This window comes from Podarcis bocagei (assembly GCF_964188305.1).
Source record: "Podarcis bocagei genome assembly, chromosome: 5".
NCBI lineage: Eukaryota > Metazoa > Chordata > Lepidosauria > Squamata > Lacertidae > Podarcis > Podarcis bocagei.
In genome coordinates, this window is record NC_138129.1 from 6,376,455 (window position 1) to 6,511,849 (window position 135,395).

At 46.2% G+C, this 135,395-nt stretch overlaps 4 protein-coding genes and 1 long non-coding RNA gene across 9 annotated transcripts; 4 read left to right on the top strand and 1 right to left on the bottom strand.

The window, feature by feature from the left end:
* Positions 1-136: 136 nt before the first annotated feature.
* Positions 137-15,677, top strand: TNFRSF6B (TNF receptor superfamily member 6b). Of its 3 annotated transcripts, none has more exons than XM_081196645.1 (5): positions 137-270; positions 6,207-6,369; positions 8,152-8,527; positions 12,444-12,656; positions 13,838-15,677. In XM_081196645.1, the coding sequence occupies exons 2-5, from the start codon at positions 6,325-6,327 to the stop codon at positions 14,122-14,124; spliced, it is 921 nt and encodes a 306-aa protein (XP_081052771.1). In that variant the 5' UTR covers positions 137-270; positions 6,207-6,324; the 3' UTR covers positions 14,125-15,677. The 3 variants fall into 3 exon arrangements, with proteins under 3 accessions (XP_081052771.1, XP_081052772.1, XP_081052773.1); XM_081196646.1 differs by lacking the exon at positions 137-270 and adding an exon at positions 315-488; XM_081196647.1 differs by lacking the exon at positions 137-270 and adding an exon at positions 1,167-1,261.
* Positions 15,678-44,876: 29,199 nt separating this feature from the next.
* LOC308588392 lies at positions 44,877-45,430 on the top strand. Its single transcript, XR_014008699.1, has 2 exons — positions 44,877-45,061; positions 45,242-45,430. It is a non-coding gene; the product is annotated as an uncharacterized lncRNA (long non-coding RNA).
* Positions 45,431-46,789: 1,359 nt separating this feature from the next.
* ARFRP1 (ARF related protein 1) lies at positions 46,790-69,952 on the bottom strand. Its single transcript, XM_081196757.1, has 8 exons — positions 69,812-69,952; positions 67,042-67,141; positions 65,779-65,866; positions 64,777-64,859; positions 63,415-63,496; positions 61,604-61,674; positions 50,600-50,700; positions 46,790-47,784 (listed from the first exon to the last, which is right to left on the bottom strand). The coding sequence occupies exons 2-8, from the start codon at positions 67,132-67,134 to the stop codon at positions 47,697-47,699; spliced, it is 606 nt and encodes a 201-aa protein (XP_081052883.1). The 5' UTR covers positions 67,135-67,141; positions 69,812-69,952; the 3' UTR covers positions 46,790-47,696.
* A 238-nt stretch (positions 69,953-70,190) lies between these two features.
* On the top strand, positions 70,191-81,658 carry ZGPAT (zinc finger CCCH-type and G-patch domain containing). The gene is made up of 7 exons (XM_081196345.1): positions 70,191-70,351; positions 71,997-72,759; positions 73,526-73,659; positions 74,961-75,119; positions 76,548-76,679; positions 78,455-78,872; positions 80,070-81,658. The coding sequence occupies exons 2-7, from the start codon at positions 72,170-72,172 to the stop codon at positions 80,206-80,208; spliced, it is 1,572 nt and encodes a 523-aa protein (XP_081052471.1). The 5' UTR covers positions 70,191-70,351; positions 71,997-72,169; the 3' UTR covers positions 80,209-81,658.
* Positions 81,659-83,895: 2,237 nt separating this feature from the next.
* Positions 83,896-109,353, top strand: LOC308588180 (uncharacterized protein). 3 transcript variants are annotated; one of them, XM_081196554.1, is made up of 6 exons: positions 83,896-84,222; positions 95,371-95,521; positions 99,410-99,461; positions 102,210-102,270; positions 104,293-104,705; positions 107,025-109,353. In XM_081196554.1, the coding sequence occupies exons 2-6, from the start codon at positions 95,409-95,411 to the stop codon at positions 107,439-107,441; spliced, it is 1,056 nt and encodes a 351-aa protein (XP_081052680.1). In that variant the 5' UTR covers positions 83,896-84,222; positions 95,371-95,408; the 3' UTR covers positions 107,442-109,353. The 3 variants fall into 3 exon arrangements, with proteins under 3 accessions (XP_081052680.1, XP_081052681.1, XP_081052679.1); XM_081196555.1 differs by lacking the exon at positions 83,896-84,222 and having other exon boundaries at positions 95,251-95,521; positions 107,029-107,276; XM_081196553.1 differs by lacking the exon at positions 83,896-84,222 and having other exon boundaries at positions 95,261-95,521.
* Positions 109,354-135,395: the final 26,042 nt, after the last annotated feature.

Here is a 135,395-nt window from a genome sequence, read left to right on the forward strand (position 1 = left end):
GCTGTCAACGTTTCCCTCTTTAAAAGGGAAATCCCCTTATTCGGAATAGGATTCCTCGCAAGGAAAGGGAAAAGTTGACAGCTATGAACCCAATCACCCCCCATTTGTCCTCATCGCTTTTCCAGGAAGCGCGCAAATTTGGAAACGCGTTTTGGGATTTCCCTTGGGGTGGAGCCACCTGGAAAGAAGCGGCGGAGAGTCACCATATAAGCGGCGGGGAGCAAAGGCCGCGCCAAGGCGAGCCCACCAACGAAACCGCAGCGAGCCGAGGTAAAGGGCAGGCAGGGGCGGAGCGCGGCGCCGGCCGAGTCAGCTCCGGCGGCGGAAGAGGCGCGCGAGGCTCGGCGGGGTCCGCCAGCCCGCGTGCGCCTCGGCGTGCGCCTTTACGCGCCGTGGCGAAGCGTTTCTGGCGTTGCCGCGAATAGAAAGCCGAGTGCGCGCGGAGATGCGCCTTCCGAGGGAACGCGTGGCGATGATTCGTGTCTCAGGTAGGGTCATCTGCGCTGCTTTCCTAGCGGAGATGACCCTTTCCTGAGGGTTCGCGTGGTCGCGCCGGCTGCATGTGGGTCTGTGTCTGGTATGTGTGCAGATACAGGTATGGACATGATGCTGGGGCGGACTTTGGTACTACTGCGCCCTGAGCGAGGACAAAGTTTGGCGCCGCCCCTGAATATTTATTATTTCCACATTTTGGTACAGTTGCTTTTTAATGGCTCTTCTCAGTAGGGACGCGGGTGGCGGGTGGGACGCGGGTGGCGCTGTGGGCTAAAGCCTCAGCGCCTAGGGCTTGCCGATCGAAAGGTCGGCGGTTCGAATCCCCGCGGCGGGGTGCGCTCCCGCTGCTCGGTCCCAGCGCCTGCCAACCTAGCAGTTCGAAAGCACCCCCGGGTGCAAGTAGATAAATAGGTACCGCTTACCAGCGGGAAGGTAAACGGCGTTCCGTGTGCTGCGCTGGCTCGCCAGATGCAGCTTTGTCACGCTGGCCACGTGACCCGGAAGTGTCTCCGGACAGCGCTGGCCCCCGGCCAATAGATGTGAGATGGGCGCACAAACCCCAGAGTCTGTCAAGACTGGCCCGTTCGGGCAGGGGTACCTTTACCTTTACCTTTACCTCAGTAGGTACCCTTATAAACATAGTTGGTCATCATCGCCATCATCATCACCAGGTCTTCTCTGCGGTGGCGCCCTCCCATCAGATGTCAAGGTGATAAAGACCGACACAACCTTTAGAAGACATCTGAAGGCAGCCCTGTATAGGGAGGTTTTTAATGTTTGACGTTTTGTTATGTTTTTAGATGTGCTGGAAGCCACCCAGAGTGGCTGGGGAAACCCAGCCAGATGAGCAGGGCATAAATAATAAAATTATTATTATTAGCCTCTTCGGCACGGTGCCCTGTGCAGATGTGCATTCCGAGGGAAGGTAGGGGTCGTCAGTGCTGTTTTCGTGGCAGAGATGATGATTTCCTGTGTGTTCATGTGCGACTGGTGCATGTGTGTTTATGTCTGGTGGGAGGTATGAGACATGCATGTGTCTGTGCTGGTGTACATGTGATGCTGTCATAAGGACATGAAGTTTTTGTCAGGTGCATGTGTGTGTGTTTGTGTGTACAGATGTGCATATGAGGCTGTCGTTAAATGTTCATCAGGTGTACAAAAGAGACTGTTCTTTGTTGAGCAGAATTCTTCTGCTATATTATAGGGTTTATTTAAAGTGCTATAATACTGCAAATCCACATGCATTCTAAAGCACATTCAACGCATTGTTCCCCCCAAAGAACTGTAGTTAAGGGTGCTGGCATTGTAGCTCTGTGATGGGAGGTTACAGTTTCCAGGATCCTTTGAGAGAAGTGCTTCAAATTTGTGTTCAATGCGTGCTGTGGATCCGCCCAAATTGGCTGATTTGACCACTTCATCAAGTCTCTTTTTCGAAAGAATCCTGTCTTACGGATATAAATGCCTTTCTGTCTAAGCTACCCACCCAAATTAATCATGTAACTTTATACATTTAAATTGGGAAGTATATAAGCTAGGGAGAAAAGCAGTGTTAGAAATTCCCCAGGAACATTTTGCAACCATGTGGAGATGTCTTGATGCCAGATTGGCGACTGACATCTCTGTCTGGGTGGGCCCTCCAGCTTTCTTAAGGAGATAAGGAGAAGAGCTTATTTATTGCATTCACATCTCAACTTTTTCTCCAAAGAGTACATGGTTCACCCGCTACCACTCCGCAGTTAATCCTTACAATGACCCACAGTGAGCTTCATAACTGAGTGCGGATTTGAACCCTGATCTCCCAGGTCCTGGCCTGACACTCTAACCACTACACCACACTGGCTTCCTAGAGCACTTCTGCTGTGGGGCAGCTCTGTAAATTAAGTATGGGGAAATAAATGTGGGGAAAGCAAAATGTCACTTAGAGAAAGGATCTGAAATATTTTCCTTGAAGCTTGAATTTATTTTCTTCTGGATTGTTTTATTTTATGTGTTAAAGTGTTGTAAACTGCTTTGAGATTTTTCCCCTTTAAAACATAAAGTGGTATATTAATAATTTTATTAATAATAATAATCCACTGCAAAAGGTGCCTTGGTATTCCATTGTGGCGACTATGTTCTTTTTGCTCAAAAGGAGTGAGGTTTTCTTCATTCTCTTAAGCCAGCCTTCCGCATTATGCAACCCTGCTCTGGTTTTATATCTCTTACTGACCCTGTGCTGCCTGGGGCTGTTGGGAGTCATAACCCAAAACATCTGGAGGGTGTCTGAGATGACTTCAGTTGGGCTACTGTGGTTAATACTTTTGGTCCTAGCAGAGATGTCTGGGATCCACACAGAGTTTATTTAAGTAATAAACTTTTATTGGGTAAAGATTTATTCTTAATTGAAAAGATTTGTGTGGCTGGATGCTTCCCAGATCCTTGCACTATTAGGATATGAGGTCTGTGTCTTGTTTCACATAAGCATAATACACACTTTTCATCTTATTTCTTGCTTGGCTTAGCATGTGTTTGGAGAAGGGCTGTGTCTCGGGGGCTAGAGCATGCCAGATCCTTGGGATCTCTAGGTAGGACATGGGAAGACTGCCTGGCAAAGAGCCTGGAGAGCCACTGCCAGTCTGTGTAGACATTATTGAGGGTGTTGAGCTGGTCTTACTGTCAGAATCAAAATAAAAAAATTCCTTCCAGTAGCACCTTAAAGACCAACTAAGTTAGTTCTTGGTATGAGCTTTCGTGTGCATGCACACTTCTTCAGATACACAGATGCATGCACACGAAAGCTCATACCAAGAACTAACTTAGTTGGTCTTTAAGGTGCTACTGGAAGGAATTTTTTTATTTTGACTATGGCAGACCAACACGGCTACCTATCTATTACTGTCAGAATGTTCTTCCTGAAGTTTAATTGGAACCTCATTTCTTTTCATTTAATGCCATTGGTTTGGGTCCCTTGATAGATAGATGGCTGGTTCCTATTTAACATTGTGTACGAGTCGTATGTCAGCTCCAGTCGCTTTGTGCGTCTTCTACTTAATGCACCTGTCTTCAAAGAAACCTCATTCTAAGATAAGACATTGGGCTATGATCCAAGGCTAGGTGGTGTAATCCATAGGTAGCAAGAAGTTACATGCTTCTTGCGGCAGGGGGATGTAGACTAGGGAGCTCAGAGGGAAATGAATTGAACTGGCCGTGGACAGATTCAGACCATAGATGGTTTGGATTGTGTGGAACTAGTTGATGGTTAAGGGACGCGGGTGGCGCTGTGGGTAAAACCTCAGCGCCTAGGACTTGCCGATCGCATGGTTGGTGGTTCGAATACCCGCGGCGGGGTGCGCACCCATCGTTCGGTCCCAGCGCCTGCCAACCTAGCAGTTCGAAACCACCCCCGGGTCAAGTAGATAAATAGGGACCGCTTACCAGCGGGAAGGTAAACGGCGTTCCGTGTGCTGCGCTGGCTCGCCAGATGCAGCTTGTCACGCTGGCCACGTGACCCGGAGGTGTCTGCGGACAGTGCTGGCTCCCGGCCTATAGAGTGAGATGAGCGCACAACCCTAGAGTCTGTCAAGACTGGCCCACACGGGCAGGGGTACCTTTACCTTTACCTTTACCTTAGTTGATGGTTGCTTGAAAGTCCCCCAAAAACTCAGCCATGCCATAATCCTGAAATGCTCAAATATGTTGTCAGAAATAGCAGATAAACAGTTGTCTCGACAGCTTCTGTGTGCATGAGTTCATCTATTTAGCAAATAGTGTAAGTGGGACTACAGCTGTTGTCAGGATAAGGGTGTCTGGTCCAATTAAAGACCCTCCTGGTAGTAGTGCCACCTCCCATTGCTCTTACCAGATACTGGGAACAAAATGCAAGCTCTCTGGGAAATCTCAGAGATTTGTGCATCTCTAAGCAAGGGTCTCTATGCCTGAGGCTTCTGTTAGAATTCCTGATCTATGATTGCAGTAATGGGATTTTTGTCTGTCACATGATGGTGTTTGTTTTGACTCCACAGAGTGGGAAGTGACGGAGACAGGATGTTTGTGTTACTGTGTTCCCTGAAGTGGGACTATTGTCCTTTGTTCTTTTCCTCTTTGCTGTCTGATGCTAGAGAGAGAGGGAGCCATGTTGCAGTGTTCCATGTGTGTTTATATGTAAATAGAGAGAGAGAGAGTGGCTGCCTGCCCTGTGCTTTTGTCATTACCTGCACAGGTGAGGCCACATCCATCTGATCACATGCAGAGGAAGTCTGTCCCCAGGAAGTTTACCTGCTTGCTGGACAGACATCCCTCCCCATGTTCTAACATGTACACTCTAGGAATGTTGTCATTGACTGCTCCTGTGTTTACATCCCACAAGTAGATTAGCCAAAATGCTGAGTTGCTGAGGTCTGTCACGCAAGTTGCACAAACTCTGCGGATCCCTAAGTGTGCTGGTGTCGGTTGGCATCGGTCGCTGTGATGTTCGGGCAGAAGAAAGCTTTTGAAGCTCCTGAACGATCGAGGGAGGGAATATGCTAGTTGGGCATGTGTCTCTACCAGGGTCCTACTCGAGTGTAGGCTGAACTCCTGACAGCTTCATCAGCTAGCACAAAATGATAAAAACTTCTTCCCCAGCCTACTCAGTGGCCAAAAGTCTGGGCACTGGACTTAGAAATTGGACCTCCTTCTCAAGAACTTATGCCAGTGCTTTTAAAGCAGCAAACTTTTATTTGGAATAAGAACATGGAGAGGATCCTAGGACCCAGTGGGATATAAACTGACTAACAGCATAAATCAACAGTTTAAGAGTATTGGGAGTACAGAATGTGAAAATAAAAAAGGACTATCTTATCCTTGCCAGATGCTCATGAGCCTGGTTCATGTGCCTTCAATGTAAAAAATAAAAAATAAATAAGGCTGGAACAAGAGTGGAACAAGAGGGATAGGACACAGGAGAAAAGAAGAGGGAGATGCTGAGAGCATGAGGTAGATGCTATCTTAGACCCTTATTCTCATACCAGAAAAGAAGAAGAAGAAAAAAGATTAAAATAAAATTAGATTCTGATTATTCTCGTTGTCCTATTTCTCATTTCGTTATTCTACATGCAGCACCTTATTATTATTTTTGCTTTCCCAGTTCTTTTCAAGAGTACTTTATTATTTATCACCTTAGTTTTGCAAGAATCATTCAAGGTCTGCCAGGAGATTTTTTTGGTTACAGTAATTTTTCAGATAGTCTTTAAATATTCTCCATTCTTTATGTACCTTCTGCATTCTTCTACTTTTTTCTAATTGCAAAGCCTTTGATCAGATCCTCAAAACTAACCTTACGTAACGCATCTGCTTCTATGCTTAGTCGAGGTGAGGAACCCAGCCTGCCTTGTTGCATCATTGTTCTGTTGGGATTTTTAACATGCTTCAACTGAGAAAATGAATGCTCAACTGAGCAATTTATGTGGTGCCCCCTGCTTCCCCGGATGCCCTAAGCATGCGCTTATTTTGCTTAATGGTTAATCCAGCCCTGACACTAATTACATTGTGGATGGATGGATGGATGGATGGATGGATGGATGGATGGATGGGATGCTGCTAGGCCTGAGATAAGGAAACAGCCAATATTGGACAAATTAAGAAGGTTCATTCTACTCTCCAAAGAACAGAACATTCCGTCCCTCCGCATTCCTGCGCATTGTGTTCTTTACGGTCTCTTAACACTCTGTTTCCTTTCACTTTTTCTTTCCCAGAACTACATCGTCTGCAAACACAAGAGAAGGGCGCTTTCCGTAAGCTGAGTCCGTGCTGCAGCAGACCCCACTTGATTCCAAGAGAGCAAACAGGACTGTCAAGACCCTCGGAAGTAGTATGCAACTCTACAGCAAGCGGAACCCTTTCAGGACGCTCTCGGAGGTAGAGTTCCCAGCTCCCTTTTGCTTTCAGAGGTCTAGGTTTGCAAGCATAAATACGCTTGAACAGGGTAGAGTTGGAGGGTCCAACATGGGAGTTGTAGTCACCTGGAAGGCACCACATTGACTACCCTTGGTGTAGAGCAGGGTTTGCCAAACGTGGGTCTCCAGCTGTTGTTGGACTACAACTCCCATCATCCCTGACCACTGTTCCTGATAGCTAGGGATGATGGGAGTTGTAGTCCAACAACAGCCAGAGACCCAAGTTTGGGAAACCCTGGTGCAGAGAGAATGGAAGAAGTCTCTCTCTCTCTCATGACTCTATGGCTTGGCCAAGGGTTGGGGCATCAAGGCCTATTAGCCATGACAGCTAATGTTCAGAAGCAGCCTGCCTTTGACTGCCGGGGAGGGTGCAGGGGGTTGTGAAGCGCAAGGAAGGAGGGCTATCTTCCTACTCGTCGTATGGACTTCTTGGAAACAGTTGAACTGGGATGTTGCCAAGTCAAGCAGAGTTCGCATATGTTAAAGAGAAACAAGGAACACAGGAGGTGGCAGAGGGCAGGTGAGCCAATATCCTAAGTGAGGGTTGCATGCATTGCTTTAGGGAAAGGCAGCCTGTTTCTAGTCTCAGGGCTGTTGTCTCTGCAGGGGAAGGAGGACTTGGAGCCTGCACTGGCTTTTTGGTCACAGAGGTGGGGATGAACAGTAGAAGACGACTTTTGTGCTCATGCCACGCTTGTGGGCTTCCCAGAGGCATGTGGAAAAGAGGGTGGTGGACTGGCCTTCTTATGCTAATAATAATAATAATAATAATAATAATAATAATAATAATACCCCACCCATCTGGCTGGGTTTTCCTAGTCACTCTGGGCAGCTTCCAACAAAATATTAAAATACAATAGTCTGTTAAACATTAAAAGCTTCCCTTTATAGGAACCTAAGAAGTGTGGGTGGCACTGTGGTCTAAACCACTGAGCCTCTTGGGCTTGCCAATCGGAAGGTCGGCAGTTTGAATCCCCGCGACGGGGTGAGCTCCTGTTGCTCGGTCCCTGCTCCTGCCAACCTAGCAGTTCAAAAGCACGTCAAAGTGCAAGTAGATAAATAGGTACCGCTCTGGCGGGAAGGTAAACGGCATTTCCGTGCACTTAGAAGCGGCTTAGTCATGCTGGCCACATGACCCGGAAAAACTGTCTGTGGACAAACATCGGTTCCCTTGGCCTACAAAGCGAGATGAGCGCCGCAACCCCAGAGTTGTCCGCGACTGGACTTACCATATTTTTTGCTCTATAAGACTCACTTTTTCCCTCCTAAAAAGTAAGGGGAAATGTGTGTGCGTCTTATGGAGCGAATGCAGGCTGCGCAGCTATCCCAGAAGCCAGAACAGCAAGAGGGATTGCTGCTTTCACTGCACAGCGATCCTTCTTGCTGTTCTGGCTTCTGAGATTCAGAATTTTTCCCCCTTTGTTTTCCTCCTCCAAAAACTAGGTGCGTCTTGTGGTCTGGTGCGTCTAGAGCGAAAAATACAGTAACTGTCAGGGGTCCTTTACCTTTTTTCAGAAGAGACTGGTTGGTCAGGCCAGTGGCCCATCTAATCCTGCGTCCCATTCTCACAGTGGCCAACCCGATACTTGGGAGAAAACTCCTCAAGCAGGGCCTGACCACGAGGATACTAGCAAAATGTTAGAAATCTCACCCAGTGGCAGAAACCTTTGCCAAGGACAGTTACTGGGAAAGGAACAGGGTTGCTGCCTCCAGCTCACTTGCGCTCTCCCCCTTTGCCTTCTAGTGGGTGGTGTTCTACATCCTGCTCTTGGGGCCCCCGTGTTCCGGCAGCTACCCCACCTACAGCAGGCGAGATCGCCGGACCAATGAGGTGTTTGTGTGCAAGCAGTGCCCGCCGGGGACGTACGTGGCTGAAGAGTGCACCAATGATAAGGACACCGTTTGCCAGCCGTGCCCCGCTCTCCACTACACTCAATACTGGAACTACCTCAAGAAGTGCCTGTACTGCAACGTCTTCTGCAACAGCCTGGAAGAAGAGGTGCGGCCGTGCAACGGCACACACAACCGGGCGTGCCAGTGCAAGGCGGGCTACCACTCGGATTTGGATTTCTGCATAAAGCACTCCAGCTGCCCCTTGGGAACCGGAGTTGCTCAGCTTGGTACGTATTGCAAGCGGCACCCTCACTCTTGAACCCAACAGGGGACATTCCTCAGTTTAGGCTGGCTGTCCCTGGTAAATCACAGAGGTTAGAATCATAGAATTGTAGAGTTGGAAGGGGCTCACCAGGGCGATCTAGTCCAGGCATAGGCAAACTTGGCCCACCAGACGTTTTGGGACTACAATTCCCATCATCCCTGACTGCTGGTCCTGTTAGCTATGGATGATGGGAGCTGTAGTCCATAAACATCTGGAGGGCTGAGTTTGCCTATGCCTGATTTAGTCCAACCCCTTGCAATGCAGGAAACTCACCTAAAGCATCCCTGACAGATGGCCATCCAACCTCTGCTTAAAAGCGTCCACTCAGGGAGAGTCCACCTTCTGAGTGAGTCCATTCCGCTGTTGGAAGAACCCTTCTCATCAGAAAGTTCTTCCTGACGCTTAGTCGGAATCTCCTTTCTTGTCATTTGAGTCCATTGGTTAGAGTCCTACCCTCCGGATCAGTGGAAAACAAGCTTGCTCCCTCTTCCATGTGACAGACATCTCACATCCCTCTTCAGACATCTGAAGATGACTACCGTATCTCCTCTCAGTCTGCTCTTTTCCAGGCTAAACATACCCAGCTCCTTCAACTGTTCCTCATAAGGCCTGGTTTCCAGAGCCTTGATCATCCTGGTCACCTGCCTCTGCACACATGCCAGCTTGTCAATACCTTTCCTATACAGTGGTACCTCGGGTTACAGACGCTTCAGGTTACAGGCGCTTCAGGTTACAGGCTCTTCAGGTTACAGGCGCTTGAGGTTACAGACGCTTCCGGTTACAGGCGCTTCAGGTTACAGACTCCGCTAACCCAGAAATAGTACCTCGGGTTAAGAACTTTGCTTCAGGATGAGAACAGAAATTGCGTGGCGGCGGCAGCGGGAGGCCCCATTAGCTAAAGTGGTGCTTCAGGTTAAGAACAGTTTCAGGTTAAGAACGGACCTCCAGAATGAATTAAGATCTTAACCCGAGGTACCACTGTATTGTGGCACCCAGATGTCTGGGAATCCAACTAGGCTGCTGTGAAGAACGGGCTTCTTCTGAGATGTGACTGCTGTGAAATCTCTCTCCATTCAAAGCTTCCAATTTTAATATGTGTAAATAAATCATATTTACATATATATAAAGCTTGGTTTCCAGCTTAGTTTTGCAGTTTGATGTTATAACATTCTTAAACTTGCATCTCTTCCGGAGGAACAACAACTTGTTGGCGTTGCCTTTTCCTTCAGGGCGCAGCTGTAGAACCACCTTTGCCAACCTGCTTGGCGCAGCCCGTCCTGTCACCCTCTAACGAGGCTCGTTTTGAGCCGTGGCGCCTACTGAATCGTAGGGCGATGCTGGGATTCCCCTCCTAGCATAAAGAGCACACTCTATTCTTGGCTTTTGAAACAGGATGGGAGAGAGTTGGGCAGTGGCTGCAAGCTGCAGGAGGCAAGAGGGCTCTTGTGGTCAGATCCTGCTTTTGGACTTCCCATAAGGGGCATCTGGTTGAGAACAAGATGCTGGACTAGATGGCCCATTGGCCTGATCCAGCAAGCTATTCTTACGTTCTTACATGTGCTGCGATTACTCTGTAGGGAGGGAGAAATGTGAGTGTGCCCAAAGTCCCCTCTTCCAGCTGCTTTTGCTTTTGCAGGGCTGAGGCTGCGTGCAAACAGGTTCCCATCCCAGGCGGAGCTCTCTGCATTCCCAACAGCACGTGCCCCGGCCATGATCTAAGTGGTGTCTGAGGTCATGTCTGTCCCTGGATCACCAAGTGACTTGGCAGGAGACCAGCGCTGTTCCACTTTCTCTTTTCTTTCTTAGACAGGGGGATCCCCTGGCATCATATTTCAGTGAAGGCGAAAGTTGCATATCTTGGAAAGGCAGCCTGGCTTCATAAACGCAGGGCTGGTCTCAGCTTTCATGGACAGCTCATCTCTCCTTGCCCTTGGTTCTCACTGAAATGGCTTTGCAGGGGGAATTACCACTGATAAAATGTGACGCTCTGTACTCCATGAACAGTGGGGAATTCTGGCAAGGCTCTGCAAAATAGACAGTTGCTGTCAGGGCTTTGCATGGGTTTGAAACCAGGTGTGTGCCACCTGTTTAGGGAAGCTTTTAATGTTTGATGCATTACTGTATTTTAATATTTTGTTGGAAGCTGCCCAGAGTGTCTGGGAAAACCCATCCAGATGGGTGGGGTATAAATAATAATTATTTATTATTTATTATTTATTATTTATTATTTATTATTTATTATTTATTATTTATTATTCATTATTCATTATTTATTATTTATTATTTATTATTTATTATTTATTATTTATTATTTATTATTTATTATTTATTATTTATTATTTATTATTTATTATTTATTATTTGTTATTTATTATTTATGGAGGTGCAGAAGCAAGCATACCGGCCAGAAATTCTCCCTGCATTGCAACATCACTCTGACAGCCCTTATTCATTTGCCTTCCTCTCGCCAGTGCCTCTAGCAAACATCTATGTTTTCTGGAGTACAGTTCTGGTCATAGACCACATGGCTCAAGTCCTCTGTTCTGCCCAATGGGAGATGGCATCAAGTCACAAGTCTGGATGAGGCCTTTGTCTCTGCCTCGGACTGGGTGTGCTCAACGGGTGGACTCAGTTCAGAGAAGTTTTGTGGTTCAGTGGTGTTTTGCTGAGATTCTTTTCTATATGATCTGTCATAAACTGCATTTTGGACTTTGAACAAGTTATATTATTCACATACTTTGTGGCAACCTATACCTGACTTAGAATTCTGCCTTTTACTGAATCAGGCTAGCATAGGGGATTTTCTTCAATTAACTCCTCCAGTTTAAGACCGCTTTTGTTTTGGTCAGAACAACTGCGGCCACTGGGGAACACACAAAAGTGAAGTCCATAAGTTACATGGGTTCACCTTAGCTTTACGTGTAGAAATGGTGGGAGGAAATGAAACCTTGTGGACCCACGTGTGTGGTTTGATCTTCTTGCAGTCCACGGGACTCTCAAGAGTCTCCTCCAGCACCATAATTCAAAAGCATCAATTCTTTGGCAATCAGCCTTCTTTATGGTCCAGCTCTCACTTCCATACATCTGGGAAAACCATAGCTTTAACTATATGGACCTTTGTTGGCAAGGTGATGTCTCTGCTTTTTAAGATGCTGTCTAGGTTTGTCATTGCTTTTCTCCCAAGAAGCAGGCGTCTTTTAATTTCGTGACTGCTGTCACCATCTGCAGTGATCATATTCTGCAAATACAGTGGCGCCTCGCAAGACGAAATTAATACGTTCCGCGAGTCTCTTTGTCTAGCGGTTTTTTCGTCTTGCGAAGCAACCCTATTAGCGGCTTAACGGATTAGCGCTATTAGCGGTTTAGCGGTTTAGCGGCTATTAAAGGCTTAGCGGCTTAGCGGCTAAAAGGCTATTAGCGGCTTAGCGGCTTAGAAAAAGGGGGGAAAGGGGGGGAAATCGCAAGACTCGCAAGACTTTTTCGTTTTGCGAAGCAAGCCCATAGGGAAATTCGTCTTGCGAAGCGCATCGAAAAACGGAAAACCCTTTCGTCTAGCGGGTTTTTCATCTTGCGAGGCATTCGTCTTGCGGGGCACCACTGTAATAGATATACTGATAATATGCTATACTACACTGAAATGTTTAAATGTTTGATTGTCCTTGAATTTTCCCAATACACTTGCCATCCTCTCCTGCCACACCCTTAGAGAACCCCAGTACCAAGTGGTCCTATAAGACCCTCAGCAATTTTTTAAGTGCTACATGGGGGGTAAGACATTTGGGAGCCGCTGTTCTTAGACAATGCCCAGCTCCATTCGGAATTTGCATGCAGTGCTTGCTCACAGCTTCTTCTTCTTTTGCCATGGCTGCATCTTACAGGCAACCCGCAGGAGGACACTACATGTATCCTGTGTCCTCAGGGGACCTTTTCCGACTCTGTTTCCAGCACTGAGGTGTGCCAACCTCACCAGGACTGTTCTAAGCAAGGCCTGGCAGTCAACGTCCCTGGGAACCAGTTCCATGACACCTTCTGCACCGCTTGCAAGATGAGCAAAGCCAACAGCACCAAGGACAAAGCAGATGAAGCGCCAGGTGAGAAGCTGCATGGAAGCACAGGTACCCCCCCCTGCGCATTTCAAATGGACATCAAACACTTGTGACTTACCTTCAGCAAAATCCTGGGCCCTGTAATTTAGGAGTTCTTTTGTGCCCTTTCCAGAACTCCCACTCTTGCCGGCTTATGGTCCGTCCACCCCAAGCTTTTAGAGCACTCTTATTCCACTTAAATAATCATTGAGAATCCTGGGAACCGTAGTTTGCTAAGGGTGCTGAGAACTGTAGCTCTGTGAAGTCAGCACCCTTAACGAACTGCAGTTCCCAGAATACTCCATGACTGCTGTAACGTATGGTGTGTGGCAGCCCCGTTCTGGGTCGGCTGTAGTTTCTGAGTCATGCACATAGAGCACATTGCAGCATAGCTGTCAACCTTCCCTTTTTTGCGGGAAATTCCCTTATTCCAGCACCGTTTCCCGCTGCTTCCCTGGATTGTTAGATATCCCAAAGACTGTCCCCAGGACAGGTGAAGCTACTGATCCCTTATTTTCAAATCTGAAAGTTGGCAGCTATGCATTGCAGTAGTCATGGCAAGTTTCATACGCAACACTTTAAAGCTGGGTCAGAGAGCCTGGGAATTTCAAAAACATCACTCTAATGCTGGTCTGTTGAGTTGCCAGTGGATTCTATTTTCTGCCCTTGTAACCTACTCCACAAATCCCTTTTTGGATTGAAGCATGGCTTATCAGGTGCCTAAAAACAACATGTAGAAGTCTACTGAATAGTAAAAGGTGAAGGGACCCCTGACCATTAGGTCCAGTCGTGGCCAACTCTGGGGTTGCGGCGCTCATCTCGCTTTCTTGGCTGAGGGAGCCGGTGTACAGCTTCCGGGTCATGTGGCCAGCATGACTAAGCCGCTTCTGGCAAACCAGAGCAACGCACAGAAACGCCATTTACCTTCCTGCCGGAGCGGTACCTATTTATCTACTTGCACTTTGACGTGCTTTTGAACTGCTAGGTTGGCAGGAGCTGGGACCAAGCAACAGGAGCTCACCCCATCGTGGGGATTTGAACCGCCGACCTTCTGATTGGCAACTCCTAGGCTCTGTGGTTTAGACCACAGCGCCACCCACCCACTGTAATATGAGCCTGGCACTAGAGGCCTTATTCACACCACCTAATACCGAGACCTGTTTTGTTCCCCGCCCTGCCTTCTCCAGGAATCGGGAGTGATTGTCAAGACGCCATAATAGACTTTGTGCCTTACCAAGTCGGGTCGCAGAGACGGCTGGAGAGACTGCTTCACAGAATCAACGGAAGTGCACCTGCCGCAGGTTGTGATGAGAAGAGCCCACTAGTGCTCCAGGTGGAACTCCATGCCTTCCTCATCCAGCTCAAGGACACTCTGGGGCAACAGGTCGTGGTGCAGAAGCTCTGGAAAGCCCTGGATCACATGAAACTGCAGAATATACAAAAGAAGATCCAAAAGCATTTCTTGAGCTCATGAGATTGGACGTGGGTTCAAGTTATAAAAAGGATATGCACAAGCGCCTCTGAGAAAAATAACCAGTACCATTTTGGTCTGCGACTGGGACTTTATCTAAGAGGACATTGTCTTCCCTTGGGCTTTGCTTATTAAAAAAATTCCCCTCTTTGAAAAGAAGCAAAAATTAATGGACACAATTTTTAACGAATCTGATTTCCCCTCAAGCAGGGAAAATGTATTCCCTGATGTATTCCTGCAATGTATTCCCTGATGAAATTGTGCACCCTGGGGGTTCTGAACTTCCAAGGAATTGGTTTTTTTTAAAAGCATTTAACTCAGTATTAGGGTGGTTTTTTAAAATGTGCTACTTATTCTCCCCTGCCACCCAAACAGAACACGCAAAACGAGCATAAATATATCAATAATAACTGATTTATCCTTTCCACAATCCTATCACTGCAGCCCATTTGTTCTAGGGGAAGAGATGGTTTATGTTGGATTGGTTACACTTGCATATTGTTTTTTTTATATTTTAATTTATCTTGCCATTCATAACTCTGGTTTTCTTAGTTGTTAGCGTTTTTATACTGCCCCAACAAAAAAAGAGGTTGGTGACCAGGCAGGATTATCAAGAGGCTAAATCTGTTTGGAAGGCCAGTGCGTGCATTTAAGTTTCTAAAATATATAAGCCTAATGTTGCCAGATATATCAACAGCATGTTCCACATGAATGAAACATGGGGAAGGGAAAAACAAGGAACAGTCTATGCAGACAAACTTTCACAAGTCAAAATTAGTTGAAAGCGTTACCCTGGCATGGGGCCCAGGAATTGTTCCCACCCAGGGAAGAGCCCAAAGCGCTGGGCGCTGGTTCTTCAAACAACAGCTGAAATTCTCAGGAAGTTCAACATGACCTCGGGATGAGAGTAGATCCAACATATTTTAAAATCCAGCATCATTTTCCAAAGCTTTATTCCATTTGCTGGAAACCACAGGCGGGGAGAGGGCTCTTGTTTCAAATCCTGATTGTGGATCTGGGGTGGGGGCACTGTGAGAGTAGAATGTTGGACTAGATGGGTCACTGATCCAGCAGATCCTCTTTTTAATATTCTTAACACCATAATTTTAATCTTTTTTTTTTTTAAAAAAAAACCCATTGTAATTTCATTTCAAGTGGTCGAAAAGGCTCTGGAGGCCTGGGTCCAGATTGACAGCCAGTGTGGCCTAGCGGTTAGAGTGCCAGACTAAGACCTGGGTTCGAATCCCCACTCTGCCATTAAGCTCACTGAGTGACCTTCGACCAGTCCCTGTCTCTCCGCCTAACCTACTTCACAGGGTTGTTGTGAAGATAAGAAGGGAAGGCGAGAACCATGTACGCCACCTTGAGTTCCTTGGTATATAAAGGTGATGAATGCATGAATGGATTGTGGAGGTAAGGACTCCCTTAAATGGTCCTGGGTTGGTGCTTCCAGGTCCAGCCTGCCCCAGGTAGTGGCTCTTGGATCTGAATGCTTGCCTTGTGTCACACCAATCTGTTAGCTGTAAGCAATAAAAGTTGTGGGCGTTTTTATCCCATCTCTCATGTGGTTCGATTCTTGCTTTTCTGCTCTGCTCCATTGCGGAGCCTCAGTGACCGGCAAAAGTAGCATATTGAACCAAGCGCTTTGCAAAAGTAGAATGGTGATTTCCACGTGGCATTGTTTGGAATTTACTGCAAGAATGCCTGTCTGGTTGTGGAAATTCTAAGGTTTTCTTAGCACATGGGTTGGTAAGGCAAGTTAAGAGAAGGAAACAGGAACTTCCCTTGAGAGTAAAGTTTGCTGCCTTGGATAATAATTACAGTATTATTGATTTATTAATTCCTCCTAGATAAAGGTCTCAACACAATGTATGACAGAGACAATTAAAAACATAAAAGGGCTAATACGTTTAAAACAAAACTAAAACCCTAAGAAGTGGACACTCGTCACAATGACCCACTTCACCAGCTGGGAAAGCCCCTTGGAGCAAAAATGCCTCCTGTTGTTTCTGGAAAATGCAGATAGTGGACTCCTGTCGTATCCCAGCATAACAAGGGCAGCCACACAAATGCAATCTCCATTGTTTATAAACCACAGGACACAGAATGAATTGTGTGCATTTCCTCCTTTTGACAAGTGCAGGAGATTCCAGATAGACTGGAATCTCAGATTGTTAAAAGTCTTGGTGAGTTAAAAGAATGGTGTTCTTGCTGGTTCCAGCGTGGAAAGTGCCAATGATTTTATGCCAAGGCACATTTCGCTACCTCTTCATAGAGCTTGTAGTGCCCCAGATTCCTCCCTCAGATGGGCCAGAGTTTCGAAGTCTCTGTGTTTTCTTTGCTGGACAGAAATAGCAGCAGGAAAGGAGATGTGCATCTTCTCCTCTTTTGCAGCAGCATAGCAAGCAAGCATAAGAATTGTTAGAAAAGACCAAGAAAAATAAAAATGCATCCTGTGGATTAAAAAAACCAAAATAAAATTTTACTGTGTCCATGTTTATACTAAGACTGCAAAAAGGAGTGCAAGACAAGAAGGGTTGCAATTCACAAACCTGTGGGCAAAGACAGAATAGCAAATCTGGAGCAAGCATTGGCAGTTGTCCCTTTGCAAAACTTTGCAAAAAATATCCTTGAGATTGACAGCCGCCTACCACAGTGTTTTTGACTTCCTGCTGGTGCCTCGGGTGGTGAAGTGGCAGGATGGGCAGTGGCTTTCCAAGCTTTACCTGGGGGTATTGTCGACTTTCTGCGTGCTCAGTAGAGGTACACACACACACACACACACACACACACACACACACACACACACTTTCCTGACTCCACCTCTTTGAAAATTCACCATGGATTTCTGCGATTCAGCCAGGGCTTATGCACCATTGGCATCAGAAGCCTTGCTGCACCAGCACCCTTGGCTGAGAGATGATGTCTCCAAAGGTCAAGCTACACCTGAAGGCTATTAAATGCCTTTGCATCTAACTGGCAAGTTTGTTTACGTGCAGGTTGGATCAGCTACGGAGAAGGTGGGGACGGATTGTGAAGAAGATCAGACCAGGCATATCTTGCAAGATACTGTGTATCTTGGGGAAAATCCTTCCTTTATTCCAAAGCAAGTAGACTATGTTGGTATTGCAGCTGGAATGTGCTTTCGGGTGAATTCGCCCCAGAGCACAGTCCAAACACAAAGTCTGCGTGTGCAAGATTTGTTTTCTTTGCAAAGTCTCCTCTTTATGCATTCTCCTGCTAAATATACACATACTGCTGTTCCGTTAATTGGAGCCTGTTATTAAAGGTGTTCTGCATTTTTAGACTTAATCATTCAAGCATTGCAAACTTATGGGTTTTTGAAAAATTATTGATAATATTAAATCCAGTTGTAGCATTTCTGGATCAGTTCAAAGTTAAAATGTACTGCTCAGAAATATACTGCTCAATCAGCAAAAGCTTCTAATATATAACAATATAACATATCCATTCAAAGTACCAACAATATCAAACATTAAATGCGTGCAATTTGTCAAGCCATAAATAAAACCAGCACTTTATGAACAAATATGCATAATAAAACTGCATGTCAGTAATTATTTGTCAGGTTCGATTTACCAGAACAATTTTTTTTTAACCAAAAACAATTCAGCGAAGAACCTGAATGAGCAGGAAGTTGCAGAGAGTAGGCTCTGCTCACTGAAGGGACTGATTACTTGCAAGGAGGGTGTGGTTTTATGGGATTATTTCCATATGCATTGTTCTGCCAGCATTTTGGTATCAAAATTGCTACGTCGTTTGCTGGCTGGGTTTCCAGGCAATGCGCCCACAGAAACACATGCTTTGGGATCTTGCTTTCAAGGCTTCACACTTCTCCATCCCAGCTGCCTTTGTATACATTTCAGCCTCAGACTGAAGCACTCTGGGCAGTTATGCTGAATCACTTGGAAGCTAGATTTGGCAGGCGCAAGCAGGCACATGACGAGATGATCCCCAGTTGCACTGAGTGCATGACTAGACCACCCAGACATTAATGCCTCTCACTGCCATCAGCAGGTGCGTCAAGTACCCGCCACAGCGAGCAAACAAACGGGCTTAAATTAGAAAGCAAAATATCGGTTACAGGGATGCGTTGCCACAGAACGTCTCTCTCACTTGGAAAGAATTCTACCGTATCCCTGCCCGGAGATGACGGCAGTGAACTTTTCACATCAGACAGCGGGGATTCCACAAGCTCTGTACGAGGGCTTGCTTCAGGACTTCGGCGTACAGAAGTTAGCCAGCTGTGACATATAAGTGTGCATTCGCTTTCCAAAAGAAAAAATAGAAGCGAATATGTCCAATCTGATTATTTCCCTCCCCCCCAATTGTTAACAAACAAATTGTTGTCCTGTACTAGCCAGGCTCATGTGTGGAATGGCCAATAGCTGCCAGTTTTCCGTTTCAATAACAACAATAATAATTTATTATTTGTATCCCCACCCATCTGGCTGGGTTTCCCCAGCCACTCTGGGTGGCTTCCAACAAAGACCAAAAATACACTAAAATGTCACACATTAAAAACTTCCCTGAACAGGGCTGCCTTCAGATGTCTTCTGAATGTCAGGTAGTTGTTTATCTCTTTGACATCTGATGGAAGGGCGTTCCACAGGGCGGGCGCCACTACCGAGAAGGACCTCTGCCTGGTTCCCTGTAACCTCACCTCGCAGGGAGGGAACCACCAGAAGGCCCTTGGCACTGGATCTCAGTGTCCGGGCAGAACGATGGGGGTGGAGACGCTCCTTCAGGTATACTGGACCGAGGCCGTTTAGGGCTTTAAAGGTCAGCACCAACACTTTGAATTGTGCTCGGAAACATACTGGGAGCCAATGTAGGTCTTTCAAGACCGGTGTTATATGGTCTCGGTGGCTGCTTCCAGTCCCCAGTCTAGCTGCCACATTCTGGATTAGTTGTAGTTTCTGGGTCACCTTCAAAGGTAGCCCCACATAGAGCGCATTGCAGTAGTCCAAGCGGGAGATAACCAGAGCATGCACCACTCTGGCGAGACAGTCTGCAGGCAGGTAGGGTCTCAGCCTGCGTGCCAGGTGGAGCTGGTAGACAGCTCCCCTGGACACAGAATTGACCTGCGCTTTCACGGACAGCTGTGAGTCCAAAATGACTCCTAGGCTGCACACCTGGTCCTTCAGGGGCACAGTTACCCCATTCAGGATCAGGGAGTCCCCCACACCAGCCCGCCCTCTGTCCCCCAGTACTTCTGTCTTGTCAGGATTCAACCTCAATCCATTAGCCACCATCCATCCTCCAACTTCCTCCAGACACTCACACAGGACATTCACCGCCTTCACTGGTTCTGATTTGAAAGAGAAGTGGAGCTGGGTATCATCTGCATATTGATGGACACCCATTCCAAACCCCCTGATCTCTCCCAGCGGCTTCATGTAGATGTTAAAAAGCACGGGGGAGAGTACAGAACCCTGAGGCACCCCACAAGTGAGAGCCCAGGGGTCTGAACACTCATCCCCCACCACCACTTTCTGAACACGGCCCAGGAGGAAGGAGCGGAACCACCGTATAACAGTGCCCCCAGCTCCCAGCCCCTCTAGACGGTCCAGAAGGATGTTATAGTCAATTATATCAAAGGGAGAGATCCAGCAGAACTAGGAAACAGTTCGAATTTCAAGGGAGATTCCTTTCCCCATTCACAGCACATGGGATGAAATCCCCTATCTCATGGTCCTATCTGGTTGGGGATGGTTGATAAAAGTGCCTTCAGTGCTGGCACACAAAGGCTGCCACAGGCCGCAAGAAAGAGGCAGGGGTAAAAGGTGTGGGATGTAACCCATCGGAGCAGTCAAATACAACATTCCTTGTTTGCCTAGAGTGGACACAGACGGGGGTGTTGATCCAGCCAGTTGAACTTCCTGTTACACCTGGTCTGGAGCATCCTTCCCTTCCATGTGACCATTTAGTGTCCGTGATCCTTGCAGACCCCACAAAAGATCCGGTCACGCAGCTACCTTCCTCTTTTGATGCCTTTTCTTCTCTTGGACTGCACTGCTGGCTCTCTGCCAGCAGCACATGGGAGCATCCTTATAAGGATGTAAGCCACACTGTAGCTGTAACTAAAGCCTGCCTTCAGAGATCCAACCGTGAACTGAATGTGAATAAACTTCTTATTACTTTTGAAAGAAGCTTCTTGTGTCTTTATTCTTTTTAGGAGGGATAAAAGGGGTCTTACCAGGAATATACTCCAACCTGAACAAAACAGATTGGATTGCTTAAGTAAAGAGATTCAAACGAATCTACCAACTAGCTTCCTGCTGTATACTGGGGAATGTCACTCTGCTGCCGACTCACAAGCGTGGGTTAGGAAGGATACTATTAAATCAATATATCCCCTCATAGTATCTGCAATGTTCCCACAAAAGGCAGCGGTGAGTAACATCACACACACGAAAAGTATTAGTCCTCATGAAAACACCAAGTCCACTCCTCTGTGCCATATTTTGGTCAGCCAATTAACCCATGTCATTAAACCTGCCCAGTTGACAAGTGACAGCGCTTGACTTCTTTGATGGCTGTCCAAGGTGGAAATTCATTCTCTACACAATCTATGCAGGCAACAGACAATACTGGGATTATCTAATACCCAGGGCTTGTGCTATTTAACAGGAGGGTGGGAATGGAAGTGAGACATGATTACATGCCAGTGAAATCCCCCTCTTTGGTTTCTTTCTAGATTAGTCAAGTTGTGGTTTGTTTATTGTTTCAGTCTCCCCCCCTCCCTCGAGAAACCTGAGTGATTTTACAGGCAATATTGTAATTCCAGTGTCATAAGATTGCATCCTTACTCATAATGAAAGACATGGACCTTTCGAAGCTGGGTTTCTAAAGCAGCACAGTGTGTTCTTCCTGTCGCTAGCAAAACCTAAGTGGGCTACATCATTTCATGTAACCACATACGACTTTCCTGAAATATCCCAAATCTCTCTCTCTCCCCTTCCCTTCCTTTTCTCGCATCAAGTTCTTGATTGGAAGCTGCCCAGAGTGGCTGGGGAAACTCAGCCAGATGGGCGGGGTATAAATAAATAAATAAATAAATAAATTATTATTATTATTATTATTATTATTATTATTATTATTATTATTATTATTATTATTATTCCCCTTCTCCCCCAACCCATAACGTGGTAGGAGGGTTATTTTTTGAGGTGAAGGGCGAGTTACAATTTTTATTTTTTATTTTTATTATATTTCAAGAACCATCTTGGCAAGCTGGCGGAAGGCAGCCTGGGAGAGAGACGCAGAGATCATAGAATCATTGAACTGTAAGGTTGGAAGGGACCCCGAGGGTCATCTAGTCCAACCCCCTGCAATGTGGGAATCTCAAGTCAGTGGCGTAGCGTGGGGGGTGGAGGGGGGCCCGGCCGCACTGGGCGCAACATCTGGGGGTTAGGGTTAGGGGGCGCAAATTACTTGCCTTGCCCCGGGTGCTGACAACCCACGCTACGCCACTGTCTCAAGTATCCAAGACAGATGACCATCCAACCTCTCAATCTCCTCTGTCCCATGCAAAACATACTCAGCTCCCTTAGCCATTCCTCAATAGGCTTGGTTTCCAGACCCTTGACCATCTTGGTCACCCTCCTCTGCACATGTTCCAGCTTGTCAACATCCTTCTTAAATTCTGGCAGCCTGATGTCTGGGAATCCAGTGTTGAACTGCCGCGAAGAACAGGCTCCTCCTGAGATGTGAATGCTGTGAAATCAATCTACATTGAAAGCTTCTGGTGTAAATATAGAGGTACCTCAGGTTAAGAACTTAATTCGTTCTGGAGGTCCGTTCTGAACCTGAAACTTAACCTGAAGACCACTTTAGCTAATGGGGCCTCCAAAGCATGATTTCTGTTCTCATCCTGAAGCAAAGTTCTTAACCCGAGGTACTATTTCTGGGTTAGTGGAGTCTGTAACCTGAAGCGCCTGTAACCTGAAGTGCCTGTAACCTGAGGTACCACTGTATAGGAAAGGTATTGACAAGCTGGAATGTGTGCAGAGGAGGGCAACAAGGATGATCAAGGGTCTGGAAACCAGGCCTTATGAGGAACAGTTGAAGGAGCTGGGTATGTTTAGCCTGAAAAAGAGGAGACTGAGAGGAGATATGGTAGTCATCTTCAGATGTCTGAAGAGGGATGTCAGATGCCCGTCACATGGAAGAGGGAGCAAGCTTGTTTTCCGCTGATCCGGAGGGTAGGACTCTAACCAATGGATTCAAGGGACAAGAAAAGAGATTCTGACTAAGCATCAGGAAGAACTTTCTGGTGAGAAGGAGTCTTCAGCAGCAGAACGGACTCATCAGAAGGGGGTGGAATCTCCCTGAGCAGACGTTGGATGGCCATCTGTCAGGGATGCTTTAGCTGAGTTTCCTGCATTGCACGGGACTGTACCACTGTATGTGAAATATATCACATTTCAAAGACACTGCAGACTCTGCCACACCATTTTTTCACTTGGTTCAGTTCCAAGGCCCCTTGGAATCTCGTCAGAGATTGGGGTGGCCAGTAGCAATATTTATCTGGCATTTTGATGTTTAGGACAGGCATAGGCAAACTCGGCCCGCCAGATGTTTTGGGCCTACAACTCCCATGATCCCTAGCCAGCAGGACCAGTGGTCAGGGGTGATGGGAACTGTAGTCCCATAGGGCTGAGTTTGCCTATGCCTGGTTTAGGAGAACCTACTATCTGGGCTGAGTCACAGACCTTCCCTCCAACAATCTTGGTGCAAATTCCTACATACACATTGCATGGGGCCAATCATCCTTGGAATGGCAGGGGAAGGAAGATTTTATCTGCTTGTCATCCGATACTCTGCAGGGGGAAAAGCAGGCTGGGAGATAAAGAGTATGAACTACATTGGATCAACGGTGTCTCCGAAAAATTTCACACATCACTTGGGAAGACAGGCGAACTACAGTAATATCAGTGTACTGGAAGAAGCAAAGATCACCAGTGTTGAAGCAATGATTCTTCAACATCAACTTTGTTGGACTGGTCATGTTGTGCGGATGCCTGATTGTCATCTTCCAAAGCAACTACTCTATTCCAAACTTAAAAATGGAAAGCATAATGCTGGTGGTCAACAAAAGAGGTTTAAAGACTGTCTCAAGACAAAGCTAAAAAAATGTAGTATAAACACTGACAACTGGGAAACACTGGCCTGTGAGCACTCCAGTTGGAGAACAGCCTTTCCCAAAGGTGTCATGGGCTTTGAAGACACTCGAACTCAGGACACATGGGAGCAACATGCTAAAAGGAAGGCACGCTTGGCAAATCCACACCGTGATCGACTCCAGCCCAGAAACCTATGTCCCCACTGTGGAAGGACATGTGGGTCCAGAACTGGCCTCCATAGTCACTTACGGACTCATTGTTAAAACCGTGTTTATGGAAGACAATCTTGCTCTGCTACGAGGGATCGCCAAAGATGGGAGTTGCAGTTCAGCAACAACCCCACCTCTGGTATATCAGAAGGGGCTGTGCACCTCTGGCAATGTTAACAGATATATATATATATACACCAACCACAAAACCCCAGAATAGTTTAAAAGCACCTATGTAATAACATTTAAAAAAATCAACAATCAGTTCAAAACACACAGCAGCATTCTACATATCTGGCTAGGCTTGTCTAAACAAAACTGCAGCAGAAGCCAAAAAGAGTACAGTGAAGACGCCTGCCTGATGTCAATAGGCAAGAAGTTGCAGCTGGTATTCTAAGTTGTCTCTCTTTTAATGATTTGTACTGCTGCTGCTGCTGCTCTGCTGCTGCTTCTGCGCAGGTGTTTATGCTAAGGTCTCACTCCTGCACTAACTGCAGCTTCTGGAAGAACATTAGACCTAAGAAGTTGACCTAGATTTGGAGGGCTGAGTCGCTTGCCAGCATCTAATGGGGCTTTGGTTGCCACCTTTAACTGACATTCGTTTGCATTCTGGTTTCCTTCATTTCTTTATCGAAACCATCTACTTCCTCCCTTGGAGGAATATGACTTTCATGCTGGAAACGGTTAGATGTGGCTCAGCAAAAACGTTCATCGTGAATTGACTAGTATTTTCTATTGAGTTTAGTACTGCAAAGGTAGCTTAAGATTAGCGCTTAAGAACTGATGGGTTCGATGGGGCTTAGCAGTGATTTGGAGACAGGTCACACTCATGAGTGACATGGGACACATTGTGTGAATAATCCACCCATTCCTTTTCCCTGAGAGAACAGGGCATGTGATAGAGGCCTGTCACTCACATGACATATAAAAGCCCACACAGGCACACAGTATTTACGGTAATTCCACTACATACCCTCCAACATTTCTCTGATGAAAATAGGGATGTCCTATTCCATTGCTATTGCTATTTATACCCTGTCCATTTGACTGGGTTGCCACAGCCATACTGGGTGGCTTCCAACATATATAAAAACATATATATCTGTAAAATAAAACATTTAACATTCAAAAACTTCCCTATACAGGGCTGCCTTCAGGTGTCTTCTAAAGGTTGCATAGTTACTTATCTCCTAGGCTCGAGGGTTGCACAACTCCATACCCTCCAACATTTCTCCAATGAAAAGAGGGACGTCCTAAGGAAAAGCAGGACATTCCAAGGTCAAAAATCTGAAGCTGGGATGGATTCTGTAAATCCGGGAAAGCAGGGACACTTGGAGGGTCTGTCAGTATGGTATTCAGCGAAACAGGGACAGTCAAAGCCAGTGTGGTGTAGTGGTTATGAGCGGTAGACTCGTAATCTGGTGAACTGGGTTCGCTCCTCCGCTCCTCCACATGCAGCTGCTGGGTGACCTTGGGCCAGTCACACTTCTCTTAAGTCTCTCAGCCCCACTCGCCTCACAGAGTGTTTGTTGTGGGGGAGGAAGGGAAAGGAGAATGTTAGCTGTTTTGAGACTCCTTCGGGTAGTGATAAAGCAGGATATCAAATCCAAACTCTTCTTCTTCTTCTTCTCTTGAGCCAGTGAGGGGATGCATGAAACCGAAACTAAACCCTGACAAGGTGGAGACATTGTGGGTAGGTGGCGGGACTGTGCACTAGATTTGGCCAAAGCTTGAATGCCAAAGTGAATCAGGCAAATTTGGATGGGACCTGGTTTGGGTCGAGTCAGATCAAGACAGCCTCAGATTGGCTTGGGTTCAGTAGTCTCACCTGGAGTGATTGGGACTGCATGGCATCTCTTGCGAACAGTGCAGGGAACCAGCTATTATTATTATTATTATTATTATTATTATTATTATTATTATTAGTGTACCGCCTATCTGACTGGGTTGCCCCAGGCACTCTGCTTCAGCAATATGCTCACCACAACAAAACAAACCACAGCTGGGCACCCCGGTTTAAGAAGGATAAAGGTAAAGGTACAGGACCCCTGACAGTTAAGTCCAGTCACAGATGACTCTGGGATTGCGGCGCCCGCGCAATGGAGCACTGAAACCACAGCAGCGCACGGAAACGCTGTTTACCTTCCCGCCGGAGTGGTACCTATTTATCTACTTGCACTTTTGGGCGTGCTTTCAAACTGCTAGGTTGGCAGGAGCTGGGACTGAGCAACAGGAGCTCACCCCGTCACGGGGATTTGAACCGCTGACCTTCCGATCGGCAAGCCCAAGAGGCTCAGTGGTTTAGACCACAGCGATACCCGCGTCCCTTGTGTTAAGAAGGATAGTGATGGATATTTAAGGTTCTGAAGTACACATGAAAAGGATCTAGGGGTCTTAGTAGACCACAAGCTTAACATGATGTGGCAGCAGCAGGAAATAAAAAAGAAGCGAATGCAATTCTCGGCTGCAGCAACAGAAATCTAGTGTCCAGATCAAGGGAAGTAAAGGTACTGCTTTATTCTGCCTTGGTCAGCCCCCACCTGGAGTGTCTAGTTCTGGGCACCACCTTTTCCAAATATACTCTGGAGGTTTAGAAGAAACCCCAGAGCAGATTTAGGGGTATGCAGCAGGAGGTGTGGGATGTGGGAAGCAGAAATCCTTGAGCTGATGGAATGAGTTAGTTGGATACCATCTTGATCCCTAACTTGCTACTCTGCATTAGCTGAGTTTATTATAACAGGAAGTTTTTCTGGGACACCACAACAATTTGCCTCCGTTTACATTTCCCGCTAGACGTTCACCTCTTCCTGACTTTTATTGCTGCAACTCTGAGAAAATTCGTTTTTGCTAAGACAAAGAGCTGCACATTCTACAGAAAGTGGAACAATGAGCGCTCAGTTAATATAACTGGGATGCATGCTTTGTGGTTTTGAAACTACTTAAAAATGAGGCAGGAAACTGTTATGCAGTTAAGGAAGTTGTTTTTTATTTAAAATACTTGATGCGATTTGAAGTACTTCATTGTGGTGACACAAGTAGTATTTGTGATGCAGGAAATTCTGAAGGTTTCCACAAACAGACAGTGCCAGTGAGAGACAGGCTATCGAAAGGAGAATCTCAGCAGGTCTCCTGGACTGGCTGGACTCAGAGGAATGGTGGAAGGAACCAGCTGGGGAACCCCCAAGGGGCGAAGGCTCAGAGCCAGGGGTTTGGTGGTGGGGCGACGATGAGTGGTCAGCGGGAGAAGAGGGAGCAGACTGGGAGGAGGAGGTGTCAGAAGCAGAAGAGGTAGCAGGGTTTAGTGAGCAGGGAGAGTCTGTGGCAGAGAAAAGTCCAGAACTAGAATCTAAAGCAGGAGAGGAGGGAGAACAAGAAGCTGAGATGAGTCAAAGTGGTGAAGAAGCCAGGGTCTCTCCCCATCCTGCTGTGACAAGCTCCCCTACCCCTGGTCTCCCAGAGGTATGAAGAGGGAGGAGCAAAGGCAGGTGTGGCCGCAGAGTCTCAGATTGCTTGGAAAGTGTGGGATGTGAAACACATAGCAGTCAAGTACAATATTCCTAGAAGGGACATGCTAGGAGATGCTTTGTACCAGCCAGGAGAAAACTTCCTGTTTCCTCCGGAGCTGGGACAAACTTCCTCTGCATATGACTGGAGGGTGTGTGTGGCCTAATCTGGGGAAGAGGAGCACACCATCTTCTTTTGCTCCTCTCTTCTCCGTTATGTGTGAGCAGAAGTGACTGCCTGTCTGCAGTCACTTGGGACTAACTCCCTTATGGGATAGTTCCACATGTATATATACTTTTGTAAACCTAAGGCTGCCTTCAGGGATCTAACTGTGAACTGAATGAATGTGAGTAAACCACTTTTGTCTTCACTTTAATAAGATTGTCGTGTATATTCTTTTTAAGAGAAGAAGGGATCTTACCAGGAATCTTATATAGAGAGGTTCAGAAGAACCTGCAACAAGCAAACATCTGAGCGTTTAAAGGGGAATGTTTAAACTCTGCTAAGACATAGAACTTGCTAATGCAAGTTAGGAAGGATATCATTAAACAATATATCCCCTCCTGCCTCCCATAACATTCCCACAGAAAGGACCTGGGAGAGGAGGCAACTGTCAGGTGTGCATGCAGGAGCCAGGCCCTGTGACCAATAGGACTTTGCAGGACTAAGTTTGTTCTGAAGAGGCAAGGCGCGGCCTCACAGGTGAGGTCAATTGGTAACTCCCAGCACCTGGTGGCAAGAGCTTGGAAGGGATATAAGGTCAGCATATCCCTTCAGCTCTTTGCCACAACAACACGCTTCCTGCCTTGGGCTTCTTGCTTCCTGATCCTCGGACCCCTGACTTCGTGACTTCTGGCTTCCTGACCCTCGGACTCTTGGCTTCCTGACTCCTGGCTTCTGGACCCCCGTTCCTGCTCTTACCGGTCCTGACGTCCCCTGCCGGGACTTCAATCACCTGTGAACCGGACTGTGACAGCAACTTAGGCAGCTGTGGGAAGTAGGGACCTCCTTCAGCCTCCACAATTGCCTCATAGGGGCAAGATCTACCAAGAAGAGTTGCTGCGCTCGTTAGATCTCGCACTCCAGAGCAGACCTTGTTTCTTCTAATAAAAAGTCAACTTCACTTACTCCATGTGATTTATTGCTGACCTGCCCTGGACACCCATTCCTGACAGCACTTGACCAAGGAGAATGACTACGGTAATTTACTAAAGCTATTTAAAGGATTCCTGGCAGTCATTTGGACTTCAAATGTTTCTGAAGCCGTGAACACATTTTTCTTCTTTAAAATATATAAATTTATAAATGCAAACATAAATTGAGATTTGTTATGATGAATCCAAAAACAGCATAAAATAGCAGTGGGACAGGAGATGAGTCAGCAAATGTCAAGGCAGATGAGTAAAATAGTAGGAGAAAAAAATATTAAGTTTGCAGCCAAGAAGGAAAACCAGATGTGCTCTTTTTAAAAATAATCAAAATCAGGACATTAAATAAGGTTTTTGCTTTTGTGCATAAAATGTAGCCGTGAGAGAGGTGGGCTTCTCTTGGGGGAGAGCATTTCACATAAGGGGTTCCACAAGTGGAAAAGGACCTCTCCCCAGTTGCCTTTCCTCAGAAGATGAGGATGTCTAGAATGACATCTTGGATGAAGATTTAATACTTAAGTGAGGACTGAAACCCTCAGGAGCTTTTGCTAGTCAGTGTAGACAATACTGTACTAAACTGATCAATGTTCTGGCTCAATATAATCCATAAACAGAACCCTGTGTTGCAATATAGACAAGCTGAACAAAATAACACAACACGATGGCCAATAACGATGGCACTAAACACTATTTATAGACTAATACAAATCATCAGAAATTACAACCAAAGTCTCTAAATCTTCTTCACCGGTCACGGTAGAAGAAAAGTTCGATATATACATAATCTGTCACGAAATATCACCGGAACAGAGTTTCCCGATAACCAATGTCTTTCGTTCAGTGCTTCATCAGGCAATCTTGACCAATTCTTCATCAGCCAGACTTGTAAGAATTAATATGAGAAGGATGCAGTTCAATTTCTTAACAAGCCAATCTTACATGTAAGTAAATATAAACGCTGTAGAAAATACGCTCTGGGTCAGTGCTCATATGATACTGTAGTTTAGTGCCATTGTTATTGGCCACCGTGTTGTGTTATTTTGTTCAGCTGGCTCAATATAAGGCAGCTTCTTATGTTCCTAGGCAGCCCATAATAAGAACATAAGGAGAAACCTGCAGGATCAGCCCAAAGGTTCCCATTTAGTCATCCTGTTTAGTCATTCCCATTTAGTCATCCATTTAGAAAATCCTGTTCTCACACTGGTCCCCAATAGACCTAAAAGAAGCCAACAAGCAGAATCGAAGCACAACAGCATCCTTCTCTCTCGAGGTCTCCAGCAACTGGGGTTCAGAAGCCTACTGCTTCCTTCAGACCTAGGCAGTGTTCTCAATGGTCAGGGATAATGAGGATTCATAAAATTGTAGAGTTGGAATGGGGCCCCAAGGGTCGTCAACATCTGGAGGGCATCACATTGGCTACCCATGACTTTGCATGTCTTGATTCCAGTGTGGTGTAGTGGTTAAAAGCGGTGGACTCGTAATCTGGTGTACTGGGTTTGCGTCTCTGCTCCTCCACATGCAGCTGCTGGGTGACCTTGGACTAGTCACAGTTCTTTGAAGTCTCTCAGCCCCACTCACCTCACAGAGTGTTTGTTGTGGGGGAGGAAGGGAAAGGAGAATGTTAGCCTCTTCGAGACTCCTTCGGGTAGTGATAAAGCGGGATATCAAATCCAAACTCTCCTCCTCCTTCTCCTCCTTCCTCTTCCTCTCCTGGGCAGCAGTTTGAGCTCTGACCTGGACCAGGAGTGAAGATTATGGAAGGCCAACACTGGCTCTAGCCAGATCTTGTCCACCAAGACAGTTCTGAAAAGACATCCCTAGAGCCTACAACTCATCTCGGGGTGAACGCTCCTCGACACTGGATCTTTTGTGCAGGCAATGAATCAGATTGAATCGGAGAGATGAGGAGCTGGGTTTTGAGCCAGATGACCAATCCTTTAACCATCTCTGGAGAGAGGGTGCGACCTAGGAAGGAAAGTCTGGACTGAGAATAAGAGACCTCATTTGGTCTCCAGGCCTTGCTTCACTCGGAGCTCTCCGGGGTCCTGAAACATTTGTAAATGCTTTAAGCTGCATCACTCTCGTACAAGTCACCCATCGAAGTGACCAAGGCTTATTTTGCTTCTAGATCAGAAACCGCAATGAAATAAGAATGTCTGGAACTGAGCTTCCCCACCATTACCACCCCATGGTGGGCCCTAGAGGGAGACCTGCTTGCATTCAGTCAGATGTAGTCCACATCTGCCTTTGTTTCCCTATTGCGGTGCCATAAACCCCAGTTCCCTGGTGTATGAATGGTCTGGCAGAGCTGGAATCAGTGGGAGGATGTTGGAAGTGATAGAGTCCAATGTCTGGGTCAAACTCAGTGCTCCACAGGGTTTCAGCAGGAGCACCAGTCATGTGGAATGTAAACCCCCTCAGAGCCATTCAGAATCCGTCTACTCACAAAGGGCATAAACTGATCCACCCATGACGAATGAATTCTCAAGAATTTCCCCATCATCTCTCTGCCTGGTCGAGAACGTCTGGTTTAGGGCATGACCCCGAGTCTACATTTGAGCTGCTGACGTTGGATTTAGAAAGCATCATGGCTCTCACAGCAATCATGGACTCCTGAGGGAACTTGAGGTTGTGGTTGATGACTCCCTGAAGATGTTGACCCAGTGTGTGGCTCCTGGGGGCAGGGAGGCTGCCAAGGGTGAAAATTAAAGGGTCAGTGTGTCACAATGCCTTTGTGCACATCTCTCACACAACCACACTTCTGGTCACACCACCTTGAACAGGATACCACAGAGCTGGGAAAGGTTCAGAAAACGGCAACCAAACGGATCAAGGCAGTCAGAACAACTCCCTTATGAGGCAAGTTACAAGGTTTGGAGTTTTGGGGAGCTGAAAGTAAGGAGGGCCAAAGTGCTTTGAATGAATAGAAATCAAATGAATGAATGAATGAATGATATCCCACCGTTTTCCCTAAATGAATGAATGAATGATATCCCACCTTTTTCCCTGAATGAATGAATGATATCCCATCGTATTCCCTGAATGAATGATATCCCACCGTTTTCTCTGAATGAATGAATGAATGAATATCCCACCTTTTTCCCTGAATGAATGAATGATATCCCATCATTTTCCCTGAATGAATGATATCCCACCGTTTTCCCTGAATGAATGATATCCCATCGTTTTCCCTGAATGAATGATATCCCACCGTTTTCCCTGAATGAATGATATCCCATCGTTTTCCCTGAATGAATGATATCCCATCGTTTTCCCTGAATGAATGATATCCCACCGTTTTCTCTGAATGAATGAATGAATGAATATCCCACCTTTTTCCCTGAATGAATGAATGATATCCCATCATTTTCCCTGAATGAATGATATCCCACCGTTTTCCCTGAATGAATGATATCCCATCGTTTTCCCTGAATGAATGATATCCCACCGTTTTCCCTGAATGAATGATATCCCATCGTTTTCCCTGAATGAATGATATCCCATCGTTTTCCCTGAATGAATGATATCCCACCGTTTTCTCTGAATGAATGAATGAATGACATCCCACCGTTTTCCCTGAATGAATGAATGAATGAATGAGTGAATGAATGATATCCCACCATTTTCCCTGACAGGAACTCAAGGCAGCCTACAGCTAAAATTTTATTTCCATTTACTGTAGCTGTTGAAGGTGTTGTACACGATCCCTTCCCTCGCACGTTTTTCTCCTCACAACAATCTTGTAATTGTCTCAAGATGGTCATGCGAGGTGTATGGGGAAACTGGCATTTGAACCTGATAGATTTCAATGCGTTGCTGTGTTCATTGGGCAGGCGGAATGGGGGCAACGCAGAGCTCAAACAGTGATCCTTAGCACTGAAACAGGAATGTTGGAAGTGTGTGACCTCTTGAGAGTTCCAGAGGGCACAAAGCACCACAACTTGAATTTTCTGAGCTTCACTGTGTGTGTATTGGAGAGCGGTGTGTATTGGAATTGCATTTAGAAGTCTGGTTCTGTACTCCCCCCACACCATCACCTCAATCTCACTAAACAGGGGGGGATGCCGTGGTACACCTCAGGTACCAAAATGTCTTAGGCCAGCACAGAAATATAATCCATCCATCCTTTCCCTGCCCCCTCCAATGGTTAGCACAACACAGAGCTCCCCAGGGTACCTTCCAGGGAACAATGAGCTGCCTATGCTATGACTGAGCTTTTACTCACGCCAGCCGGACCCCACAGAAGCTCCTCAGAAACCACTCATGATGTATCATCGACTCAGGCAACAGGGGCAGGAAAATAATAATAATAGTAATAGCAATAATAATAATAATAATTAATAATAATAATTTTATTTTTACCCCACCCATCTGGCTAGGTTTCCCCAGCCACTGTGGGTGGCTTCCAACAAAATATTAAAAATACAGTAAAGCAGTGAACAGGGCTGCCTTCAGATGTCTTCTGAAAGTCAGATAGCTGTTTATTTCCTTGACATCTGGAGGGAGGGCGTTCCACAGGGCAGGTGCCACTACCAAAAAGGCCCTCTGCCTGGTTCCCTGTAACTTGGCTTCTCACAGGGAGGGAACCGCCAGAAGGCCCTCAGAGCTGGACCTCTGTGTCCGGGCAGAACGATGGCGATGGAGATGCTCCTTCAGATATATTGGGTTGAGGCTGTTTAGGAAAGATCAGAGAGAGGACATTTCCCCATCTTCAGGGCCCATCTCTTCATCTTAGTCTAATTATTTGCTCTAGGAAGCAGGCAATCATCATTTGGACCCTGTTCTCTTCGAGTTTGCTCTGAATCACACAATGACTTATTTGCAAGATCTGAAGAGCTTGCCTTATCCTACTTTGACTTTGCAGTATAGATCCCATGGAAGTAAACAGGCTGGTTTCTATGGTGGTATACGAGGAAGAAGACTCATCTCTGTGTTTGTTTATTACTGGTCAAATTCTTTTATTCCCACAAGGTCTCTCTTTCTCGCTAGCAACAAAGAAAATCCAGGCAACAGTTATTAAGCAGATAGCAGTCAACGACTTATTTAACCATAGTATCTTTGAATACTTAAAAAGTAGAGACATCACCTTGCCAACAAAGGTCTGTATAGTAAAAGCTATGGTTTTCCCAGTAGTGATGTATGGAAGTGAGAGCTGGACCATAAAGAAGGCTGATCGACGAAGAATTGATGCTTTTGAATTCTGGTGCTGGAGGAGACTCTTGAGAGTCCTATGGACTGCAAGAAGATCAAACCTCTCCATTCTGAAGGAAATCAGCCCTGAGTGCTCACTGGAAGGACAGATCCTGAAGCTGAGGCTCCAAGACTTTGGCCACCTCATGAGAAGAGAAGACTCCCTGGAAACGACTCTGATGTTGGGAAAGATGGAGGGCACAAGGAGAAGGGGACGACAGAGGACGAGATGGTTGGATAGTGTTCGTGAAGCTACCAGCATGAGTTTGACCAAACTGCGGGAGGCAGTGGGAGACAGGAGTGCCTGGCGTGCTCTGGTCCAGGGGATCACGAAGAGTCAGACATGACTAAACGACTAAACAACAACAACATCTATGAATAATTGATGTTTTTTTATCTGTATTAAATCTTAACTTTTCAATATGTAAGTTCTATATATGTGGCTGGGGAAATCCAGCCAGATGGGCAGGGTATAATTAATAAAATTACCACCATCATGTGATTTACGTAGTATTTTAAAGGCTAGGCAGCAGTGTGATTTTATGGAGTATTTTGAACTGTTGGGTTCTGTACCATACTTATCTTATATGTGAAGGACCTATGGCCCAAACATTTATAAACTACATGAAACATGAAATTTGCTACTTCTTCTTATTTAAACAGATTGTTGATGAGACATCGAAACCTCTCTGGGGTCACTTTGTAATGGGACACAGTGTACAAAACTTTCAGAGAAATAAATCATGTATTCCAGAATAGTTTGTTGCTTACTCTTCCTAACATCCTTTCTGTAGCAACAAAAAAGGAAGCTGTCCCAAAAACTTGCTTCTATATGGGGTCCGCCTTAGACCAACGTTCCCCTACCTGGCACCCTCCACCTCTTTGAACTACAACTCCCACCAGTCTCATCCATCAATGGCTCAGCTGACTGAAGCTGACGTAGTAAAAAACAGCTATATAAAAGCAAGCTTTATGTACAGTTTCATTTTCTGTAACTGTAAGCGGAGCGGAGCTTGCTAGACAGATACTTATCATAATGGGCGCATCAGACATCACCTGGTGAGCAAGGGCAGCAGATGATATTACGCATATTTTACACAGAAGCGAGCCCTGCCAAGCCCCAGGTGAATTTACTCCTACGTGTTTTGAGATAAGATACGAGGTTAGATAAAGACATCTGGTGCTGAAACAATTCATTTCCAGGAATGTGCAAGCCACAAGCTTGCAACATGCACGTTCGCAAATAGAACTGGCAGCAAAATGTTCCCGCATACCAGTGCTTTTTTCCTGGGGGGACGCAGGGGTACGCATACCCCTAAATATTTTGTGAATCTAAGTTTGGCCTCCTTGAAGGGCAATATTTCAATAGGAGTAGGAAAATGTGAGTACCCCTAAACATTTTTTAAAGAAAAATAAAGCACTGCCCCATGCCCTCAGGCCCTAGAAGACTCAGACAGCAAGGTACGGCAGGCTCAGGGAGTTGTTTTCAACTGATACACTAATGTTCATTGTTCTGTGCTTCAGACTGAAATACTTTATTGTTACTTGTACAACTTGTATACAGTGAGATTACATGAGGACCCCCCACTTAGCTCTCTTAGTCTTAATTCCCCTCGTTTACTGAACCACACCCACCAAACCCGAAAGTCAGTTGCCCTGTTGTTATCTTTTCCTTCAGCAGCCTAACAGCTCACGGATAGAAGCTGTTCTTTACCCTGTTGGTGTGACTAATCATGCTTCTCTATCTTCTGCCTGAGGGCCGGCCAGGGTGTGAATCATCCCTGAGAATTTTCCTCACTCTCCTGAGGCAACGTTCTTCCGCTATTTCATCCAGCGGATTCACAGGACAGCCCATAATATCTTGTGCTGTATTCACCACCCTCTGTAGGCACTTCCTATCAGTTGATGTCAAACCAGTGTACCACACCGTGATGCAGTATGAAAGGACACTTTCTATTGTGGACCGGTAGAAGGAGGTCATCAGATGTTGATTGACATCATTCTTCCACAATACTCTGAGGAGATGGAGTCTCTGTTGGGCTTTCTTAACCACCTGGGTTGTATTGATTTTCCAAGTAAGGTCTTCACTCAGATAAACTCCTAGGAATTTAAAGGAAGAGACTATCTCCACACAGCCCTCCCTGATGTACAGCGGGGCTAGTTCTCCTCGCTTCCTCCGAAAGTCCAACACCATCTCCTTTGCCTTGCTGATATAAAGGTGCAAGTTGTTCCCTAGGCACCATGTAGATATTTTTTGGACCTCCCCTCTATACGCTGATTCATCTCCACCTGTTATTAAACCCATTATGGTGGTGTCATCTGCAAACTCTAATGTTCAATGTTCTGTGCTTCAGGTGCTGTTAGTCATAGATTTTAGCTGATAAAACTTGCACAATCTGGATGAAGCCTAGTTTCCCCACCACCACCTCTTTCGGTTTCACTGCCACCAGCATTCTGTAGGGACACAGGGGGTTATCAGTCCATTGTTATGGTTGATTTTATATTTGTTTAAAGACTTCATTGAGTAACTAAAACATTTTATAGCATGGTAGAACAAAGAAACAAGGGGCAGCTTACTTGCCATTATTGCTCCGTAATGCGTGGTTAGATGTGACTTTGGAACGTAAGAAGGTTCAATCCAAGAATAGCCATAAGAATGGGAAGTTGTGGTGAATTTATTTTTTATTTTTATTTTTTTTAGTGAAATTTTTTTTATTAAGTTTTAACAATGCACAATATAAAAGAAAAAATACAAAGACAAGAACAAGAGAAATATAAAAGCACAAAATACATACTACAAAATACAATAATACAAACATTAAACACAAAAATACAAAAATGCATACATTAAAAGACTAATAGTAAAAAAGAAAAAGCACATATAGAAAAAACACAAAAATTCCCTCTTTCTTAATTTTATATCTTAAATTCACATATTTTCCTGACTTCCTCACATCCCCCGTTCTTGTATCCCTTTTAAAAGTTGGTTCAGGAAATTCATAGCCCTTAGTTTATCTATTGTTGGTTTAATCTTAAATTTTATCTTGTTGCTAGAACCCCCACAGTTCATTTCAATGTCATCAACATTCAAAAATTTTACAATGTTTCTGCAAATAGATTTTAAATTTCCCCCAATCTTCTTCCACTTGCTCTTCTCCCTGGTCTCGAATTCCGCCAGTCATCTCCGCCATCTCCATGTAGTCAATTAGTTGCATCTGCCAGTCTTCCATGGTGGGTAGATCTTCTGTCTTCCAATGTTTTGCTATAAGAATTCTTGCTGCTGCTGTAGCGTACATAAAGAAAGTTCTATCCTTCTTTAACACCGATTGGTCAACTATGCCCAGGAGGAAGGCCTCTGGTTTCTTCAGGAAGGTATATTTAAATACCCTTTTCAGTTCATTATATATCATTTCCCAGAAAGCCTTAATCCTTGGGCACGTCCACCAAAGGTGAAAGAAAGTACCTTCAATTTCTTTACACTTCCAACATTTATTATTGGGCAAATGATATATCTTTGCAAGCTTGACTGGGGTCATGTACCACCTATACATCATTTTCATAATATTCTCTCTTAAGGCATTACATGCCGTGAATTTAATCCCGGTGGTCCACAACTTCTCCCAGTCAGCGAACATAATGTTATGACCTATGTCTTGTGCCCATTTTATCATTGCCGATTTTACTGTTTCTTCCTCAGTATTCCATTTCAACAGCAGATTATACATTCTCGAAAGTGTCTTTACATTGGGTTCTAACAGTGGTGAATTTATTTTTTAAAGGAACAGCTACACACTTCTGCAAACCCTGAGAGTCTCCCGCCCAAACAGAAACTTCCTTGCTTTTGTATAGCTGTTTCACTGTTAGAAAGCTTTCCCCTCCTAGTTAAATAAGTCCGCCTGGATAATATATTAAACAGGAGAGTGGAAGTTCCTGAGATGAGTCAGTTAATTAGAAGGAAGGAATGTAATGGTTCATTTTGTGCCTTCAGGAAATATAAACCTAGTAAAATCCTATGCCGTTTTAAAGTGTGTGTGGGTTTTGGGGGGATGTTATTGGGTAGTTGTTTTCATTTTGATTATGTATTTTGTGGTTTTATATTTTGATTTTATTCTGTGAACAGCCCTGAGACCTCTGGGTATAGGGTGGTATATCAATCAATCAATTAATTAATTAATTAATAGTAAAATAAAAGGTGCCCTTTCTTGCAACCTGCTTTGCATTTCAAGGAATTACTGGTTTGATTCATCAGATCACTATTAATTATCAACTGAGCCATGAGGACATCCATCCATGGCTTCGGATGGTTGGTCTATTGGGCTTCCAGGGGAGGAAATGGATTGAGAATACCAAATCTCCTGTATGCAAACCATGTGTTCCATGTAGCAATGAGCTAAATCTACCCAAGTAAGAATTCACTAATAGACCAAACACTTTCTCTTTCTTTCTCTTTCTTTCTTTCTTTCTTTCTTTCTTTCTTTCTTTCTATTATTAAGGATGTCCAGATTTTCATTGGAGAAATGTTGTAGAGTATGAAATTTTTAGCGGCTTTAAAAGGAGATTTTGTACACTCATAACAGGAGCTATTAGGTAAATAGCTATCTTGAGGGGCGGTGCCACTTCGAGGAATTCATGGTGAGCAATTCATTGGCACATGACTGGTCTAGGTGAAATCAGATCCATGGTGTGAGCCAGGAGGGGATTTTCTTAAGTTCTTAAGATACATATTGCTCTGATCCACACCTACAAAGACCTATTTGCGGACTAGAAAATGAAACGAAAAGCGTCATAACAGTGTAAACAAGCTCTGCCCGGTTTCCTTGAATTCAGGACCGACAGTGTGGGATGGGAAGTACGCACACGTTCCACCTGTTTATCAGGACTTGGACAGGCCACCTGAAGAAAGTGAAAGTCTCCCATCTCCTGGTGGGTGTTTGTAGATCTGATTCGAGGCTCAGGACTGCTTATGATCAGCCAGGCAGGCAGGCAAAGGAGATGATCTGCTGTCTCCCCAAATTAATGATGCAAGCAGGGGATTAGAAGCACACTGGGGTGCTTTCCAGGCATGTTGGGGGCTCATTCATCTCCCTCCCACACCTCCCACCCACTTATTCCGCTTGCTCACAGATCAGCAGGTGGTTCATTTGGCCCCCCCCCTCCAGCAACGCACCCTTCCTTCACCCAAGGCTCCTGTGGTGTGTGCTTCGTGCCAACGTCTGCTTACCTTCTCCAGCAACTCCACCCTTTTCCTGTAGGCTCAAAAGATCTCTGGCTGGAGGCGATCCAGCTCTCTCCTTCTCCGTTTCTTGCTTCTCACAGCCAGAGTTGATTCCAGGTCACTCACATTTTACAGGAGGGCCTTGGGTTCCAGGGGTCCATGCAGATGTGGATAAGGACAGGAACAGCTCCCCACCTCCATCCCAAACCTGCAATGTGGAGGGCTGCTTGCCTGGCTTTGGAAAAGAGGCAGAAGGGTCTGTAATGCCGGCAGAGCCCTCGTGCCACCTTCCAAAAGTCGGGGAAGCCCACCATCGCAGCTTCGTGCAGGTGAAGGGATGGAAATAAATAAATGCAGAGTGGCTTTCCACTGCTCTCCATTTACCGTATTTTTCGATCTATAAGATGCACCAGACCACAAGACGTACCTAGTTTTTGGAGGAGGAAAACAAGAAAAAAAATATTCTGAATCTCAGAAGCCAGAACAGCAAGAGGGATCGCTGCGCAGTGAAAGCAGCAATCCCTCTTGCTGTTCTGGCTTCTGGGATAGCTGCGCAGCCTGCATTCGCTCCATGAGACGCACACTTATTTCCCCTTACTTTTTAGGAGGGAAAAAGTGAGTCTTATAGAGCAAAAAATACGGTATATATTTATTCTACCAACCCATGCCATGCAAAGCTGCGACCATGAAAGTTAAATACAGTTGTACCTCTAGTTACATACTCGATCCGTTCCAGGGTGCCGTTCGCACCCCGAAAAGTCCACAACTAGAGCACCGCTTCTGTGCATGCACGAGACGCGCAGAGTGCTTCTGCGCATGTGCAGAAACCCATAAGTATATCCTGAAAAAACGCAACTGGAGACCGACGTAACGAGGTATGACTGTAATTGCAAGATGCCTTTGGTTTCAAGACAGACAAAAAGAAAGGTTTTAGTTATGAGATCTCAAGATTTCAAAAAGATTTGTTAGAAAACTATGAAATTACTGTCAAAAATGTATAAATTGCTCTTGGAATAGTATACTAAAGATGAACAGGTTAAATCGGTAATGATACACTGGGCAAGGGATTTGGGGCATAACATTCAACTTTCACATTGGGAAAGGTTATGGAAAACAGACTTGAAATTCTTGGCATGTTGTCCGGTGAAATAAAACTACCTACTATTTTTCGTTCTATAGGACGCACCTGGCTTCAACGCTCCTGGCTTCAATGCTCCTGGCTTCAACGAAACCAACGCGAAGCCTCCGGAACGCAGCAGGAGTTCCCGCTGCGCTCCAGAGGCTTTGGGTGGCTATCCCTGAAGCCTGGAGAGCGAGATGGGTCGGTACGCTTCGGAGGCTTTGCATTGCTATCGCTGAAGCCATGGAGCCTGCATTCACTCCATAAGACGCACACACATTTCCCCTTAATTTTTGGAGGGGGAAAAGTGTGTCTTATAGAGCGAAAAATACAGTATATGAAAATGATGTTCCGGCGGTATCTGACTCCTAGTAAGTTAGCAAAGATGTATAAAGCAAGTACAAATGTCTGCTGGAAATGTAAAGAAAGAGAAGATACCTTCTATCATATGTGGTGGTGGTGTAAGGTAATAAAAGCCTTCTGGGAAATGATATATAATGAATTGAAAAAAATGTTTAAAATAAGTTTTGTAAAAAAACCCCAGAAGCTTTTTTATTAGGAATTTTATTAGGAGTACAAAATACTTTTCATGTACGCGACAACACGGATGCTACTAGCCCAAAGATGGAAAGAAGAAAGAGTCCCTATCAGAGAATAGCAAATCAAGCTGTTGGACTACGCCAAAATGGCAAAACTGACCGGAAAGCTCAGGAACCAAGAAGACAAAAACTTTAAGAAAGAATGGGAAAAAATGGTAATTTATTTAGAAGACCACTGTAAGCAGATGAAAACATTAGCAGGATTTTAATGTCGCTTGTAATGTAACAAACACTTTGGGCAATATGTACAGATACAAAACATAGATTAGGAAATAAGATCCAATTGAAAATATTGTCAGTAAGACCCATGGAAGGGATGGTGGGAAGTCTTGAGAGTCAGAGAAATCTCTATATAGGGATGTGCATTTGGTATTGTTATAATTTTACATTTGTAAAACCAAATAAAAACGATTTCAAAAAAGAAAGAAAAGCACAAGATGCGAGTGAGCTGGATCAAAAGCAGGCTTGAGATCCAATTCATTTCCGTTCCTTAAAGTTTGACGGCCTCAGGGCAGTTGCTGTCTCCCAGCCCATCCCGCTCCACGGCTATGAATGTGATGAGCGTGGATGTATGACTAACACAAATGATTAAACCATTATCTTTTTAAACCCCAGAATGGGGTTTAACAAGTTTCTACTTCCTCCTGCATTTTGATCATTTCTGTGTACAAGGTCGATTGTGCTCAGCTGTGAATCAGCTTATACACATTTCCTTTGTGAGACTGTTTCATGCATTCCAGAACTGAATCCTGGAAGAACTTAAAACCTCTGCCCCACTTTGAGTGACAAATACTCACATAGTTATGGAGGATGCAGACCCTTTGGATCCCTTCCAATCAGGATTCAGGCCTCATCATGGGACTGAAACTGCCTTGGTCACACTGGTCGATGATCTCCAGTGGGCTAGGGACAAAGGTGAGAGCTGTTTCCTAGTTCTGCTGGATCTCTCAGCGGCCTTTGAGACAGTCGACCATAACATCCTTCTGGACCGTCTAGAGGGGCTGGGAGCTGGGGGCACTGTTACACAGCGGTTCCGCTCCTTTCTCCTTGGCCGTGTTCAGAAAGTGGGGGGGGGGATGAGTGTTCAGACCCCTGGGCCCTCACTTGTGGGGTGACTCAGGGTTCCGTCCTTTCCCCTATGCTTTTTAACATCTACATGCAGCCACTGGGAGAGATCATCAGGGGGTTTGGGCTGGGTGTTCATCAGTATGCAGATGATACCCAGCTCTCCCTCTCTTTCAAATCAGAACCAGTGAAGGCGGTGAAGGTCCTGTGTGAGTGTCTGGAGGCGGTTGGAGGATGGATGGCGGCTAATGGATTGAGGTTGAATCCTGACAAGACAGAAGTACTGTTCTTGGGGGACGGGGGGCGGGCAGGTGTGGGGGATTCCCTGGTCCTGAATGGGGTAACTGTGTCCCTGAAGGACCAGGTGCGCAGCCTGGGAGTCATTTTGGACTCACAGCTGTCCATGGAGGCGCAGGTCAATTCTGTATCCAGGGCAGCTGTCTACCAACTCCACCTGGTACGCAGGCTGAGACCCTATCTGCCCACGGACTGTCTCGCCAGAGTGGTGCATGCTCTAGTTATCTCCCGCTTGGACTACTGCAATGCGCTCTACGTGGGGCTACCTTTGAAGGTGACCTGAAAACTACAACTAAACCAGAATGTGGCAGATAGACTGGTGACTGGGGGCAGCTGCCGAGACCACATAACACCAGTCTTGAAAGACCTATATTGGCTCCCAGTACGTTTCCAATCACAATTCAAAGTGTTGGTGTTGACCTTTAAAGCCCTAAACAGCCTTGGCCCAGTATACCTGAAGGAGCATCTCTACCACCACCATGCTGCCTGGATGCTGAGGTCCAGCGCCAAGGGCCTTCTGACAGTTCCCTCGCTGCGAGAAGCAAAGTTACAGGGAACCAGGCAGAGGGCCTTCTCGGCAGTGGCGCCCGCCCTGTGGAAAGCCCTCCTATCAGATGTCAAAGAGATAAACAAGTACCTGACATTTAGAAGACATCTGAAGGCAGCCCTGTTCAGGGAAGTTTTTAATGTGTGACCAGTCCAAACAAAGTTGATGTTGAAGAATCGTTGCTTCAACACTGGTGATCTTTGCTTCTTCCTGTACACTGATATTAGTTCTCCGGTCTTCCCAAGCGATGTGTAAGATTTTTCAGAGACACCGTTGATGGAATCTTTTGAGAAGTTGGAGATGGCGTTTGTAAGTGGTCCATGTTTCACAAGCATGCAGTAAGGTTGGTAGTACAATAGCTTTGTAAACAAGCATTTTGGTTTCCCTGCAAATGTCCCGGTCCTCAAACACTCTGCACTTAAGCTTGCTGGGAATAATGGGAGTTGTGGTTCAGCAATATCTAGAGGGCCAAAGGTATCCCCTGTGAGATATCGTAAGGATCTAGGAAAGGGCCTTGCATGTTTGCAAGGAAGTGCCTAGATTGCCTGGGAAGGTATTTCCCTTCTGCTGCACAGAGAGCCTTGCAGGCTTCCAGTAATTTAGAGGGACCAATAGACCCACATGCTCACTTGATTGGCAGCAGGCAGCAAGGCTGCAATCAGCTGCTTACTGGCCAACTGGGCTCATGTCCTCCCTTCAACATCTTCTCTCTCTTTAAATTTTTTATTTCTACTTTTCAAGTTTATACATTTCACTAAGTTTACTATCGTTTTGACATTTCAAAACTTGACTTCTCTCCCCCCCCCGCTTTCTGCAGTTCCTTAAATTTATTTTTAATATCTTCTGCATATCCAAATTCATTTAATTTGCTCATTTAATTATCTACTTTAAATATATACTCTTATGAAACTGCAGGTTATTACAATAACCCTGTTCTTATTTGTTTACAATTTATCTGTAAATATTCAACAAACCATTTCCATTCTTTTATTTTAAAAATTGTTCTCCTGATTTCTTATTCTTCCAGTAAGTTTCACCATTTCTGCATATTCCATAAGTTTCTGCATCCATTCTTCCTTTGCTGGGACTTTTTTGGCGAGTAGCATTCTTGCTGCTGTAGTCGCATACATGAATAAATTTCTATACAGTTTAGGTAGTTCTGTCCCTATAATTCCCAAAAGAAAAGCTTCTTGTTTATTTACAAAGGTTATTTTAAACATCCTTTTCATTTCATTATATATCATTTCTCAGTAAGCTTTAACCTTACTACAAGACCACCACATATGATAAAAAGAACCTTCTTTCTCTTTACATTTCCAGCACTTATTTGATTTAGATTTATACATTTTTGCCAATTTACTCGGTGCTAGATACCAAAGATATATCATTTTCATATCATTTTCTCTTAGACCATAGCATGCTGTAAATTTTATATCCATATTACACAATCGTTCCCATGCCTCCATGTCTATATTATGACCAATATCTTTTGCCCAATGTATCACTGAGGATTTTACTTGCTCACCCTTTGTCTCCCATTCCAGTAATATTTTATACATTTTAGACAGCACTTTTACATTACATTCCTGCATCGTCTTCTCTTGGAAGCATATAGAATGTTTTCCATCGCCAAGAGCTATTCCTTTCCTAGGCCCTGATCTCACCAATGACTTTCTTTCTCGTCTTGTTCTCTTCATCAACCTTTTCCCTTACTAAAAATAAATTCCAAAGGTCTTTTAAAAGTCAAAACTTGGCAGGGGAGGGGGGAATCTGCTTTTCAACTATGCATAATTTTCATTAGAGAAAGAAGGGTGTGTAGCGTTGCTGGGAAACCTTACTCAGCCAGTTTCGAGAGAAATATTGATGAAGAAAAAAACAAATTCCTTGCGGCCCACCCTCTTCTCGCAATCCAGCTGGAAGTCACTCAATTTGGGCTTCTTGCGATACTACAAAAACGAGGGTCTCTGCAGAACCAAGCCTGGTAAGAAACACTCTTTGTGTTCTAAGCATGAATGCGTGTACAAATTACTGGAAAAAATATTTGGAACAGCATATCCGCTTCAGAGTAGGGTTCAAAAATAGAAAGGCTGAGAGTCTGAACAGGTTTCAACATTTCATGAGAGGAATATTTATAAAAATATGAATCATACCGTATACAAATCAGTAATTTGGATCTGAGCAAATAGAATTATGGCAGGTGCTTGTTGAGTCACCTGGAAAACGTAACCCACAGCTGACAAAGCAGGAGTAGCAGAGGCTTTAGGGTCAGAAGGTCACCGACAGCAGCTTTCCAGCTATAATAATAATAATAATAATTTATTATTTATACCCTGCTGAGTTTCCCCAGCCACTCTGGGCGGCTCCCAATCAGTGTTAAAAACAGTACAGCGTTACATATTAAAAACTTCCCTGAACAGGGCTGCCTTCAGATGTCTTCTGAATGTCGGGTAATTATTTATCTCTTTTGACATCTGATGGGAGGGCTTTCCACAGGGCGGGTGCCACTACCAAGAAGGCCCTCTGTCTGGTTCCCTGTAGCCTCACTTCTCGCAATGAGGGAACCGCCAGAAGGCCCTCGGCACTGGATCTCAGTGTCCGGGCAGAACGATGGGGGTGGAGATGCTCCTTCAGGTATACAGGACCGAGGCAGTTTAGGGCTTTAAAGGTCAGCACCAACACTTTGAATCGTGCTCGGAAACGTACCGGCAGCTCAGTAACATCACCAGCTCTGCTGAAAACAAAGCTCTTTCTGCTGTCAGCTCTCACATCAGGCTACAGCAGGGGAAAAACCAAAAGAAGCAAGCACTCTGTTGCAGCAGAGACCACCAGCTCCTTGGCTGCACCTCTCCTTGAACTCATCCACCCCAGCTGGTCATTAAAGAGCTGGCAACCAGGAGGTTCATAGAATCATAGAGTTGGAAGAGACCACAAGGGCCATCGAGTCCAACCCCCTGCCAAGCAGGAAACACCATCAGAGCACTCCTGACATATGGTTGTCAAGCCTCTGCTTAAAGACCTCCAAAGAAGGAGACTCCACCACACTCCTTGGCAGCAAATTCCACTGTCGAACAGCTCAGGTTAAACCGGAGTTTGCTTCTATCCTCCTCCTCCCCAACCCATTTTCCTTGCGTGCTGTGTTTTTTGAAAAATTATTATTATTATTGTAAGCCTGAAGGCAAGGACTTGTCTTGTTTGTACTGATCTGTATTAAGCTGCCCTGGGAGCTTTTTCTTTTTGGCAGAAGAGCAGGATAAAGACAATTTAAACGCACTTTATTTATAAGGTAATTTCTAGGCCCCCTCTCCCTGCATCGTCTGATGCTCTCAGGATGGGTTGCAGCGGAGTAAAACCACAATTAATGAAAGCAGATACAGTGGTACCTCAGGTTAATTCGTTCCAGAGGTCCGTTCTTAACTTGAAACTGTTCTTAACCTGAAGCACAAGTTTAGCTAATGGGGCCGCCGGGCCGCCACCGCACTATTTCTGTTCTCATCCTGAAGCAAAGTTCTTAACCCGAGGTACTATTTCTGGGTTAGTGGAGTCTGTAACCTGAAGCGTATGTAACCCGAGGTACCACTGTACAGAATTTGAGTGGACGGGCGGCGGGAACAGTCAGAGCTACAATCACAGCTCCCCGTTTGCAGACATAATGGAATTTCTAATCTTCCCTGCCCACTCCAAAAGCCCGGATAAATGGACAGGTTCCACCTGACACCAAAATGATGACAACGCTGGCATCAGTCATGCCTCTGGGTCAGCCTATGCCAGAGGTCTGCAACCCGCATGTGGCTCTTTTACACCTTTGCCGCAGCTCCGGGGCGGATACTAGCGAGGGGAGGAGGCGCATTGTGCACCCCGACACTCCCCACTGTGGCAGGCGCTGTACTGGCTGTGACGTCGCATGGGGGCAGTGCATGCGTTAGTCACGCACCATCCTGACATCACCTTCCCGCCCGCTGTCAGATCGCGGCTCCGGAGATATATTTGTTTTAAATGTTGCAATGGTTTTGCGGCTCCCAGTTTTTTTTTTCTTTGGAAACGGGTCCAAGTGGCTCTTTTTGTCATAAAGGTTGCAGACCCCTGGCCTATGCCAAGCTAGCACCATCCAGATGCTTCACACTAAGCAGGGTTTGGCAAGGTTTACCTTGCCTGGGTTGGGCCGGTTCACTCCAGCGGAGATCCCTCCATGGACCTGTGATTTCCGGTGTCTGCGTCTGCACAGATGCGATTTCCGACATCTGCGTCTGCACAGACGCAATTTCCAACGCCACAAAAGTGAGTCCCCGCGCTGTGCTGGTTTAGCACAGCGTGCGGGGACTCGCCAAGCGAGCAACTCGGTTCAGGGACAGCTCGTGGGCTGGTTAAATGACCCCCATGGCCCACCTGTGGCCCATGGGCCTTAGGTTGCCGACCCCTGCACTAAAGCTTCCATCAGGCCGAGCCAGCTTGACAAAAGCTGCCCTAGAGAGAGGGCGTTTCAGAGGCCATTTGCATCACAAATGAATGAATAATCTAGGCAAAGCAGGAGTCAGAAGCTGCAAAGACTGGGGCGAGCAACTTTCATTCATAAGAAGGGATATTTTGAGCAGCTCTGCCAGAGAAACTTAGCCATGAATTCTGCAAAGTTGTACAGAGGAATATGAAACTTTTATTGAAACAACAATCCCTGTATGGTCTCCCTGGACTCCCGGGGAAATGCACAGAGCATCTTAGTGCCAGCCGGATACAGAAGAACCACAAATTTCTTCATTTGACTGAGACAAGAGAGAAAATGTCTTCCGAAGGCAGCTTCCCTCTAGCAAAGACCACTGTGGGAGCACAACATCACAGGGCAGGCTTTGGCTTTTGGTCTCTGCAATGCTGCAGATCAATCAGCAAAACAAACTGGAAATATAAGACCCCCCCAAAAATCAATTTTGACCCTATACAGCAGTTTCAGCCAAGCTGGTGCCCTTCAGATATTGTGGACCACAACTCCCCGTTAGCCCCAGCGATGCCTCAGTCCCACTGTGGGATTTGTGACATGTTCTCTTTGTTACAAAGGAACCGTCATCTCCCACACCAAACCCCTCTTTGCCTTACAAACACCCTTGGGTCTCCCGCCAATGCAATTCTGGATTTGGGAAGGCAACTTCCAACAGCAAATAGGGATGTTAGTGCCTGCCCTCCCCCTCCCAATCGAATCCAAACACCGATTTCCATCCGATTAGCCATCGCAAGGACCTTCAGTCAATTCCACAGGTTAAAAGCGGCACAGAAGGAGCTCAAGGCCTTTCACTCTTGCAGTGCGCAGGTGCACAAGCACAGCTGATGACGGTCAGGAGAGAGCACAGGGTAAAGACTTCGGTGTGACTTCTCCTCTCAAGGAGTTCTCTTGTGAGACACCAAAAGAGGACATTCATGCCTTGAGCCCAGGCCAGATCTCTTTGGGGGGGGGTTGGGAGAGAGAGGGTGGGGAGGGAGAAAGATAGAGAAAGAGCCGTGAGTCTGTGCAGGACAAAGGTGTCCAGTGCTCAGTTCCTCAGTGGTCCTTTACGTGATGTCCTTCTGCCTGGGGGGGCGATGGATATTCCTCACCACGCACTTCACCATCCATTCGATCCCTTCGTTCACCCCTTTCCTGAGGACACACAAAAAAAGACCCTTAATCCTCCCCATCTTTGCAGTGTTCCTTCTGCCTTCAGAAATCCTTCCCATCACCCTCTAGGGCAGTGAGGCTAAACCTTTTGACGCTACCACCTCCTTGGTTCCATAACCCCCCCCCCAATTAAAAAGTATTATTCAGAAAAGCAGTTTGCATGACCCACTAAGGAAGATGACAACACTTTAAAATTCAATACAGTAACAACTCATTGCACATTTATTCAAAATCCAATTAAAATTATTTACAGTGTTGCCCCGCAAGACAAATGCCTCGCAAGACGAAAAACCCACTAGACGAAAGGGTTTTCCGTTTTTCGATGCGCTTCGCAAGACGAATTTCCCTATGGGCTTGCTTCCCAAGACGAAAACGTCTTGCAAGTCTTGCGATTTTTTTCACTTCCCCCCCCTTTTTCTAAGCCGCTAATAGCCTTTTAGCCGCTAAGCCTTTAATAGCCGCTAATCTGCTAAACCGCTAATAGCGCTAATCCGCTAAGCCGCTAATAGGGTTGGTTCGCAAGACGAAAAACCGCTAGATGAAGAGACTCGCGAAACGGATTATTTTCGTCTTGCGAGGCACCACTGTAGTTTTATTCATTTAATAAAACTGGTAAACTTGATACCAGCTTTTCAAAGTCTGGTTGTCATTTACACTTCCAGCACTCCCCTAGAGAAACACGCCCCCCCAGGTACCTTCCAATTTGGGAATCATGGGTCTAAGGTCTCCCCATAGCCCCTTCCCTTTCCCATCTCCTGCTGTCTACATCTATGCTGCAGAAGGGTGCATTTTGAGAGCAAACACGCTATATAAATTCTAATATAGTCCTGTATACCTGAAGGAGCGACTCCACCCCCATCGTTCAGCCCGGACACTGAGATCCAGCGCCGAGGGCCTTCTGGTGGTTCCCTCATTGCGAGAAGTGAGGCTACATGGAACCAGACAGAGGGCCTTCTTGGTAGTGGCGCCCGCCCTGTGGAACGCCCTCCCACCAGATGTCAAAGAGATAAATAATTACCTGATATTCAGAAGACATCTTAAGCAGCCCTGTTCAGGGAAGTTTTTAATTTGTGATATTTTACTGTATTTTTGGTTTCTATGGAAGCCGCCCAGAGTGGCTGGGGAAACTCAGCCAGATGGGCGGGGTATAAATAATAAATTATTATTATTATTATTATTAATACTAGGATAAGATCACACAGGGGCTCTTGATGCTCCAGGTCTTGCAACTTAAAAGGTTGCATAACACAGGCTGGGTCATTCTTATTCGAGGTCACCTTGCTGGGTAGCCACAGGTGGCCAGGAAGTCAGTGCAGGTGAGGGCAGGAATAGGTGAGGGAAGCCCAGGTTTTCCTCTTCCTTCCCTGCCAGCCCTCCAGGTTTCCATTGTGAGCTATTGAGGGAGGTTTCATATTCCGCAACTAGGACAGAAACACAGCAGGCTGGTGGCGAAGGAGATGGAACCTGTCAGGGGACTGCCATCGGAACAGGGAAGGGAGGCAGCGGGATACAGAGAGCCTCTGACGCTTCTGAGGAGCAGCTCATCGTCCAGCGGTGAGGAAAGCCACACCTCCAGTGGAGGGAAGGGGCCAGCCAAGCGAGGAGAGGGCTCAAAGATGCTGCTGAGAGCCCAAGCGCCTCTCCTAGCCCGGCTGGCCAGAAGGCACACAAGCCGTTTCCACCGCCCAGCCTGCGCAGAGGGGTGAAACGGAAGGGGGGAGGAAGATTTGGGGTGTCTAATTTCTTATGCTGGGGGTGGGGGACCGGAAGGGGCCACTCCCGTATTCTGCAGGTGACTAAGGCAGACATGAACTTTGTGGTTCTGTACTGTAAATAAAGGTAAAGGGACCCCTGACCATTAGGTCCAGTCGTGACCGACTCTGGGGTTGCGGCGCTCATCTCGCTCTATAGGCTGATGGAGCCGGCGTTTGTCCGCAGACAGCTTCCGGGTCATGTGGCCAGCATGACCAAGCTGGTTCTGGTGAACCAGAGCAGTGCACGGAAACGCTGTTTACCTTCCCACTAGAGTGTTACCTATTTATCTACTTGCACTTTGATGTGCTTTCGAACTGCTAGGTTGGCAGGAACAGGGACCGAGCAAAGGGAGCTCACCCCATCACGGGGATTCAAACCGCCGACCTTCTGATCAGCAAGTCCTAGGCTCTGTGGTTTAACCCACAGTGCCACCCGCATCCCTGTACTGTACTGTAAATAGTTTGCACCAATAAAACCTGTCGGAGACAGGTCGGAGCCCTGCCTGCTTACTCACGAGCAACCACCACCAGGCATCTGACAGAACCCTTTGTCCCTTTGCCAAAGGCACCCCGATGGTGCGTCAGTGCTGGCTTCCCCTTTTGCCAGCTTGTTCATAAGCCTGGTTTAATCACTCCTTTGTTCTTTGCCAGGGTTTGCCTCCCGACTGTTGTTGTAGCTCAGCACTGCCACTCCTTGCCAGCTCATATAGGTCGCTCAGTGATCTTAAGGGCCAGCTAGCGAATTTAGTGGCTGAGATCAGATGCAGCGTCAGCCGCTATGCCTCATCAGCCTCAAGGAGGCAGCCTCCCATGTAAGGCACCTCTTTTGGTGTGGTCAGAAGGCAATCTGGCAGCAGGCCTCCCCCTCGACCTCAAGGGTAGACGGTGCAACCACAGGCCAGGGCTGGTATTTCCTCTCTATACCATGATAGAGTGGAAGGATTCTGTCTTCATACTTCTCCAGCCTATGACGGCATCCACATGCACCCTCTTTTGTTGCTGCTTTGCTCCAGAGCACTGATGGGCTGCCCTTCTCCACTTACCCTGTCAGAGCAGAGCAGGCTTGGGTCAGGCAGTCTCTCTTCCCGATTTTGTTGATGCAGTCGCTGAAAGCCGTTTTGATGTCAGGGATGGACAGGCAGCTCTGCAGGAGTAAACGAGGGAGTAACTGTCAGAGGTTTGCCCTTTTACAAAGCACCTCCTTCGCTCACCTACAGCGAGTCTCCCGGGACTTGGAAGCCAGGGCAAGATATATTGGATCAGCTTATGCGCTGAGTCAAACTCTAAGGACCTGAAAATCATCTAGGCCAGACTCACTGCCAGACACAAGCCGCAGAGAGAATTGTGCAACTCTACTTTACTCAGAAGCCTAGCCAAAGCGTGAGTCTGCTCATATTTAGGAAGCAATGTAATGCTAAGCTCCTTTTAGTCATTAAGGCTTTTCTCTGCAGAAACAAGGACATCTGTAAACAAATGCACATGTGGCGTCAGAGCGCCATGCAACCGGGAACTCTGCTTTTTTATGTTTCCTAATAGCCCAGAACCCTGTCAGTGCACATTGCAAATGTGTGCGCCAACTTTTTATTTTTAATGCACCTTTTATTTAGGCAAATAAGACGGGGGAAACGAAACAATGTCAGCTGACTTTAACAATAAAAATGTTCCACTGACCCCGAGTTCAAAGTATAGTTTAACAGACACAGTCCATATGTTCAAACAAGTATCCAAATGAAACTGATGAATTTCAGCTATACGTGCAAATGCCAAGTTAAATTTTCAAAATGCTGCGCAGACGTTACTTCTGCCATCCTTACAGCAATTCTCACAGTGTTTTATTTGGGCAGGCTCTTGATGGCTGTAGTTAAGTTGCCAGAGATACTACAGGTACAGTGGTGCCTCGCAAGACGAAATTAATTCGTTCCGCAAGTTTTTTCTTCTTGCGAGTTTTTCGTCTTGCGAAGCACGGTTTCCCATAGGAATGCATTGAAAATCAATTAATGCGTTGCTATGGAAACCGCTTGCCAGGCTGGCGGTGCGGAGAAGGGCTTTTCTCCCCACCGCAAGCCTTCAGGACAGGTACGGGAACAGAGGGGAAGGGGCGCAGCGCTTCTCCTCTGTTCCCGGGGCTTGCGGTGGGAGGAGGGTTTTTCCTCCCCACCGCCAACATTCAGAACAGCATTCTGAATGTTGGCGGTGGGAAGGAAAACCCTCCTCCCACCGCAAGTCTTCAGGACAGCCATCCGAAGGCTGGCGTGGGGAGAAGGGCTTTCCGCCCCACCGCCAGCCTTCGGAGCAGCCTTCCAAAGGCTGGCGCGGGGAGAAGGGCTTTTCTCCCCACCGCCAGCCTTCGGAGGAGCCTTCCGAAGGCTGGCGCGGGGAGAAGGGCTTTCCGCCCCACCGCCAGCCTTCGGAGCAGCCTTCCAAAGGCTGGCGCGGGGAGAAGGGCTTTTCTCCCCACCGCCAGCCTTCGGAGGAGCCTCCCGAAGGCTGGCGCGGGGAGAAGGGCTTTTGTCCCCACCGCCAGCCTTCGGAGGAGCCTCCCGAAGGCTGGCGCGGGGAGAAGGGCTTTTCTCCCCACCGCCAGCCTTCGGAGGAGCCTCCCGAAGGCTGGCGCGGGGAGAAGGGGTTTTCTCCCCACCGCCAGCCTTCGGAGGAGGTCCGAGGACAGTGGGGAAGAAGCGCTGCGCTTCCCCGCTGTCCCGGAGATTTCCCTATGGGCTTTCGTCTTGCGAAGCAAGCCCATAGGGAAATTCGTTTTGCGAAACGCCTCCAAAACGGAAAAGCCTTTCGTCTAGCGGGTTTTCCGTCTTGCGAGGCGTTCGTCTTGCGGGGTACCACTGTATCAGTATCAAACTTTATTTCGGTCATAAACCACTACAAGATAAAACATGCAGATAAACGGAACACATAAAACTCAAAGCAGGTAAGGGATAAAAACTAGTAATTAAAAGCATCATGTTTTCTTTTGTTTACTTTTAAAAAATGTGTCTGAATTGTTCCATCCCACACTTAAACCACAGCTGCTGGGAGACAAACAGGGATTTACGAATAAGTGGTAAATCAAACATATAGCACCAGGGTTGAGAAATAGATAAGGAAATACGAGTAAGATGTTTTAAAAGAAACTTCCTCGCTGTTTTCAGATTGCTGGGATTATAAAGAGGAGGAATCGTCCACATCTGCGCAAAGTTGCGTTACTGCTTGGCCATGTAGGTTAAGTCATTTGTGTTTAAGTTCAATGTCACCATTGGGGAAAATTCCAGAGTTCCAAAACAGCAGGAAGAGGTCCATGAAGCAATAATTACTGAGAGGGATTTGTACCGAAGGACCTCCAGCAAACTGCCTTAGGACAGAGATGGCTAAGTCCCCTGGGTATTCAATTAGGACGACGTAATAAACACAACGAAGATAGCAGGCGTCATGCATTCGTGGAAGAAAGTGTTTGGAAGAGGCTCAGGAACCAAGACAAAAACCTAGCAGACGGGTTTTGGTGAGATACTTCCCTGAGATTTTGATTGCTCGTGGAAAATGCAAAGCACTTTTGCCATTCCCTTATATACACACTCTCGGTCTAGCCTAAGCCATCTTGCTGAAACTCGGTGAGGCAGCTTGGGTGGGGAGGGCCCAGAGTGGGGTTTGGGTCTGGCTCCAGAGGTAAACGAGACCCCTTCTTCAGTGCAGCACAAACAGCCCTCGCTGCAAAGGGGAAAGGCAAATGTCATGTGCCCAGAGCTAGTAGTAAATGTTGAACTAAATGCTATAATTAACAAAACAATGTAATGCACCAAAATCAGCTAGGAGCCAATCCATTTATTGTGGCATAAACTGCTATGGGCTACAGTACAGCTTTACTCAGGCTGCCTCTGGATCCACAGAATTAGTTAATTAACAGCATTTTTGCCCTACCTGCATACTTCTCTCCCTCTCCCATTTTATCCTCACCGCAACCCTGTGAGGTAGCTCAGGATGAAATACATTGGCTGATCCCTCAGTGAGCTTCATGGTTGAGTGGGGATTTGAATCCTAGTCTCCCAGGTCCTAGTCCCGCACTCTAACCACTACATAACACTGCCAGCACGAGTAGCAGCCACTGATGTACTTCTCTTTCACTACAAATCTATCCAATTCCTTTTTAAAGCCTTCCAAGGCCACGGCCATGGCCAGATTTTATGGAACAATGTTGTTTTCCAATAAAAGGGGCGGAGATGGTGGAGTCAGACAGATCTCCTGAGGCACCTCCCTGGCAGGGTACTCAACCAGCAGCGCACTCAATAACTGCAGAATACAGGGCAGGACCTCCACGTGAACAGGTTCATGCCGGCAAAGTATAGGTATATGGATACTAAACAGCTTGGCTTTTTTAAAAAGTCGGAACCAGAACTCTGAATGCCAAAGGAGACCGGATAGGCTCCTGCGTCCGTCTCTTAAGTCTGTGTGTGGTCTTGCAGATATCATCTTTGTAGTGTTTGTGTGCTGGGGGGGTTGACAAAGAATTCTTGGAACTCAAGTCTAAAACAACCCTTCCCGCAAAAGCCTCCAGGTCATGTAAGGACAAAGGGATGGGAACCGGCCCCACTTAGCTAATGGAGCAGCATGACGTTATAACAATAAGTACACAAGAGCACAAAGGTGTCCCTGTAAAAGAACCAGCATGCTGCATATTAGATATTGCACAATCCTTAGGAAACCTTTCCCAGGCAGATCCATTAACACAGCTGTGGGCCTGCGAGTTTCTGGACTCAACAGCACTAAATCTCTTAAGCTCGGAAAGTTGTTTGTCCGTCTGTTCTGTATACATTCAGACAACTCTTCATATATTGTCAGCAAACTTTGCACGATATGGACCCTGAGATCGAGGAACAGATCTGGGTCTATATTTTGCTCCGATGAGACACCATTTTGAACCAAGATAGCAGGCGGAACCTTCCAAAGGAGATTAGCACATCATTTACAGCATCCTTAACTGCCTGGAGGAATTGTCTTCAGAGGAGGTCCTGGCACTCCCCAAAGCAACTGTTACAGAGGAGTAGGCTGGTCAATTGTTATGGACCGGCTGGACGAAGGGGACTGGTGGGAGGCAGCAGCTGGGGAACCCCCAAGGGAAGGCGGCTCAGAGCCAGGGGGTTGGTGGTGGTGGGACATCGAGCAGTCAAGGGGAGAAGAGGGAGCAGACTGGGAGGAGGAAGTGTCAGAAGCTGAAAAGGTACTAGGGTTTAGGGAACAGGAGGCAGCTGTGCCAGAGGGTAGTCTCTAGACCAGCGATTCTCAACCTGTGGGTCCCCAGATGTTGTTGGACTACAACTCCCATCATCCCTGAGCTCTGGCCTTGCTAGCTAGGGGTGATGGGAGTTGTAGTTCAACAACATCTGGGGACCCACAGGTTGAGAAAGGCTGCTCTAGACCATGGGTAGGCAAACTAAGGGCTGGGGGCCGGATCCAGCCCAATCGCCTTTTAAATCCGGCCCACGGACAGTCCAGGAATCAGCGTGTTTTTACATGAGTAGAATGTGTCCTTTTATTTAAAATGCATCTCTGGGTTATTTGTGGGGCCTGCCTGGTGTTTTTACATGAGTAGAATGTGTGCTTTTATTTAAAATGCATCTCTGGGTTATTTGTGGGGCATGGGAATTCATTCATCCCCCCCCCCAAAAAAATATAGCCCGTCCCCCCACAAGGTCTGAGGGATAGTGGACCAGCCCCCTGCGGAAAATGTTTGCTGACCCCTGGTCTAGACCCAGAGGCAGGAGAGGAGGAAGGCCAGGAGATAGAGATGAGACAGGATGCTGAAGAATCCAGGGAATCTCCCCCTCCTGCTGCGACCAGCTCCTCTCCCCCGCTCTCCCAGAACAAGTAGAGGAATGAAGAGAGCAGAGCAATGAGGGACTAGATGAAAGAGCTGAGATTGCTAGGGAAGGACCTGGGATTGGGGGGGGGGGAGTCTTAGGGAGCAGTGGGAAGACACAGACCTTCAGTCCTCACAACTGCCTCATTCGGGGAAGACCTACTGGGAAGGGTTGCTGTGCTCACCAGGCCTGCGCTCTTTTGTTTCCTGGAATAAAGATTTAACTGCACTGACATCGGAGCAGGGGGTCTGGCGCCCTAGGAACAGAGGGAGCTGCCTTTTGCAGAGGCAGACTATGGGCTCATCTAGCCCCAGCATGTCTACACTGAAAAGGGATTTAGAGAGCCTCTCTCAGCCCTGCCAGGTTATGCCACGGATTTGAACCGGGGACATTTTGTATGTGATTTTTTCTATGTAATAATAACAAAAAATGTCTATATTTTAATGGGACTTATGTTTGTGATCATGGTATCTCCCCTGCCAGGTAAGTAATTGGACTTATGTTTAATTGTTTTTTAATTATTGCCTTTTCATAAGTTTTTAGCTATGTCTATCTTAGCTGTAAGTTGCCTTGAATCTTGTTGGGGAAAAGGCAAGATGGTGATGATGATGATGCAACACAGATGTTGCACCACTAAGCTATGGCTTTCAGTGGCCCTGGCACCCCCCCAACCTCCTTTGCAAGACAAGAGAGGTGGAGCCTCAGCAAACTCCCAAATAATGGCAAGTGGAAGGTTATCAGCTATAAATGGATAGGGATGGACTGGCCTGGGAGTCACGAGGGAATGAGAAATTGGGCATCTGACCAGTAAAAAACAATCTGTTCAACTGAAAAGTCAAATACCGGTCAAGTATTTTTAATTTGACGCATTCAGCAGGTTTGATGCCTGAGCTAATTAATCATTATTGTGAAATGGGGAAATTGTGATGAATAACATTAGGCGACTGTGTTATATGCTGGATGTTGAAGTCATTAATACTTGCATTAATTAATTAACGTTAATAGCTTGCATTAATACTAGGTCTCAAGATAGAGAGAACATGCGCTCTAATCAAAATAGTCTCTAAATGCTGTTGATACGAGGCTACACCAAGGATCCTGAGATGAATGAATGAATGGCTGACACCAATTTTTGAAGACCACCCTTGAAAGATCTGCACTGTTTGCCAACTCATTACTGAGCCCAGTTCAATGTTTTCTCTATATGGCCCTAAAGACTTGGGACCGAATTACCTGAAGGGAGGATGCTGTCCTGCTCACAAGTTGAGATCTGCCAGGGAGGTCCTTATGGCCTAGTGATATATGGATAATGCTGAATACAGAACCCCATGTTGGTGCTAGAATAAGCTGTTGCTGAAGCTTCCTGCTTTCTTTTAGTGAAGGGTAGGATAACAGGCCCCCCCCATTAAAATAATAATATAAACCTCAGTTGTTAGCCAGATCTGTCTCCAGCCTTAGGTGAAGCACACGGGTTCTCCTTCTGAGGCCAGAAACAGAAGTAAAAAATAACATTGCAGCTTTTGTATAAGCAAAGCCAGAGATAAATTTTGGATGATGCTGTGTTTGTAAAAGAAGTCAATCAAAGCACTACTTAGCGGTTGGAAATTAAGTGCCACATCATCCAAGAACAGGGACGATCTTTTTATTTTTTCTTCTCCCTCCCCCAGCAAAACACCAATAGGAAGAAGAATTCAGAGGAAGTTGCTCACTATTACTCAGCACTATTTTGTTTGATCCTAATAAAACCAACTTATTGCTCACTGAGAATTTCTTCTAAATGAACACAGTTTATGATTTCGTTTGTTTATTCCTCGTTCTTTTGTTGTTTTTGGCTCCCATCCTGGAAAAGCACTGTCAGGGCTACAGTAGATTTTTCTTAATTTCTTTCCAAAACACGGGGGGGGGGGGGACACAGAAATAAAGGAAGATGTCCCTTTAAAAAATACAACTGGCTCTTTTTTGTTTAAGAAACGTTGCTTTGTTAAGGACGCAGCATTCTTCAGTTAACATCAACCTCAATATGTAAAAAAACCAAAACACTATGTCACCCAGTCTTCCTCAGCTTCGCATACTCTTGGTTTTTTGGACAATTCACTGGGGCTGGTGAGAGTTGTAGTCCAAAACATCAGGACGTCGCCTGGTTGGGGAAGAAATCCCACCTTAGTTCCTATAGCGAACAAGGTGGGAGTCATGGGCTGCGAACCTTGGTCCCTGGCGAATGTGTTCCTGTGTGGAGATCCCTGCAGCAGAAGCAGCAAGAAAAGGCCTCCTGGGCAAGGAGAGCAAGCAGCTAGAATTCTTGCCTTTGCTAGCAATGGGCACCATTGTTGTTTTTTAAAGGGACTGCATCCAACCAAAATGTCACATTAGTTCAAGGACTTCTCCTCTATAAGCTGCCCTCAGTCTGTTCTAGAGTGTCAGGGAACTGCCATCAGCTCAGAGGCAAGAGGCGGAAGAGCAGTTGTGTTACAGGGAGCCTCCGAAGATCTTGCGAAGCAGCTCTTCCTCTGGCGAGGAGGGAAGCCAGTGGGGAAGGGATGCAGGGATCAGAAGATGCTAGGGAGAGCCTCAACACCGAGCCTGAGCAAAGTGGAGGGGGAGGCAAGTTCCCCTTTGCCAACGCCCACTTTGTGCAGTAGGTTTGCGCGCAGAGAGGGGAGGAGAAGGATGGGGGTCAAAAGACTGTTATGCTGGGGAAGGTATAAGGACCGCCCACTCCCAGATTCTGCTAGCTACTGAGCAGACATGGACTTGCGACGCTCTGCAGTGTAAAATAGTTTGTACAGATAATAAAGCCTGGAAAAGACAGGTTAGAGTCTGACATAGAGATTCCCCAACTCTATGGAGCAGATCCTTTTGAGCGGGGGGTGGCACAGGTAGAAAAGAATCCCATTGCACAGGCAAAGTCCTCATGCCAATGGGACGGCTTTGCTGGATGCAACCCAAGGAAAGCTACACAGCGCTGCTCTCAACTTCATGAAGCATCTGACCAGCCAAGTGGAATCCTGGAATCACGTATAAAACTTTGGCACAAGATCTGCTGCAGCCAGGCACTGCTGCTGCATTTGGACATTAGATGATCAGATGAGAGGGCAGCTGCCGTAGCCCAAAAGGACAGTTGGCGACTGAAACAGTTCCAGCAAACAGAATGGCTAGAGACAAAAGGAGAGTTTCCAAACTGAACCTCCCCGAAGTAAGAGAAACTTTGCCCAAGTGTTTTCAGGTGTAATCATGCCTGGGTCTACCTGCGCAGCCCAGAATCGAGTTCAATAGATTGTGATGGGTAGTTTTTGGTTTCAAATGTTCCTCTAGTGAAAACCAAAATAAGCCTTCTTTCTCCCTGCTTTGTTAAGGTTTTTTTTCCAGATGAAGCACTCATTGCAAGGGGACGAGGCACTCTTCACATGGGAGAAATAGCACCCTGTCCACTTCACCACCTCATTTTTGCTCCGGGTATAGAGCAGGCCCCAGCAACGGCAGACTTTTAAGCTTGGAGGTATGCGGTTGAATTTCCTTTAGTCGTGCACCTAAACGGCCTCGGTCCAGTATACCTGAAGGAGCGTCTCCACCTCCATCGTTCTACCCGAACACTGAGGTCCAGCACCGAGGGCCTTCTGGCGGTTCCCTCACTGCGAGAAGCCAAGTTACAGGGAACCAGGCAGAGGGCCTTCTCGGTAGTGGCGCCCTCCCTGTGGAACGCCCTCCCACCAGATGTCAAAGAGAACAACAGCTACCAGACTTTTAGAAGACATCTGAAGGCAGCCCTGTTTAGGGAAGCTTTTAATGTTTGATGTATCATAGTATTTTAATATTCTTTTGGAAGCCGCCCAGAGTGGCTGGGGAAACCCAGCCAGATGGGCGTGGCATAAATAATAAATTATTAATTATTATTATTATTATTATTATTATTATTATTATTATTATTATTATTATTTGCTAAAGCCCACCCTTGGTCCCCTACCAGGCTTAATAATTTGCTGGCACCCCACGGGAAACAGAGATCGCTCTAAAGTCCTCTGTGCAAGTCTGTTTGTGGTGTGAGGGCACACACTAGTCTGGCACATTCCACAGATGCCGGAATTCATCCCTCGCAGGCACTCATTGCAACACTTTTGCCAATTCTTTACAGAAACGTGCGTAATGTAAACCGGAGTGGAAAATCTGACGCAAGCACAAAAGAATTCATAAGCATGACCCAGTTCTTAGTTTAATTTTCGCTTCCACATTCCAGACTGCACAAAGCACCTTCTTTGGGCAGCACCCACCTAGCACTGCCACTAAGTCAAGCTTCAACCTTTAGACAAAAGGCATTTGGAAAGCGGAATGCCAGGAAAAAATGGTGCCAGAAACGTATCGTTTCCTTTGTATGTATGTCAGTAATCACCACCACCCCTCTGAGAGGAAATTCCAAAAAAGGTTTGCTCTGTTTGCCCAAGCTGCTGAGAATCTTTGAGCTATGGTGAATAAGGAGACTGCTGTTCCTTGTTTCGATGATAGATGCATTTCATCCCGGAGATTTCGATGTGCACATTTTACTTCTGTATGCATAAAGGTTTCTGCAGCGGAACTCTGAAGACCTTTAGTTGCCACATTAAATTGGGTGACGTGTTTATTTGGCATAAGCTCTTGTGGACTGCAAACCATCAAATGCATGAAGTGAGAGTCTTGGCTGGATTAGTGTGCGCATCCGCCGGCACAAATTATGTGTGCGCATTCAAGGTGCAGAACTTAACAGTACTGTAGGGTCTATCCCGTTTTCAATGAGTGACTGGCTCCCCCTAGAGTACAGAGTGCGGGCACTGCAGCTGTTGGGATTAATGAAAGCTACAGTGCCAGTCTTCCCCCAACCCGTGCCTTCCAGATATTGTGAACTACAACTCCCATCAGCCCCAACCAGCACAGCCATGGGGAGGGAAGACAGGCTACATCAGAATTCCTAGTACACTGGATACCACAGCCAGGGCATCAAAGAGTATGACATATCTTGCCCCTAGCATGCAACACTTCTTTTCTTGCATATTCGTTCACTTCAGCCAAAACTGAAGAAAGATCAGCTTTGGGATAGATTTGAGCTTCAGGGTCAGGGATTAGAGTGCAGATCCAGAAACACTGGAGGGCAGCAGTTTCTCCCTCCCAGAGACTTTGCTCTGAATGCATCTGCTTTTATGCTCACCAATAGAAGGCTTCCTGTGTTATGGGGCAGTAAACTGATACCTAGGGGACGCGGGTGGCACTGTGGGTTAAACCACAGAGCCTAGGACTTGCCGATCAGAAGGTCGACGGTTCAAATTCCTGTGACAGGGTGAGCTCCCGTTGCTCGGTCCCTGCTCCTGCCAACCTAGCAGTTCAAAAGCACGTCAAGGTGCAAGTAGATAAATAGGTACCACTCCGGGGGGAAGGTAAACGGTGTTTCCGTGCGCTGCTCTGGTTTGCCAGAAGCGGCTTAGTCATGCTGGCCACATGACCCGGAAGCTGTACACCGGCTCCCTCGGTCAATAAAGCGAGATGAGCATCACAACCCCAGAGTCGGCCACGACTGGACCTAATAGTCAGGGGTCCCTTTACCTTTTAAACTGATACCTATGTCACCAAAAACACACTTGTCAGGCAAACAGATACAATCCCAGCACACCAACTCCTTCCCATGGAAGGAGATAGAAAAAGCTGTATTTGGCTCTACTTTCTGGAGCCAATGGGAAGAGCAAGACGGACCAGGATAGCTCCCCTCCAAGAAAATACATTGTTGTTGCTTTTTGCACCTGAGACCACCTCTCCTGGTTTGAGGTCACCTAACATAAGACCACTACAAACATCCAACAGCCAGTTTATACAAAATGCACAGGGAAGGACAGAAAATATTCAGGTCACATTTCCTGGAGGCTACTGAAATGTGTAGCTCACAGCAACTATGTCTGGTAACTAGAAAGTCACAGAAGCAGCCAGAGAGATTACCGATTATGTATCAGTGAAAAGACATATGTATCCTTATGGAAAGCAGGACCTAGTTTCTGTTCCATTTTATAGATTTGTTGCTGCTAAGTTCTTATGCCATTCTCTTCCCCCTTATTGTTGTTTTTATATTTTAGCTGTGCTCAACTTTGCTAGCTACTTAAGAGGGCAATAGAAAAGTAGTCCTGAAATACTAATTAGAAATTTTAAAACACCACTAACTGGGAATGATTTTGAAACAAATGATGATCTCACCTCCACGTCTTGCTTGTTCGCCAGAACCAACAATGGAACACCTTCCAGGACTTCACTAGTTATCATCTTCTCTGTGAGGAAGATGAAAGGGAGAAGAGAACTGGGTTATATCCATGGCCACAGCTTGTAGTCAAGGAGGTGAGCTTAACCACAAACATACATTTGGATGGCAAGTTACGCCGAACCTTGACTTAGCTCAGCGAAGTATGGGAGTAAAAGAAGACCAGGGAGGAATAAAATGACTACAAGTTCCTCTCTGGAACAGGCCATTAACAGAGATCCTGTGTATGTCAGAATGAAAACACTTTTGCACTGAGGACGTCTTGCAAATGGCAAGACGACATTTGTAGGGACTGAAATAGTTAAATTGTTTAGTTAAACTGAAGAGAAACTGCTAGGTGGAAAGAAAACAAGGCCATATTTGACAGGGTTGAAAGGGAGCGGTCAAGCTATGTTACAGATAAGAAAACATTTGCAGACATCAGAAGATAGGAGAATGCAACAAATCATGCTTTAGAAGCTTCAATGAAAATTGCTGGTTGTGTAATATAGGGTAGCAACAAAGGGATGTAAATGTGCATATAAAAAGGTACAAGCTGCTAATTGGTTAGTGTCCCTGAAACGATGCTTTAAGACTGTGTTCTTAAAGAGTGGGTTTGATTATTTTACACTGCTATATCTACACTAGTATTACATTTGAACCCTTCGCAGTGACTTCTGCTTTGGGGTTGCCCACCTTGCACGTGGAAACAAATGCTTATTGATTCATTGCCTTGCTATTATTGGCCTCCAGTGAGGGAACCTAGATGTTCCCCTACACATTCATATCACACTTTTGATCCAATTGTCCGCAACTAAACTGTAGCCTATGCACAGCCGAGGGGAACATCTGGAGTAAAAAAGTTAAACGAGCGGTTCCAGGAAAACTAGCAACTCTGGGAATTTGCACGCTGTTTCGGCTCTTTAGCTATCCTGCTGCAGATTCTCCCCCCCCCCCCCGCTATTTTTCATAAAACAGCTGTTAAACAAGTATTCCGTTTTATCAGAAATGAGTAGATAATAACTAGATAACAACTAGATAGATAATAACTCATCAGGAATAAGTAGATAATAACTGAAGTTATTAGACTGTCTTTTTTTCACAGGGGGTAAGTTGTGGAATTTATTGTCAGGTTGACTGCTGCTGGGAAGAAGTCAACGTAGTGCCAAGCAGACTGGTCCATCAGCACAAGTATTTCTGCTTGCCTCACGGAACAATCTGCCTTCTCCTTCCCCCATGTGCTGCTCTAGGTGTTTTCCCACCCCAAGAGCCAATTTTGGGAAGCATGTGCGAGGGAGAAAACCCTGTTGCAACACAGAAGTCCTTGTGTGGGGTAGCGGAGCTTGCTAGCTGAATTCCACCCTCTGAATTTTATTTATATTACTGCTTTAGGTTTTCGTATTGTACAAATATTACAGTCTGTGTTTATTTGTAATTTATTATGTGTATTGTAAAGAGCCAGTGACCTTTTGATGAATGGCAATATATACAGATTTCTTAAATAAATAAATGATAGCGTATTATTTGGAAAGCTATGTTGAAAAGGCCAACCACGTAACCAGCTAGCTGCACTGACCTTTAAAATGACGTTCTGCTGCAAGGAGAGGGAGAACGCATATCTTTGCTAGGACATCTCTGGACTTAATTGGGGGCTTTGACTTTTGCTTTGCGGTTGGCAAAGTCACAGGAATACACTCTGCTTGTTTCAAGCAGTTTTAAGCCCCTCCCACCCTACACAGACGAATTCCAGGAAAACTCCCCGCATGCTCACCGAAAGCTCGTTTTGATTCCGAAAGCCTTTCTTCATCGGTGGAGTCGATAATGTAGATGACGCCGTGGGACTCTGCATAATACTGAAAACATAACATAGGAGCTAAACCAAGTTGTTCTCCTCACCTATTTCATGGGACTGCAGGGACAGAAGAAACTAAACCCTAATCCTGCCCAACTGCTTGACAGTTGCCTGCACAATTAACTCCCTGCAAATTAGCAAGCACACAGTCCTTTCCGAACGCTCTGCGCTACAAGCAGAAGCCAAAAGTGCGCACTAATGCCCCAGAGACATATGCCAAAAGCATAGCTGTCAACTTTTCCCTTTTCTTGCGAGGAATCCTATTTGGAATAAGGGAATTTCCCTTTTAAAAAAAGGGAAACGTTGACAGCTATGCAAAAGAGGGCAACAAAGTATGTAGCTATAAATGGCTCACAGAAGAAAACTAACTGCACATAACAAGCAGATGTTAAATTCCCAGGATTAAAGTCTATCTATACAGTTTGTTAAACAAAAATATAAATAAGTACATACATACATACATATATACATACATACCAATGGACACCAACAAGGCTATTGACTGTTTTCAGAACAAAAACATAAAGCTCTCCTGGGTCATTAAAACAAAACCATGGGGACAGTAAAACTTTACTTTTATTAGAAAAAAAGCAACACTACATTTTCAATACTTGATAGCCTGGATAAAAGCTATCTATTGTTCTTGCAAAGCTCTTAACTGAACTAGGCTCTGATTCCGTGCTACAATTACACAGTGACTTCATTTATATCCAGCCTTTTCCCTTCCTGAACTCAGTGTGGGATATCCTCACAAGTAACTCTGTCAGGTAGGTTAGGCTGACAGGTCGTGACTAGCCCATGGCTAAGTGAAGATATGAACCCAGGCTTCCCCAGTGCTCGTCCAACACCCTAACCACTAGGCAACACTGGCAAAGCTGTACTGTTGAAGCTCACATAAATACTAGGATGAAAGAGTCCTCAACTCCCAGAAACCCACACTATAATAAAGAAATGAGTGGGATTGCACAGAGAAGACATTTCATTTGCATAGTCTATATCCTTGCATAAGTCTTGTCTGATGGTCCCAATACACTTTGGGTTGAATCCGGACTTTGTGGATCTTCATTCCCCATTAAATCAAAAAGTCAAGTCATGATTAACTTCTCCTATTGGGTTTCGGTGAGGATCAAGTTCAATGAACTCCGTCTGGATCCAACTCCTTGTGTGCTGCCCGCACTGATTGGAAAGCGCAATTAACTGGGGAGCTCTCTTGCTACCAATTTCAAAGGGACCATTATTAAGGTGGCAAGGCATTTCTGAACACACAGCTGTCATCCCTACCTTATCCCAGAGAGACTGAAGCTCCTCTTGTCCTCCAAGATCCCAGAACATTAGCCTGGCTTTGCCCACATCTATAGTGCCAACTAGAAGACAGACAATAACCCAAGATGGGCCTTTTTTCTGTACAAAGAGAAATCCAAAAGTCCCCCAGAGGTGATGTTTGTCAAGAGCCTGTTGAATGGTTTCTTTACATGTAAAGGTTCATCATTGTTCCACCCGATGTGTGTGTCTTTAAGGGGCCGGAGCAAGGGCCAGAGCAAACTAACGAGACCCAGCTTTACAGCTGTGAAACATAGCAGGTGCTGCTGAGTTGTACTGATTAAACTATGTCAGCAATTGGGTAGAGTATATAAGGAGCAGCACCTAGTTCTCCCATTACCCTGGGGGATGGGTTGGTGGTGGGGTCTGGTTTGTTGATGTATTTAGTGTATTAGGAGTTTTTGTTTTTGTTATTAAAACCTTGTTTGAGTTATTTTTGAGTCCCTTTTTAATGCATGGTCTCCCCAGCAAGCTCTCTGCAGCGCTACCATACTGCAAAAAGCCAACAGAGCCACCACTGGAAAACTACCCAGAATCCTTCACAAGATGCAGAGGCCCCTCAATGGGAGATAGAAGTTTGATTTATTTCCTTAGGAAGAGAGGTTTTGAAAACCACTGCTCCAAAGCCAATGAAAAACATTTGAAACCTGAAGCAGGAATAGGGGGCAAGCAATGAGGGAGAGTTGACACTGCCCACAATGGAAAAAAAAATTGTTAAAGTGCAGTCATTAATTAAATCGGATAGGCTAGAGAGAAAACTCTGTGAATGGACAGTTGTATTCTTTTCCCCCTGGCAGTCTTAAGAGAAGCACTGTTATCTTCAGAATGCATATATCATGGCCTTGGATACTTCAAGCAGCTGCTCAAACTCCCTTTTTAAACTTTTCTAAATAGTTCCCCACCCCGTCAAGGTAAACTCTTATTTAAACCTTATTTTCACTTGACCAAACTAGATTCACTTACTGTTCAAGCCCACAGTAGTTGTGATTTTGGATAAACTCATTCCTTTGTAGTTCCTGTTAAATCTTGTTTTAGTCTGTTCAAGGAAGGTCTGGAAAAAAATGGAAGCAGGGGAGGGAGAAGGAAAACAGGTCGTTAAACTAAGTGCTTTCTGGGACACAGGAAAACTTTATTGTAAAACTGGAATTCCAAGATTTATAGCTCTGCAATCAATCAAATCTAGCTGCTGCTAGCCAACAAGGAAAAATTCTGTGACTAAATTAGGAATCTTACATAATCTCCACTGAAACAAGAATTTCCTTTTTATGGAATATTATGGAGTTTAACATTTAAACCGGGGAAAGAGTGGCAGGGGTCCATAACCGAGAACACGGGGACAGAATAAAGCATTAGTAAGACAGAGATGTGCAGTCTCACAACCCACCCTAACTATCATTCTGCTGCTTCACTGAGCCAAGCCATGGTTTGTCTTACAGTTTGTCTGTAAACCACGAGCCCAGATTCAAATGCCATGCTAAGCCAACCCATGACTGAGCTCAGCGCACCGCAGAACGACCAAGGAGCAAGGCAGCCACAACTTCCTCTCCCAGAGCTTGCACGAAGCCATTTCCACTTCAAACCAGGCCAGAGTTTGGCAGTCCTTAGACACCTTTTTTTACTCCAACACTGTATGAGAAGAGCAAGTTCATGCAATGGATCTTTCATTTCCTCCTGCACCCCCCCCCCAAAAAAAAACCCTCTTCAGTGGGTTAGTGAAACCTACAAAACATCATGGGCCATGCTGGATGGGAATGCAGTGGGTGGATGGGGGACAATCATCCAAAATCAGGCATAACAGACTCAACCCAAGTTCAAGCAATTTCCCCCCGCCTTCCACTGCACAGTGTTCAGTAGATCTTTCTTGCCTTCTTGGAACACTGGATTCCTTTGCTACAGGAATTCTGAGCAAACTTTTACCCAGCAAAATCCAAGATGATTGAGACCCTTAATTTTATATCTGCTTGCAACAAAAATATTATTATGGAAGAAAATTACTAGAAACTCAAACAAATGAAGAGCTGGGGGGAGGGGTTGGACAGCTGACCTAATGATGCTAATTGTGTGCTGTTTGCCTCAAGGATTTATCCTCCTAAAATTAGAATTCGGGATTAACTCATTTTACCTAGCACCTTGGAAATTACTACATGATACGTGAAACCAGACAAGGTAGTGAGGAAGAGTAGAGGGTTGTCTTTCCTCCTCCACCAAACAAGCATTGGAACACACCGTTTTACCAGCATTGTCCAGTCCGAGGATCAAGATGCAGTATTCATCCCTTCGGAACATATACTTGTAAAGCCCGGATAGCAGTGTATACATCCTGACCCTACAAGCAAAAATATCAAATATTAGATTGCTAGAAATGTGTCCTCCCCCTACAAGCACATTATGTTCCTGACCCATCTCAAGAGGACATGACTTGAGGCCCCATGCATGCTGCCCAAAGAACATAAGGACGACTTTTCTGCACCTTGGGGAAACATGTTCACTGATGTGAGCAGGGGCCAGTCATGCAGACTGCAGTCAAGTCAGCTGCTACCTGCCTGCTGGAAGGAAGGCAACCAGTCCTGCAGGGAGCGCACCAATGTCATGCTTACAACTACCTGGCCATTTTAACCCCCAGCTACAGTAAGCCTCATCTGAGCACAACACCAACGTTCTTGTGGTGTAGGTAGGAGGATGTTTCAAAACCACAGTGTCGGCTAGAAAATAAAAACACAGTGAAAAAAGAACCAGCTACAGGTGGTGCAGTTTCCCCATGAACATATATAGCCTATTTGAAAAAGATAACATCAGCCTTCTGAACCAAGGCAGATAAGCCTGCGGTCTCTTTCTTACATGTAACTATGTTTAGCATCTAGTGAAAAGAGTACATGCATTCCTAGATTTGCTTTGCAAGAATTTGTATTTAATTACACAAAAGATGAAGAAGAGTTTGGACTTGATATCCCGCTTTATCACTACCCTTAGTCTCAAAGTGGCTAACATTCTCCTTTCCCTTCCTCCCCCACAACAAACACTCTGTGAGGTGAATGGGGCTGAGAGACTTCAGAGAAGTGTGACATGCCCAAGGTCACCCAGCAGCTGCATGTGGAGGAGCGGGGAATCAAACCCGGTTCACCAGATTACGAGTCCACTGCTCTTAACCACTACACCACAGAGAAAGCCATTAAATCATTCATTATTTTAGGTGTGAGTTCATTTCATGAATACAAGTACATGACTGAGCAGTCACTGAAGTATCATGTTTTAATTACAGGTGCTGACTGCAAACTTGGAACGCACAAGTTGTATTTAAAACATTTCTATAAAGTGCAAGTTGTCCACTTTCTATCACAGCCTTGAATCACTAGCTTCAAGGTAAAGGTAAAAGGTAAAGGACCCCTGGACTGTTAAGACTAGTCAAATTTGACTATGGGGTGCAGCGCTCATCTCCGCTTTCAGGCCGAAGGAGCCAGTGTTTGTCTGCAGACAGCTTTCCAGTTATGTGGCCAGCATGCCTAAACCACTTCTGGCAAAACGGGACGCTGTGACGGAACCCAGAGTGCACAGAAATGCTGTGGTGGCCACAGAAAAAAGAAAAAAAAAGAAATATCATGCAATAAGTGAGTGTGCTTGTGAAGTGTCAGAGCAAGCAAGGAGGTATCTTTTTGCAGGCTGGTAACTTCTGCTGAATTATTTGCAAGGCTGTTCTCTCATTTACATCACAATTGATCGTCCCCTGAGGAAGAGTGCCCCCAGGGCATTAAAGCACTGATAACTTATAGTCATCATGATAATACAATCCCTGAACAGAATTTTGTTTTTGCAGGTACGGCAGCTGAGCCACACTGCAGGAAACATGAAGTGAAACAGGTGATCCTAAGGAGACTGGAGCTCTATGTTGCCTAAACGGGAGGTTACCAGAGCACTTGCAACTGATGCTAAGCTATCTCCATCCGGGTTAAGGTCCCAGGTGGAACTAATATTTAGTAAGGTGGGACAAAGGGCTCTGCACAGCAGAGGCTCCAATACTTTGGCCACCTCATGAGAAGAGAAGACTCCCTGGAAAATTCCCTAATGTTGGGAAAGATGGAGGGCACAAGGAGAAGGGGAAGACAGAGGACGAGATGGTTGGACAGTGTTCTCGAAGCTACCAGCATGAGTTTCACCAAGTTGTGGGAGGCAGTGGAAGACAGGAGGGCCTGGCATGCTCTGGTCCATGGGCCCACGAAGAGTCGGACACGACTAAACAACAAAAAAGTTAAACTGTGGTACCCACTGCCACAGGGGGCAGGGCTGGCCACCAAACTGGAAGCCTTTTCAAGAGAATTAGATAAATCCATGGAGGAGGGGGTTGTTGAAGGCTGCTAGCCCTGATGCTCTCTGCCTCCATGCTTCTGAGTACCAGTTGGTGGAAACCACAGGAGGGCGGCTCTTAGGCTTGGATCCTGCTTGCTGGTTCCCCATAATGGGCATCTGGCCGACCCACAGCTGTCAACCCCCCCCCTTTTTTTGCGGGAAATTCCCTTATTCCAGCGCCGTTTCCCGCTGCTATCCTGGACAATTAGATACCCCGTAGGCTGTCCCCAGGACAGGTGAGGCTGCTGATCCCTTATTTTCGAGGCTCCCCAGGACAGGCGAGGCTGCTGATTCCTTATCTTCGAGGCTGCTGATCCCTTATTTTCAAATCTGAAAGTTGACAGCTATGGGTCGACCACCGTGAGGCTGAAACCAACAGGAGGCTGGAACGAGAGACGGGCCACTGGCCTCATCCTGCAGAGCTCTTCTTACGTCGACAAGGAGGGGCCTCTGAGCATGTGCGAAGTGTTTCCCTCTTGAATGGACCCGAGCATGCGCAGAAGGCGCTTCCCCGCGCCCCCTTTGAGGAACTCCAGGCAGCTCGGCTGGGGCGTGAGCCCCGGCACCTCTTTCCACCTGCGGCCGCCGAAGAGTAACGGTCGACGGGGCGGGGCAGGCTCACCCAGGTGAGTCGCTGGAAGGCCGCACGACTTACCTGAGTTACCTCAGCCAAGCCGCCTTCAACGGCTGATGCTCGCCTTCCTCGTACCAGCCCTCCTCCTCCTCCTCCTCCCGCTGTGGTAAAGGCCGCTCCGCGCAGGGCACCCTGGGAAACGCAGTCCTCCTCTCCCCCGCGCGGCGCGGCGGCTTCCGAGGTCGTCTGCCTGCGCAGCACTACAATACCCAGCGTGCATCGCGCGCGAAGACGCGCATAAACGCACAATCTCCGCCTCTTAGGCCGACGTGCGCGCCGGGCACCGGAGAGAGACCGGAAATGGAAAGGCTGGAGGACCCAAGATGGCGGCGCTCGCCTCTCGCGCGACTTCCGGCTTCCGGGCATAGAGTTGGGTCTTCCCTCGTCTGTGTGGTTGCCGGAGCCTGGAGTCGCCGGGGTCGCGGGGCCTGAGAGGGAGCCTGGCGGGGCCAGGGAGGCGGAATCTGCGCGAGGCCTACCGTCGTCGAGCTTCCGTAGCGGGGCGGGACGTCCAAAGCGTTGCGGCTTTCGTCCAGCCCCCCTTGCGAGCAACCCTGCGAGGTAGGCCACCGGGGGGGGGGGTTGCCGGGTATCTCTCGGGAAGGTTTTGGCACAGTCTGACCCCCTCCTTTGGTAGTCCTCACAGAACTCTAGCCCAATGTTTGCCATTAATTTGAACTGATTTTTGTTTAACCAGTGCAAAATTATAACAAAAATTACAAACATTGAATCCAAAATAATACCATACAAACAAGAAAAAAAAGAAAAGAAAACAGAAGACGAAAAAAGAAAACAAAAAAGAACAAAACACACACCTACAAATAAAACCATATCATCATTCTAATCTAGCCATTACATACATATACACATATTGACTTCCTTCCTATGTTCTAAGACCTCAAAGTTTTTGCTCTTACTAAATTGTTGTGTCTAATGTAGATTACTTCCATCATTGTACTTTTTTACACCATTTTTCTATTTCTTTAACCCTGTAAAGCATTTTTCTTTAACCCTGTAAAGCAATAATAATAATAATAATTTGATTTGATTTTGAATTGATTTTAAAATTAATTGATTTTAGAATGCTGTGTTACCTTTGTTGTTAGCCGCTCTGAGCATGGCTTCGGCTGGGGAGGGCGGGATATAAAGAAAAGTTTATTTTTATTATTATTGGCAGGGGCGGGGCCTGGTGAGGGAAGAGCGCGGCTGTCGCAGGGCCAGCTCAGGGATGGAGCCTCTGTCTCCAAAAGTTTTCAGTCTAGGAAGACAACCATGCACAACATAATCACTTCAGGGGAGGGTTTAGATTCTGCTCTCCAGGACGACGCCCCAAAGAAAAGAAAAATGAATAAAGCAAAGCAACCGATTTTAAAGAATTTGCCACACTTTAAAGATTAAAGTCTGTGTGTGTGTAGATAGATAATTTATTACAGTCGAAGACCAGCTTATAAAACACACTTGGGGGTACAATCCCAGAAGGAAAACAAACATTTAAAACAATGTACAACAATAAATTTATAATTGCAATAAGCATTTAAAACTCTTAAGATAATTTACTGCAGAGAGATGACCCAGAGTCACCCATGGAACCAAGTTTGGGGATTTTCTTAACTAACTAGTTTGGGTTGGGAAATGGTCTGTGCCCACAGATCTGTACACAGAATCTGGCGACCATCCGGGTTGTCTTATGATCTTTGCCTAATAGGAAAAGGATGTGTGTATATGTATGTATTTTTTCCCTGTTTGAAAAGTCCCCCCCCAAAAAAAATAATAATAATGAAGGTGTTTTTTCCCCTTTTAGCCTGCTTTGCTCGTGTGACACAAGGGAATGGTGTCTTGCTCTGCTTACATACCTACTGAATGTTGCAGCAGCAGCAGGAGGCCCTGGAGAGTGTCAAGAGGTGGCTGGGAGTGCTGTGGTTACTATGGGCTCCACGTTAGGGGCCACAAAACAGGGATGAGGAAAGCTTTGCTTGCTTCATTTCTACAGTCAGGTTGCCGTTAACAGCACAGGAGCAAAACCAGTAAAAGAAAGGTGGCAACGCTGGCTACTCCAGTGAATTGTTTCCTCGGAGCAGAGGCTGTAATTGTGGGGTTTGCACCCATTGAAAGAGTGGAATAATGGCTGCCTTGCCTTAAGTGATCTATTGAATAACTTCTAGGGGCTGGTTTTTAATACTGTGGTCTTATTTCTAACCCTTTGTAGCCTTAACTAACCCACCTTTGCTGCAGCGAGGTGTGCCTGGTTGATAACAAAGAGGGAATTGCTGGACAGCTGAGAAGATCTTGCTTTGTGCCAAGCATCTGCCATCAAGTTTTCCTACTACCTGTCAAGCTGAAGATGTGCTGAAGCCCAAGGGACCTCTTCATTCTGCAGCAATGGATGAGGAGAGTTTGGAAGCAGCAATCCAGACCTATAATGCCCAGCTGCAGCAAGTGGAGCTGGCTTTGGGAGCTGTGCCAGACCCAACACAGGAACCCGACCTGATCCAGCTGCAGGCGGATTTAAAGCAGCTGATAGAACTGACAGAATCCAGCCTGGTTTCTGTGAAAAAGAGCAAGCTCTGTGCAACTTTGGACCCAGAGACGCTCTCCACATCTTCATCCAATCCTCTCCAGCCAGACAGGCCACTGAGCACAGATGATGAATATGCCGCTTTTAAGGAAGCCATTTCTGAAATGGGTGGAGAGGATGAGTCCCCAGACGCTCAAGATGTGGAGCAAGAAGGAGAGGAGGAGGAGGAGGAAGAGGAAGAAGAGGAGGAGGAAGCCAGTGGGATGAAAGTGAAAGCCCCATACTACAGTTCTTGGGGGACCCTTGAGTACCATAATGCCATGATTGTGGGGAGTGAATCTATGGAAGATGGAAGCCGAGGGGTCAGAGTGCTCTATCTCTACCCCACCCACAAATCCTTGAAGCCGTGCCCCTTCTTCCTGGATGACAAGTGTCGGTTTAAAGAGAATTGCCGGTAATTAGGATTCCTCTTGAGTTGGGTAAGGGGTAGGGACGGGGTTCCCAATGGGTCAGGGAAGTCTTCATAATATTCCGCCTCCCCTCCACCAAGGACCTGGATGCTATGCCAAGCTTGCATTCCCCGTACCCACTCTCATTTTGGGCAGCTTTCTCCAACCTGCTGCCCTCTGCACCAGGATTTCCCAAACTTGGACCTCTGGTTTTGGACTACAACTCCCATCATTCCTAGCTGGCAGGGCCCAGTGGTCAGGGATGATGGGAATTTGAGTCCAGAAACAGAGGGAAACCCTGCTCTAGATATCTGGTAGTACAGCTCCCGTGAGCCCCAGCCAGCATGGCCAGCTGTTAGAGAGATGGGCTGTGGAGGCCACAATACTTGGAAGGCGCTGGGGTCCAATTTAGAGCATCTCTGCAGTTTAATTTTGCAGTATCCTTTGTGCAGCTTGGAAGCATGCGAGTTGCAGGGAACCTTTCTCCCTCCGATCAGCCCCAGCACAAATGTTCAATGGCCAGGGATGAAGGCAGTTGTAGTTCAGCAACATCTGGTGGGCCAAATGTTTCTCATAGACAGTCCTGAATAAGAATGTAAGGAGAGCCCTGCTTGCTCTGACCATCTAGTCTAGCATCCTGTTCCCACAGTGGCCAGTCAGTGGGATGCCTGAAAACAGCACCTGAGTGCAGCAGTCCTCTCCCCGTTTGTGATTCCCAGGAGCTGGCGTTTGTGATTCATTGTCCTTGTGTTGCCCCCCACCCTCCGGCAGATTCTCCCATGGGCAAGTTGTATCTGTGGAGGAGCTGCGCCCCTTTGAGGAGCCCGACCTCAGCAGCCTTGCTGTGGGCTCAGCTTGCCTGGCAAGGCATCAGGATGGGATCTGGTATGCTGCTAAAATCACAGGTGAGTTTGTTTCGCTTTGCACGTTTGCTGTGAGGTTGGAGGGTGGTTTATGCCTATTTCTAACTTGACTTATGGGTGCGGCAGGGGTAGGCAAGATACCTGTCTGGCATGAGGGGACCCTAAGACATACCTGAACAATCAGTGGCCCCTCTGATGCAGGAGTTTGCATGATGCACTCTTGCAAAGAAATCCAAACATTAGCTGCCTGCAAACGTTTCAGTTACTACACCACGTGTAGTAACTAAGCTGCAATATTCCAAGCTTGTTCATTGGTCATCTAGCTAGTTTATTTTCTCTGATTGGCAACAGCTTCCCAGGATTTTGGGCACAAGCATGTGTTTCTTTGGGCTTTATACCCACAGTCCTTTTTAACTGGAGAACTGGGACCTGAACTATTTCGTATGCAGTGCACTCGCTCTACCAAAGTGCTTTGTGCTTTGCCCAAAGTGCTTTGCCCAATGTCAACTTTTCCATTTTCTTGTGAGGAATCCTATTTGGAATAAGGGAATTTCCCTTTAAAAAAGGGAAACGTTGACAGCTATGGGGCGGGGGGGAGTGGTTAAGGATACTTTAAGGATGCATTTAATATCATACCTTTTAAAAAGTAAAGGATATTAAAATAGCCCATCAGGATCTGGGGAAACAAAGTCACAATGCCATACCAGTTCATATATACAGTGGATGTATAAATCAATGGACTGTTCAGTCTTGTGCATGTCTATCCAGAAGCAAGGTCCACTGAGTTCAGTGGAGTTTACTCCCAGACCAACGTTGCAGCAAAAGGTATTGATCTGAAACGGTTTCTTGCACACACACCTCTTGCTGAGGAGTTGTGAGGGATGCATGTCTTGATATTTGAGCTTTATGGGGGGGGGGAAGCTTCTCCCAATTGTACATGGGACGCGGGTGGCGCTGTGGTCTAAACCAAAGAGCCTAGGGCTTACCGATCAGAAGGTCGGCAGTTCGAATCCCTGCAATGGGGTGAGCTCCCATTGCTCGGTCCCTGCTCCTGCCAACCTAGCAGTTCGAAAGCATGTCAGGTGCAAGTAGATAAATAGGTACCACTCCGGTGGAAAGGTAAACGGCGTTTCCGTGCGCTGCTCTGGTTTGCCAGAAGCGGCTTAGTCCTGCTGGCCACATGACCTGGAAGCTGTACGCCGGCTCCCTCAGCCAATAAAGCGAGATGAGCACCACAACCCCAGAGTCGTCCGCGACTGGACCTAATGGTCAGGGGTCCCTTTACCTTTACCCCAGTTGGTGCCTTGAATTGCAGCATAACCGTTTCGCTTTCCCTTCCTCAGACATTGACAGCGGTTACTACACGGTGAAATTTGATTCGCTGCTCCTGAAAGAAGCGGTTGTGGAGGGAGACGGCATTATGCCTCCCCTCCGTGGCGAGGAGAGCTCATCCTCATCGGAGTCGGAAGGCGATGAAGTGGATGATGCCGGATATGCCAAAGGTATAAGGCATGGGTAGGCAAACTAAGGCCCGGGGGCCAGATCCAGCCCAATTGCCTTCTAAATCTGACCCATGGGAATCAGCATTTTTTTACATGAGTAGAACGTGTCCTTCTATTTAAAATGCACCTCTGGGTTATTTGTGGGGCCTGCCTTTTGTTTTTACATGAGTAGAATGTGTGCTTTTGTTTAAAATGCAATTCTGGGTTATTTGTGGGGCATAGGAATTCATTAATTTCCCCCAAAAAAATATAGTCCGGCCCCCCACAAGGTCTGAGGGACAGTAGACTGGCCCCCTGCTGAAAAGGTTTGCTGAACCCTGGTATGAGGTGTGGGCATTCAAGCCTCACAGGGCTTCGGGGGGGGGGCTTCCCTTTTTGCTCTGAACATCTGCTTTCACTTAGTGCAACTGCACTCTTTAATCTCTCGGGGAAAGGATTATCTCCATCATCTTGAGCCCGCTACTTGTGGCCGTGTTGAAATGCTGGAGATTCGCGCGCTGTTTTTATCTGCAAAGTGGCTCGCTTTAGTCAAGGTCACCTTGCCCTCAAAAACAGTAAAGGTTTGTTCCGCGCACAGCAAGTCTTTAAAAAAAAAGAACCAAAGCAATCGCGGGAGCAAACGGACCCCAGGATATTTGATTCCTCCGGAGTTGTGGCTGTGAAGAAATGGCAATTGGAGTTCAATGACCATTGGAATGTAGTGCCGTATCTGCGCTGTAAACTTAGAGGAACTTTAACAATGCATATGCCCCAAAGATACCAGGAAACTGTGGTTTTATGAAGAGGCCAAAAATGCTCTGCCAGCACTCTCATAGAAATAAGTTTGCAAGGGGAAGGAAATATTGTTAAAAGGGGGAATAAAGGAAGCTGCCTTTGTTCCTCTAGCTCAGCGACTCTCTAGGATTTCAGAGTTAAGTGTTTTCCCAGTCTTACTAGGCATTGAACCTGGGATCCGCTGCATGTAAATTGAAGCGTAAGTGACAGGCAGTAATATAAAAGCTGTCTGCAAGCTGGCAGCTGCTTTAAGTGGCCAGAAAGCCAAACCATATACATGTAATCATAAATGCAATTTATGTAAGGAGCTTAAGGTGGAATACATGGTTCTCTTCCCCATTTTATTCCCCAAACAGCCCTGTTGGGTGGGCTGAGAGGATGTGACTGGCCCAAGGTCACCCAGTGAGGTTCGTGGCTGAGTGGAGATTTGAACCCTGGTCTCCCAGGTCCTAATCTGCCATCCTCCTTACTACACCACCCTGGCTGGAATGATTAGGGCAGTTAACAAACTCTAGTCCTCAAGGCAGCCAGAAGTTGAGAGAGAAGCCGGTTGTTCTTTCTGCTTCCAAGATTCTGCATTAGGCATCCCAGCCTGCTTGGTTTTGCCAGTGCTGCTGCCCTCCCCCACTTAAACCTCCTCTTGTGCCCCCACAGTTATCGACTCCAGCACCCCTGAGAATGGGGAAGGGCCCTCCTCTTGCAGTTCCTCCTTCGGCAGCTGGGAGGCGCATACGCGTGGCATCGGCTCCAAACTCCTTGCTCAGATGGGGTATGAGTTTGGCAAAGGTAAGCATTTGCATGTGCGCAAAAGGTGGTTGTCTCTGCAACTTATCCAAGTAATTTCTCTGCTTGTGCCAATAATAATAATAATAATAATAATAATAATAATAATAATAATAATACGGTGGTACCTTGGTTTATGAACTTAATCCGTTACGGAAGTCCGTTCTTAAACCAAAGCGTTCTTAAACCAAGGCATTCTTTCCCATAGCAGCGGGGGACTCAATTTACAAATGGAACACACTCAACAGGAAGCGGAACATGTTTTTCTTCCAAGCAAAGTTCACCAACCAAAACACCTACTTCCGGGTTTGCAGTGTTTTTAATCCAAGTTGTTTATAAACTAAGCTGTTCTTAAACCAATGTACCACTGTAGTAGTAGTAGTAGTAGTAGTAATAATAATAATAATAATAATAATAATAATAGTAATAATGGTAATAATAATAATAATAATTGTATTACTTATACCCTGCCCATGTGGCCAGGCCTCCCCAGCCACTCTGGGCAGCTCCCAACAGAACACTAAAAACACGATAAAACATCAAACATTAAAAACTTCCCTAAACAGGGCTGCCTTCAGATGTCTTCTAAATGTCAGAGAGTTGTTTATTTCCTTGACATCTGATGGGAGGGCATTCTACAGGGCGAGTGCCACTACTGAGAAGGCCCTCTGCCTTGTTCCCTATAACCTCACTTCTCACAAGGAGGGAACCGCCAGAAGGTCCTCAGAGCCAGACCTCAGTGTCTGGGCTGAATGATGGGGGTGGAGACACTCCTTTAAGTATACTGGGCCGAGGCCATTTAGGGCTTTGAAGATCAGCACCAACACTTTGAATTGTGCTTGGAAACGTACCGTATTTTTCGCCCTATAGGACGCACCGGCCCATAGGACGCACCTAATTTTTTTGGGGGGGGGGAAATAAAGGGGGAAAAATTTATTTCCCCCCCAGGCGCTTGCGGGGCTGGCGGCAGAGAGAAGTGGGCTTCTCCCCGCTGCCAGCCTCCAAAGGACGTCAGGAGACAGCGGGATGGCGCACTGCGCCTCCCCGCTATCCCCCCAGCTTGTGGGGCTGGCGGTGGGGCTCTGCTGAAGCCTGGAGAGCGAGAGGGGTCAGTGCGCACCGACCCCTCTCGCTCTCCAGGCTTCAGCGAAAGCCTGCATTTGCCCCATAGGACGCACACACATTTCCACTTCATTTTTGGAGGGGGAAAAGTGCGTCCTATAGGGCGAAAAATACGGTACTGGGAGCCAATGTAGGTCTTTCAGGACCGGTGTTACATGGTCTCAGCAACTGCTCCCAGTCACCAGTCTAGCTGCCGCATTCTGGATTAGTTGCAGTTTCCGGGTCACCTTCAAAGGTAGCCCCACATAGAGCGCATTGCAGTAGTCCAAGCGGGAGATAACTAGAGCGTGCACCACTCTGGTGAGACATTCTGTGGGCAGGGAGGGTCTCATCCTGCGTACCAGATGGAGCTGGTAGACAGCCGCCCTGGACACAGAATTAACCTGCACCTCCATGGACAGCTGTGAGTCCAAAATGACTCCCGGTAGGGACCCCTGATGCAAGCTAATGACCAGGAGTAGCTAATGAGTAGGATGCCTGATGCAAGCTAATGACTTGCTAAAAACCACTGCAACCCATATCACCTGGGTTGCTGTGCGTAATAGAAACCTGGTGGACAAGCAGCAGCAAGGACAGGCCCGTCTGCTTCATCCATCCAAGTGTCTCTTACACATGCCAGGTCAAGTCCTCCATCCATGACTCTCCTCCTGCTTCAGGTTTGGGGAAGAATTCGGAGGGCAGAGTGGAGCCGGTCTTAGCAGTCGTGCTGCCCAAAGGCAAGTCCTTGGACGAGTGTGTTGAGATCCTCCAGAAGAAAAGGGAGGGGAAGATTGATCCAGCCAAGCCCAGAAAACGGAGGGCGAAAGGCAACCGAGCCGCCCGGCCTCCCCGGCAGGGCCCAAAACCCTCCCGAAATGTCTTTGACTTCCTGAATGAGAAGCTTCAGGGGCAGGACCTGGGTGAGCAGGAGGCAGGGCTTGCACCCCTAGAGAGGAGCAGCAAGGAGATCTACCACGCCAGCAAGAGCACGAAGAAGGCTCTGAGCGTCCGCCTCTTCCAGACGGTGGAGAAAATCGACCAAACCCAGAAGGACATCCGCGGGATCCAGGAAGCCCTGGCACGCAACATCGGGAGGTAACGAGACCTTTCGATTCTGCTTGTGGTATCTGATCTAGAATGGAGGCCATGGGTTTTGGCTTCCCAGTATTTCTGGCTTAGATGGAAATATTTCAGTAGCGCTGGCTGGGGCTGGTGGGAGTTGTCGTCCAAAACATCCGGAAGAGCTCCAGGCTCTTGCATCACAGAATCATAGAACTATAGAGTTAGAAGGGATCCACAAGGGCCATCTAGTCCAGCCCCCTGCAATGCAGGAATCTCAGCTAAAGCATCCAGGACAGATGACCACCCAACCTCTGCTTAGAAACCCCTAAGGCAGGAGAGTCCACATTTTCCCGAGGGAGACCGTTCCACTGTCAAACAGCTCTTCCTGTCACAAAGTTCTTCCTGAAGCTTAGTCGGAATCTCCTTTTGTGTAACTTGAAGCCATTGGTTCGAGTCCTACGCCCTATCTGAAATCCAGGCAGGTTTCCAAAGAGGGAAATCCACATTGGACCAGTGCTTTGTGATGAACTTTCTGCTATGTAAATACTGTACACCCATAATTTGAAGCAAAAATTATATGTCGCTTTTATCGACCTAAAGTCGATACGGTCCCAAGGCAAAAATTGGAAAAGACAAATATAGACCTCCGTCTATTATTTCTCATCAAAACATTATACGCTGACACATCGATACAAGTAAAGGTGGGTCTGGCCATCTCACCACTAGAATTAAGACCATTACTGGAGTCAAACAGGGATGCATTTTGGCACCTTTCCTGTTTAATTTATATATTGATGACATGGTTAAAGAAATGGAGGGCCTACAGTTTGCCCCTGTCACAATTCTCGACCAAAAACTCTCAGTCTTAATGTATGCTGATGACCTAGTACTTGTATCTAGAACCCAGGTGGCCCTGAAATTAAGTTCATATTGCACGAGGAATGCTTTATCTGCAAACTTGAGATATTTGAAGATGGCTATTATAGCTCCCCTCTTTTCCAGCCTGAACATACCCAGCTCCTTCAACTGTTCCTCATTAGGCTTGGCTTCCAGACTCTTGATTATCTTGGTTGCCCTCCTCTGCCGACCTTCCGGCTTGTCAATATCCTTAAATTGTGGTGCCCAGAAATTGGTTTGATGGAGGGATGGAGGGGGATAGAGTAGGCACCTCCCTGTGTATGTTCCTTTTCTCAGGACATCCTTCTAATTCTCTGGGTTTGGGGCTTTCAGGCACACGGTTGCCGCAGCTCAGCTGGAGGAGAAGCTTGCCGGAGCCCGCAAGAGACTGAGCGAGCTGCGGGCACAGGAGGCCAGTCTCCAGCGAGAGCAGAAGAAAGCCAACACACACAAGAAAATGACTGAGTTCTAGCCTTTCCTCTTCTCTCCCGCCCTTTGTCAGGCCGGGCCATTTTCACTGGTCTGGAAGCAGCCATGCTGTTCTACAAGTGTGCAAGGAGTTAGACCTTGCTATCTCTTGAGCTGGCAGACAGGCCAGGCCTGCTCTTCCTTCGTCCTGGCTGCACAGCAGGGCTGAAAGGCCGGTGCTGAGAATGAGGTGGGTCGCCCAGAGCCATGGACACCTGAATGCAAAGGTAGCCAGCGTGGGGTATTCTAGGTGTCTCTGGGCTCAAGCTCCTATCATCCCTGACAGGGCCTGATGAGTGTTGGCCATGTCACTGCCTCTCTTTTGTATAATTGGCTTTCTAAAGAGAAAAACTACAAGGTGATTCACCTACATGGAGCTGCAGAGAACGTTAATCAGGCGTGGGAGTCGCTAGCAGATTCCTGCCCTTCTCCTGGCCGTTTCCTTGTCTGTCTCCAGCTCTCTCCCTCCCAGGATTCCTTGGCAACTTCTTGGTGGTGGGTGATCTCCCCACCCAACTCGCAACAGAGAAAAGCACCACGAGAAGAAGGAAGAGATAAGGTGGTTCTCCAGCAGCCGTGCGGTCCTCCTGACTTGGTGGAAGGAGCTGCTGCAGTCTCGTGCGCGGCATCCGCACCAATAGTCGGGTGCTAGAAGTGTGGTAGCGTTGCCTCCCTGTGCAACTCCTGGGCAGGGAGGGTTTAACAGCCATGTGAAAAGAAGCTTGGAGGGAGGCTGGCCGTTCTCGCTGGCCCACACGAGCAGCAGTTCAGTTCTTTGAGGATTCTTGGCCTATAGTCCCTGTGCTCTCTCCCATCAAATTACCAGGAAGGTTGGAGGCAGAACCACCTCCCGTAGGTTCTCCTTAAATCAGAGATGGGGAACTCTGCGGCCGTCCCCATGTTGTTGGGACTCTCGTTCCCATCATCCTTGACCACTGGCTGCGGCTGATGGGAGTTGGAGTCCCAACCACATGGGGACAGCCACGTCTTTGCAGTCTGAAACGGTGTGCAAAGCTGGTCACGTGTGGCCTCCAGGCGCATGCTGAGCCTGCATTGACGCGCTCTCAAATCTAGCCTGAAATCCTACGGACGGGGTGGAGGAAGGAGTGCAAGTGGCTTTCAGGTGACGTCTACCCCCCCCCCAAACAACAACCATCAGGTGGTGAGTTCTTCTGTGTTCATGCAACCGCCTTCTGAAGCATTTGCCTTCCGTCAGAACTGACAGCGGAGCAGAGAAAAGCCGCTATCATTCTTGCTCACTCCTGCAGCCCCACAGGAGAGATAGCATCAGAGAAGTGGGTAAAACTGTTTGGTCTCAGGAAGAATGCTCTGCTGAGGAGAAGAGCACTGGTGGGTTCTGCGTTTCGGGGGAGGCTTAGACATCTGTGTAGCTTCCTGTGCACGTTTCCTTTCAGGTTTGTAAAGATTATTTTGCGTTAAAAGAACAATTGTCATGCTGACTCCTTTGCTTTCTGGGTCTTGGGAGTTTCCTTTCTGGGTCCTGGGACTTTTTACGTAGCTCAGGTTCTAGTGTGTGCGCTTTTGCATGTATGATAGACGGTGCATCTTCGTTTGCAGTCGGGTTTGCAAAATATAATTCGCCAGCAAGGAAGTGGCCTGGTTTTCTTCAGCTGTGCCTGAGCCATCTAACAGAGATAAATCTACCCTGTAAAAAGCACTGGGGGCCAGAAGAAGAGCAGCCACTCGGTTTAAATTCCTGTTACATCCCTCCCCCCACACCCTTGAATTCTGTTAGAAAGGCATCTTGTTCTCCTTCCATTTCCCATTTCTAAAGGAGCAATCTTTGGCGATCACTCATAGCCGAGTAAGATTGTCTTCCATAAACACGGTTTAAACAATGAGCCCGTAAGTGACTGTGGTGGCCAATTCTGGATCCACACGTCCTTCCATAGTGGGGACATTGGTTTCAGGGCGGGAGTTGATCATTTCTCCCTTGCATCCTGAATTCGAGCATCTTCAAAGCCCGTGACACCTTTGGTAAAGTAAAGGAGGAATATAGTTGTGCCTCGCCAGACGAAATTAATTCATTCTGCGAGTTTTTTCGTCTTGCGAAGCACGGTTTCCCATAGGAATGCATTGAAACGGTTTCCCATAGGAAAAAGGAAACAAACTTGCAATACGTTTTCGTCTTGCGAAGCAAGCCCATAGGGAAATTTGTCTTGCGAAGCAACTCAAAAAACGAAAAACTATTTCGTCTTGCAAGTTTTTCGTCTTGTGAGGCATTTGTCTTGCGAGGTACCACTGTAGTGACATAGAGACAAACGTAAGGAAGTCTCTCCTAATCTCTGCCCATTAAATATGCTGTATTTGTGCGAAGTGCCAAATCCCACCCTGTTGGGTGCAATATGTTCAGCCCTCTGTTTAAAACAGGATGGGATGTTATCCTCACTTAGTCTGAAAAAGCTACTACTTTGCTCGGTTGACTGGGTCTTGTCAGGTTCTTCAACACGCCGGCGTTCTTGTTTAAGGCTGCAATGCTTGTTTTGCTTTTTTGAAAAAAATAATAATCTAGGACTAAGAACCACTGAATCCAGTGGTGCTTATTCTAAGTAAATGTGCTCAGGATTGGGCAGTACAGATATGCACATGACAGCAGGTTCTACTTCCGGGTCCACGTAAATCACAGGGCACATGCTGTGCCTGAAGTGTCATGGAAGGTTGGAAGCACCGGCTTCTCCTTCTCTTAAATGCTGAGCAGGTTTCTAGTTCTCATGAGGAAGCTCCCAGTTGGGGAATGGAAGCAAGAGTCCTGATTCCCCAGGTTTCGTGCAAGTCGTAATTCACTCCTGAGACCACCCTCGCTTGCTACCCTTAGTAAGTGGGAACTAAAGGTTACTTTGTCCGTCTGTTAGTTATCTATTCCTTACAAAAAGAAGAACTGAGATCTGGAAAGGAACCTCATATTTTGCATCCACAATAAAGTAAAGGCTACATTTATGTGTGGTAGATAACATGTTTTAAAGGGTGGTTGGTGATTCTCTGATAATACTTGGGAAAGGTTTTCATATGGGAGACTTCTCCTTCCCACCGAATAATATTGGGCTTCTCTTTGGCCCCAGAAAGCATGGGAAATAATCTGCTCTTCCTCTGGCCTGAAATAGGATGAGGTTACTTGCATAGAGCTCTTAATTTAACTCATGGTTGTTGGCTCAAACCATGTGTCCACATAACACAGCATCTTGTTTTTTTATATTATATAATATGTGGCTGCCGAGACCAGTACGTTTCCGAGCACAATTCACAGTGTTGGTTTTGACCTTTAAAGCCCTAAATGGCCTCGGCCCAGAATACCTGAAGGAGCGTCTCCACCCCCAGCGTTCTGCCCAGATGCTGAAATCCAGCGCTGAGGGCCTTCTGGCGGTTCCCTCATTGCGAGAAGCAAAGCTACAGGGAACCAGGCAGAGGGCCTTCTCGGTAGTGGCACCCGCCCTGTGGAACACCCTCTCATCAGATGTCAAAGAGATAAACAACTACCTGACATTTAGAAGACATCTGAAGGCAGCCCTGTTCAGGGAAGTTTTTAATGGGTGACATGTTAATGTATTTTTTATCTTTGTTGGAAGCCGCCCAGAGGCTGCACATGGAAGTTCCATTCAGCTACCTCAGCCCTTGATAAACCTAGCCTCCAAGGGGCTGAGGCCCTGCTGAGATGTTCCACAAGGGGGGGGAGGAGCGGAGCACACTTCTGGTCGCATTTACCTGCCGCTGGTACTTTTGCTTTTCATTTTTTTTTGGTTTTGAAAAGCAGCGCGCAGTTGGGCGATGCGGGCAGGAAGCCGGCTCTGCCACAGGGCGCATGTGGCCTCCGCTCAGAGGCAGCCACCCACCCTGGGAAAGTCAGCCGTGCGACCGAGCTGCCTGCAGCCACCCAGAGAGCTGGGACCTGACCTTTTATTCTAGAAGACGGTGAGGCCAAGCCGAAAGATCAAGGGATTCTGATCGCTGGGGCCGATTGCAGAGATGCTGTTTGCCCGCCTCTGTTCCCCCCACTGCTGAAGTAAGTAACCTGCTAAACGAGTAACCTGGACCGTGGCGGTTCTCCGCGCCTCTAAAAGTTGCCTTAAGGCTGCAATCCTGGGCACGCTTGGCTTGGGATGAGCATCCCAGGGGATTTATTTGCAAGGAAATGTGCTGAAATTCTCCTGCCCCAAACACCCATCCAGGCAATGCATTGAGTACGTTCCGTTTTCAGAGGTGGCTCTGCTTCGTAAGCTGGACTTGGCAGCAGAGGGAGTGAAAGGCTCAGCCGTTTGAGGAGAGCCAGTGTGGTGTATCAGAGTGCCGGTCTAGCACCTGGGAGACCAGGGTTCAAATCTCCACTCAGCCGTGAAGCTCAGTGGGTGACCTTTCGGGGGGGCTGGTGCCTGCCTCTCAGCCTAGCCTACCTCTCAGGGTTGTTGTGGGGAGCAAATGAGGAGGGCAGGAGCTATGTCGCCATCTTACGTTCCTTGTTGGGGGGATATAAATGCCATAAATACATCTATGTCCAAATTGGCGGCCATGTTTTAGAGCATCCTCCAACATCCCCCAGATGTTTGGGGCTTTCAGTGCTTTCCAGTCCCAGCCATGACAACCCCGTGATTGAGGGTGACAGGAGTTGTAGTCCGAAAACATCTGGAGGGAACAAGGTTGACGAGAGCTGCTTTAGAGTGAGAGAGGCACCCTAAATTTATGCTCTTTGAAGCTTTAAATCCTGCGGTGAGACTAAAAGGAGGGGAAGAATCGTATATGCCCCATTAGCTTTTTTATAAGAAGGGGGGGAATATCGTAGAACTATAGAATTATAGTTAGAAGGGGCCACAAAGCTCAACTAGTCCAACCTAATGCAATGGAGGAATCTTTCACCCAATGCTGAGCTCGAACCCACAGCCTTGCGATTAAGCCCTAAACAGTCTCGGTCCAGTATACCTGAAAGAGCATCTCCACCCCCATCGTTCTGCCCAGACACTGAGGTCCAGCTCTGAGGGCCTTCTGTCAGTTCCCTCACTACGAGAAGCCAAGTTACAGGGAACCTGGCAGAGGGCCTTCTCGGTAGTGGCACCCGCCCTGTGGAACACCCTCCCACCAGATGTCAAAGAGAAAAACAACTACCAGGCTTTCAGAAGACATCTGAAGGCAGCCCTCTTTAGGGAAGCTTTTAATGTTCAATAGACTATTGTATTTTAATATTTTGTTGGAAGCTGCCGAGAGTGGCTGGGGAAACCCAGCCAAATAGGTGGGGTATAAATAATAAATTATTATTATTATAAGAGCCTTGTGCTCTACCGACTGAGCTATCACACAATTCCGATCAATAAATGTTTCTTGATCTTGACGAGATCTATGGACGAGAGTTTGGATTATCCAGTCTGGATTAATGTCAGAATTGTAGAGTTAGAAGGGATTCAATGAGTTATCTAGTCCAACCCCAGCATCTTCATGAGGGGCAGCGACTGTGACTTCGTTTCGTTAGGAGGAGATGAGTCGATGGGAGGCTTGTGTTGGGACTATGAGCTGCTTCAGGCACCAGTTTGGGGGCATCAACATCCTGCGATGCTAGCCTTCTAACTGCATTTTTAAAATTTCATTTGACTTCATCTCCCTTTCCTTTTACAAAAGTATTTTCTGAGCTGCAGACAGCAACAAAAAAGCAAGGTCGAGAAAATAAAAAATACGTGGTGTTCAGTTTTAGAAAGGCTTCCCGGTGGTTTTCAAAGTGTAAAAACCAGTTACACAAACGTTAAATAATAAGAAGCGTCTGCAATTAGAATATACAGTAAGACAATCCCTGTAAAACACAGCAATTAAAACACGAGACTCTGGTTGAGAGAGCAAGGGAATTTCCGTAAGCAGGTAAGTCTTCAAAACCCAACCCATCAAAACGCCCAAACCGATGGAGCAGGGGTTGCATTTTGTAACGCTGGGGCAAACAATGAAAAATTCCGCCTCTGTGTCACCGCAAGCTGATAAGCATCAGGCTGTGGCAAGACTGGGTTTATTTTAGGTAACAGGGCCCAGCTTAGTTATGGCAGTGGTTTTCAACCTGTGTGCCATGGCACCTTGGGGTTCCTTGAATGATGGCCAGGGGTGCCACAGACAACACTGGCCTCTGTCCCTCTTTCCTTCCCTCCTTCCTCTGATGCCCTCTCGCATCTCTGCCTCCCAAAGGCTTGCACAGCTGTTTGTTGCAGCAGCCCTGGCTGCAAACTCCCCAGGCGAATGGTGCCTTTGGGGCTGGCCAAGGGGTGCTGGTTGCCAGGAGCTGAGGCAGCCTCGGAATAAGCAAGCAAGCGGGTGAGGGAGCCCAGCCGGCCAGCCCTTGCTGCTGGGAATGAACAAAACAGCAACTAACCTCTGGTTACGTGAAACTTATTCAATAAACACACAAGACGTAACTGGCTGTACGTTTGAAAAAAATAACATATACTATTCATTGTATTGAATTGTAGATTTCAACAAATGTAGGTCATAAAGTTCAACGGAAAAAGCAGAAGACCCAGTGGATCAGTTCATTCTCTAATTAGTTTATGTATAAGGGGAAAAGTCTATTCCACCTGTCTGCTCATAGAGTCCAACAATCCGTACGAAGGGTTGTTGCAGTTCCACAGAATCCTTTCAGAGTCCAAGACAAGGATTTCCGGAATATTAGCCTTGTTTCGCCGTCCTAGGCTTCATCAGTAGTACAAACTCATATATGATATCACAGGACAGTGGATCTTATAGCATAGTACAGTGGTACCTTGGGTTAAGTACTTAATTTGTTCCGGAGGTCCGTTTTTAACCTGAAACTGTTCTTAACCTGAAGCACCACTTTAGCTAATGGGGCCTCCTGCTGCCGCTGCGCCGCCGGAGCACGATTTCTGTTCTCATCCTGAAGCAAAGTTCTTAACCTGAGGTACTATTTCTGGGTTAGTGGAGTCTGTAACCTGAAGCATCTGTAACCTGAGGTACCACTGCAGTGCTTTTGGGGGAGGAGCTTAGGGTGGAGATCATAAGCTTTGTTTGGCCCCATCCACGGTTGTTTGCTTTATTACCCTGCTGTGATGGGGTGGTCAAGGACCTTGTTTGCTTCCAAAGGGAGGCCAAAAGCTGGAGAAAAACTCAGCGTTCTCTCTGCCACAACTGAGGGAAGCAAGCTAGGTCAGGGAGCAGAAAGTAACCCAGACAGGGCACATACAGCTCCGTCTTCACACAACTCCCTGTCCCCCAATTTTTGCCACCCGAGGTAGCCCCTTCACTCCACCCAATGATAGAGCCGGCCCTGGTGTGTGGAGGAGTTGCAGTAAAGAACAAGCAGCAGGGAGCTATTTGCCCTATTTTTGGACTTGTCCTAAAATTAGAATATAGAGTGGTACCTCGGGTTAAGTACTTAATTTGTTCCAGAGGTCCGTGCTTAACCTGAAACTCTTCTTAACCTGAAGCACCACTTTAGCTAATGGGGCCTCCCGCTGCCGCCACGCAATTTCTGTTCTCATCCTGAAGCAAAGTTCTTAACCCGAGGTACTATTTCTGGGTTAGCCGAGTCTGTAACCTGAAGCCTATGTAACCTGAAGCGTATGTAACCCAAGGCACCACTGTAGTAGCTATAACTTTATGAGCTACTTCTGTTGAAATTCTGTTGTTGTTGTGAATTTTATATTTATACCCTGCCTATCCTACTGGGCTGACCCAGACACTCTGGGAAGCTTCCAACATATATAAAAACATAATAAAACATTAAACATTTTAAAACTTCCCTATAGAGGGCTGCCTTCAGATGGCTTGTGGGGGTCAGATAACTCCATCCCCTCCAACATTTCTCCAATGAAAACAGGGACGCCCTAAAGAAAAGGGGGACATTCAAGGATCAACTAAAAAACCGAGACGGCTTCTGTGAATCCTGAACCGTCCCTGGAAAACAGGGACACTGGGAGGGTCTGTAGGACTAGGAGAAGAAAAGAGAAGGAAGAGGCGACATGCTAGAAATTTATGAGGTTTTTAACTGGCATAATCAAACTGGGGGGCAACTCCCGTCTCTTGCGGGGGCGCAATTAGTGCCAGCACCGTCCATTAAGAGTTTGGGTGTAATCTTTGATACCTCCCTTTCCAAGGAGGCGCAGATTGCAGCTATAACAAAGGCGGCATTTTTTCATCTGCGCCAAGCTAAGCAGTTGGCTCCTTACCTCTCTCGCCCAGACCTTGCCACTGTGATCGACGCGACGGTCACCTCCAGGCTTGATTATTGTAACTCGCTCTACGTGGGGCTGCCCTTGAGACTGACCCAGAAACTCCAGCGGGTGCAGAATGCCGTGGCGAGACTCCTTACGTGGTCCTCCCTGCGGGATCACATTCACCCGGTGCTATACCAGCTGCACTGGCTCCCGGTGGAGTACAGGATCAGGTTTAAGGTGCTGGTTTTAACCTTTAAAGCCCTTGGCGGCCTAGGACCCTCGTACCTAGAATCATAGAATCATAGAATTGGAAGAGACCACAAGGGCCATTGAGTCCAACCCCCTGCCAAGCAGGAAACACCATCAGAGCACTCCAGACATATGGTTGTCAAGCCTCTGCTTAAAGACCTCCAAAGTAGGAGACTCCACCACACTCCTTGGCAGCAATTTCCACTGTCGAACAGCTCTTACTGTCAGGAAGTTCTTCCTAATGTTTAGGTGGAATCTTCTTTCTTGTAGTTTGGATCCATTGCTCCGTGTCCGCTTCTCTGGAGCAGCAGAAAACAACCTTTCTCCCTCCTCTATGTGACATCCTTTTATATATTTGAACATGGCTATCATATCACCCCTTAACCTCCTCTTCTCCAGGCTAAACCTACAGGACCGCCTCTTCTGGTATGTCCCACAGAGGAACTTACGGTCTTCAAACAAAAACATCTTGAAGGTCCCAGGCCACAGAGAGGTTAGGCTGGCCTTGACCAGAGCCAGGGCTTTTTCGGCTGTGGCCCCAATCTGGTGGAACGCTCTGTCACAAGAGACCAGGGCCCTGTGGGACTTGACATCTTTCCGCAGGGCCTGCAAGACAGAGCTGTTCCACCAGGCCTTTGGTCAGGGCACAGCCTGACTCCCTCCCTCGGCAATCTTCACAGAACTTTAGCCTAATGGTTGCCATCAATATGAGTTGAATTAATTTTAATGAAATGATTTTAGAATGTTGTATTATTTTATTGTTAGCCGCCCTGAGCCCGGCTTCGGCTGGGGAGGGCGGGATATAAATTAAATTTATTAGTAGTAGTATTAGTATTATTACTTGTGGACAGTCAATGAAGCTGACTGTTGCAAGATTCAGGACAGAAAAAATAAAGCCCTTCGTGCAGCGCATAGTGAGACTGTGGAACTCCCTCCCACAGGAAGCAGCAATGGCTGCCAATTAAGATAAAAGAGGAGAGGACTCTCTCGCTCTCTTTTTTTCAATGCAAAATTACAACAAAAATTACAAACATTGAATCCAAAATGAAACAAACAAAAGAGAAAAAGAACAAAAGAAAAAAGAACAACACACAAAAGCACACACATTTACAAAGAAAACCATATCATCATTCTAATCTAGTCATTACATACATATACACGTATTGACTTCCTTCCTTTGTCTAAGACCTGGAAATTTTTACTCTTTCTAAGTTGTTGTGTCTAATGTAGATTACTTCTATTACTTCTATCTTTATGCTTTTTACACCATTTTTCTCTTTCTTTAACCCTGCAAAGCTTCGTTCATTACATACCGATATGCTTACTCCAGAACAATGCTTTTTCATATACTCTTTAGCACATCCCCATTCTTTTAACCAGTTTTGGTCTGATTGTCTCCTTATGAATGCTGTGAGTCTTGCCAGATTTATATATTCACAAAATTTAATTTGCCATTCTTTCATGGATGGAATTTCTCTCCCTTCCCCATTTTTTGCTATGAGCATCCTGGCTGTTAAGTTGTGGGTGAACATATCAGACAACACAGCGATTCTTCAAACAGCTCTTGTTTATTCACAGGCCAGGACAGAACTGAACTAAAGGGTTCAGTCAGCCTGCTTATATAGAGCTCCAGTACAATGTAACTGTAACAATTTTCTAAAACTATCCAATCACTGAACGTCACTTTCGATCCCTTATTTGCATAACTATCTACAGTATCCCCCTGCTGGCCCAGGGTGAGAACTTAAGTATATAACACTGGCAGCTGTTGTCGCATAGAGCAGTGTTTCCCAACCACTGTTCCGCGGCACACTAGTGTGCCGCGAGATGTTGCCTGGTGTGCCGCGAGATGTTGCCTGGAGGGAGGCGGGCGAGGCGGGCAGCGAGAGGCAGGGCAGCAGCGGCGAGGAGAGGCCGCCCAGCGTGGGGCTCTCGCCGTCTGCCTGCCTGGCTGCCTGCGAGCTCGGCAGGCAGCGCCTCCATCCGCAGCGCCCGCCTCGCGGCTCTCTTTCCCTGCCCCTGCCAAAGCTCACCCAGCCAAGCCGGGCTCTCCTTCCTGCCTCGCTTTGCTGCCTCCTCCCCCCCCCCCAAAGCTTGGAGGTTCCCCGGCAAGGGGGAGGGAAAAAATTGAAACTTACACTTTCGTGCGTCCCTCCCGGCGTGACGCTGCGCGCTGACGTCATGGGGCTGTAATGGTGGTGTGCCTCGAGATTTTTTTCATCAAACAAGTGTGCCTTTGCCCAAAAAAGGTTGGGAAACACTGGCATAGAGGAATACTTTCCTTTGATTGCCAGGAATATCGTTTGTGATTTTAGGTATAATCACAAACGAGGAGGAGAGGGTTCTCAATGGCTCTCCTCTGCTCCCACAGTTGGAGGCAGCGATGCTTCTGGACACCGCTTTCTGGAAACCCCAGGAGGGGCGAGAGTGGTCCTGAGTTCGAATCCTGCTTGCGAATTTCCTACAGTCATCTGGTTGGCCTCTGTGAGAACAGGATGCTGGCCCATTGGCCTGATCCAGCCAGCTCCTCTTATGTTCTTATCAGGGGCAGAGCTTGGCAATATGGCGCCCTGTGCATATAAATTAATGATAAAAAATAAGGAAAGGATAAGGACAATTCAGAGTGAATGGGAGCGGGAAGGGCTGTTTCATTTGAATACGGTCCAAGAGATGATGAAGAGTACAGATAAAATAAAAATGGATAAATATAAAGAATTAAGTAGGAAATTCCTATTGAAACGGTATAGAACCGCAGCAACTGGCATGCATAGTTAAAGGATTGAGTCCTAAGTGCTGGCACTGTGGTTAAGAGTTAGGGGTATATGCACATATGTGGTAGGAGTGTATTTGGGTAAAGGAATATTGGCAAAAGATTATAAAGGTATTTCAGGTGATGTATTTCAGGTTAAGATAGAAGTCAATAGAGAAATGCTTATCTCAGGAATACTGGGGAATAGTAAAATAGAAAGAAAAGAGCAAGATTGGTATAAAATTATGATCTTAGCTGGTATGCTTATGATGGAAAGAAAAGAATAAATGGGCAATGGAAAAATGGAATTACTATGTTTTTGAATATATGTAATCTGATATATTTGAACAGGTAGTGGCGGAAGATACATGGGAAAACAAATGTCAAAAGATTTTGAATAAATGGACAAGTTATAGGAATTGGATAGCACGGGCGGAAGCCAACCCAAGCATCCAAATTAGAATGAATAATCTGTGCACATGGTTAAAGATCTGAAGAGAGAACAAGTTTTTGGGGGAGGGGTTAAAGGGGAGGGAGGAAGGGGGGAAATTAGGATAAATGAGTAGGGACAAAAGTATATACTGTTATGCATAACTAATAGGAGGGTGATTTTGATGTATGTTATAGTTAGATTTTTTGGGACACAGGTGGATCTGTGGGTTAAACCACAGAGCCTAGGACTTGCTGATCAGAAGGTCGGCGGTTTGAATCCCCGTGACAGGGTGAGCTCCTGTTGCTCGGTCCCTGCTCCTGCCAACCTAGCAGTTCAAGAGCACGTCAAAGTGCAAGTAGATAAATAGGTACCACTCCGGCAAGAAGGTAGACGTCGTTTCTGTGTGCTGCTCTGGTTCGCCAGAAGTGGCTTAGTCCTGCTGGCCACATGACCCGGAAGCTGTACGCCGGCTCCCTCGGCCAATAAAGCGAGATGAGCGCCGCAACCCCAGAGTCGGTCACGACTGGACCTAATGGTCAGGGGTCCCTTTACCTTTACTATAGTTAGATTTTAGACTGAATGGTTTTTTTGTAAGTTATTCGACTTCCCTGGAGAAAAGTGTGATTATAAAGAATTATTTATTTATTTTTAAATGGCACCCTGTGCAAGGCCAACATTTGGCGCCTCTCCTAGTCCTTGTGCCCCTTTTCCAAAACTTGGGAAGGGAGGCACTGGGATTTCGGAAGGAGGCACAAGGCTTTAGCAGGGATCTAGCACCCTCCTTCCCAAAGCTAGGAACATGATAACTAGGCTTTGGGAAGGTCGCAGGAGGACTCTACACACATATAAAAAAACCATTTTGAAAATGCTGTTTCTGTTTTAGCAGTTTTTTTTTTAAAAATACATTGACTTTTCCATAAGGCTCACCATCGCCATCTAGTGTCACATTGTATATTGCACTTAAAACACACTCACGGTAAAACCTTTAATTTGCAGCTGTATAGCCCAGGACTTAACTGGGCTTTAGGACGGAAGCGGGAAGGTGTGTCCCCACGATGCCCTAAATCCGCCTCTGTTCTTACGGTACTGGAAACAGAGAGAGTCATGTTAGGGGGAGCCTGACGGCGAATGTCGCACTCAGCTTCCTGTGTGCCGTTTGACCTTTGAGCACATGAACATAGCAGGTCGTCCTTGTTTGCAACACAGGGAGCAGCAGAGACCACAGCTCAGCGGTGGTTGACAGTTTGGCGATGCAGCGACAGCTCCCTCGGGTTTGCAGGCCCTGTGGCTCAAAGGCACAGGAAACCCATTGCCAACCAGAGTGCAACCTGCAAGAGGCCCGTGATATTTTGCATTCTTCGTTAAGAGCCTGCAAGAAGGAACCTTTCTTTTTATAGATATAAAAAAAATTATTAGCTTTTTAGCATATCATTTTCAACAGTAATTAAACATACCGTATTTTTTGCTCTATAAGACTCACTTTTCCCCTCCTAAAAAGTAAGGGGAAATGTGTGTGCGTCTTATGGAGCGAATGCAGGCTGCACTGCTATCCTACAAGCCAGAACAGCAAGAGGGATTTCTGCTTTCGCTGTGCAGCGATCCCTCTTGCTGTTCTGGATTCTGGGATTCAGAATATTTTTTTTCTTGTTTTCCTCCTCCAAAAACTAGGTGCATCTTATGGTCTGGTGCGTCTTATAGAGCGAGAAATACGGTGCCTTTGCATCTTATACAATTTTTTTGACTTCCATCAATCCTGTCGGAAAATTTTCCAGTCTAATCTCTTAATATACATTTCTTACTTTCCCTATTACCTTTAAATCTCATAACTGATATCTTTTCTTTTTCTACTTTGCAACATTTCATATTTTTCTCTTTACAGAACTTCCTGTAGTCCTACCAGCGTAATTTGTTGGTTACAGCTGCTCTTCAAATAGTTCGTATACTTCTTCAAATCTTCTGAAAATCTCGGGTCCCACAGGTTTTGAATCCTTCCTGTCATTTTATCCTATTCTGCATAGTCCATTAATTTTATCTGCCATTCTTCTTTCGTCGGAATTTCTTCTTGCTTCCATTCCTGCGCTAACAACACTCTTGCTGCTGTTGTTGCATATAAAAACAATTAAACATCTTGCCTATTAATGTCCTGACCTATAATACCAAGTAAAAATGCTTCTGTGTTTTTTTTTAAATGTATATTTCAACATCTTTTTCATCTCATTACATATCATTTCCCATACGTTCTTTACTTTCTTACATTCCCAACAAGAAGGAGCCTTTCAGCTTCCATTGCTGTCCTGAGGGTCCAACACTCAACCAGCTTGCTTAAAATCCATTTTGTCTGTGGATTCCACGATTTGATTGCGAGGGCCATCTTTATGGGGGGTAAAACACGAGAACAAAATACAGTGGTGCCTCGGGTTAAGAACATACAGTGGTGCCCCGCAAGACGAATGCCTCGAAAGACGGAAAACTTGCTAGACGAAAGAGTTTTCCGTTTTGCAGGTGCTTCGCAAAACGAAATTCCTATGGGCTTGCTTCGCAAGACGAAAATGTCTTGCGAGTTCCTGCTGGGTTTTTTTCCTCCCCCCCCCCTTTTCTAAGCTGCTAAGCAGCTTATAAGCTGATCCGATCAGCAGATAAGCCGCTAAAAGCCGCTAATAGCGCTAATAGTGCTAATCCGCTAATCTGCTAATCTGTCAATGGGCTTGCTTCGCAAGACGAAAAAACCGCTAGACGAAGAGAATCGCAGAACGGATTCTTTTCGTCTTGCGAGGCACCACTGTAATTCGTTCTGGAGGTCCGTTCTTAACCTGAAACTGTTCTTAACCTGAGACACCACTTTAGCTAATGGGGCCTCCCGCTGCCGCTGCGCAATTTCTGTTCTCATCCTGAAGCAATGTTCTTAACCCGAGGTACGATTTCTGGCTTAGCAGAGTCTGTAACCTGAAGCGTATGTAACCCAAGGTACCATTGTAGCACAGAAACATAAGAAGAGCTTTGCTGGATCAGGCCAATGGCCCATCTAGCCCCGCGGAGGACCTTAAGGTCTACAAATGACAACACTTTGGAGGTCCCGAGCCTCAAGGAGTTTAGATTGGTCTCAACTAGGGCCAGGGCCTTTTCAGCCCTGGCCCTGACGTGGTGGAACACTCTGTCACAAGAGACTAGAGCCCTGCGGGACTTGACATCTTTCTGCAGGGCCTGCAAGACAGAGCTGTTCCGCCTGGCCTTTGGTTTGGACTCGGTCTGACCCTTACGTTTCCCTCCCCTTATAGTCTTGATTTATCGGCTACTTTAAAATGAGGCTGCATTTTAAATTGCATTTTAACCTGTATTTTAAATTGGTTTTTTCCCTCCCCCCTTTCTCTTTCCCCCCTATTATGTTTTTACTGTGATTTTATTGCTGTTAGCCGCCCTGAGCCCGGCTCTGGCCGGGGAGGGCGAGGTATAAATAAAATTTATTATTGTTATTATTATTGCAGTACTGAGCCAGATGGACAAATGGTGTGATTCTGTATAAGGCAGAATGAATGAATGTGGCCAACTGCATCCCTGATGGTCCTTTTTGCTTCCTCTCCTCCACAGCATCCTATGTCAAGAGCGTCTCGCAGGGCAATCCACTGATGGCTCCATCCCTGGAGGAAGTGGGGGCTGATGGCTTCTTCCCTTTGTTCCTTCTCGTCTCCCTGGTTGGCCTAACTGCCTGTCTCTTGGCCCTCTGCACACTTTGCAGGAGGTAAGCATCTGAGCTGCTCTCACCCTTAATTGGCAAGTCTTCTCTAGATAGAGTGCCTGGGGCCCCTGGTTCTACCACATCCTATTCATTAATAGGAGTATAGCATCTAGATCAAGGGAAGTAATAGTGCCACTGTATTCTGCTCTGGTCAGACCTCACCTGGAGTACTGTGTCCAGTTCTGGGCACCACAATTCAAGAAGGACACTGACAAACTGGAACGTGTCCAGAGGAGGGCAACCAAAATGGTCAAAGGCCTGGAAACGATGCCTTATGAGGAACGGCTAAGGGAGCTGGGCATGTTTAGCCTGGAGAAGAGGAGGTTAAGGGGTGATATGATAGCCATGTTCAAATATATAAAAGGATGTCACATAGAGGAGGGAGAAAGGTTGTTTTCTGCTGCTCCAGAGAAGCGGACACGGAGCAATGGATCCAAACTACAAGAAAGAAGATTCCACCTAAACATTAGGAAGAACTTCCTGACAGTAAGAGCTGTTTGACAGTGGAATTTGCTGCCAAGGAGTGTGGTGGAGTCTCCTACTTTGGAGGTCTTTAAGCAGAGGCTTGACAACCATATGTCAGGAGTGCTTTGATGGTGTTTCCTGCTTGGCAGGGGGTTGGACTCGATGGCCCTTGTGGTCTCTTCCAACTCTCTGATTCTATGATTCTATGATTCTGTGATTTCATTCATACAATTTACACGCCTCATGATTGAAAAATGAACAAACCTCAAAGCATATTAAAAAAATATAAATTGTCCAGTGGCACTTTAGAGACAAACTAAGTTTGTTCTTGGTATAAGCTTTCGTAACAAACTTAGTTGGTCTCCAAGGTGCCACTGAACAATTTTATATATATATATATAGACACACACACACACACATATATTTCAACTGGGACATGGGTGGCGCTGTGGGTTAAACCACAGAGCCTAGGGCTTGCCTATTAGAAGGTCGGCAGTTCGAATCCCTGCAACGGGGTGAGCTGCCATTGCTCGGTCTCTGCTCCTGCCAACCTAGCAGTTCGAAAGCACGTCAAAGTGCAAGTAGATAAATAGGTACCACTCCAGCGGGAAGGTAAATGGCATTTCCGTGCACTGCTCTGGTTCGCCAGAAGCGGCTTAGTCATGCTGGCCATATGACCCGGAAGCTGTATGCCGGCTCCCTCGGCCAATAAAGCGAGATGAGCGCCGCAACCCCAGAGTCGGTCACAACTGGACCTAATGGTCAGGGGTCCCTTTACCTTTACCTATTTCTGTGGCTTAGTCACAAGATAGTCAACAGCTCATCGTTGCAGGAAAGACAGAGCATTTCCAGTCTATGCATGTGCTAATCTGCAGGCATGTTGGGTTTGGTGCCTTTTTGTTCTAAGACACTGAAGAGAACAGACGTTTTTGCCTCTGTCTCCAGCAAAAAGTTAAAAGAGGCTGCAGCAGAGTAGGGTTTTTAGCTGAGAATGCAAGTTATTTGTAAACTAAGTTCAACCAATCAATCATTTTTTGTATTTGACTAAAAGCCATTACCAATTCACTTACAAAACCAGCAAATCCAACAAAACCTATTAAGAAAAATCCAGAAACAAGTTAAATCAAATTAACTGAGTCCTCTGCATAATCTACAGTGTTGTCTTTTATGTGACTAGCACGGATACTTTAAGCGGCTTTTATTAAAAAAACAACTGAGCAACTGAGTGAATGTAATTTTATTTGCTTTTCAGTTGAGTTCTGTAAGTGAAGCTTTTTGAACCATATTTTGGGACTGAAGAATTTTCACTTCAATACAAGCGTTTTGTTCACCCAGAAGCTTTTACATGTGCAAAATTAACCACAGTGGTGCCCCGCAAGATGAACGCCTCGCAAGACGGAAAACCCGCTAGACGAAAGGGTTTTCCGTTTTGGAGGCGCTTCGCAAAACGAATTTCCCTATGGGCTTCCTTCGCAAGACGAAAGCCCATAGGGAAATCTCCGGGACAGCGGGGAAGCGCAGCGCTTCTTCCCCACTGTCCTCGGACCTCCTCCGAAGGCTGGCGGTGGGGCGGAAAGCCCTTCTCCCCGCCCCAGCCTTCGGAAGGCTCCTCCGAAGGCTGGCGGCGGGGCGGAAAGCCCTTCTCCCCGCGCCAGCCTTCGGAAGGCTCCTCCGAAGGCTGGCGGCGGGGCGGAAAGCCCTTCTCCCCGCCCCAGCCTTCGGAAGGCTCCTCCGAAGGCTGGCGGCGGGGCGGAAAGCCCTTCTCCCCGCCCCAGCCTTCGGAAGGCTCCTCCGAAGGCTGGCGGCGGGGCGGAAAGCCCTTCTCCCCGCGCCAGCCTTCGGAAGGCTCCTCCGAAGGCTGGCGGCGGGGCGGAAAGCCCTTCTCCCCGCGCCAGCCTTCGGAAGGCTGCTCCGAAGGCTGGCGGCGGGGCGGAAAGCCCTTCTCCCCGTGCCAGCCTTCGGAAGGCTCCTCCGAAGGCTGGCGGCGGGGCGGAAAGCCCTTCTCCCCGCGCCAGCCTTCGGAAGGCTGCTCCGAAGCCTGGTGGTGGGGCGGAAAGCCCTTCTCCCCACGCCAGCCTTCGGATGGCTGTCCTGAAGACTTGCGGTCGGAGGAGGGTTTTCCTTCCCACTGCCAACATTCAGAATGCTGTTCTGAATGTTGGCGGTGGGGAGGAAAAACCCTCCTCCCACCGCAAGCCCCGGGAACAGAGGAGAAGCGCTGCGCCCCTTCCCCTCTGTTCCCGTACCTGTCCTGAAGGCTTGCGGTGGGGAGAAAAGCCCTTCTCCGCACCGCCAGCCTGGCAAGCGGTTTCCATAGGAACGCATTAATTGATTTTCAATGCATTCCTATGGGAAACCGTGCTTCGCAAGACGAAAAACTCGCAAGAAGAAAAAACCTCTGGAACGAATTAATTTCGTCTTGCGAGGCACCACTGCATCTCAATATTGGTTGCTTGGAGAAGAGTGTGAAAACTAGAAACTAGCCTGCTATAGAAAGCCAAAATTCACGTCTGTTGCTTCCGTTTCACGCAGTTACCTCTTCCCCAACCCCTATTCACATGTGGCCCTCAGAAAGTTGCCCAAAAGAGACTGTGGCCCCCGGGTTGGATTCCCCACTTCTGCACTAAAGCATTTGAGGATTCCGAGTTCAGAAAAAAGATGCTATTGGGGGGGTGGAGGTGTAATGGGGAGACATGAAAATGACAGAAGTTTGCCCAGATGGCAAAAATGACTGCAGCAGTCAGGGGCTGCTCCAATCAAAAATTCTACACAGAAGGGGAATACATAGGGGAATACATGAAGAAATATGGTGTCAAAGCAGAACCCTTAATAGGCAATTGTTAAGCGTGTAAGGACTAAAGAAGTACCGTATTTTTCGCTCTATAGGACGCACTTTTCCCCCTCCAAAAATGAAGGGGAAATGTGTGTGCGTCCTATGGGGCGAATGCAGGCTTTCGCTGAAGCTATCCGCAAGTCTTCGGAGCGCGGCGGGAGTTCCCGCCGGGCTCCCAAGGCTTGCGGAATACAGCAACAAGCTCCGGGAGTGAAGGCGAGGTTGCGCGCAACATCAACCCCGCTCCCGGACCCGTGCTGTCTGTATAAATATTTTTTTAAGCCAATAAAAAAAAGAAAAGAAGGAAAATGACAGAAGTTTGTAAGGCTAGCCAAAAAAGGGAGGTTTTTTTAGCAGGTAACGAAAAGGGGATAGAGAGAGCATCTGTGTGGTGTTTAAATGGAGAGAGTTCGAAAGAATCGGTGCCACCACAGAAAAGGCCTGATTCCTACATTGTGTGGAATGGGCCTCCTGATCAGATAGCTATCCAGTCCAGCAAAAATACGTGGACCTTCTGTACTCCCACCAGCTGACCAGGGTGTTGCTAAACTGACCCGTGAATGATTCGTTCCATCTCTTTTTCTGCCATTCAGGAAAGAGAAGAACAGGGTAATTCCACAAGATGGAGTGATGCTGGAGGAATCAGTGAGTGGACCTCTTTCCTTTCTACGTTTGGTTTCCCAATAACAAGTACATTCTTTGCGCACATGGACGTAGCCAGGATTTGGGGGGGGCGGGGCAGGACCGAGCAACCTCCGATGCGATTGGTTGGTTTGCAGAAGCCATGCTATTGCTCAGTCGGGTTGCCAGTTGTGTCGCTAGAATGCACCACAACATAATCCGAGTGACCTCAGTGAGCATTAAAACATTCTGATCACTTCTACTTTTAGTTACCGTATTTTTCACTCTATAGGACGCACTGGACCATAGGAGGGGGAGAGCAGAGGAAAAAAATTCTCCCCCTCTCTGCTCAGCACCCCTGCAGTGAAGTGGCAGGAGAAACGGAGCCCCTTCCATTTCTCCTCCTGCTTCACTGAAGGGGCGCTGCGCAGAGAGAGAAAACTGTGCAGTGCCTCTCCAGCGAAGCGAAGCCTGGAGAGCAAGAGGAATCGGTGTGCACCGACCCCTCCCACTCTCCAGGCTTCAGGCTGCGCTCCGAAGGCTTGCGGATAGCTGCCTCAAGCCCCCGGAGCGCAGTGGGAGTTCCTGCTGAGCTCCGGGGGCTTCAGGCAGCTTCAGCGAAAGCAACGCGAAGCCTCTGGAGCGCGGGGGGAGCTCTCCCTCTGCGCTTCGGAGGCTTCACGTTGCTATCGCTGAAACCAAGGAGCCTACATTCACGCCATAAGACACACACACATTTTCCCTTAATTTTTGAAGGGGGAAAAGTATGTTTTATAGAGCGAAAAATACGGTATTTTTATTTATTTACTCGATTGTGTGTGTGTGTGTGTGTGTGTGTGTGTGTGTGTGTACCATTTGCTGCAATTCCAGGGATGCAGACAGCTGCCCACCCAGTGGCATAGCTAGTCGCTCGAGTTCCCGGGGCAGTGCATGCGCCCTGCAGCCGGGGGCGGAGCAAGCCACCCATGGGGGCGGGGCCAACTGTCCATGGGGGCCGGGCGAGCCAAGTCAGGGCGCGCTGCGTGGGGCCTCTCTGCGACCTCCCCCTCAGCTGTAGGGCGACTGAGGCAGTGGGCAGACGCATGCCCCGCGCTGCTCAAAAAAGCAGTGCGGAGCTTGTAGGAAGTCTGCCCAGGAGAGACGCGTGGCTCAGGAATGCAGCAGGCCCCACGGTGTGGCGCCCAGTGCCCCCCGCCTCACCTAGCTGTGCCTCTGGATTAACTTTATGACCACTGCTCCATAGATATTGTTGTTATACAATTCCATTCACCACATAGATGGACGTGGGTAGCGCTGTGGGTTAAACCACAGAGCCTAGGACTTGCCAATCAGAAGGTATGGGAGTCGGAACTTAAGAGGTTAAGTTGTTCCCATGATGCCTCAGCATTCTGACGTCAGTTTTGGAAGCTGGGAGGAGTTTTCCTCACTGTTCCTCTCGGGTCTTGAGAGAGAGAGACGCAGTTCGTAATGGCTGCGAGGAGTCCTGGAATTTTCCGGAGAAAATGATGAAATAAAGAGCTGTAAATGGACATTACTGTGCTCTGTGTGTTTGTCGTAAGCAAGTGACAGTTTGCTGCTGTGTTTTACTCTGCTGGGAGTGACGGAGAAGAAGCAGATTGCACCGCTGAGAGGGAAGCGTGCCGGACCGCTGTAAAGAGCTAATTGGAGTATAAATCAATTAGCACGTCAAGGACTAATCAAAACATCTACAGAAGGTTGGCGGTTCAAATCCCCGCGACGGGGTGAGCTCCCATTGCTCGGTCCCTGCTCCTGCCAACCTAGCAGTTCGAAAGCACGTCAAAGTGCAAGTAGATAAATAGGTACCACTCCAGCGGGAAGGTAAACGGTGTTTCTGTGTGCTGCTCTGGTTCGCCAGAAGCGGCTTAGTCATGCTGGCCACATGACCCGGAAGCTGTATGCCGGCTCCCTCGGCCAATAAAGCGAGATGAGCGCCGCAACCCCAGAGTCGGCCACGACTGGACCTAATGGTCAGGGGTCCCTTTACCTTTTTTTATGAAGCATTTCTGTATCCTTCTGCTGTTCTGAAGAAGAATTGCACGAAACAGTGGCTATATCCGGAATCACTGTTCACTACGTCTGTTTGCGGACCACTTTGGCAGCGTTGGACGTCATAAAACAAAGCTTTACAGCTTGTTTTCACCTGATAAGAATCTGACCCATTGCTTCTTTCAGAGACTTGCATAGCCCACAAAGACTTTCAGAGACCTATAAGACTTATGTTTATTTGGGTCTATGTTTTCAAGAGAATCCATCAAGAGTGCACATTTAGTGACTGTCAGAGATTTATAATATTTCTGTTTATTTGGTTTCTCATATTGTTCTATGTCCCGTATAGACTATATAAAGAGTTTATGTTGATATTGCATTGTTGTACTTGGTCATCGTGTTGCCTTGGATATTACTGATAATTGTTTGCAACACAGGGGTTTAATTGTTTGGTTACGCCTCTGGATTAGGCAGATTCATGGAGGAGAGGGCTGTCAAAGGCTACTAGCAATAAAGGCTGTGCTGTGCCTGCAAAGTTGGAGACAGAAATGCTTCTGGTTTCTGGAAATCACTCAAGGGGAGAGTGTTTCTGAAGTCGCGTAGCAAGGGGTGTGCAATGGGTGCGGGAGTTATTTTTTCAGAAAAACATATTTTTGGCATTTTGTCACCCCCCTCAGTGATGACACCCGGGGCAACCCGTACCCACCGCACCCCCCTTCCTACGCCACTGTGCCCACCACCCAGACACAACTTCTTGTTTTGCAGGCGGAGCTCTTGACGGTCATCAACTCGCACCAGCTGAACAGGACAAATTCAAAGGCAAAAAGTAAGTCGTCGCACGTTTCCCAAAGACTCTGGTATTCAGTTCAAATCTCAGGATTCCAAGTCGAAAAGCAATAAAGGCTGGAGGCAAAGGAGCCCTTGCCCTTGCTACTTCAAATTGCAAATAATATACGAGTCGCAGATAATATACAAGCTTGCTGACCCCTGAATTAGAGCATGGGTAGGTAAACTAAGGCCCAGGGGCCAGATCCGGCCCAATCGCCTTCTCAATCCGGCTCACAGACAGTCTGGGAATCAGTGTGTTTTTACATGAGTAGAATGTGTGCTTTTGTTTAAAATGCATCTCTGGGTTATTTGTGGGGCATAGGAATTTGTTCACTTTTTTCCCCAAAATATAGTCCGGCCCCCCACAAGGTCTGAGGGACAGTGGACCAGCCCCCTGCTGAAAAAGTTTGCTGACCCCTGATCAAGACCCTTTAGATCTTTTCACATGCACTGCTAGTAAGCCTGCTGTCACCCATCCTATATTTGTGCATCTGGCTCTTCCTGCCTTACATTTGTCCCTATTGAAATTCATTTTGTTAACTTGTGCCCAGTTGTCCAATCTGTTAAGGTCATTTTGAATTCTGATTCTGTATTCTCCTCCTCTTATGCTTCTCCTCTTTTTTCCAAAATTTTTTTATTGGTTTTCCAAATTTATAACAAACATAAAAGAAAAACATTACAATATTAAAAACAACAAAGAAACAAACATATACCCTAACTGTTAAAATCCCAATTTAATTGTCATTGTTGAATGACTTCCTCGAATCCCCCCTAACTGAGTTTCCATAAAACTCATTGTAGCAGTTTTCTAATATCCACTTTCAAATAAAATTGACTTATTCAATTAACATCTTTCTTTCTTTTCATAATATTTTCAATCCATAATGTTATACAATTCAACATATTTAACTCCTAGGCCAATTTAGTACTTACAAGTAATTCTACTTATGTTATCTTAGAATATCTAACTAAATAGTCCTTAAATTTATTCCATTCTTCTTGATGCTCCTCCTCTTTCTGTTCACGGATTTTTCAAGTCATGTCGGCCGGCTCCAAAAAGTCCATCATCTTCATCTGCCATTCCTTCACTGTTGGTATTTCTTGTAGTTTCCAGCTTTGGGCTAACAAAATTCTTGCTGCAGTTGTGGCATACAAAAACAATCTAACATATTTTTGGGGCAATTCCAAACCTATTATTCCAAGTAGAAAGGCCTCTGGCATTTTGATAAATGTATATTTCAACATTTTTTTCAACTCATTATAAATCTTTTCCCAGAAGTCTTTCACCTTGGGGCAGGTCCACCACATATGAAAAAAGGTACCTTCCTTTTCTTTACATTTACAACATAAATTTTCACTCACATGACAAATCTTTGCTAGTTTTACTGGGGTTAAGTACCATCTATACATCATTTTCATGATATTTTCTTTTAATACAGTACATGCAGTAAACTTAACCCCTTTCTTCCACAACCTTTCCCAATCTTCCAACATTATACAGTGGTGCCCCGCAAGACGAATGCCTCGCAAGACGGAAAACTCGCTAGACAAAAGAGTTTTCCGTTTTGGAGGTGCTTCGCAAAACGAATCTCCTATGGGCTTGCTTCGCAAGACGACAATGTCTTGCCAGTTCCTGCTGGTTTCCCCCCCCCCTGTCTCCCCCTTTTTCTAAGCCACTAAGCCGCTTATCGGCTGATCCGATCAGCAGATAAGCCTCTAAAAGCTGCTAAAAGCCGCTAATAGCGCTAAGCCGCTTATCAGCTGATCCGATCAGCAGATAAGCCTCTAAAAGCCTCTAATAGCGCTAATCCGCTAATCCTTCAATGGGCTTGCTTCACAAGACGAAAAAAACCGCTAGACGAAGAGAATCACAGATCGGATTCTTTTCGTCTTGCGAGGCACCACTGTATTGTGTCCGACATCTCTTGCCCAATCTATCATCACAGATTTAACTTGTTCATCCTTTGTATGCCACTCCAACAACACCTCCTCTTATGCTTCTTGCATCCTCCTCCTCTAGATCCAAGGTCAACCAGTGGCCACATCCCTTACGCGCTGAGCGAAGACGATGGGACAATATCCAGCTGCAGCTTCATCATCCTGCCCCAGAGGGGGCTTCCCCGCATCCCCCCAGAGGACCTGCTGTCTCCAGACCAGACTTACTCAAACCTGAGCTTCCAAAACCGAGCCGAGGATGTGCTGTACGAATCCATGACGGTGTCGGAGGAAGCGACGGAGGAACAGAGCCCTGTCACGAAGGAGGAGAAGGATTCTATGGGGCTAGAGGACCCAGCAACAGGACCCGAGTACGCCTGTGTTCTGAAAGGGAAGAAGATGAAGGCCCACCAGCACACGGGGATGGAGGCCGGGGCCTCTGAAGCATCACAACAGGGATCTATAGCAACAACACTTCACGCTGCTCAAGCAGTACAGGTATTATTATTATTATTAATAATAATAATAATAATAATAATAATAATAATAATAATAATAATAATAATAATAATAATTTATTATTTGTACCCCGCCCATCTGGCTGGGTTTCCCCAGTCACTCTGGGCGGCTTCCAACAAAGATCAAAAATATATTGAAATGTCACACGTTAAAAACGTCCCTGAACAGGGCTGCCTTAAGATGTCTTCTGAATGTCAGGTAGTTGTTTATCGCTTTGACATCTGCTGGAAGGGCGTTCCACAGGGCGGGCGCCACTACCGAGAAGGCCCTCTGCCTGGTTCCCTGTAGCTTTGCTTCTCGCAACGAGGGAACCGCCAGAAGGCCCTCAGAGCTGGACCTCAGTGTCCGGGCAGAACGATGGGGGTGGAGACGCTCCTTCAGGTATACTGGACCGAGGCCGTTTAGGGCTTTAAAGGTCAGCACCAACACTTTGAATTGTGCTCGGAAACGTACTGGAGGCCAATGTAGGTCTTTCAAGACCGGTGTTATATGGTCTCGGCGGCCGCCCCCAGTCACCAGTCTAGCTGCCGCACTCTGGATTAGTTGTAGTTTCCGAGTCACCTTCAAAGGTAGCCCCACGTAGAGTACATTGCAGTAGTCCAAGGGGGAGATAACCAGAGCATGCACCACTCTGGCGAGACAGTCCGCAGGCAGATAGGGTCTCAGCCTACGTACCAGATGGAGCTGGTAAACAGCTGCCCTGGACACAGATAATAATAATAATATTTATTATTTATACCCCGCCCATCTGGCTGAGTTTCCCCAGCCACTCTGGGCGGCTTCCGATCAAGAGTTAAAAACAATACAGCATTAACTATTAAAAACTTCCCAAAACAGGGCTGCCTTCAGATGTCTCTTAAAGATAAGAAAGCAGGAAAATAAGTAATAATAATAATTTATTTATACCCCACCCATCTGGCTGGGTTGCCCAAACCACTGTGGGTGGCTTCCAACAAAATAATAATTAAAAAAACATTGAACATTAAAAATTTCCCTAAACAGGGCTGCCTTTAGATGTCTTCTAAAAGTCTGATAGTTGTTTATTTCCTTGACATCTGATGGGAGGGGGTTCCACAGGGCAGGCACCACCACCGAGAAGGCCCTCTGCCTGTTTCCCTGTAGCTTTGCTTCTCGCAATGAGGGAACCGCCAGAAGGCCCTCAGAGCTGGACCTCAGTGTCCGGGCAGAACGATGGGGGTGGAGACGCTCCTTCAGGTATACTGGGCCGAGGCTGTTTAGGGCTTTAAAGGTCAGCACCAACACTTTGAATTGTGCTCGGAAACGTACTGGGAGCCAATGCAGATCTCTCAGGACCGGTGTTATGTGGTCCCGACGGCCACTCCCAGTCACCAGTATAAGAGACCTCCCATTTCTCTGCAATTGAAGTAACCCCTCCCCCCCCGATGGGGGGGGTCATTGCTCTTAATTATACTGGGGTTGCACCCACCCCACTCACACAAGAAAACAAAGACCACCACAGCCAATCACAAACAGACAACCACACCCTTGGCCAACCCCAATCTCTCTCACCACCAAAGGAACACAAGTGAACAGCAGAGAACCTGCACAAGCGGCGCTGACACAAAACCCCACATATATTAAGTAAAATAGAAACATCACCATCGGACCCCACCCCCACCCATCTTCCACCCTCCTCCACCTCTTTCCCCCTATTCTTCCTAATGTCTCAACAAATGAAACTGATTTGTGTAAAAAAAAAAAAAAGTTACATGGGGGAAAAGTACGAGAAAGAGACATTGCACATGCCTTTGTAAATCAAGAATTTTTTTAGTAAAAATACAATAAAAAAACCCTTATACGGGGTTGGAAGAGGGAAGTGCGAACCTGTCAATGAATGGCTGGATCTACACTGATCTGTAAAATCACTGTTAAAGGCTATTAAAAATCATAATATAGCTCTCAATGCAATTTCCCATACTCAACGTATCGCTGCTCAGCCGCGCCCTCCAGTGTCACATCTTTATAATGGATTTTTAACGTTATAACCGACCAGTGTAGATTCACCCCATGTGTCTTTTTCAAGCTTGCAATTTATTTGTGTGTTTTTAAACTGAAAGTCCTTCTGAAAAATTGTCAGCCTTTTTGTAATAATAATAATAATAATAATAATAATAATAATGTATCTATCTAATTCACCAGTGCACTGGGGTATCCCTTGTGCAGAATGGCAAGAGAAAAGCTGTCCTGCCTCAAGGGCTTTCATAGGATCAAAGGTGCACGAAACCGACCCCCAAAGCCATTTTATTGACGCTCCCCTAATGTCTGCTTCCCTCGTAGTTAGAAGAAATGTATTCAGTGGTGCGCAAGGAAAGGAAGAAGGAAAAGAAGAAGAAAACCGAGGTCTCTGGTGGGCACAGTGGAGAGAGACCATCCCAAGGGGAGATGAGCCTAGGAAATGCCCTGGTGGCATCTGTCCATCAGGAATCAGGTGGCAGGGCAGGGCACCCGCCCTCATTGTTCCAGCCTCCCGCTATTGAACCCTGCTATGAGTCTGTTGGCTGTGAATCGTGGGTGGGCAACGGCAGGAAGCCAAGCACAGAGCCAGCTTATGAGGCTGTAGATACTTACTGGAAGAATTTGAGAAGGAAAAGAAAGTCGGATAGGAACGCCCCAGCAGAAAACCTCTACGAAAGCATTGAAAACCTGGCATTTCAGTTTCAGAATCAAAACATGTTAGCCCATTTTGAAATCTGACTCTTCGGTTTGGTTTACCTATTCAAGAGGATGTAAATGAATTAAGTGGACATAGTTCAAACGTTACTAAATGCCGCTGCATGTCGGAAAGCATCAAACGCTGACTGCGATTGCATGTTAACTGGCAGATGCCCCCGAAACGCAATTTTGCTGCAAGCCAGACACTGACAAAGGGCACTTCCAGACGACATGTTTTATTGACCATTCCTCTTTATCTGCTTGCACAAAGCTTGCACAGAGGTTAGACTATTTGTTGAGCATTTCTTCTCATTTGTTTGCGGGGAGCTCCTATGACAACCGGCATCAATTAATCTGGCAGAATGACAAAGACCAATAAAACAAGTTTAATAATATCATGTTTAGGGGAGGAGAATAAGGTGAGCCGTTAGCCTTAAGGACTGCCAGAACTGAACATCAGTGCTGGGTGACATTTCACACTTGAAGAATCTTTGCAGATAATCACTTCGCTCCACTAGGAACTTTATGAAGAGCATCAACATGTCTGGCTGCAACCCTGCATCTGCTTACTCACGAGTAAGCTCTGAGAACCTCAATGGAACTTCCCCTTCTGATCTGAGTTGTCATGGAAAGGGCTGATGGATTGATGAGAGCTGAGTCCAACATCCAGAGAGCTGCCATTTCCCTACTTATTGCTGCAAAGCATTTAAAGTTGTTGTTTTTCAGAAGGGGTGGGGGGTGGGAAATGAATAATTTGTTGTTGTTGTTAAGTCGTGTCCAACTCTTTGTGACCCCCTGGACCAGAGCATGCCAGGCACTCCTGTCTTCCACTGCCTCCCGCAGTTTGGTCAGACTCATGCTGGTAGCTTCGAGAACACTGTCCCACCATCTCATCCTCCATCGTCCCCTTCTCCTTGTGCCCTCCATCTTTCCCAACATCAGGGTCTTTTCCAGGGAGTCTTCTCTTCTCATGAGGTGGCCAAAGTATTGGAGCCTCAGCTTCAGGATCTGTCCTTCCAGTGAGCACTCAGGGCTGATTTCCTTCAGAATGGATAGGTTTGATCTTCTTGCAGTCCATGGGACTCTCAAGAGTCTCCTCCAGCACCAGAATTCAAAAGCATAAATTCTTCAGCGACCAGCCTTCTTTATGGTCCAGCTCTCACTTCCATACATCACTACTGGGAAAACCATAGCTTTAACTATACGGACCTTTGTTGGCAAGGTGATGTCTCTGCTTTTTAAGATGCTGTTTAGGTTACTACTAGTTATTAGTAGTTGCTAATAGTTACTAGTTACAGTTACTACTCCTGAGCCATACATTTTCAGCAACACATTACCTGCATATTTGCAATTTTACATCCGTTTCTTGGGCTGTAGAACGGCATTGCAAAATTCGGAGGAGTGTGAATTTCTCAGGATGGGTGTGCTTCAGTTTGGATAGAGTCAGGGAGAGAGAAAGTTAACCAGGTTCTCCTTTAAATGTGAACTACATCAAAATCCCCTCACCTTATGTATCCTAAAGGAGGAAATGAAGACATACCAGGATTCTCACTAGCCAGGCAATGGGAGAGGCGAGGTGCCAGATCATGTCAATATTAAGTGGGCAATTCCATAATTGCAATGTGGGTACCTGCTCATTGTCTGGGGCGAAGGAAGAAAGAATTTGGGAAAATACATATACAGTCATGCCTCGTGTTGCATTAGGTTCATGTTGCATCTTTTCAGCTTGCAAACACGGCAAACTTGGAAGTGTATACTTCCGGTTTTCGCCGTGTGTGCATGCGCAGAAGCATTCTGCGCTCTTTGCACATGCACAGAAGTGCTCTGTCTCGCTCTGCACTTGCGCAGAAGCATGGCTCTAGTTGTGGGCTTTTTGGGGTGCGAATGGCACCCTGGAACGGATCGTATCTGCAACTAGAGGTGCCACTGTATGTAGTTAGGTGGAGGGAGCCTCTGATTCCAGATGAAGAAGAAGAAGAAGAAGAGTTTGGATTTGATATCCCGCCTTTCACTCCCCTTAAGGAGTCTCAAAGCGGCTAACATTCTCCTTTCCCTTCCTCCCCCACAACAAACACTCTGTGAGGTGAGTGGGGCTGAGAGACTTCAAAGAAGTGTGACTGGCCCAAGGTCACCCAGCAGCTGCATGTGGAGAAGCGGAGACACGAACCCGGTTCCCCAGATTACGAGGAGCGGAGACGCGAACCCGGTTCCCCAGATTACGAGACTACCGCTCTTAACCACTACACCACACTGGCTCTATGTTTTGAACTATGACTCCCATCAGCCCCAGCTAGCACAGCTGGGCATCAGCTTGGAGAAGGCTGCTACAGTTTTAATGAGCAGCGAGTGGGGACTGCGCCCTGGTCAAAACTTTGGGAAACAAAGCTTCTGTAGTATTTCAGGCTAGCCACCACCAGAGGGTGCTGTGGCATCGGAATCCTGAGAACACCTTTTGCTATCCTTGAGCTGTTCCTGTACGTAATATTAACTCTAATAATAGCAATGATAATGCAATTATTAATTAGCATTTATATAAGTGGCCATTGAACTTCTTCTTTTTAATTGAGTTTTTGTGCAAATACAAACAAATCTACAGAAAACAAAGAAACGAAGCAAAGAACAGAAACAATAAGGGAAAAAAGAGGGGGGAAATCAGGAACAAAAATGAAGTGAAATTAACTATACAATGCTATCCCAAAACATCAGTTCTCAAACACAGTACTTTCCCTTTTGGAACAGATCTCTTTTGTTATTCTATTTATTTTCGACTTCCATCTATCTCACCACGATTCATTCTATCTATCTAATACAGTTTCCTCCTATATTTCAATTCATGTCCCTATCTTGTTATAAGCAAAAGTGAACAGATCCCTATTAGAGAAGAATGGGAATTAAAGTTAAGGGAGTACTTGGAACTCGCAAAAATGACCCAATCTATAAGGAATAAACCAATCGATGTAGTCCAAAAGGAGTGGGAATGCTTTAACACTTATCAAATGAGACAAGGTTCAACAAGAAAAAATTGGTTGTGCCTAGAATAAACCCATAAATAGGAAAAAGTGGCCATTGAACTTCATGTATGTATATTGTGTTCCTCAAACAGAAATCCTGTAAGGAAGCTGGCGCTAACCTGGCACCCTCCAGATGGGAGTTGTAGTTCAGCAACACCCGGAGGGTGCCAGGGTGCTGAAAGGTGTGTTCGTGGAACACTTGGCACTCCACGTATTGCTGAACTACAACTCCCGTATTCCTGGGCATGGGCCATGCCCGCAGGGGCTGATGGGAACTGTAGTTCAGTAACATTTAGGTGGGCCCAAGGCTCCCCACACCTGCCGTAAAGTGTATAAGTTTTGCTGGTGGGGGACCAAAGCTGAGAATGAGAACTTGCTTGGCATCACCTCCTACTGAGTTATAGCTGAATTGTCCAGAATCTCAGTTCTGTGTCCCTTAAACTCTATGCCCATCCTTCCAGCGTTTCATTGGCGGCTGTGATTTATTGTTGTGGGGTTAGGAGTGCGATGCCTTCAGCCGCAATGTTTGTTTTTAATAAGCCGTGTTTAAAATTCTGGGTGTTTGTTAAAATATATACATTCCTTGTTTCTAGCGCTTCTGTGTCAAAAATGCTCAGTCAAAAAATGGGCACAGGATGTAGGACACAACATCATGTCTGAGGACTGGGAAAGGTTATGGAACACCGGTATGAAATTCACGGCATGTAGTGCCTTGAAAGAGAACATTATGAAAATGGTATACCGGTGGTACATGACCCCAGTCAAGCTGGCTAAAATATACCATCTTTCTGATAATAAGTGTTGGAAATGCAAGGAGGCAGAAGGGACATTCTTTCACCTCTGGTGGACCTGCCCGAAAGTAAAGGCCTTTTGGGAAATGATACATAATGAGTTGAAAAAGGTATTTAGATATACCTTTTCTAAGAAACCAGAGGCCTTTCTATTGGGCATGGTGGACCGGAAGGTGCCAAAGAAGGACAGAACCTTGTTTATGTATGCAACCACAGCAGCTAGGATTCTTATCGCAAAGTTCTGGAAGACACCAGATTTACCCACACTGGAGGACTGGCAGACGCAGCTGATGGACTACATGGAGTTGGCAGAAATGACCGGCAGAATTCGAGATCTGAGCGAAGAAACAATGGAGGAGGACTGGAAAAAATTTAAGGACTATTTGCAAAAACATTATAAGTTGTTTGAGTGCTAAGACTGTGCACGATTATGAAACGTTATGCTTCTGCAATTTATTTTAAGTAAATGATAAAGTAAGTATTGATGGGAAAAAATGAGACAAATTAGAAACAAAATATTATGTTTATTAAGAGTGTTAAAATTAAACTACAATTTTTGAAACTGGTAACATAATAAATACAAAGGTATAATAAGTCGGGAAATAAGATAATAAATTGCTGAATTGGTTAGAATGATGAACGCAATGCTGAGAGGATGCGAGGAGGTCCAAAAAGTTGTCGAAGAAATTTTGTGATAATCTTTTCTGTTTTCTAATGTTTTTTTTTATATATATGGAAAATGTTTCTTGTATATTGTTGTCCAAACAAATTTGTTTACCTATGGAAAGAAACGCAATAAAAATTTTTATAAAAAAAAAAAAAAATGCTCAGTCAAAGATGCTCAGTCAATAAATGACTACATAATCGCATGAGCACTGTTCCAGAGTATTTTTCATTCTCATGTATATTATATCTATTCAAAAAAAGATTGGTTAATGAAGAAATTACTCCCAGTCACCAGTCTAGCTGCCGCATTCTGGATTAACTGCAGTTTCTGGGTCACCTTCAAAGGTAGCCCCACATAAAGTGCATTGCAGTAGTCCAAGCAAGAGATAACTAGAGCATGCACCACTCTGGCAAGACAGTCCACAGGCAGGTAGGGTCTCATCCCGCATACCAGATAGAGCTGGTAGACAGCCGTCCTGGACACAAAATTGACCTGCGCCTCCATGGACAGCTGTGAGTCCAAAATGACTCCTAGGCTGCGCACCTGGTCCTTCAGGGGCACACTCACCCCACTCAGGACCAGGGAGTCCCCCACACCAGCCCGCCCCCTGTCCCCCCAAGAACAGTACTTCTGTCTTGTCAGGATTCAACCTCAATCCATTAGCCGCCATCCATCCTCCAACCGCCTCCAGACACTCACACAGGACCTTCACCGCCTTCACTGGTTCTGATTTAAAAGAGAGGTAGAGCTGGGTATCATCTGCATATTGATGGACACCCAGCCCAAACCCCCTGATGATTATACACAGCTTCACAGCTTGCTCTCCACCGGGTAAAGTCTGGCACCGTAATTCATTTAAGGACTTTCAGAGACTTCAGTTTGTTAGTTTTGATGTTTTGAATTATTCCATAAAGTTTTTCACATTGTAATTGTTTCTGGCCATCGTGTTGCTTTTGATATTGCAGACTCATATTTTGCAACACAGGGGTTTGTTTGTTTGTTTACTCAATGAATGCAGTCCTACAATGGCCTGTTGCTCAGGTGGCTGCACTTAACCTGCAGGTACGTGAACAGTTGCATCGATTATCTCGTATCGAACTCTTTGGTTATGATGGCGCACCTGTGAAGTTGCAAAATAGTAAAGAAAGAAAGAAGGTAGGAAAAACGGTGTTGCTTTTGTCTCCACTCACTCTGTTCTAAAGGAAATGGAGAATGTCATTCTGTTCTAATATTCTAACATCCTGGCGGCTGCCACCTTTTTAGTAAGCAGGGCTCCTGTGTCTTTAACAACTACCTGATAGACAGCAATTCATCACATGCAACTGTCCCAGAACCAGGAAAAAAACTTCACTGAATGAATTTCTGCTGGTTGTGCAACTGTTAAAGGCATTGTGACTGTTAAGTTGTGGGTGAACCATATCAGACGACACAGCAATTCTTCAAACAGCTCTTGTTTATTCACAGGCCCAGAACAGAACTGAGCTGAAGGGTTCAGCCAACCTGCTTATATAGAGCTCAGCTACAAAGCAACAGTAACAACTTTCTGTAACTATCCAATCACTGAACGTCACTTTCAATTCCTTATTTGCATATGTGGCCTGAGTGAAAACTATCTACAGTATCCCCCTGCTGGCCCAGGGTGAGAACTTCAGTACATAACAGTGACACTGCCAGGGAAAGAGTTGGCAACCATGGCCTGCCAGTAGAAATAGCAATATTTCTGATCTTTATATTTTCACATAGGTATATGGGGAAAAATAACAGTCCTGGTACAATAGGCTGGATTCACACCTTTTCTACTAATGCTGAATGCAGCCCTAGAGCGATGACACCTTTGTAGCTGAAACAGGGCCACTGGCCAACAAGAGGGCTAAGTCCCAGCACAACTGGGGGGAAACCAAGAGATATGCAGAAATAATTTAAAATGAAAATGAAAGGCTTTGCTCCCTTGAAAAACAGCCTGTTAAGAAATGAGCAGGCTCAACAGCTGCAGAATATTTTGGGAATGGAGATGGATGGATGGATTGGGTGGACGGAACTGGCTTGCGAGGTCAGGCAGGATCCTGGGAGCCTTCAAAATGCCACCAAGCCAGCCCTGTCTTTAGACAGAGTGAGGAAACCACATTGGACGGCAGATGCTGGAAGTGTGGCAACAGCAATCGTGGTGGCAGCCACCTAGTCCAGTCCTCCTGAGTTTCGCCGGCTGCTGTCGGAAGGCAGCAAATAATGCATGTGCCACCTGCGCTGGCCTGCCTTGCCCTTGGGCGTGTTGGAGGATGCAGCCAGGTCACCTGTGATTGACACGCGGGGGGGGGGGGTCTGCAGCCAGCCAACAGCCAGGCAGGAGAGGTGAGCCAAGAAGCAGAGGATGGAGGGTGTAGAAAGGTTAGAGAGAAACCTCTCCTTGCCTGGAGAGGTCATTTCCTGGTTCCCATGGAAAAGCTATTTTGAAACATCCACAGGGGCAGCGGTTCTCAACCTGTGGGTCCCCAGATGTTGTTGGACTACAACTCCCATCATCCCGGAGCTCAGGCCTTGCTAGCTAGGGGTGATGGGAGTTGTAGTTCAACAACATCTGGGGACCCACAGCTTGAGAAAGGCTGGGTTAGAGGATCATCCTAGACCCTGAGGTTTTAGAGCCCAAATCTGAGACCTAGGGATGCCACAGGGGCAGGTCCTGGAGACAGAGGTTAATTGGGAGAGGGGCTTGGAGGAGGACAGATCCCCATCAGAGTGTTTACCTGCAGCCAGCTCCTGCACACTTGCAGGCTGCATGAAGGCAGTGATGGCCACCGAGCTACGGGTCTAAAAAAGATTGGGCAAATTAAAGGGCAAGAAGGTTATACTCTGGAAATCACAGGAGGGGAGAATTTCTCTTGCCCTGGGTCCTGTTTGCAGGTATCCCACAGGCACCCGGTCAACCACTGTGAGAACAGGACGCCGGACTCACTGGCAGAGGAAGAGGAGTGCGGGGGGAGCACACTGCCCCTGGCAGTGCAATCCCAGTAGGGTGCCATCGTGGCTGCCCTGCCCGCCCGCGCTGCCCCCAGGACACACGCCCCACCGGATGCGTGCCAGCCCTGCCCCCACCTGCTCTCCCCCCCCCCCAGTGGTGGAGCATGAAGCTCCACCACTGGCTGAACTAGATATAATAATAATAATAATAATAATAATAATAATAATAATAATAATAATTATTATTATTATTATTATTATTTATTTATATCCTGCCCTCCCCAGCCGAAGCCGGACTCAGAGCGGCTCACAACAATAAAAGTTAACACAGCACTCTAAAATCAATTCATTCTAAAATCAATTCAAAATCAAATTAATGGCAACCATTGGGCTAGAGTTCTGGGAGGGATTACCAAAGGAGGGGGTCAGACTGTGCCTTGGCCAAAGGCCTGGTGGAACAGTCTTGCAGGCCCTGCAGAAAGATGTCAAGTCCCGCAGGGCCCTAGTCTCTTGTGACAGAGCGTTCCCCCAGATCGGGGCCACGGCTGAAAAAGCCCTGGCTCTGGTTGAGGCCAGCCTAACCTCCCTGTGGCCCAGGACCTCCAAGATGTTTTTGTTTGAAGACTGTAAGTTCTTCCGTGGGACATACCAGGAGAGGCAGTCCCGTAGCTACGAGGGTCCTAGGCCATATAGGGCTTTAAAGGTTAAAACCAGCACCTTAAACCTGATCCTGTACTCCACCGGGAGCCAGTGCAGCTGGTATAGTACCGGGTGGATGTGATCTCGCAGCGAAGACCCCGTAAGGAGTCTCGCCGCGGCATTCTGCACCCGCTGGAGTTTCTGGGTCAGTCTCAAGGGCAGCCCCACGTAGAGTGAGTTACAATAATCAAGTCTGGAGGTGACGGTCGCGTGGATCACAGTGGCTAGGTCAGGGCGAGAGAGGTAAGGAGCCAACAGCTTAGCTTGGCGAAGATGAAAAAATGCCGCCTTTGTTATAGCTGCAATCTGCGCCTCCATGGAAAGGGAGGTGTCGAAGATGGGCAAGCGGCCTCATCCAGCTCCACTGCAGGAGAGGAGAATTCTGCTGCGGATTTACCATTGCAGGGTTTGCAAAACGTGGGTCTCTGGCTCTTTTTGCATCGCAGCTCTCATCATCCCTGACCACTGGTTCTGCTAGCTAGGGGTGATGGGAATTGTAGTTCAAAAACGGCCAGGATGCAAATCCTCCATCAGGGCATCTAGCTGGCCATTTTGAAAACAGGGCATTGGACCGGATGGTCCATCGGCCTGACCGAGCAGCTAGGCTCTTCTTGCAGAGACCAGGTTGGCTGGACACCCAGCAAGGAGAACCAAGCAAGACATTTCTCTTTCATGCCCTCATTGTAATCCACCGTGTCACCACATGGATGGAAGTTGAGCGGGAGAAGTGCTAGCCGGGTGACTGGAACAAATTGGTCTTGTGCCGAACAACAACCGCGCTTGTGTGTCCCGGAGAGCTGCTGGAACGGAGTTTGAGTCAACCCCTCGTCTTGTGACTCTGAATAACATCTGACATCGTGAACCACAAAAGGTCAATGAGGAGGGCATCTCGGCCCATCACTCGAGCCAGGATGAGGAAGGACCAAGAGGCATTGAGACAGGGAGTGGGGAGGGCAGGGCAGCCAAGAACGTGGGCAAGGAGATTTCAGATACGTCTGGGAAATAGTGGGGAATGGGTGCCGCCGCCAACCGCCAACATGCAATAGCTTAAAGGATGGGATGGACACATGAAGTGGCTTTAGGAACATCTGCAGCTGCCTTAATCTGAGCCAGACCATTAGTCTCTCAAGCCATATTGTCTACGCCTACTATGCTGCCCTACGCGACTCCAAGGTTTCTGAGCTTTTCCCAGATCCACCTGGAGATACTGGTGTGGCGATCACACAGGGTCCCCGGACATTTAACAGTCTATTGATCCCTGTGCCACCACTGTGATCGCTTCCCCTCTGCCACCAGCCAGTTACTCTCTGGTAAAACACTGAGTCCAGTCAGTTGTTAAAAGTGAACCCAAAAAACAAGTTTATTTTACGAACATTGACAAGTTTATGGTTTCTCAGATAATATTCCTGTCAGTATCTTAACTTGAGTTTCTTTACTGGTCTATACCTTCCTAATACCTTCTGACTGTCTCAACTGTTTGACTGGCTCCTCTTAACAAATTCTCTCCCTCTCTCACACCAGACTAGCCCAACCCACAGACTTATCTTCCCTCTCTAGTCTAACTCCACACTGTCTTCTCAACCACCCTAACTCTTAATGTAAAGGTAAAGGGACCCCTGACTATTAGGTCCAGTCATGGCCGACTCTGGGGTTGCGGCGCTCATCTCGCTTTACTGGCCGTGGGAGCCGGTGTACAGCTTCCGGGTCATGTGGCCAGCATGACTAAGCCGCTTCTGGCGAACCAGAGCAGCGCACGGAAACGCCATTCACCTTCCCGCCGGAGCGGTACCTATTTATCTACTTGCACTTTGACGTGCTTTCGAACTGCTAGGTTGGCAGGAGCAGGGACCGAGCAACGGGAGCTCACCCCGTCGCAGGGATTCGAACCGCCGACCTTCTGATCAGCAAGTCCTAGGCTCTGTGGTTTAACCCACAGCACCACCTGCCTCCCTACTCTAACTCTTAACTCCCCTCAAAACCCTGTGCTTAAACCTTATACACAGTTAACTCCACCCCTTGGGTTCCCATTGGTTAGTCATTTTACAATTAGTTAACCCTTTCCTTATGAACCCAGTATGATGTCACACACCTAGGAGGGCAAACGCCACAGCTGGGTATTGAGCCTAGGACATAAGAAGAGCCTGCAGGATCAGGCCAAGGGCCCATCTTGTCTCACAGGGGCTAACCAGATACCCATGGGAAATCTGCAGGCAAGATTCACATTGTTCCCCACTAGCGGGACCATAACTGTTTGATTCAGATCAGGGCTGCCCATTTCATTCTGCTGCCTGAGGCAAGGGACAAGAGGCCCATAATCCCATGTACAGAAGCGGATCAGTGCAGCAACTGGATCTTCTGTCTGCAGAAGTGATGGGAGTTTAGCCAGCTAGCAAGGCAAGCTGGACGGCCTGCCAAATCCTGTCCTCCGATCCGTCCCTGCCACTCTGTGCCTGCCTCCCAGCATCTGCCACCTGAGTTGGCCATCTCCCTCTGCCCAACAGCAGGGCCGGCCCTGCATGAAAGACCTACATTGGCTCCCAGTACGTTTCCGAGCACAATTCAAAGTGTTGGTGCTGACCTTGAAAGCCCTAAACAGCTTCAGTCCTGTATACCGGAAGGAGCGTCTCCACCCCCATCGTTCTGCCCAGACACTGAGGTCCAGTGCCGAGGGCCTTTTGGCGGTTCTCTCACTGCAAAAAGTGAGGTTCCAGGGAACCAGGCTGAGGGCCTTCTTGGTAGTGGCGCCCTCCCTGTGGAATGCCCTCCCACCAGATGTCAAAGAGAACAACAACTACCAGATTTTTAGAAGACATCTGAAGGCAGCCCTGTTTAGGGAAGCTTTTAATGTTTGATGTATTACGGTATTTTAATATTTTGTTGGAAGCTGCCCAGAGCGGCTGGGGAAGCCCAGCCAGATGGGCGGGGTAAAAATAATAAATGATGATGATGATGATGATGACACCAACAACTGTGGCTTGGCAGCACTGTGGGACGAGCGCAGATGAGGCCACGAAGGGCCGCTGCGTGGCTCCAGCGTTTGAAGCTCGTGAAGGATTTGCAATGGAGAAAAATACAGGGCCTGCCAGACCCACAGAATGACGGGGGTGGGGTGGGAATCTGCCAATTTCGTTTTCTCCTTGTTTCTCGCTTTCCCAGTCTTCATTTCAGTTCTCCATCGGCTTGCAATTTTTCCACAGAAATTTGTCAGAATTCTGATGAACACATTTCTGCAGGCAATTTCACCCATCAAACACATTTATTTTCATTGACGTGTGCATTTTCAGCCCTGTTATTTGGTTGGATAAGCGTGAATTTTGAAGGGTAGCTGTGTTTTTGCTTCAGAAACTGCAAATCGGATAGTTTCCATTAAAATGCCTGCTGAAAGATTTCAAAAGGAAGTTTTAGAAGAAAAAGCGAAGCTGCTGAAGAAAGCATATAGTATTCTGTTAGAATGGGAAACAAAAGACGAGGAGGTCAAATCGGTCGTGATCAAATGGGCACAAAATATAGGACATAATATGCAATTTGAGGACTGGGAAAAATTGTGGAAAGTAGATCTGAAATTTACAGATTGTTCTCTTTTGAAAGAAAACTATATGAAAATGATGTATAGATGGTATATCACACCAGTACAAAGAGCAAAAGTGTACAAAACCAGGACAAACATATGTTGGAAATGTAAAGAAAAAGAAGGTACTTTTTATCATATGTGGTGGGAATGTAGAGAAGTTAAAAAGTTTTGGGAAATGATATATAATGAATTGAAATTTTTTTTAAAAAAATGACATTTGTAAAAAAACAAACCAGAAGCATTTTTGTTAGGGATGGTAGGACAAAACCTGACAAAGAAAACAAAGAACTTATTTATGTATGCTACAACAGCGGCAAGAGTCTTGATAGCACAAGGATGGAAGAATGAGGAAATCCCAACGAAAGAGCAGTGGCAAGAAAAACTGATGAGTTATGCGGAATTGGCTAAATTGACATACAAACTGCCTGATAAGGACAACTGCGACTTTAAGGAAGAATGGGAACTTTTTACAAAGTTCCTAAAAATACAACAAAATGAACTGGACTCCTTGGCAGGTTTTGAATAAACATCCACAAATTTATTGGTTGAATACATGATAGATAAGGGAAGGAAATGTACAATTTTATAACATGCAGAGAACAATTATGTGCAGAGAAATCAGAGAGGGGAGCTGAGGGAAGTTCTTGTTAGTGGGGGGGAGAGGGAGGGAAATGGGGGGAAATAATGTATTTGATTATCTGGATTGATAAAATACTTTAAAAATAGAAAGAAAAAAAGGGGGGAAAGCCTGCAGAAAGGGGACACACACACACACACACACACTTCCATACTCAGTTTTCTCAGGCTGGGGTTTGGGGGTGAAGGGGGGGGAGAGTGGGGAGTGTAGAAATCTCCTGGGCCAGAATGTGGGGAGAACAACGGCCAGCAAGGTCCAATGCCGGGGTTTTTTTCTGCACTCTCTTGCAAAATGCCTGTATTTGCTGTGATTGCATAATATGTAAATTGATCTTTAAATGAGAATTTATTTATTTTTTTAAAAAAGGCCAGATCAGCATTTTTGGAGTTAAAGATTAAACACAGTTTGGAAGAAAGAAAGAGAAGGAGGGAAGGAGGAAAAGGAAGGAAAGGAAGAGCGAGGAGCCTGCAAGTTGACACTCTGAGCTGGCTCAAGAACAGCCCAGACTTGTTAGCCTGATAATAATTTATGGGAAAGGGGAAGAGGAGGTGGACGGAGGGAGGGGGGAATAAGCCAGGATCCCAAAGAGGCGGTTGCTTTGCTGGCCAATAACATACCACTGTCCTGTTAACTCTTTCCAGAATGGGCCAGTTAGTGATTCCTTGCAGCCTGTTCACCCTTCTCTTCTTCTCCCTCCCACCCCAAGTCTTTGTTTCGTAATATTAAAAGCTTTTTTGATCAGAGCCAGCTGGCAAAAGGGAATGAATGAAGCAAAACTTTACGAAGAGTTGTACAGGCTGCAGGAGGTGGGGAAAAAAACTTGGACTGCACAGAAACCAGAACCAGCGGCCACAGGGGATGAGAAGATGCAACAGGAGGAGATCTGCCGCCGTGGGACCTTTAAAAGTTGCCAGACAACAGGGATTTTTTTGTTGCAGTTGGCACTGTTTTTACCACCTTTTCTGCTCCAGGCGCTCTTAACAGGCATGGGCAAATCTGTCCCATTTCAGTTTCTCATTTCCCCAATCTTCAGTTCTCTACATTTCCGCACTCATTTGCAAATCTTTAAGCAGTCCTTATGAAATCCATCTTCATGCAAACTTATCCTTATGCACATTTTTGTATGCAATTGTGCGCAGCAAGCACATTTCCGCAAACCCATTACCCCTAATGTGATGCATTTTTGTATGCTGCGCCCGCTATTATATGTGCTTTTGTGCACACTTTACCTCGGCCTGTGCATTTTCGTGCACATTACTTGCATAGCTGTCAACTTACAGATTTGAAAATAAGGGACCAGCAGCCTCGAAAATAAGGGATCAGCAGCCAAAATAAGGGATTTCAGTCAACCAGCAACCAAACGAAGCCTCAAGCGGTGGTTCCCACAGCGCAGCAACCCGGCAAAGGGGATGCAGCAAGGAAAAACACCGTCACCTCTCCGCTGGGAAGCGCTGAGCAAAGACAAGTCCCCAGGCAACGCGGCCGATTTGATCAGCACAAGGCATGCAAGCTCCACCCCCCAGTCGTTCTTAGACTTCTTATTGGGTGAGCAACGCAGCCAAGCAACACAGTTGGAGCCTCCCTCCTCCCTGGCCGGCAAGGAGGGTGGGAAAGGAGCTGCTTCCTTTGAAACCCGGGAAATTTAAGTGACATCATCAATAAGGGACAGCAGCGGGACACAGTGCTGGGATAAGGGACTTTCCCGCCAAATAAGGGACGGTTGACAGCTATGGTTACTTGGCTGGAGAACCGCTCTGCAAAAGCCATATAAGTGCAGATAATAATAATAATAATAATAATAATAATAATAATAATAATAATAATATCTTTATTGTCACTGCCCCCTCTCGGGGACAACGAAATTAGATTTTGAAATATATCTGTGCTTTGGATTGCACATGGTTTCATGAAGTACAAAATATGTGTGTTTGCCTTCAAATGCAAACCAAATCGAGTTTGTCCCCCATCCCTACTCTTGCAGCAAGGTTGCTGCAAAAGGCAGGAGAGACTCTGTTTAATTCTTAGGTTGTTGTGGTCAGCAATGTGCTGATGACACACAACTCTGCTTCTCCTTTAAATCTGCAGGCATGGCGGTAGATATGCCAGATCAATGTCTTGCCTCGGTAATGGGATGAATGCCAACAAACTGAAACTTAATCTAGGCAAGACTGGGCAAGACTGAGAGACGATTAGTGGGTGGTTCCCTCAACCTGATGAATGGGTAAAGTTACACTCTCTAGGAAGGAGCAGGTACGTAGCTTGGGGGTACACTGGTACTTCGGGTTAAGAACTTAATCCATTCTGGAGGTGGTACTTTGGGGTTCCTTACTGTCACTTGAGACTCAAAGTGCATTCCATCAGCTTTGACTGGTGGCCCAGCTGTGCAGGGATATACTAAATTATGTTGTCTATGCAACATAATTACAACATAAGAGATTTTACTTTCTTGGGCTTCATGATCACTGCAAAAGGTGACAGCAGGCAAAAAAATAAAAGACGCCTGCTTCTTGGGAGAAAAGCAATGACAAACCTAGACAGCATCTTAAAAAGCAGAGACATCACCTTGCCAGCAAAGGTCCGTATAGTGAAAGCTATGGTTTTCCCAGTAGTGATGTATGGAAGTGAGAGCTGGACCATAAAGAAGGCTGGTCCCCAAAGAATTGATGCTTTTGAATTCTGGTGCTGGAGGAGACTCTTGAGAGTCCCATGGACTGCAAGAAGATCAAACCTCTCCATTCTGAAATCAGCCCTGAGTGCTCACTGGAAGGACAGATCCTGAAGCTGAGGCTCCAAGACTTTGGCCCCCACATAAGAGAAGACTCCCTGGAAAAGACCCTGATGTTGGGAAAGATGGAGGGCACAAGGAGAAGGGGACGACAGAGGACGAGATGGTGGGACAGTGTTCTCGAAGCTACCAGCATGAGTTTGACCAAACTGCGGGAGGCAGTGGAAGACAGGAGTGCCTGGCGTGCTCTGGTCCATGGGGTCACACAACTAAACGACTAAAGAACAACATCTGCCCGGACACTGAGGTCCAGCTCCGAGGGCAGATAAGTCCTGAGGATCCATCCTATGGGAGGCAGCGTTGTCGAAGCTTGCAGCGTTCCGGCTAAAGCAATAAATACAAACTATTCCAATAAATCCCCTGGCTGCAACCAGCAGTTCTTATACATATATACTCTCTTGATTTAAAAAGAATTTCCTTTCCTTTTTCTTTTTTTACCAGAAGCAGAATCACAAACCAACGCAGTTCACTGTAGTTTTAACAGGAAGCAGGTACTGCCTTTAAACACAATCATTTTTAGCTCCGGTCTCAGCAGAATTTGTATAATAGGAAGTCAGAGAGACCAAAAAGAACATACAGTATTTAGATGTTGGGGCACATGCCCTGCAGTGATGCTGTTCAACAAATGGGTACATCTAGGTGGTTTTTAATGTGGTTTTTTTTTAAGTGTCAGTTTTTGATCTGAAGGGTGATTTTGGGCTAGATCTTTTAACACAGGGTGGGGATCAGGTGAGGAGCCCATGGTTTTCCAGGTATCGTTGGACTCCAATTCTAAACCAGCATGGCCACTGATTCCTGCCCACCCGGATTTAATTCCATATTTGATGACCAAATATGGGATGCACCACTACCTACCTAGAACAGACCACTTTAAATTGCCAGTGGGACTTCATATGACGGAATGCTCCTCCATGTACTAAACATTCCCTGCATGTAGAAAGCTAGGGTGTCAGGGCGATTGTTTTCTCTAGCATGCTTGCTTCCTAGGGTAGAGGCATTATCCATGGGATCATCCACATTCCTGCTTGTCCTGTACTTATAAAGCAAGGGCCCAAGCAGTTTCCCACTTGCCCTGGGCTTTCTAGGTATGGGCCCAAGCAGTTTTAACTTTGTACCGCCTCTTTTCCCTGGAAAACCCGCTCCTTAGAGGTAAATCAAAACAAATGGCAAACTGCGTAAAACTCAGTTGCTGTTTGTTCCCATTTGGCGTTAAACCATGTGTTTCCCCAGGGAAAGCAACGTGGCAAATGGAAGTGTGGATAAGCATTCACTTAGATCTGCCTTTGCCAACCGGGCGTCCTCCAGATTTTGGGACTACAACTCCCATCAGCCCTAGCCAACATGTGTTGTACAGTGGTACCTCTGGTTGCGAACGGGATCCGTTCCAGAGCCCCGTTCGCAACATGAGCAGAACGTAACCAGTGTCTGCGCGTGTGCGGGTCGCGATTTGCCACTTCTGCGCATGACATCATTTTGCACGTCTGTGCATGCGCGAGCTGCGAAACCTGAAAGTAACCCTTTCCAGTACTTCCAGGTCACTGTGGGATGTATCCTGAAGGTAAAGAATGGTTATAGCGTTATTGCAGCGTTGGTGGTGCAGCCGAGTCCTTCTGGCAATGACTGTTGGTGGGTGATCGGAACTGTAGTCCGGCGACTACAGCCTCAGTTTCCCCCCTGTGTACGAAGCAAACCATTAAGAACATAAGAAGAGTCAGCTGGATGAGGGATCCTGTTATCACAGTGGCCAGCGAGATGCCGTTCCCTTGGCAAGTGTTACTCTCTTGGCTTGGTGTTATGTACTGAGTTGAATAGGGTCCAAACTGCAGCAGTCTGATTGGTCCTAGAACAATAGGATCCAAAAAGCAGCAGTCTGACTGGTCCTAGAACAATGCAGCAGTATGATTGGTTGGCAGGAACCACCCAATCCTGCTCCAGATAGAAGTGAATCCACAACCTGATTGGCCTACAGGAGAATCCCAGAATTAGCCAATCATGTGCAGCCCATTGTGTAAATAATGTATATAAAGCAGATACTGTGAGGGGACTTTTATTCATTCCTCCTCCCCACTATGAGCTGAATAAAGAGCATGAAATCCACTCTCGACTCTGAGTATATTTCACTTGGAGTCCCGAAACTGGGTTTCTGGCACTCCACTGCAGAGATGAAGGCAACCGAGATGCACTCCGTTTACCTGCGTAGCTGCCAGTGGTTTGATTCTGGCTGGCTCCCAAGTAAGGTATTGATGGGGGCTCTTCATCAACATGAAAGCAGCGTTTCCCGCCTTGAATCGGAATGCCACTGGGGGCGAAGGGGGAATGCACGAGTTGCTCAAACAAGACAAGCCACCAACTTTGGTCTCCACACGAAGGAACTACCGGCAGTACCTAGATAACGATTCTTAATTATTAACCCACTTGATCATGAAGGAACTGTGGCCTCCTGCCTCTTAACTGGAATGTGCTGCTAGGAATCGTGTGTGTGTGTGTGTGTGTGTGTGTGTGTGTGTGTGTGTGTTGAAAACAACAGCAGCAACCCATGCCAAGCGTTTCCTGATCTTTTTCATTGCGACAATCTTGGGAAGTAGGTCAGCAATTTGTCCCTTGTTGGGCTATGTTGTAAACAAAAATTGCCCTTTTCCCTTATGGGGTATCCAAGAGCCCATATAGAGTCCTTACATAGGTTCCCTATTGGTAGAAGAGAATAACAGATGCCAACCAGAGAATATTGAGAAGCAAAGCAGCTAGTGTTGTAAATAAAAATATGCCCTTTTCCCTTATGGGGTATCCAAGAGCCCATATAGAGTCCTTACATAGGTTCCCTATTGGTAGGAGAAAATAACAGAGGCCAACCGGAGAATATTGAGAAGCAAAGCAGCTAGTAAGCTTGATCTTTATTGATCTGTTGCAACAGGGTACCCCCCTCACACGCAGGAGAGGAAGAGGACCCAGAACAATGGCCTGCAAGGCCTTATAAAGACTTTTGAAATTCCCCTTCTCTAGATCAGGACCACCCCCAGAAACATTATGCATACATCACAGAAGGGGTGTAACCTAAGACCACCCCTCAGATACATCCCACCTACATCACAGAAATTTAAATGTTGTTTTTCTCTTCTCCTTGTTTATCTCCTGTCTAGCAGGTTACTTGATTGGATTTTCTGGGGAGCCTGGCCATTCTTTGGTAATGCTAAAATACTTATTTCCTGGGCCAGGTCACAGGCTCACACCTTATTCAAACACAGATTAAAGGAAGAGACAATGGGGAGGCTTTTCCATTTTTAACCTTGCAGAGAAAGGATTTGGTCAGTTTAGGAATCAAAATGGTTCCAGGTCTGCCTTCCTGTACTGATCCATGTATGTGGAGTTATGAGCATTACTATATATCTAAAACCATAAAATTCCTATCACAATTTCCCCCCTTTGGGGCTAGAATTTTTCTTAAAAATTTTTGCCCCACAAATAATAACATCGTATGTTGTAAATGGATGTCTTTGTATGAATATATCATATAAAAATAACACATGTTGCGTTTTGCTACTAAATTACTTGTGGCATTCTAACACTTTGGGAGAGACCATTTACTCAATAGTGTTCTATGCTTTACACCTAGCAGGAAGGTAAGGTCCACTAATGACTGAAAAGTGCAGTTTGCTTCCCCCCCGCCATTTTTGTGTTCTCAGGTGTCAAGGTAGCTCTTCTGTGGTCTCACACTGACATAGTGCTACAGCAACACATCTTGTCTGTTGAATCCCCTCAGGGCTTTCATTTAACCATGTCGCCTGGCATTCACCATAGCTGGCACAGGTTTTGGGCATCTCGTGAGGGAGAGGTCTTCGCCTTGGCCTTTAGCTATGGGATTTTATTATAGGCTGTGGTCTTGGGCTCATGAGAAGTTGCTCACTTGCACTTAAAGGACCAAAAAGCTAATTGCAGCCTGGATACACTTGCCCAATTCAAACTGAGTCCAATTTGAATTTATCTTGCCCCATGGTTCTCAACTCTTCAAACCAATCTGTTAAAAGAAAACCATTCTTAACAAGGGCAGTTGTCCAAATAAGTCAATTTAACTCTGTAGGGGATCATTCCTGCTAAACTAAAGCATATCCACCTTCATGTACCTGGTGTTTTATGGATCCAGAAGTTTGTCCTTGGCAAAACGAGGTTTAACACATATTAAAATGGATAGGGAAAGATTGGCATAGTGTCAGGTGGGACAATGAAATGTGGTTATCTAAACATTGGACTACACAATAGTGTGAGCTATTAGAAAGTATAAAATGCATGAGAATTCTCCATTGGTGTGTAAGCAATAAGACATTAAACATAAAAACAGTTACACACAATATTCCCCCCTTTGTGGAAATTACACTGTCAGACACATTTCAACATTCTTACATAATAACACATAATACAAAAAAAAAACTAATTAAATATCTGTTACATATCTTGACACAATTGTGATCTTTTACGTATGTATCTTTTGAATCCTGGAGCACAGTCTTAAGGTTCAAAAGTGGGAAAATGTCCTTGCAATTCAACTCCTCCCCCCTTTGTCAGGTCCACTCCCCCCCCCCCCGGCAGTCTATATCCTTTGAAAGAGATAGCTGTGGGCACTTTGAAAACTCTGGCGTTGCAGGTCTTGTGATGGCGAAGGGGTTGTTGCTGCTTTTCATCATTGTACATCTGTAGAAGTGATATCCTGTAAGGGGGCAGGGTTTTGGGGAGACTTAAAAACACAGTTAGACAAGAAAGAGGCAAAAGGCAAAAAGGATGTCCTCCAGTTTCCATGGGAAGCTGCAAATAACAAATCTTAGCATATTAAGCATTTTATTTATTTCAATCCACATAATTACTGTTATTATCTGCTAAGTTTGTTTGCTTCCTTCACTTAATTTTTGTTGTTGTTGTTCTTTTCATATTATCAAATAAAAAATTACTCCACATGTAGAGAAAGAGAACTGTAAAAATACAAGAAAGGTTAAAAAATAAAAGGAAAGCAAAAAATTAGATTACCAGTTAGATGAAAACAAACTTGACACAAAAACATCAGATTCAGAAAAGACCTATTATTAAATATATTATCAAAACCACGCAGATTACTACTAGACTGAAAAAAAATACAAAGGTTAAAAAATACAAAAGAAAGCAAAAAATTAGATTACCAGTTAGATGAAAACAGACTTGACACAAAGACATCAGATTCAGAAAATAACTATTATTAAATAGTACAAAGATATTATCAAAACCACACATATTACTACTGGACTGGAAAAAAAATGGGAAAACAATGGGGAAAACTTAAAATTCACCATGTGCTATCCAATAAAAGAACTTCATGAGACTGACTTTCAACATGTGATGAACATGTCCCCAAAGTAAAACACAAACACACAAAATGAGCTATGAGGAACCAAAAATAAATAAATGCTAAGACACACAATTAGAAAATAAAAGTGTTTCTTGATGTGACATCAGCTGTAATGTTAATAGCGGAATACTGGGAAATGAGTTAATACCAATAAAAATGAATGGCAATTTTAAAGTTGTGCAGGTACCTTGCACTAGCCAAAATGACAGAATTAATAAGAAATGCTCAGGCAAAAAGGTAAACAAATACCATTCCACAAACAATGTTTGGTTGTGCTTCGATTAATTTCATATATATAATGGAAGAACTGATAAAACGAACTTAATAAACGAAACAAATTATTTGTAACCTAAAAAAAAAAAATGTCAAAGCCACAAAGAGATAGATGGAAATCAACTAATATAGCAGGGATTCAGACTTGTTTTGCTGAACAGAAAGAAAGTGACTGTTTGCCTTTAAGGGAAGAAAGACAAAAAGAAAAACAAATGCAATTACTTTTTATAGAGTATTTAAATCACTGTTTGCATCCCCTCATTATCATTTGTGCTGTGGGAGAAAAGAAAGGACACTCTGTTGAAAGGGAAAATTATTTCATGTGAGAGGTCTGTCAGGAAATGCTGTTCCTAAAATGCATAGGTATATACACACCTGTTGAAAGGGAAAATTATTTCATGTGAGAGGTCTGTCAGGAAATGCTGTTCCTAAAATGCATAGGCATATACACACACACACACCAAAAAAAAAAACAAAAACAAAAACAAAAACTTATAAAATTTAAATTCCATTGGGAGGCGAACCTTTTGTTAGCCCCTGGGGCAAGACATTAAGGGTGATTTCCCTCAATGGTTCCAAATTTTACATAAGGAAATTTGTATAGGTTTCAGGCTCTCCAAACCTTCTCTCTCCCCCCTCCTTTCTCTCTCTCTCTCTTTTGTAAGCTGATCTAGCTTCTGTGCATGTGCAGAGTTCATGCCTCAGCAAACCTTTTATACAATTGAAAATGTTGCATCTTTTGGCTCAATTAGAATAAGGAAGGGAAAGGTAAGGAGTAGATTTTAAAAATAGGGTTAGATTTTAAAACAAAAAAGAGAAACTCAGCAATTTAAGTATTCACCAAAGCTAGCAATTTCAGCCCAAGCTTCCTTTATGTACAGGAAAGGGCTATCATTATTGGTCATTTTATCTGGTCATTCGCGGAACAATCAACCGCTCTCTTATTTATGAGTAAAAATGGCCAGGTAAGGAGTGGTTTTTTAAAATAGGGTTAGATTTTAAAACAAAAAAGAGAAACTCAGCAATTCAAGTATTCACCATTCAGCCCAAGCTTCCTTTATGTACAGGAAAGGGCTAATATCCCTCTGGCCATTCGCGGAACAATCAACCGCTCTCTTATTTATGAGTAAAAATGGCCAGAGCGTTAGAATTCATAGGATTTTTTAACATTCTCAGTCATTTCAGCCTTACCATTTGCAGACAAAAAATTATTATTATTATTATTAATATTATTATTTTCTGCGCCTTAATTTACAGGAATGGCCAAGGCTAATTGTACTTGATTATTCATTTGTATGTGCTTAAACTTTGAATTGACTTTTAAGTTTGATTAAAAAAAAATAGTAGACAAAATGATAAATACTGTAATCACTCAAATGCTTGATATTACCAGTTGTGCTTCAAAACATCATGGCTTTTACCTCTCACCTTTTAAAACTAAAAAGCAAAGCTAGGCTGAATTTCAACTCCATTACCACACCAGAATTTAAGAATTACCCTCCAATGCTTGCAGACACATGGTCTTCCACACAGCCACAAATTGGGAGAGTTGAAAGGGACCCTGGGGTCATCTAGTCCAACCCTCCAAAATATAGGGTTCACAGCAAGATTTCGCAGCAAGATTTGTACTACCAGAAACACACACATTCACCTCTCACCTTTAAAAACAAAGAGCAATCTGGGCTGGATTTCAACTCATCAGCCACAAATTGGGAAAGTTGAAAGGGACCTGGGGTCATCTAGTCCAACCCTAAAATACAGGGTTCATAGCAAGATTTGATTTAAAAGGAATACAAGAGTGAACAATTTTTCCTGAACTTGCAGAGGAATAGTAAGCCTAATCTATGCCCCCCCCCCTTTGCAGTTTCCTTTAAAGGAAGCTTACTCGGAAGTAAATTTACCTGGCACAGAATAAGAAGGAGAAGGGGAAAAAACCCTGAAAGAGACAGAATGAAACAAGGGGGGGCATTTTCTAAGAAAAGAGGCCAGGACGTCTTATAGAGACTGATACCAGGAGCCTTACAATAACTCTTCTGTCCAACCAGATCAAAGTTAAAACTGGACTCAGATATTTTTCTTAGAAGGAACACCATACTTTCATAGGCATATGCTTAATGAAATACATACACTGCATTTTAGCTTGAGAGAGCAGTTGGCTCAACTAGGCTTTTGCAGCAGAAACATTAGGTTAACTTAGACTGGAACACAGGTGTACTTGCAAACTCAAAAGTTACAACAAAACATTTACCATTAGACTTAAATCGCCCTCCTCACTTAAACTAGAGGAAGGAGGTGGGGTAATTCCCCTTTCAGAACACAAGTAGCACGTATACAGGATTTTACCACCTGGGAGGAAAACTCTTTTAGAGCCTCTCTCAAATAACAAACATTTGCACACTCCATTCTCCATTTTGTCTTGCTTTAAGATTGATAAGGCTCAACATGGCTTCCTTAGATTTAGAATTTGGAGCAAGCTTGCATTTTTATTTTAGATGGCACATTTAAGATAAGCAGCTGCTGGATGTTACCTAAGTACAATTTAAACACAGGAAAAACGTTTCTTAAACACAAATTGAAGGGGACTGTCAGAGTCCAGGCAGGAAGTAAGCACCAACTGGGCTTCTTTCCCATCAGGAGTCTGTGGGTTCATTTCTTTTGATTGAGGTGCACCCATTTTCAATTAAAAGGGTTTTGGACCTGGGCAAAACTCCGAAGGGTCCGGAAAAGGGGAAACCTGGACAAAAAACTTGGGGATACCTGGACAAATCTCCGATGGGAAAAACCTGGGGATCAGAGGGGAAAACTTGGGGAAACCTGGACAAATCTCCGAGGGGAAAACTTGGGGATCCAAGGGAAAAAAACCTGGGGATACCTGGACAAATCTCCGAGGGGAAAAACCTGGGGATCCAAGGGGAAAACTTGGGGATACCTGGACAAATCTCCGAGGGGAAAACTTGGGGATCCAAGGGAAAAAACTTGGGGATACCTGGACAAATCTCCGAGGGGAAAAACCTGGGGATACCTCACTTAATCTCTATTCTACAACTCACAGCAACCTCCCTGCCTTTTACAATCTAACTCACGAGTCCCTACTGAACGCTTGCACACTTGCAATGCCAGATTGAGACTCAGAAATGACAAAGAAGGAAAGGAATCAGGTGCCCTTGCTTTCTCCGCTCACAGGTCATCTCTAACAAAGATCGCCATGGCAGAGGTGCGGCTACACCTGGGAGTTATAGTTTTGGGAATTATAGTTTTCAGTGCAGAAGAAATTGCACAACCTTTCTGGGCAAAACTCCGAAGGAATAGGTTGGCATACAGAGTTAAGTGGAAGAAATCACACACAACCTTTGCCTGGGCATACTCCGAAGGGCTAAGGCTGGTGTTGAGATCGAGGGGACAGAAAGGAGTAGAAGGCAATTTTTTCAAGAGTTAAAGTGAGGAAAGAAGTAAGGATTTGAGAAGTATAGGTTTGCTGTGGTTTGCAGAATCCCACCCCACTACCCATTTTTCCTACTCATACTCACTTCGCAAGCGCTGTCCTGGTGATTCTGGGATCTCTTGACTGGTTGTTTAAGGCCGGCCTGATCAAGCTTTGCTTCCCCTGGTTAGCCTCGCTGAACTCCAAGTTATTGCCAGACCCTGGGACCGATGGAAGACTGGTTATTCCTCCTGGCAAACTGCCTGGTGCGCGCTGGATAACCAGTCCTTCCTCGCTTCCAGAATCCGGGTAACCAAAAGTCCCTTCGTGCGTGGTCGCCATCTGTTGTAAATAAAAATATGCCCTTTTCCCTTATGGGGTATCCAAGAGCCCATATAGAGTCCTTACATAGGTTCCCTATTGGTAGGAGAAAATAACAGAGGCCAACCGGAGAATATTGAGAAGCAAAGCAGCTAGTAAGCTTGATCTTTATTGATCTGTTGCAACAGGGTACCCCCCTCACACGCAGGAGAGGAAGAGGACCCAGAACAATGGCCTGCAAGGCCTTATAAAGACTTTTGAAATTCCCCTTCTCTAGATCAGGACCACCCCCAGAAACATTATGCATACATCACAGAAGGGGTGTAACCTAAGACCACCCCTCAGATACATCCCACCTACATCACAGAAATTTAAATGTTGTTTTTCTCTTCTCCTTGTTTATCTCCTGTCTAGCAGGTTACTTGATTGGATTTTCTGGGGAGCCTGGCCATTCTTTGGTAATGCTAAAATACTTATTTCCTGGGCCAGGTCACAGGCTCACACCTTATTCAAACACAGATTAAAGGAAGAGACAATGGGGAGGCTTTTCCATTTTTAACCTTGCAGAGAAAGGATTTGGTCAGTTTAGGAATCAAAATGGTTCCAGGTCTGCCTTCCTGTACTGATCCATGTATGTGGAGTTATGAGCATTACTATATATCTAAAACCATAAAATTCCTATCACACTAGTAAGCTTGATCTTTATTGATCTGTTGCAACAGGGTGTTCCCCTCACCCGCAGGAGAGAGGAGGAACCCAGAAAAATGGCACGCAAGGCCTTATAGACTTTTGAATTTGCCACCCTGTAGATCAAGACCACCCCCAGAAACATCATACATACATCACAGAAGGGGTGTAACCTAAGACCACCCCTCAGATACATCATACCTACATCACAGAAAAGGCGGTCTTAAAACAGAAATTTGAATGTTGTTTTTCTCCTGTTGTTGTTTATCTCCTATCTGGCAGGTTACTTGATTGGATTGCCTGGGTAGCCTGGCCAGTCTTTTGTAATGATAAATACTTAGTTCCAGGGCCATATCACAGGCTCACACCCTATTCACATCCCAAATGTGCCCCCAAGACAGGACCCAGAGGAGGAAAGAGACAATGGGAGGTCTCCCACTTCGACCCCGCAGAGAAAACACTTGCTCTGTTTAGGAATCAAAATGGTTCCAGGTCCATCTTCCTGTGCTGATCTATGTACGTGCTTGGTTGGCACACATATGAACATTACCATATATCTAAGACCATAAAACTCCTATCACAGCTACCAGGGCCAGATCCTGATCTTTTGCTTTTAAGAGCATGCAGGTATGAGAATGTGGTCAGAGGCCAGAGGAGAAGGTGCGTAGGAGCTGTCTCTCGCCCTCTCCTCCCGTCACTCGCCAGCAATTATGGGATATTTTGGCAACGGGTCCTTGCACATGTTCAGATATGTCTGTGGTGACTCTGGTGAGGTAGAAATCTGATTTATTTATTTTTTTACAGTGATATTTTCTTTTAAAGTTTTTACTAAGTTTTACAAACAAACAATAATAACAGAACAGTAACAGATTACAGGTAAGGTGCAAGGCAATTAACACGAGGTCAAGAGCACGGAGTGAAGATATCATCTGGATATCAGTGACAAAGAAGGGAAATCAAAGAAAAAAGACATTCGGACTCAAATAAGAAATGAAGAGAATAAGCCAAGATCAGTTATCCACAAATCACCACAACTTTGAGGTGGAATAAACTTGCTTTCTTTGTTAGTAGTGAATTTAATAAAACGATACCACATTTCTCCAAATTTGTCTGACTCTTTTGCTTTCCTTAAGTTTTGGGATTTGATTTTTGTAAAATAAATAAATAAATAAATAAAAATAAAAATAAAAATAATAATAATAATAATAATAATAATAATAATAATAATAATAATAATAATAATAATAATAATAAAGTGTTTTTGGTATGAATAATAATGCTTTATATACTGCTTAATCATAATAAACTTCTAAGTGGCTTAGGCACAACAAGGAAATATTTTCAAATTATTGACAAAAGTATCAGCTGATTAGATGTTTGGCTTTAATGAATTAAAAGTAAAAGTGAAATCTACCACCACTCATTTGTGGGGCTTTGCAGAACCACAGTGGAAGGCTGCTGCATTCCATTTATTTTATTAAAAAATAGTTGTTGAATTTTGTTGCATTTTCTTTCTTTTTTTATGCAAACCACTTAAGAGATATTATATCTATATCTCTATATCTAACTTGTAAGAGTCACATCCCTTGCTCTGCTTACTTTTGCCCCTGGGCCCTGCTTGCCCTTGGCATGTGGCCCTAGAAAGCTTCCCACGAGGGAATGTGGCCCTCAGCTGCCAGATCTTCAGTAGACGACCCCGTTGTCACTTAATATAGTCACAATCCCTCTTCCTCTCTGAGAGCTACAACTCTCAAGAGGGATTAAGGGTTAATCCACTCTGTGCAGGGACTAGGGTCATTGCTTTCAACCAGTGTGCCGTGGCCCCTGGGGTGCCTTCAGTGATGGTCAGGGGTGCCGCGGGCAACACTGGCCTCTGTCCCTCTTTCCTTCCCTCCTTCCTCTGATGCCCTCTCGCATCTCTGCCTCCCAAAGGCTTGCACAGCTGTTTGTTGCAGCAGCCCTGACTGCAAGCTCCGCAGGCGAATGGTGCCTCTGGGGCTGGGCAGGGGGTGCTTCCCAGGCCCCTGTGGGGCAGTGGGAGGAGACACCTCTCTCTGAGGTGGGGGGAGGCAGCTCAGAGATCAGGGGCAGCAGCTGCCCAGAGGACCCCCAAGTCGAGGGGAGGCGGCTGAGGGAACCCTCCACAAGGGAGGGTGTTCGAAAAAGGGGTGAGGGGCTGCCAGCTCTGCAGGCAAGGGGGGACATAACTGGGCTCCTGAGCCCCACAGGGCTGCCGCATAAAGAATGTAGTTGGTCAAGGGAGCCATGGACTCAAAAAGGTTGAAAACATCTGGAACAGTAGTTCTCCCAACAACTCACAGCACCCTGAACAAACTACACTTCCCATGATTCTTTGGGGGGGGAGCCGAGACTCTTTAAAGTTGTATCCGAGTGCTTTAAATGTAAGGTGGCTTTCAGGTCTACAGCAACAGTTTGTGTTCCTCTGCTTGAGTTTCCTTCGCTTCAGAGTGCAGTTTGGTTGCTCCTCAATACGAAACAATCAGCTAGCAACGCAGGACGAGAGCACGCCAGTGAGGAGGGGTGTGGGCCTGACTTGCTGCTTTTCTGCGTGCAGGGATTTGGGCGGCGGGGATTCCAGTTGTGGCAGCCCACCACCGCCACCTGCGAGCAGCGATCACACATGTTGACCGGTAGAAACCGAGCCGAAGCCGGATCGCGAGGAAGCGGCGGGTTAACACCCGGCTCCGAGGCGGCGGCGCGTGCCCTCCCCGATTTCTTTCTCTCTTTTTTTGCAACGTCAAGCAGCAGCAACCGTCATCTTAATAAGCAGAGGCGGCTCTCGGTCGGTC

What these genes read in the sequence shown, in the direction of transcription:
- TNFRSF6B (XM_081196645.1), top strand. Translation starts at nt 6,325, where the DNA reads ATGCAACTCTACAGCAAGCGGAACCCTTTCAGGACGCTCTCGGAG. An exon ending in AACCGGAGTTGCTCAGCTTG is followed by an intron (nt 8,528 to 12,443) that starts GTACGTATTGCA and finishes TGCATCTTACAG; the next exon opens with GCAACCCGCAGGAGGACACT. An exon ending in CAAAGCAGATGAAGCGCCAG is followed by an intron (nt 12,657 to 13,837) that starts GTGAGAAGCTGC and finishes TGCCTTCTCCAG; the next exon opens with GAATCGGGAGTGATTGTCAA.
- ARFRP1 (XM_081196757.1), bottom strand. Translation starts at nt 67,134, where the DNA reads ATGTATACACTGCTATCCGGGCTTTACAAGTATATGTTCCGAAGGGAT. An exon ending in TTCAGTCTCTCTGGGATAAG is followed by an intron (nt 63,497 to 64,776) that starts GTAGGGATGACA and finishes TTATGTTTTCAG; the next exon opens with TATTATGCAGAGTCCCACGG. An exon ending in GGAATCAAAACGAGCTTTCG is followed by an intron (nt 61,675 to 63,414) that starts GTGAGCATGCGG and finishes TCTTCCTCACAG; the next exon opens with AGAAGATGATAACTAGTGAA.
- ZGPAT (XM_081196345.1), top strand. Translation starts at nt 72,170, where the DNA reads ATGGATGAGGAGAGTTTGGAAGCAGCAATCCAGACCTATAATGCCCAG. An exon ending in CGGTTTAAAGAGAATTGCCG is followed by an intron (nt 72,760 to 73,525) that starts GTAATTAGGATT and finishes ACCCTCCGGCAG; the next exon opens with ATTCTCCCATGGGCAAGTTG. An exon ending in CTGGCACGCAACATCGGGAG is followed by an intron (nt 78,873 to 80,069) that starts GTAACGAGACCT and finishes TGGGGCTTTCAG; the next exon opens with GCACACGGTTGCCGCAGCTC.
- LOC308588180 (XM_081196553.1), top strand. Translation starts at nt 95,316, where the DNA reads ATGAATGTGGCCAACTGCATCCCTGATGGTCCTTTTTGCTTCCTCTCC. An exon ending in CTCTGCACACTTTGCAGGAG is followed by an intron (nt 95,522 to 99,409) that starts GTAAGCATCTGA and finishes TCTGCCATTCAG; the next exon opens with GAAAGAGAAGAACAGGGTAA. An exon ending in ACGCTGCTCAAGCAGTACAG is followed by an intron (nt 104,706 to 107,024) that starts GTATTATTATTA and finishes CTTCCCTCGTAG; the next exon opens with TTAGAAGAAATGTATTCAGT.